Source organism: Sciurus carolinensis, chromosome 5 (genome assembly GCF_902686445.1).
Source record: "Sciurus carolinensis chromosome 5, mSciCar1.2, whole genome shotgun sequence".
NCBI lineage: Eukaryota > Metazoa > Chordata > Mammalia > Rodentia > Sciuridae > Sciurus > Sciurus carolinensis.
In genome coordinates, this window is record NC_062217.1 from 141204080 (window position 1) to 141348258 (window position 144179).

The following is a 144179-nucleotide window of genomic DNA, read 5'->3' on the forward strand; positions in this document are numbered from 1 at the left end:
ACAGGAAATGCTCCTTCCCAAGAACATTCCCTAATAAAAGTCCCAGATGAATGGATAAATGAACTGTGACACATCTAGATGGTGAATACTATTCAGTGCTAAAAATATGTGAGTGATGAAGTTGTGGAAAGACATGGAGGAGACTTAGATGCATATCAAATGAAAGAAGCCAATCTGAAAAGGTTGTATGATTCCAACTCTATGACCATCTAGAAAAGGCAAAATTATGGGGACAATACAAAGATCAGTGGTTGCCAGGGATGGAGGGAGGGAGGATGAATAAGCAGACCACAGAGGAATTTTTTAGGATAGTAAAACTACAGTATTTAGAATAATATCATAATGGTGGGTCAATGTCTATAAAAATTTGTCCAGATCAATAGAATGACAACATCAAGAGTGAACCCTAACATGTACTATGGACTTTGTATTATAGTGAAGTATCAATGTAGTTTCATTGATTATAACAAAGGGGCCACTCTGGTAGGGGGATGTTTAAGGGGCCTGTCTGGGGAGCAGGATGTATGTGGAAACTGTATTTCCGGCTCAATTGGCTGTGAACTGAAATCTGCTCTAAAAAATAAAAAATCGATTAAAAAAAAAAAAAGCTATGGAGAAAACAAAACCGGAATATCTACTTCATTAATTAGTAAGGTTTTTTTTTTTGTATTCATAAAGATTTCATTTCATTTGAAAAGAACTTAGATTTTCAAACTGTGAAAGAAGTTCTGAGTATACATAACTATCAAGAAATAACAGACCACCATAAGGAACTCATAATCCAAATTTTCAACAACGTAATTATTTCAAATCCTTTCAAACTTTTTACAGAAAAAATATTATTTTAAATGTGGCATAAGGTACACTTAAGTAGGTTTGATGAGATAGATCCAAAAGTAAGATCCTGTTAAATTGTTAAGTAAATCATGACAAGGATTCACTCCCCAATCCCTAGTATTTCCTGGAGTCTTCTGTTTGGCACTCATTTATACAGCCTGAATAAACAGAGGTGGGAGACAGATAAGACATAGCCTAAGGACCATGCTTCTTTTTAAAAAGCTCTACAATGGCTATGACATGGAAGAAACCATCATCTTCATCATCAGGAATAAATATATGAGGAGAAGTTTAGGATGTTTGGAGAGTAGTGACTTAAAGCCCAGGGGCAGAAAAGATGACAGTTGAGAAATAAGTCCTGGAGTCAGAGCTTCCGACCACAGGATGGGGAGAGCTCCGCAGGAATGTAATGAGGATTAAGGTACAAGACTCTAGCAGGAGTTCAGAGTTGTGTGTCATTGAGAAGAGGAAAGGGGAGGGGGAGTTGAAATCACACAAAAAGTAGGAGACAGTGTCATGAACTAGCATAGGTGGTGTTTAAGGGAAGAGCGAGGTGCTCAGAGGCAGCCAGAGTATTTCCTTTTGGAAAAAAATCATGGAAGTATACATTGACATAGAGTGAACACCTATCATTTATTCATCAATGATAGGTTCATTTGTTCAACAAATTCTTGAGATAGACCATGAGTTAGGAACTGGCAGATAAAGTTCTACCCTGATGGAGCTTCCCAGCTAGTGGAGACCACATGCGTTGCTTTCACAATGTTTTCAACAACTCCATGGGATAGGATCCCTGTGCTCTTCTTCACAGCTGAAGAAACTGAGGCTCAGAAGAATTAACATATATATATGATAATTTATTTATATATATGTTAATATATTTGTACTGGTGACTGAACCCAGGGTTGCTTAACCACTGAGTCACATCCCCAACCTTTTTGAATTTTTATTTTGAGACAGAATCTTGCTAAGTTGCTTACAGCCTTGCAAGTTGCTGAGGTTGGCCTTGAACTTGTGATCCTCCTGCCTCAGCCTCCCAAGTGGCTAGGATCACAATGCACCCAGCTTAAAATCTTGAGCCAGGATTCAAAAGCAGTATCTTCTAACTTCCTCCAATCTCAGTTGAGAGGAAGCTGAGATCTCATATTTCTTTTTCATTATTCCTCACTTTTCCATGAATTAAATAAACTGCACTAATCCTTTGTGAGAGGTCTTAGGCATGCCCTGGGGCACTGAGGCAAAAAGGCTAAAGAAAGAAAAATATGCAGAGAAAAATGCACACACACACAAATTTAGACACGAGGAGCAAAATAACAGGGGTAGCAAAGAGGATTTAGTGGAAAATCAATTTTATCCCAATTCCAGTTTTACAGAATTTTAGATATGCATTACCTAACAGCAATTTCCAAACTGGTACACATAGATGGTCCGCTGTTAAGATCTGATTGCTGAAATACTTATTCAATCATTATTTAAGTTGATAACTAAAATGCTTTATAGAACTAAATACTATTTTTAGTAGTTTAATTATAGGGTTGTGCACAGTGATAGACACTACTTTTAAGAATCTTCATTCAGTAGTCCCTTAGTATCCGAGGGGGATTGGTTCCAAAATCCACCTCAGATACCAAAATCCACAGCTGCTCAAGTCCCTTACATAAAATCGAGTACTATTTGGATATAACACTCGAACATCCTCCTATGAATCATCTCTAGATTACTTGTAATACCTAAAACAATGTAAATTCTATATAAATAGTTATTATACTACATTGTTTAGGAAATAATGATAAGGAAAAAGTCTGTACATGTTCTGTAGAGATGCATTTTTTCCTCAAATAGTTTTGATCTGCAGTTGGTTGAATCCGTGGATGTGGAAACTGTGACTGTATGTACCATATTTGAATGCCCTTCCTTTAAAAATGTGGTTGGCAGTGACTGAGAAGAGAGCCAAGCATGGGGAGGAGAAAAGTATTTTATGACAGTTGGCCTCATCACACTGTCATTCAAAGTTTCAAAGTACTTGGAGGAGCTAAATACAAGATAGGAATGAATGCTTCTCTAGAGAGTTACTAATGCATCTTCCCTTTTTTTCCTTCCTTCCTTCCTTCCTTCCTTCCTTCCTCCCTCCCTCCCTCCCTCCCTTCCTTCCTTCCTTCCTTCCTTCCTTTCTTTCTTTCTTTCTTTGTGGTATTGGGGATTGGACCCATGCCATGGGCTTTATCACTAAACTACACTTTCAACCCATGTGTTCTAAAATAAACCTAGAAAAAAAAATTGACCTGAATTAAGAAATTTTGTTGTGTGCATATAAGAGCTCTGCTATAGAAATGCAAACAGAAATCACATTTATCATTTTGAATGTTTTTGCAGTCACATTAAAAAAGTAAAACACAACAGGGGAGTACTGTGGTTTGGATATGAGGCGTCCCCCAAAAGCTCATATGTGAGATAATGCAGAAATGTTCAGAGTTGAAATTATCAGTTTATAAGAGCTGTAACCTAATCAGTGGATTAAATCATTTGATGGATTAATAATTTGAATGGGCTAACCGAGTGGTAACTGGAGATGTGGGGCATGGCTAGGGGTAGGAGGTCTCTAGTAGTATGCCCTTAGGGATTATTCTGCCTCATTTGAGCCTAGAGCATGATATTCTGCCTCATTTGAGCCTAGAGCAATAGAGTTGGCCAGCCATGGACTGAACCTCTAAAACTGTGAGCCAAAAGAACTTTTCCTCTTCTAAGTTATTGTTATCATGTATTTTGGTTTCAGCAATATATTTTATCTAATATATTCAGGATGTTATGATTTTAACATATAATAATATACACAAGTATTAATGCAATATTCTATATTCCTTTTTATACTAAGTCTATGAAATCTGCTCGATTTGGACACAAAAATTTCATTAGAAATATTTGATCTATATTTAGATTTTATAAAATTGAAAATTAAAAAATGTAGGTATCCAAGTTCTTAAACATACTTAAAAGTTTTCTAGCAACTAAATCAACTATCAGTTTTTAAAACAAAATTAAGTACATTTAAAACTCAGTCCTTTAATCAGAGCAGACACTTTTCAAGCACTCATTAGCTATATATGACTAGTGCTACCATATTGGATACAGCAGGAAGAAGCTCTCCATCATTGCAGAAAGTTTTGTCGGACATGCACGTCTGTCAGCTGATGAGGCCCTGTGCATTCATTAGCATCCCTTTGGAAAATGTAACCCTTCAAAGGTGACAGGCACTCTCAATCACAACAATCTCCCTATTTCCATTTAATAACTCTATACCCATGCAGCAGCCCTTTGATACTGTTTTGGTTTCTCAAGAACACTTTCCTGCTGGGAAAAAAATGAGCTCACCTGCTGAGATAAAGACCTAGTTTGCTTGACTGTTCCATTTCTCTCTTTACATGAATAAAGATGAGTTTGAATCCTTGTCCTAGAATATCCCTGAGTGAACTGTCAACATCAAAGTGCAATCACCTTGTAAGACCTCATGGAAACCTCCAACTTCAGACAAGTTCATGACTGGCAGTACCTTTCTGTAAAGAGCAAATACGGCCTAACTAGGGCAATTACAAAATTAAAAAAGTCTCCCAGGCCAACGAGCCTCCTGTTTGCGCCTCTTCCTCAGGGTTCCTACTCACAGAGAGAGCCAAAAAATGTTTCTGGAGAACAGTGTAGAATTGGAGTGTCTGGCACAGTGGACATGTCAGTCTGCTGGGTGCCACCCCTCTCCACACTCCCTTCCACAAACGCCTCCCCCTTGCTCCAATTCTCTGCTCCCCATTTAGATCTAAGGTGAGCAGGGTGATTCTTTCTCTGTCTTACTAAATTTCTTTGGAAACTAATTTTGCCATTCATCTCAACTCTGGGCAATGAATAATGTTCACACCTTGATTTAACTTTTTCAGATTTTCTCCCATCTCAATCCCATCTGATACCTAATGCAAACAGATAAACAGCAAATCAAGAGTGTTGTCTTTCCTACCAGATGAAAGTTCCTTGGAAGCAGGTACCAATATCTTGCATTTTTGTATCCTTTATAATTCACTACTTGGTTTTTCATTCATTCTATTCAGTAATAGAATGAATTCTATTCAGTTGCCTTTTGTATAATAATGGCTAACAGCAACTGAACATTTACTAAATGCTAAGCACTTTGCCTGGATTATCTCATTTAATTCATATAAACACTCTATGAGTGGTTATAATATCTACGAGATAGCATCATTTTACAGATTGGGAAGCGGAAGCTCTGAGAGGTTCAATAAAGTACCAAGTTCACATAACTAAGTAAGAATCAGTCAGAAACCAAACTCAGATAGTCCTAGAGTTTACCTTCCCAGAATGCTTTACTACTGTGTATTTACGTTTTAATTTTCTGGTGAATTTATGCTTGGTCTTAAGACGGGCCCTGCCACACAACACTTTCTGTGCCTCTTTTAGCAATAAAGTTCTCAAGGTGGCTAACCAAGATCCAGACTTGACCATTAGAAAGGCATCAGGAAGCAATCTGGAGCTAATGCTCTAGCGCTCCGGGGTTCAAAATCTAAGCGTTCAAGCTGGGCGTTACCCATCAGCTCTTTATTGTTACACTCGGGATTGCTCTTGTAGGATTTTTAGCAGAATAAGGGTTTAGTTCACGCGATACACAGGAAGGCTGTACTACCTTGTGCAATCCAGTTCTCCCAGGGCTGGTCCTGGGAGTGAATAATGCGTTACTAGATTTATTCCTTTAAGAATAGTAATGTCAAAAAAAAAAAAAAAAAAAAGAATAGTAATGTCTGAGTCCGCAGAGAACTGAAAGACAGAATTGATTGAGCGGCGCACCGGGGAGGAGTTTCCGTCTTCGGCCCCGCCCCCTTGCCGGGTCTCGGCTCCGGCCCTGCCTCTCGACCTCCGCCCGCCTCTGTCGGCCTCAGGTTTCAGGCCCCGCCCCTCGCCGGTCGGGGAGTCTCAGCCAATCCGGGAACGGCAACCTGCCGGCAGTGACGTGCCCCGCCCCGCAGCCGCGGGATTCAAACTCCCGGAAGCAGCGTTCGCGCCGCAGGGTGTGGCGGGGCAGACGCGAGCGCCGTACTTCACCTCAGGTGTTAGCTGACCCTGGGGCGGCGGCCGCGGAGGGTGGCTTGTGCGGCGGTGCCCGCGGCCCCCGGGCCGGGCTAGACTGTGCGGGAGGCGGAGTCGGTGGGCAGATCGCGGCCCCCGAACTCAATCTCTGCCAGCCCTAATCTATACTGCTTTTCTTGGCCCTGGCTTCGTGCCACGCACCTGAGTGGGCGCCTCTCGACCGTCGTATTATCGATTTCTCCTTTGGACTTTGCGGTGCGTATTATCACGTCCTTACAGAGAGGCCAAGTGACTTGGCCAAGGTCTTTCGTTAGTATACAGCTTTTACTGATCAGCTAGCGCTTTCCTGTCCCTTCCACAAACACCTTCATTTTAGAGATGAGAAAATTAGTGTCTTTGAAGTTTTTCTTTTCGTGTCTCTGCCCACGTGAGATCTTTTGTGAGAGGCTTTGTGAGATTTGCCTCTCCTGTGCAATACATGGTGTGTAATACATGCCTTGTGCAATTTACTGGATTGAAATTCTTTGGTCACCTCTCTGTCCAGCATGACATAGATCATTTCAGCCATTCAGCAAATCATTTCTGAGCACCTCCTGTCAGGCTGTATGGATAACCAAAATAATAATAATAATAATAATAATAATAATAAATTTTCTTTTTCAAAGTGCAGCTCCTGAAGTAATTGTGGGGGGAGGCTGGGAAAGAATACAACTGGGTGCCAGATTGCATTGTGGGGAGGCTGTATCACTTATTAGGGTTCACAGAGGGAGGGATTCCTGAAGAAGATGCCACTACCAGGTAAGGTCTGAACAGGGGACCCTGTTGAGTGTAGAAAATACGGTTAAAGGAGGTTGTGGGGGAGATGCTAGCAGGTTCTAGGCCAGAGGCTGGAAGCAATAGTCAGTCACTGCAGGTCGTGTTTAACGGTTAGGAAACAAATATCCCGTTACCCAGTTATTTCAAGTTCTGCTGATCTATATTTCCACCTTTTTTTCTGTCTTAATGACTTCTCCTATTAACCCAGTGTATCAGGTTCACAGGGTGATAGCAACAGAAGTGCATAAGAAGGAACTTACATACACCTTGCATTTGCCTCACCAGATTTACTAGCTATCTTAGTCTTAGACCTTATAATAGGCAAAAATCCATGACCATTATATACGTGGTTTGTTCATTTCAGTCCATGACACAGTTCTGATATTTTTAGACTTTTTGATTTCACCCAGAACAACTTTACAAGTCACTTCCCCACCATCCTATCTAACTAGATCCTCCCCCACCCCCGGCCTTGTTTTTAAAACTGGCATCATTTATCACTTTTACTGTGTTCATGTCCTGTGTAGTATTTATTACAATTTGAGAATCTAGCCAGGCATGGTGTAGCATGCTTATAATCCCACCAGCTCAGAAGGCTGAGGCAGGAGGATCACAAGTTCAAAGCCAGCCTCAGCACCTTGGTGAGGCCCTAAATAACTTAGCAAGACCCTATCTCAAAATAAAACATATAAAGGGCTGGGGATATGACTCAGAGGTTAGATGCCCCTTGGTTCAATCCCTAGTACCAAAAAAAAAAAAAAAAAAAAAAAAAATTGAGAATCTGTGATCTGTTTGTTTCCTGTTATGACTTGCTTCTTTTACTGCATCAAAAGCTCCATAACAACAGGAAACAAGTCTTCTTTTTCACTTATTATTTGTTCCTAGTATCATTAGACTACCCAATAAATAGTAAATTCTATAGTATTTTTTCTAAGGATTAAAAAATCTTATACTCTTCCAGATTCCATAGTCACATTACCATTTTATCTTGGGATACATGATGTTTTAAAATCTCCTTAATGAAGAATTACTTTTTATTTTTTGTAGTGATGGGGATCAAGCCCAGAGACTTGCATTTGCAAAGCAAACATTCTACTATTGAGCTACACCCCTAGGCCTAAAGTACTTTTATGTACTATTTATATGTATGGTATGTTGCACAATATATTTGCCTGCTTAGGTTGTATTATATATTTGCTTCTAAACTGTCATCTAGTAGGGTTATCAAACTTAATTTGACCCCTTGTTTTAATTCCCTTTGTTGCTGAAATCCCTGAATACTGTGCCTCTTTTCCTATGAATGTTTCCTCTTGGAGTCTCCTCAATTCTTCCCATTATGCTTTCTCAAGTGGCTGTTAAAATAGAACTGAACTAATCATATCTTCTCAATTAGAAAATATACCATTATGTTGAGTAAAGGTAATTTCAATGCCAATAAATTAAGAATTAGATAATTTATCACCATGTTTTTATACTTGGGTATGAAACATCCTTGATTGTGACCTACTTCTTTCAGGCTTCATTATAATGATTGTGACCCCTCCACTGTTTTTTAAACAAAAAATTTCTACCGAACTCTACCACATGTAAAGAATACTGCACAAAACAGAAGTGTGCAAATTGATATTTTTAGAAGGTTACTACTCTACATGTGTCTACTACTGAGATTTTTTTTTTCTAAAAAAACCTAACACTACAGATGTCTTCTTCAGTTTTTCCTCTCATACCCCTCTGGTTTGGATATTCTTTCAGTTTAGACCAGAATAGGTTATTCTACTTGTTTCAAACCTGCAATTTAAATGTTTAAACTCAGACTTATAAACACAATTGATTTTTATTTTTAATAGGCCATTTCAGAGATGTCTTCCAAAAGTCCCAAAGAGTTGATGAAAGGTAAATGGGGATCGAAACCTGGTAACTCCAAATCAGAAACTGCATTAGAGAAATTTAAGGGAGAAATTGCAGCTTTAAAAACATCAGTGGATGAAATCGCAAGTGGAAAAGGCAAAATGACTGATAAAGACAGACACAGACTTTTGGAGGTAAATGATCTTTTAGCCCTTTGTAGTAGGTTGTAGTAACCTTTCTTAGAAAATGATGCATTATGATTTCCTGATGCCACCTTTGTGATTTTGCCATTAACCTTGTCCCACCCAGTTCTTTAGCTTTGGAAAGTTGACCCTTAGATTTGGAGTCTTAAATTTGTAGTTCGACTTTGCCAATTTTTAGACATACTTTAGTTCTTACTAACTTCTCTTACATTTTAAATGTAATTGAGTATGTGTTTTGAGATTACCAGGTACTAAGTTTATTTCTGAATTAAGACATCTTAATTAATAGTTTTACGCCTTCAACATAATACTGTACTCTCTTTCAGTTACTTAAAACAAAATAATTACCTAATTCATAATTCCTTCTATAGCTCTTTGGTAAGTTAGCTTAATGACATGACTAGTCTTGATAGTTTTTGTTGTGCTTTGTCTTAGTCTGTTTTGGTGGTTGTTATTGTTGCTGATATAATGGAATGCCATAGAATGAGTAATTTAAAAAGAAAACAGATTTATTTGGTTTATCACCTGTTTACTTCTTATTGGGCTCTGCCTCCCAACATCGTTGCATTGAAGATTTTGGGAGAACACGTTCAAACTATATTATACTGTATTTAAGATTTAAAACATACTGGTTTTCATTCCCCAACACCCCCCACTCCCGCTTGAGGACCTTGAGCATGCGAGGCAAGTGTTCTACCACTGAGCTATATTTTCAGGCCCTGTTTTGTTTCCTTTTTAAATTTTTTTTTTAGTTGTAGATGGACATAGTACCTTGATTTTATTTACTTCTACATGGTACTGAGGATCGAACCCAGTGCCTTACACATGCTACAACCCCAACCCAATCCCCTGTTTTTTAATTGGCTCTGTAACTTATAAGTGTTGCATTTCTATGCTTTTTTGGAATACTGTATTTATTATTCTTTGATGTATACTTTAAGGATACTGTGCCATTCTTATATCTCTTTTTATTGTAGGAGAGGAGAAATTATTTACCCAATAAGCATACAATTTTTTTATATTATCTCACTAAATGTAAAATATCAAATCTATCCATTTAGGATATTCTAATCCTCTATTCATTTCAGAGTGTTAAATAGTATTCGAATTTATCTGTAAATGTTTAAAACCATTTTATCATACATATTGACTGCTTTTCAAGTAACATTTGCTTTGAGGCACTTTGAGGTAAAATTATTGCATGCTTTGGCATTTTGCATGCTGTTTAACTATATTTCAGATTCTCTAATTTTTAATTTGTTATGGCATAGGGAACTTACTAGAACTGGGAGGATTTAAAAATTTAATCATAAATCTGGTTTTAGTTTGTTTTACAAAAGTGCTTTTATTGTTCAAATTTAGAAAATAAATAATTAAAGAATATCATTTGATTCCTTTAAATTCCATTTATAGGCACATTATAAAACTGAATGATTATTGCCTTTTATTACAACATAAATTGAGATAATTACTTAAACATTGAGAAATGAACTCTCACCATTTCATGAACATAAAGGTTATTTTGCAGTCTGGTAAAGTAATCTTATAGCTTTCCTGAGAGATGTCTTTCTTGTTCATTTCTCTTTTGACAAGCACTGAACACTTTGCTCCTTTACAAGCAGTTGAAATTAAAGTCCTATCACTTCTACCCCTGTTGTAATTGTGCCCATTAGAACTAAATAGAACAAGTCTATCCCTTATTGAACACAACTTAATCAGACATTTGAGGAAATTGTGCTTCCTTTTGCTTTTCTGTTAGCCTCATATTTTTCAGATTCTGTAGATTATCCTCCTCAACACTTTGTGGTTTGTCTGTATCCCTCCTGAATTATGCACCCAAAATTGAGGGCAGTCCCCAAATGTTTTTGTCAAACATATTGAAATGGTACTATTATATCTACTTGCTGAATACTCCCCACCTTTGACAGAAATGGTTTCTCTTTTCTGTGTCTGTGCCCATTCATTGTATATGTATGTAACTAGAGCATATTTTGATGTATTGGCTTATGAGGGAGTTGAGTACAGAACTTGGCTTCATCTTCCTGTTTGATCCTGGTATCATAAAACCACTTGATATATAATAAACACTTCATAAATGCTTGTTGAAATATATCGTTTCACTGAATGTTTGACCTGGCTTTGTTCTAAGAGTCTTCTTAGTTTATATCTAGAAAATTCGAGTTCTTGAAGCTGAGAGGGAAAAGAATGCTCATCACCTCACAGAGAAGGACAAAGAAATACAGCGACTCAGAGACCAGCTAAAGGCCAGATATAGTACTACGGCATTGCTTGAACAGCTGGAAGAGAAAACAAAGGAAGGTGAAAGGAGGGAGCAGTTGTTGAAGTCCTTATCTGAAGAGACAGATGTATTGAAAAAACAATTGTCTGCCACGACAGCAAAACTTGCTGAACTCGAAAGCAAAGCCAGCACACTTCGTGTATCACAGGTGCTAATAGTTTCTTTAAACTTAAGGGTTTTTTTTAAATTTTAAGAATATAATTGATTCTTAGGAAAAGTTGAGTTTATTGAAGTATGATTGCTAGATGATGAGACAGTATAGTAAATGTATAGGGGTTCAGAACTTGTTTTTGCTACTTGCTAGTGGTGTGACTGAACAAATTCCTTAACTTCTACCTTAGAGACAATGCTAGGGTTCACCAGGCCTCTTTCTTAAGCCTCAGTTTCCATATCGGTAAAACCAGGTGAGAATACTGATTCAATGTGATGGTTTAAAGTGCCCAGCATAATATCTGGTAATACTGAGTGTTCTGTGAAGAATTACTTATTGATCAAATTTTTGATTCTTTTGAAAATTTGATCATTTGAATAATACTAACACAACTATTAATACCACCTGTAGAAGACAATCTGTAGCTTTCAAATATGTAATGTCTTGTTGCTATTAGAGGTCTGTTGTTGCACTTTATCTCCCTTTTGGAGTGGACATAGTAATCTGACCTATACATTTATGCATACTTTCATAGGCAATGGAGTGTTTCTCCATATGAGTGCAAAGAGATTTTTCTAGAGAAATCCACAGAGCTGAAACTCATGAAACATTATAGTCAGACCTCAAATAATTGACTAAAATCTTTCCTGGATGAATTAGTCCCCCACCCTCCCCCTTCCTGTTTTTATTTTTATTTTAATTTTTTGGTGGGGGTGAGGTATTGGGGATTAACTCCAGGAACCCTCTATAACTGAGCTGCATCCCCCCAGCCTCTTTTATTTTATTTTGAGACAGGATCTCACTAAGTTCCCAGGACTGGCCTCACACTTGTGATCTTCTTGCCTCAGCCTCCCAAGTAGTAGGATTACAGGTGTGTGCCACCACACCCAGCTAGTTTCTGTGTTTTTAACATGAGATGTGAATCTTAGTAGAACTTTTAACTTTTAAAGATGTATTCTTAAATAATTTTGTGGGTTATCTGGTGTTGATTTTTGCTCATCAGCATGTTCAGGTGCTGTGACAAATACCCTGCAAATATTAGTGTCTTTCATAGGAAAAGTTGATTTTTCCCTTCTGTCATCATCTAATGTAGTTGGAATGGAGGAGGCTTTGCTCCACAAAATCATTCAGTAATCCAGTGGCTTCTAGTGGCTTTATTATTCTTTGGGAGGGAGTCTTCCACTAAGTGCTCTGTGTGCAGCTGTGATATAGAGAGAACATGTGAATTGCCTGGGAGAGTTTGGGGCCAGGTTTGATACTGGCATATTTCACTTCTGCTCACCCTACATTAGATAGTTTAAAATCCCATGGTTCCACTAACCCCAGAGGTAACTGGGAAATCTAGTCTGTAGTTTGCTTAGGGAAAAAAAGAAAAGGATTTGGCGAAACCTCTCTGTCATAGTTCCTACCTAGAGGGCTAAATTGAGCAAGGAAGGGCTATATATTAAGGTGAGTGAATAGAATATCTTTGGAAAAAGAAATATTTTGGGCTTCCTTATCACATATTATTTCAGGTTGAACATCCTAATCCCAAAATCCAAAATCTGAAACTTTTTGAGCACCAGAATGCCACTATCAGAACACAGGCACACTCAATATTTTGTACAAAATTACCTTCAGACTATGTGTTTAAAGTGTGTGTGAAACATAAATGAATTTTGTGTTTAGAGTTGAGACCCATCCCTAAAATATCTCATAATGTATATATGCAGATATTCCAAATGCCGAAAAAGTACGAAACACAAAATACTTCTGGTCCTAGGATTTTTGGATATGAGTTACACAACCTGTAATAATACAAAATATTATTACTTATTATTATAATTAATAATATTGTTGTGAATATTTTCATTATTATTTTAGGTACTGGGAATTGAACCCAGTGGTGTTTTACAACACTGAGCTACATCCCCAGTCTTTTTTAGTTTTTGACACAGGGTTTCACTTAATTACTGAGGCTGACCTTAAACTTGTAATCCTGCTTCAGCTTCCCACATTGCTAGTATTGTATGCATGTACCACTGTGCCCAGCATACAAAATATAATTCTTGATAAAATATCCTTTTTATCTTTTGTTTGACAATTTGTATTTTTCCAGTTTCATTGAAATAGCCAAGTTGTTTTGTTATGACGGCTTTTGGTAAAAAACACTGGTTTATTCACACGCAGGAAAGGCTATTCTAATGATCCTGGGGTCCAGAACATATCAGAAGTCAAATGAGATCTGAAATCTCAGGGTTTACAGCTTGCTTAGGAAGCTTCCAAGAGATCTTAATAGTCCTCTGATAGTCCTCTGATAACTATCACTAGGTTTGATGGTCCACCATCATGTTCCAGATCTGAATTTTGGGATTCCCCAGAGAAGAATAGTATGTTTTTATGGAACTAAATATAATGAGGACACTTCTGTTGTTAAATGTGTACCTTTAACCAATATTGGGTTATTTACAGACTGTGGCTGCAAACTGCTTCAACTCATCAGTGAGTAATATTCATGAGATGGAAGTACAGCTAAAAGATGTAAGTTCATTTCTTTTTGTTAATTAATAGGTAAAGAGGACTTATTCATTTTTTCTTAAATTTCATAGAAATTGAAACATGAGCATTGTTACTTGAAAAAAAATCTAGTCGTAAAACAGGAGAACCGAGTGGTTTGTGATCATTGCCTAAGTCTCTTCCCAAGCATTCAAGAGAACCTTTCCTTTAAGTGCTCTCTTTAGTTTAGAAAGCCCTAGAAATTACCCACTGCTACCAAATATTTCAACAACATCCTTTCTCCACCTAAATTAATTTTTTCCAACTATTTTATTATAATGTAATTTAATTTATAGTTTCTTCGCTTTGTTTATCCATGCAAGGTGTACTCTTTAGTTTGAAATCTTTCTTTTGGAACTAGGATTTGCTTTGTATGGTTTGAAAAAGAAAAACATTTTTTGTACACTCAGTACTTCTTTCCTCTAGAATTTGATATAAGGTCATTTTAAGTATAAGATAAAGCTGCATTATTTCAAACTGATGTTTTAAATGGATAGGTAGATTTTCAGGGGAATTGTCTAAACTGAAGACACATAACTCCTTTCTGTGTTTTTTTCAAGTTTTAATATTAGATATATGAAGTACAAAGTTCTTGGTTTAATTATTAGATCAGTAGATAAGTATTTTGATTGCAGAAATGATACTGGCATGCCTACTCTGATAAGCATGCTCTTAAGATTCCTGTTTTATTTCATCTAACAAGTGTCCCTTGAAGTCTATTTGATCTTCAAAAGAAGAATTTAAATCTCCTGAGTATTTGTATATAGGGTGTTACTCTACCCTTATCAAAGTGATTTACCTAGAGGTAACTGAAATAAAGAAGCAACATAATTTTAAAAAAACTATCAAAATAGGCTTTTTTGTGTCATATATTACACTGAAGTTTATCACATTCTATGCATATTAGTCCTGTTAAATGTGCACATTTGTGGATAATTTACTTTATACACCTCTTGTTTCACCTTATTTCTATCATGCTGGCTTTTCGGCTACTCCTTGAAGGCATCACCTTTTTTCTTTCTGTTCCTTCTGCCAGGGATGATTTTTTCCCAGATATCTTTCCCCAGTTATCTATGTTTCCAGAATATCACTTTCTAGGAGGAGGCTGGAACAGGGTTTTTTTTTAGCCATCTTGTCTAAGATTATAGCTCCCTGATAGTTCCTATTGCCTTTTCCTGCCCCCAGCCCATCTTGTATTACTGAAGCTTGTAATCTGTTTTACTTATAAGCCTTAAAAATGGTAAATACCAGGCTGGGGTTGTGGCTCAGTGGAAGAGGACCCACTTAGCGTGTGTGAGGTACTAGGTTTGATCCTCAGCACCTCATATAAATAAAAAAAAGGTCCATTGACAACTAAAAAATATTTTTAAAAAAAGTTTAAAAAATGGAATATACCTTTCTTAAGGCCTACCTGTATCATTCCTCAGCTACCATTTAGATCTGGCTGACATTTTGAAAGAATAACCTGGAGTTAATGCTGTAAACTTGTCAGATGTCAGTGCTCTTGTATTTAAGAAATATGTTAGTACAAGCTGGATAAAACAAATGGCCAAAAGGAAGTTTTAATAGGTGTTTCTTGCTCTTAATTTTAAAAATCTGATTTTTAAACAGAATTTAGGGAAAATAAACAATAACTATTTTTTTGAATCTGGAAAAAATTCAACTGTACAAAAAAGTTCCAAGCATGAGATTGGTACATATAATGCCCATATCCTCTTTATCAAAATTTAAACATTACTAACATTTTGCCCCATTTTTATATGCTCTTTTTTTCTCTTTCATGTAGACACACAAAGTATTTTCTTTTAACTATTTGAGGATGGTTACACATATCCATCACCCTTTAAGCTGACATACTTCAGTGTATTTTCCTAAGAAGGAGGATACTCTCTTACATGATTGTAGCTCAGACTGCAACCTTGGTACATTTACCAAGTACATAGTGCTTCTATCTAATCTACCATCAGTTTTATCAATTGACCCACACTTGGTTTTATTCCTTCAATAGAGGCTAACATATTTAACCTACTTTGAAATTTTTGCCCACAGAATATTTAGTGGATGCCTGTCAAAAGAGGAGGGAGAGCATTAGCAGTATTCATAGGATTTCACTTTTGCCTATATTCTACATTTTTATTGATAACCTGGATGAACATGTTAAGTACATGTCTTACAGATGTGTAGATGACAGAAAATGGAAGGGATAATGCAATGTTGATTTTAGAGATTAAAAACTGATAACATCAGAGTTTACTGATATCCATTTATCGATACTATTAGAGGAAAGACAGATGCAGAGTGAGAAGAGGTGTGGAGTAAAGAAACATTGCTTTACTGAAGTAACATCGCCATCATGTGGCCTTTTGGGATATTGCCTCTTAGATCTCAAACCAGTGTGTATTTTTGTTTCCTATTTCAGTAAAGTATCCACTAATTCTTTTACAGGAAAAATATTTCATAATCATCCAATGTTGACTCAAATTATTTCCTTCTTAAAAGTGTAAAGATGGATTGGGGTTGTGGCTCAGTGGTAGGGGCTTGCCTAGCATATGTGAGGCACTAGGTTCAATTCTCAGCACCACATATAAATAAATGAATAAAGGTATATCAACATCTAAAAAAAAATTTTTTTAAAAAGTGTAAAGATGTAATAACATTTGATGTAAAATTAGGTTTCTTTAGTATTGAACATACTATAATTTACAGATATTTGGATATACACATGATCTTCGAATCATACAGTGCTACCTCTCTTAGGAACTAAATTTGAGCATGAACCCAAGGTCCTCATGAGTCTTTTCTTTGAAAGATGCATAGGATATAAACAAGAACTTCACTAAGAATGGCAGTGGATCTAAATAAGAAAGTGACTACCACAGCCTACTTTGAGATAAACCATGATTCTTAACCATCTTCTCAACTATACTAGGTTTACTGTGAAGTCCAGATGTTAGTATTGATATTTCTTTGAGGCTGATTATTTTCCTCCAGTATTTTATTATGAAAACTTACACATACAGGAAAGTTGAAAACAAAAGTACATTTGATAATTGTAGACCTATCACTAAGATTCAACAAAGAGATAGACTTTTTAAATCACTTTATTACAATGAAAACAGCCATCCACGGAACTTTACATCATTGAGGTTATAATAAAGAATGGGTATACAGTATCTCCATCTTGATAGTTAACTCTTAAGCCATACAAAAAGAACCATTGTTAAAGTTGCCTGATGGATACAGAGAGCAGAGTATCCCAGGCTGGTGACTGAAGGGCACTGGACTGTCTTTGATTCTAGAGATGGCTTCTGTCTGCTAAATCCTCTCCTAATTCTATAAAAAGCAAACGCTGAAAATCCTTTAAGTTCTATACCTGGAAACTTTGCTCATGAGTTCTAGATGCTTGTAGATGAAGCCTAGCAAAGCATGGAGGAACTCTCTAGACTTGTCAGTTTCTATGTATGCAGATCTTTGTGAATATGAAGCTCAACTGCATGTGTCTTTTTCCAGAAAGCAGAGTCCCTGATCTACAACTAAACCTTCACATTGCTTAGCACTCTTCATCCTGGAACTAGGGACCTGGAATGAGCAGCTACTGTCAAAGGAAACATGATTATTCTATTTTCAAATTGAGATTAAAATAGATGAATTTTGTCTGTGCTGATAGGTCATTTTAAGATTGAGAAGGCTATTGGTGTAGGTCTTTCAATAGTTAATCATCTGACATCATATTCAATAATGAGGTGTGTGGATTCTGTCACAGGTCTTCAAGGTATGAACTACTATGAGCCCTGGATTTATAGCCTGTCCCATGAGATATAAGTGAATGGGTTCCAATCCCTGCTATACAAAACCAGTGTTCTTTGGGGGAAAGAATGTTTATATGTGTACATGTTAAAGAATAATACTAACCACTAAAAATAACAATTTTTTTAAAAGATGAAAAATAATAATTAAAAAAAAAAGAATGGTATTAACCACTTGTTCCACCTTGCCCCTTCAGAGTGAGATGGCAGCTTGTGGGCTAGGGGAAGCTCCTCCTCCTTAGTATACCTACTGCAAATTCAGGGTGGTTCAAAAGGAATCAAACCCTTTTGAAGATGCGTTCCAGTGTGTATTTCACTTCACCGAAGTTACACTGTGCAACTCTCTGTCAAGAACCTTGTATTTGTATCATCTCTTTCTGGCAGCCCCGAAGCATATGAAGAGAGACATCCTGCTTGCCATGTCCACTGATAATGCAGCACAACAGATCTGAAACAAATTATGATGAAAGAAGTGCATATTAAGCACTTGTAAACCTATAGAAACAGTTATCTTAGTTTCATTACAAAGGGGTTTATTGCATTTTTGTACATTACTTAATGAGTGACTAATAGACTTCTGAAAGTGTTTGATTCTTTTTGAACTGCTCTAAATGTATTGTTCTAGTGTGTGCAAGGAACAGCTAGATTCTTAGCCTCTCATACCTCCTCTGAACACCCAAACGTCAGTTGGGGGATCAAGGGCATGCATTGTGCTTGCTGATCCTTGTAGCCATTGTGTACCAATTAATGTTACTGTCATTGTTCACAAGCATTTGTCATGTAGTCCCATGTCGTGGAAACAGTGAATGCTTGCATGGAAGTATAAAAAACAAAACAATAACAAAAACACCAAAACAAGCCTAGATCCCACTTTCCATGGGACTCATAATCAGGTTAAGATGAGATGTATTTATACAAATTTATAGTGTCTGTAAGGAACTGCTAGATTGTTTCATAGATTTTCCTGCCTCCTTTGATCGCTCTCCCAGTTGGGACTCGGTGCTTCATAAATCTACGTATCCATGACCATATATTCCACTCTGTTTCAGCCACTGAAGTTAATGTAGCTTCTTATGTATTTACCAATACCTTGTTGCAGATCAGGTAGATGATCTACAGAGTGTAGTTGTGATTTTATAAGTTTTGAATCTTAAGCTAGGTGGCCCACTAGGTTGTCAGAGCATCTCTGTTTCTGAGGGAAAGATATGATTGAAATGAAAAACTAACATTAGCACTAATAGTAAAGTGAATTGCCTCTCTCTTTCCCACTCACTTAAACAGTTCTGCTTGTTATGTTAGTATTTATTACTTTTGAGGATGTATTATACTTGAAGACTAAGAATCCTTTTAGAAAAGCATGATCTTATCTGTTTGAGAGAAACAACAGAGAAAAAGCTGAGGATGGTTGATAAAGTAAAAATCATTTTTAAAAGTAAGTAGACATTTACTAAAAACTGCATCAGGGATCTGGGGTTGTGGCTCAGTGGTAGAGCGCTTGCCTATCATGTGTGAGGCACTGGGTTCAATCCTCAGCACCACATGACAATAAATAAATAAAATAAAGGTACTGTGCCCATCTACAACTTAAAAAAAAAAAAAAAAAAAAAAAAAAAAAAACCTGCATCAGTAAGTACTGTTTTACTCTCCTAGGGCTGCCACAACAAATGACCACAACACTGGTGTCTTAAATAACAGGAATGTACTAGCTCACAAGCTGGAGGCCAGAAGTCTGAAATCAAGATGTCAGCAGGGCCACACTCACTCTGAAGGCTGTGGGAGAAACCCTTCCTTGCTTCTTGCAGCTTCTGGTGACTGGAGACACTCTTGGGCTTGTGGCAGCAGGCCAGCCTCTGCCTCTGTCTTCACATGGCCCTCTTCTCCCAGAGTACTGGACATCTGTCTGTCTTCTCTTTTGATGAGGACACTAGTCAGTGTGTTTAGGTTCACTCTTCTCCAGTATGGCCTCCAATTGTATCTTCAAAGACCCTGTTTCCAAATAAGGTCACATTCTGTGGTTTCAACTGGACATGAAGTTGGGGAGACACTATTCAGTCCACTGCAAGTATGAAGCCCCTATATGAACAGGCAAGCAATCCCAGTTTGGAGATTTTACTTGGGTTCTAACAGGTGGTTTATCGTGGGCCAACATCAATGACAGGAAAAGGAAGGGGACAGGAATACTATGGGGACCTTCCGAGCTGTTGAAAACCTGATAAGGTCTTTGTCAGCTCCATGGGGAGCTTCAGACCAGATATTACTCCTGATCAGCATCCCGTGTCAGGCAGAAGTCACCAGGCCCTTGATTTTATGTTGGGTAAGGCCACCTAACTCAGCCCCAAAGCACAGAGAGACTTGAAGGAGTTAATAGCAAGAGGCAGATGGCTAACCCCCTCTACCAGCAGCCAGGCAGAGCTTTTTTTTGAAGTGGGATATGAGCAGCTTTTCTTTGCCTACTGCAAAGGCATTGTAGTTTACAGAGCGTGAAGTGTCCGCAGACACAAAGCAAGCTGTGTGTAGAAAGTAGCAATCAATGGAACTTAATCCCACATAAACTGACTTTTCCATACTGTTGTGGATTCTAAAGGTGTGTGACATAATGGTTGACCATAATTATTCTGTGGGCCATACAAATTTTTTAAGTGTTAGAAAAGACTACATCAGGTGGACTCCTTTGTCCATTTGAAGATTTTTGGTTTTTATTATACCATTGATTTTCTTTTGTCTTCACTACAAGGCTCTGGAGAAAAATCAGCAGTGGCTTGTGTATGATCAGCAGCGAGAGGCCTATGTTAAAGGACTTTTAGCAAAGATCTTTGAGCTGGAAAACAAAACGGAAACAGCTGCTCCTTCACTCCCACAGCAGATAAAAAAGACTGAATCAGAAGGTACAAAAATGTTCTTTGGGGATAGGCCTGACATTTTCCAAAAGGAGTGAGTCATCAAATTTAGATTTTTATAGATAAGTGTTAGAAAGTAAAACAAGAGCTAGTCTTCTGAGTTTGAGGTAAGAAATCCCATTCTGTAGGTCTGTTCCATTTCCTTGTGTTTTCAGACAAAGGGCACAAGACGGGACAGGGTTGGAAGGTCATGACTGGCAGCTCTGAAGTCATGTCTCCTCGGCCTGTGCATGCCTGGTCCTCCTTCACAGTCCTTCTCCAGCTTGCGTTCCCTCAGAGCTGACCACGTCACCAGTTGTCTGTTTACTTTGCTTCCCTTCAGCACTAATTCATATCAGTCCCAGCAGAAAGAATAAGTTTTGTAGATGATTTTCCAGTTTGAACCTCCCCACAGACTTGAGATGAAGTTTCTTACTCATGGTGCTGTCTTTTTGCCAAGTGCTTTGCAGTTCACCTGACACTGATCCCAGTTGAAGGTGACAACAGCTCTAAGAGGTGGGGCTGGAAGGGTCATTAGTTTCATTTTACAGATGAAGAAATGGGTTCAGCAGTTCTAGCTGACCGGCTAGGAAAAAGAGAAGCCCATGCAAAGCACTGCTTAAAAGCCCCACAGCCCTGAGGGGAAAGCATCCTTGAATTATGTAAAGAGATGCTCAAAGCAAAGGGAGTCAGAGCCTCATCTTGAAGCCTCACACCTGAATATTTAAAAAGAAGCTAATGCTAAAAGGAAAATATAAAGGGAGCATCTCTAGAGGTAATTCAAGGCGTTGAGCCCTAATAGGACAAGGTTACTACTATAGCATCTTTATATACGCATATGGAAGTAGAATTTTAGTTAATGGTCCAAGTCTAATTTTTTTCTTTGGTAATAGAGTGTGTGTTCTCTCTCTCCCCCTCTTTCTTTGTCTTCCTGCCCTGAGTTTTTTTAAAGTAATATAAGCATTTATTAAAATAATCTAGTAACAGTACAGAAGTATCCTACCCAGCCTTTCCCATCCCATCTTCATGCTTCTGTCTTTGATTTTGGTAATGAATTCCATATCCTAAATTATGCACTTTTGTCCCTATTTGTTGACTTATCTTTAGACATCAAGGACTTCTTCTCCCTACAGAATAGTTATATAACTGTTTCTAGTGCTTCTGTTTGTTTTGTGACTTCAAATAATGTACCCGAACTTCTGTTTCTTAATCCATCAAATATCAACCATAGCCCCCTCTCCTGACTCTTCATTTTGTAAGCTGAAGAAATGATATGATCTCATTTATAGAAACATGTTTGAAGTTTAACTTCTCAGGAATTTTATGGATTTTTTGAAATGAGTTTGTGCCGTGATGTTGTTCATCGTAGGTTATCTTCAAGAAGAGAAGCAAAAATATTACAACCACCTCTTGGCAAATGCCAAAAAAGATCTTGAGGTTGAACGACAAACCATAACTCAGTTGAGTTTTGAACTTAGTGAATTTCGAAGAAAATATGAAGAAACTCAAAAAGAAGTTCAAGATTTAAATCAGCTGTTGTGTTCACAAAGAAAGGCAGATCTGGAAGATGATAGGCATAAAACAGAGAAAATACAAAGACTCAAGGAAGAGAATGATATTGCCAGGGAAAAGCTTGAAGAAGAGAGGAAGAGATCTGAAGAGCTCTTATCTCAGGTAAGCTTGACCAGAAAGTTTCTTCATTACACATAATTCAAAGTTTTCATTGAGTACTTACCAAGTGTCAGGGGCTATTTTAACCACTAGCCAATTAGCAAGGACCAATATAAGACCCTACCCCCTCATGGGAGTTTACATTCTAGCATGGAAACAGACCATAAAGAAGGACTCAATTAAGTGAGTAAAGTAAATAAACTAGGTGACATGGAAGAGAAATTGGGGCCAGTGAGGCCTATCAGAGGAGATGGTATTTGGAAAAAGACCCGATGATAAGAAAAATCCAGCAAGGTGACTTTGTGGGAATTCCCTTTGAGTGAGAAGGAAGTAGGTATGTGTGAGAAGCCGAAAGCAGATGTAAAGTAGGAAGAGGAAGAGGGCTGACCCTGGGCTGTCTTCTTGAGAGATTGTGCTCAAGTAAATCCACATAGCACCTGCCACAGTCTCACACAGCGTTGAGCCAGGATGTCTTAGTGATGTTGCAGTTACTAAGTTAGGATTATTAAAATTGAATACTACTTTGACAGAAAGTCATTAATTTAAATTTTGCTTGGCAGCATAGAGTAATGGAAAGAACATCATTTGGAGTCCACATCTGGTCTCTAGTTTAGGACATATGGCCTTAGGCAGATCACCTACCATCTCTCACTCTGGCTCACAGTTCAAATGAATAATAACCTCTACTTGCTTCATGGGGCTTTGTGAGGAGGTAATTGAGGGAATGTAAAAGTGCTCTGTAAAGTAAATGAAAGTCAATGTTATTACTACTATTATAATAACTAAATACAAAAACTCCTCCAGAAGTTGAGACGGGGGAGAGAGAATTAATAGCCTAACATTTTCCACCTTTACGGCTCTCACTTCTGTCTATAGGGGTGAGTTGCAAGTGACATTTGGGAAAGATTACTCAGATAGGATTAAATTTGGCTCCAGCTCTGCAGCCACAGAGGCCAGGCTCTGCCTGCCCTGTTTTCCTGCTTAAAATGATGGCAGATGTCAGAACCTCCAGGAAAGGGGGTGTGGCCACTGCAGAGTTGGGTATTGTTTGTCAGTGGTCAGTCTGTTGACTCAGGGAACTCTAGGAGCCAAGGAGGTACTTGCGTAGAGAGCCATCTAACCACCAGCTGGACTGAGTCACTCGCCTAGCAGGTGTCCTGGTTAGAGATGTGACTTGTGATGTGAGCCTCTCATTCATCCCTGGTCAAGTGATGAAAGGTCAGATGAGACAACATTGGTTCTCTTTGTGTCCAACAGGTCCAGTTTCTTTACACATCTCTGTTAAAGCAGCAAGAGGAACAAACCAGGGTAGCTCTGTTGGAACAACAGGTACTCACTGGGGTTGCGTCTAAATTCAGTTCAATCATTAGAAAATGGAATTTCCCTTCATGTTCCACCGTTTTATGGAGAATTGTTTGAAAATTGTGAGAAGTGTTTTAAAATGACATTAACTATTCTACCCATGTGTTCCTATGGGTAGTCCTTAAGCTAAACCAGAATCTTTGAGGTGAGTTAGTAATTTTCTTTAACAAGTAGATGCTGGCCTTGGTAAATTTTACTCTTTCCCAGTGACCTTAGTTCCCACTGTAGACCAACAGTCTCTTAATGGGCCACTTTATGCCAGGAACAGTGGTGCATGCCTATAACCCCAACTACTCATGGGACTGAGGCAAGGTAATTGCATGTCTAAGGCCAACCTCAGCAACTTAGTGAGATTGTATCTCAAAATAAAAAATAAAAAGGTCTGGGGATATAAGGTACAGTTCAGTGGTAGAATGCCCCTGAGTTCACAGTATCATACACACAAAAAAAGAAAACAAATGAAAGAAAAAAGGGCCATCTTGCAACTTCAAGAAGAATTCAGAAATATACTATTTGTTCTCAGAATGTAGAGCAGAGATTCTTAGTATATTCAAAAACAGGGAACAGTCATTTCTTTCCGTTCACATGCTCTTTCCCCCCCAAAAGAGGAATGGGATGGGATAATTTCAACCAGCAATTTCCAAAACTGCTATTTATTACCTGTACCTCAAGTCTTTGCATTGTTTTTTGGGTAAACCAAGTCCTCAGCCACAGACTTCTTCATTTATTAACATCTCACTGTGCTCAGATGAGTTCTTGTTATGATGGTACAACAAATATTTCCTTCTGGTACTAATAAAAAATGTGAGCATCTAAGACTGGGGATGTAGCTCAATGGTAAGGCATTTGCCTAACATACACATGGTCCTGGGTTTGATCTTCAGTACCACAGAACAAAACAAAAAGTGCAAACATCCAGTCAAGAGAACTAGACAGTGTCTTTAAGTTGTAATTGTCTTTCCTGGACATTTTCCAGATGCAGGCCTGTACTTTAGACTTTGAAAATGAAAAACTTGACCGTCAAAATATGCAGCATCAATTGCATATAATTCTTAAGGAACTCCGAAAAGCAAGAAATCAAATAACACAGTTGGAATCCTTGGTGAGTTTAGAATGGCTAACCCAAAATTTCTGTCTTTCTCTTCTGCTGTCTTCCCATTTGTACGTCAAATCACTTCCCAATCCAGAAGGATACAGCTTAAGGAACAGCTAGCTTTATCTCAAATCAATAGGTAAGCTCCTCCCTTGTTTGAAGCAACTACCCCTAGAACCTCAGTTCAGAGTTCAGAAAGAGAGACATTTTGTAACTCTTGGTAATGATTATGTTACAGGCCCATTGTGGTGGTGCACACTATAAATCCAGCTACTGTGGAAGCTGAGGCAGGAAGATTGACACTTGAGGCCAACCTCAGCAATATAGCTAGACCCTCATTTACTTAGTGAGACCCTGTCTCAAAATAAAAGGCTGGGGATGTAGTTCAGTGGTACAGTGTACTGTATTCAATACACAGAACCACAAAATAATAATTACATTACTGCTGTCTGGGATCATTTCCTCGCCCACCCCAGGTACTATGATTCTAGAGGTACTAAACAGCACACGATTTAGGGGAAAGAGTGGAAGGTAGGGCTGCAGTAGAATCCTGAACCGAAATTATGTTTTAAGAGAGAGATTCTGTTTAGGGATAATGGATTGTTATTGTTAATATGCTTTTTTAGGTATATTATAGGTTAAGCATGTTTTGGGGGTTACCCTAGAAACGTAATCTTTTAAAACATAAACCTTTTAAAAAATATTGTTAATATGAGGAAATAGTTTTTCACTTATTTTCATATTACTAATAAACTTTCAGATCAAACCTTGTAGGGAAGTGTGTCTGCATGCCTGTGTGTGTATGTCCTTTAATATGTGTCAGATTTTTCTAATACTGCAGAATAGTTGGAGATGGTGAAATGTTACAAATATAACTCCTCCATTTTCAAAAGAGAAAAACAATAAATTTTGAAAAGCAAGTAATTTGTAGTTTCTATGTGAATAAAAGGAAGAAAATGTATATATGGCTCTATTTTTTAGTATGTCATTGATTTCAGGCACTTATATAATATTTAAAAGTAAAGATTAGAATCATTTCTGTTAATGCCTATTTTTAAAGTATAGGAAGCCAGAAGATATGTGAGTTATGTGAGCTTGTAGTTTTCCTGTACTTTTCTTCATGTTCCTACTGTCCAGTGTCTTCATAGTGTGCTATAAAATACTCACTCTTAAACTTTAACTGTTCTAAGTTCTTCAGAAAAAAATTGGAAAAAGGAAAATCTCAAAGGTATTATATAATATTTTAGTAATTTCTGTCTATAGCTTGTTTGAGCTGCTAAAATGCTTTGCTGCTCTTAATTCCACGCAGCTCTTTATCGCTGACACTTCCCATTCTACCAAACTAGTAAAATGTAATCAGCCTCACACACAGGCCTCCCTGTCTGTATTAACCCCCAACTCCAGTACTCTCCTGGGCAATTTAAGGAATTAACAGTCATTATCCTAGTCATTTATTACCACCTTATATATTACCACCAAAATATTGATGAACAGAGATTCAGAAGAAAGTCTGTCTACAGGGCCGAGGCAGCTAGACAATTTATGAAACAGTTTAAATTGCTGAACAATGTGCCTTATATACAGATGGTGTTCATTTAAAATTTATTTTTCAGAAACATCTTCATGAGTTTGCCCTCACAGAGCCATTAGTCGCTTTCCAAGGAGAGACTGAAAACAGAGTAAAGGTTGCCTCACCAAAAAGTCCCTCTGCTGCACTCAACGAAAGCCTGGTGGAATGTCCCAAGTGCAATGTACAGTATCCAGCAACTGAGCATCGAGATCTTCTCGTCCATGTTGAGTACTGTTCAAAGTAGCAAACTATTGTTTGTTTTTGTGCCAAAAGATTCAATACTGTATCTTATGTTGGCTTGTGGACATTTTGAATTATATATTCCAACTCTTGCTTGCATATAAAAAACTGCCTCTCTACCCTTGGCACTCTGGTATGCGAGCACATCATTGTATTTTTTTGGCGACTGTATATCTTTCTTGGCAGTGACACCTCCTTGGAAGATTCATCATTCGGTTGCAATGACTGAATGTGGTGAGCAGTGTGTACTGAGACTACTAACATTTTGCACTGTTAAAGTACTTGATAAAGAAAAGATAGTTCAGGTTATTGCTTGTGGGTTAAACCTGTTATACCAGCAAGCAAATATTTTATATTTTGTGATTTTTAAAAAATCAAAGGTAATTATCCAGGGATCTGACTACGTTGACATTTTTATTTTAAATCTAAGCACCTAGTATAATAGCAATTCCAATATCTATGTCCATTGTTAAAAGATGGTAAGACTATTTTCAATTTTTCCTTGCTGTTACAGAACGGTTATTAGAAAAGTTGAGAATTTTCACAATCTGTTGCTGCTTTCTGTTGAAATGGTAAACCCAGCTATATTCTAAGCACAAAGCAAATTCTCTGAATATTTTTAAGTAGCCACACACAATGTCTTCTCTCATATTGTCTGGCTATAACTTTGACTTGAATTTCATTAGCACAGGTTGGTTAGTTAAAATTGTTCAAATGAATTTTAACAAAACCATCTAGCCTTCTCATTTAACTTGTAGATATTTTATTTTGATTCTTATTTTTGGCACTCTTAAAACTGGGCAATGTAGTTATCAGCTGTTTGTTTCTCTGAATAGATTTTTATACATGCTTTGTGCAAACTCCAAATTTTTTTATTTTGTCAGATTTTCAATATGCTTAACACTGGGCTATTGTTAGCAATATAAAGGACAAAAGAATAAAATTATTTAATAAGTTTTGCTATGTCTAGTGAATATGTACATATATTGATATTCTAAGATTTCTACCCCAGAAGGAGTGTTGGGAATTCCAAATTAACAAATGCTGTACAATGATAAGAGAGTTAGAAAACTCCAGAACCAGCAACTCCGTGAAGAGGTGCTCTGTGAGTAGGTGCTTTCAGTCATGTTTGCTGAACAGGTAACAACTCTTGCTCAATAAATTTGATTTTATTTGTTCCAAAGGCAGAACAATAAGCACACTAACTTATTTAGTTGGGGAAAGATCACAGACGTTGTATAGTTTTGTTTATGGAAATAAAATTTTGCCTTTATTTTAGTAATCCCGGGTTCACAATATTTCCAACCATGGTTGAACAAAAGATAGAAATACTCTTCAGCCAGAGAGTTCTTGTTCGGACCTATAGTGTTGCAGCAAAGACCTTAGTATTTAATTATAAATATAGGCTGTAAGGAACTGCTTACTTTAGAACCTTTAAGCAAGCCATGTCTTACGTCTAGCTCGTAGATATGAGAAATGCCTTTTCTTTTTTAATTAATTAATTAATTAATTATTTTTTGATTCATTGTACACAAATGGGGGTACAACTTTCATTTCTCTGGTTGTACACAAAGTAGAGTCACACTGTTCATGTAATCATTCATGTACATAGGGTAATGACATTTGCCTCATTCTATTATCTTTCCTTCCCTCTGCCCCCTCCCCACCCCTCATTTTCCTCTACACAATCCATCCTTCCTCATTCTTGCCTTACTCTGCCCCCTGTTATGTATCATCACTCACTTATCAGAGAAATCATTCAGCCTTTGGTTTTTTGGGGATTGGCTTATTTCACTTAGCATGATGTTCTCCAATTCCATCCATTTACCTGCAAATGCCATAATTTTATCCTTCTTTATGACTGAATAGTATTCCATTGTGTGTATATGCCACTGTTTCTTTATCCATTTATCTGTTGAAGGGCATCAAGGTTGGTTCCACAATCTAGCTATTGTGAATTGAGCTGCTATAAACATTGATGTGGCTGCGTCACTGTAGTATGCCGATTTTAAGTCCTTGGGGTATAAACTGAGGAGTGGGATAACTGGGTCAAATGGTGGTTCCATTGTAAGTTTTCTAAGGAATCACCATACTGCTTTCCAGAGTGGCCGCACTAATTTGCAACCCCACCAGCAATGTATGAGTGTACCTTTTCCCCCACATCCTCGCCAACATCTATTGTTGCTTGTATTTTTGATAATAGCCATTTTAATTGGAGTGAGATGAAATCTTAGGGTAGTTTTGATTTGCATTTCTCTTATTACTAGAGATGTTGAACATTTTTTCATATATCTGTTGATTGCTTGTTGATCTTCTTCAGTGAAGTGTCTGCTCATTTCCTTAGCCCATTTATTGATTGGGTTATTTGTATTCTTGATGTAAAGTTTTTTGAGTTCTTTATAAATTCTGGAGATTAGTACTTTATCTGAAGTATGAGTGGCAAAGATTTTCTCCCACTCTGTAGGCTCTGTCTTCACATTGTTGATTGTTTCCTTTGGTGAGAAAAAGCTTTTTAGTTTGAATTAATCTCATTTATTGATTCTTACTTTTATTTCTTATGCTTTGGGGGTCATGTTAAGGAAGTCAGGTCCTAAGCCAACATGATGAAGATTTGGACCTACTTTTTCTTCTATTAGGTGCAGGGTCTCTGGTCTAATTCCTAGGTCCTTGATTGTCTTGTCTTTCAGTGGGGGTGGGGGGGGAATAGAGTCAGCAGGGCCCAGGTCTGTGATCACGCCTGTAGGGATCAAGGGATGTGTCTCTTGGGCACCTGGCCAGGACTTAAATATAATGGAAGCTGTAGCCTGACGACCCTGAGTCTGACTCCTAGAGATACAAGGTGATCTTCTGGAGTTTGTTTTCAGTATGCTCACTCTGCGATTTACCAGAGGACTTCGCCCTGCCCACTTTAACCACCACCATCTGGGCACCAATATAAATATAAATATAAAGTACTTTGGAAAAAAACTCAAGAAAATAGAATATTTCTCCTTTGAAGCACTCCTAGTATACAGGTTTTTATACATTTTTGATTAGTAGACAATTTAGAGTAGGACCATTATTTCTGTCTTGGATCATGTTATTGAAGTAAGGATCAATAAAGGGTATTTCTGAAACCTGAAAGTCCTCGAGGTCCTTCCTCCACTGCCCATCTTTTCTCATGGCAGATAACCACCTACCATTAGGCCTTGTTTGGAACTGGAGGACTATAAACTGTGTGCCAGAAACTGCTTGATGCTTAATTTACCTATACCTAGCTCTTTGTTAAACTCTGAAGTAAGTACTGGTAGCAGCTCACTTTTTCATATGAGAAAACTAAGTCATACAGAGATTAAACAGTTTGTCACCATCATCATAATGAATGATAAAGAAGGGACAGAATGTCAGCTCAGTGCATCCCCACTGAGGAGAGTCCACCCTCTCATTGTTACACTGCTCTCCACCCCCACACTCCCATACTGGGGCTGCTATACCAGGATTACTTCTCTCCTCTGCTGGTTTTTTGTTTGTTTGTTTTTTGGTGAGGGATACCAGGGATTGAACTCAGGGACACTCAACCACTGAGCCACATCCCCAGCCCTATTTTGTATTTTATTTAGAAACAGGGTCTCACTGAGTTGCTTAGACCTCACTAAGTTGCTGAGGCTAGTTTTGAACTGGCAATCCTTCCACCTCAGCCTCCCAAACCACTGGGATTATAGGCATGCACCACCGTGCCCAGCTGCTGTTTTGTTTTTAAAGAATATTCTGTACTTAGCAAAATGTACAAATCAGTGAGTTTTAGCAAATACAGAAATCTTTGTAAGCATCAACTAATTAAGTTATATACTATTTCTATCACTATCCCTCAAAGTTTCTTTAATCTTTTTTCTGGTTCAGCATCTCCTCCCAGAGGCAGTCTGATTTCTATTATCACAGATTCATTTTGCATGTTCTTGAAATTCCTATAAATGGGATTATATAATTGGTGTTTGACTTCTTTGACACATCAGTGCTTTGAGACTCTTCCATGCTGCATGTATTCATTCTTTTTTAATTCATTCTTTTTAAATAGCTAAAGGATAGTTGTTCCACTGTATGAATACAACATAATTTGGTTTCCTATTCTTTTGAAGGGGATTTGTATTGTTTCTTGCACAAGGTTTTTGTTGTTGTTTGCAATGTGGAGGGTAGAACCCAGGACCTTGCTCATACTAGACACACACAGTCTGCCATGAGCAACATCCCCAGCCCCTTAATCAAGTATTTTTGTGGGCTGATGTTTTCATATTTATTAGGGAAGTACTTAAAAGTGGAATGCTGGGTCACAAGGTAGGTAATACTTATCTTGTTGAATACTATCAGACTACACTTTCCAGAGACTAAAACTCATCTCTTCAAGTGCCTCCACAGGGAGGAAACCACGTCATGGTCCCTAACCTCAACTTTGTCATAAACACAGCACTGAGTTCCACACTGTTGATTTCTTAATATCTTTCCACTTATGTGAAAAACCTCCGGACTGGAGGTTACTCCCTAGCCCTCAGGGGCAGGTCATGCCCAGTTCTCTGCTGTTCTTGGCTTATCCCAGAGTAAATTCTAGAGTTGGGGGGCGGACACCTCAAAAGCCCTCTCTGATGGGGGCCTGGCAGGTAATCAGGCTGGTGCTGACTGTGGAGGCTGGAAAGGCCAGTGTTGATCAGCATCTGGATTTTTAAATGTGAAATCTCCAATTTTTTAATGTCAGAAACTAATAAAATTTTAGCAGTGTGGGCTATAGCATTTCCAGTTTGTGGCCTTTGTTTGGAGCATCAGAATGGAACTAAAGAAAGTGTGACTCACTCAGCCTAAGATGGGGAGGAAACCTAGGAAGGGGCCTCAGTCCCTTCCTTCATGAGGTTTCCCCACATCCAGTTCAGTTGAACAGGTGTTGTCTGGGTGACACAGTGAATTTGACCCTCCCTGACCTTTCCCTTCCACCTGCCATCTGGCCGCTTTAATGGCTATGCTTCTCAGTCTGAGAGCTAGCTACCTGCTCACATTTCCTGGTTGTCTTCTCCAGGCCAATAACACAGGGAGTGTCAGGGATAGGAGGCAACTAACTGCAAGACATTCTGTTCCATGTTTTTGGTCCAGGAAATCCTCTCACCTCGGAACTTATTAGAAATGTGGATTGCTTGGCCTCCTCCACATCTCCTACATCAGAGTATGTGGGAGGGTATGTATTTTTAACAAGCTCTCTAGGGCATTCTGGTGCATTACTGAAGCTTGAGAAGCTCTGATGTAATCCAACCCTGACTTACTGATACAAAGGGCTCCCAGAGAGGGAAAGGACTCCCCCCTCCACCCCATTACATAATGGGTTTGCAGGAGAGAGAGAGAGAGGCCCAAGCTCTCCAAGACTGGTTGTTAGAGCCCCTTCCATCCTGGCTTCTGTGCCATTATTCCAGCAAAATCTTTTTCCAAGATCCCCAGTGCTTTCTTTTCCTAAAGCAAATCTAGTGGTTTATGGCCTGGTTCTTTTTCTTCTTCTTTATCTGCTATCCTGTGCTCTCTCCTTTTGAGTCTAATAATATTTTGAATTTGAATGGTTGCATAGGAAACGTTAGGTTGGCATCCAGGGGGTCTACTATCTGCCAGTCTAGTGGTAACACTCAAATAAGATGAGACATCAGAACCAAGCAAAGCTTTGCATAGAGTGCAGAGAGGATTAAACCCTGGGGAGTTTTCCATGGCTGGAAGTAGGTAGGAGCTCTCAGAAAGAGTCAAATGCATTAGTGTCACCCACACCAAGCAACCAGAGAAGGAATAGCATGGGCAAAAAGAATGAGTCAGTATCTGGTAATGGTCTGCTAGGCTCACTATCTTGCTTTTACCCCAAGATCAGCACAGCTCCCACTAAAATGTTTTAACAGGTGTTACAGGTAAATTCCCTGCTACAATTTGGATCTGGAACACCCCTAATGACCTGTGTGTTAAGAGCTTGTTTCCCAAAGTGGCACTATTTAGAGGTGTGGTACTTTTCAAAGGTAGAGCCTAGTGGGAGGTCTTTGGGTCACTGAAGGCATGCCCTTGAAGGGTATTGCAGGACCCTGGTGTGTGTGTGTGTGTGTGTGTGTGTCTCACTCTCTCTCTCTCCCTCTCTCCCTCTCTCTTTTCCTTTTTTCACTTCTCAACCTCAAGGTGAATGGCTTTGTTCCACCACACACTCCCCACTATGAGACCCAAAGCAGGGACCCATGGATTCATGAGCTGAAACCTCTGAAACTGAGCCAAAATAAACCTCTTTAAGTTGATTATCTTAGGTGTTTGTTCTAGTGACTGAAATTGACTAACACATTTCCTGAAGAAATCTCGCCCATTTCAGAGAATATACCACACACTGATCTCATCACTCAATTCAGCAAATATTTAACCCATCCACAGCAGGCAAGGTGCCGTGTAGGCTCTGGTGACAAAGAGTAGAGCAGAGCCTGTCTTCAGCAGAGGCAAGTCCAGGTCAGTGACAGCACAGGGAGGTAAGGGCTCCATCAGAAGTCACCCCAAGGCTGAGACAGGACAGATGTTGCAATCAAGATAATGCAAATATAAATCATGTTTGTTCCTGATTATGCTACAAGTGAATAATTAAGTGAAGTTTTTTAATAGAAAAGTTTTCTTTATCTTCTATCCTGTGTTATACAGGTCACTTTCTGATGACAAAGTCTGAGGTCGTAAGGGAAGGGAAATAGCACCAGTCCACATTCTGATCTGGTGAAAGACATTCTCCCATATCCTGGTAACTTGATCTTGAGAGCCAGTTATCCTCAAAGATGCAAAAAGCAAACTTTTGAATGCTAAACTATCAGAGGAAATAATAAATAAAGGTTTTCATGAGGAAGAAAAAGCAGGAAAAAAAACCACATGCTGTCTGAATCCCAAATTATGCAGAACACAACATGTCACCTTGCATGGGTGATAACAGTATGCACTTGATATCTATAAAGTGGAGGTCTTTAGGGGAAGTGAATAATGGAGGATTAAGAAAAAACCTTGCAGAGTATATTATTATCAGTACAAATTTAGTTAAATAGAATTTAGGTCTGTTAAATCAATTTAAACGTGTGTGGGATACATACTACAGTAATAATTTCTTCCCTTAAAAGAGCAAACATCATGATAATGATTCTACATATTGCAGATCAAAAGGGAAGCACTTAATTTTTAAATGCTCTTTTGTTTTACAACTTTGGCAACATTAGGGATCCCCATTCTGTGGAGAGAACTTGTACATGAGAACCACCTACCTGAGTGACTTTGAACACATCACTTAACCCTCTTAACTTCAGTTTCCTGAACCTCCAAATTGGAATAATAGTGCCTATCCCAGCTGTCATCCTAGGATGTTTTGTAAAGCCAATGCAGTTTTATTTCAGGGGTATTGTTTTTAGCATATTGTTTTTAGAGTCCAAAATGCTATGTTAAACACTTCATATGGTTCGTGCCATTTTATTCTCCTGGTATGCTATATTGGAGTTTCTATAATTGTTCTATTATGCAGATGAGAAAGCTGTGTTTGGAGAACTTAAGTCACTTGCTCAAAGTACCATAAGCAAAAATAGTGGCAGAGTCAGTATGTGAACCTGGGTGTATCTGCATCTAGGGACTGAGCTATTACCCTGCAGTATATGACCATTCTTCCATCAATGTAAAGCCAGAAAACATGGGAGAGTACAATGCAGATGGGAAATATTGTCCAGGATTATTTTTATTTTTCAACAATGACTGTCGTGTGGATGAAGGTGGAGAAAATGTGAGAGAAGAGAGTGAGATTATCTGCCCCCAGGAACCTCCATTCATTTTATTGGCCCATTCTTTTCTTTTTTTCTTGAAACCACATACTTTATCCTCATTAACAACTAGTATCAGTGCAGATGTATTCAAATGCAAATAACAGAAAAGATTCATACCATCAGAACATTTTTTAAAGAAATAGAGGATCAGACAATCCTAGTTTAGATCAGCAGTTTCACAGCATTAGGGCTCTGGGCGCTCATCTCTTAATTCTGTTGGTCCTTTCCTCTTGCTTACTTCAGGGCTGCTACAGTTCCAAACATCACAATCTAATAAGATTTGTCTTCAGAACCCAGAAGAAGGCAGCTAACCAGGGTAATGAATGAGTACTGTTAAGACTTCTACCTTTCTAATAGAAAGTCCATTTACTAGAAATGGGAATATCTATATAGAAACTCCACAGTACATGTCCCTTGTATCTCATTGACTAGAACTACATAGGTGAATATTAGAATGAGCCAGACTTAACACAATATAGGTTTATTTCTTGCTTGCCTCACAGTCTTGTGGGCTGGTGGCTCTCTGTCAACTTGTAGTTAGGCCATCTGAACATGTGACCCCCTAGGGGAAGAGAGATGAAAGTGGTGCATTCCGGACCAGAAGTGACACATCTCTGTTCATGTTCCTATTGGTCAGAACTCAGTTCCATGACCCCACCTACTGCAAAGGTGGCTGGGAAGAGTAAGCTGCCCAGGAAAGGAAACAGCCTGGTGAGCACCTTATACCATGTGCCACACAGGGCCACCTTTAGAGATCATGAAAGAAGGTGCTTGGGAATGGCTACTGGATGGGAATCCCCACCACCACGTCCAATCTCATTTCCAGCTGCTCCTCCATCAGACTAGGAAGCCTGGTTAGAGACGTAGCAGGGAAGGAGAAAGGGCTCCTCGGGTTTCGTGGCCTCATGCCTTCCGTTGCCCTTTTCTCATGGAATTCTAATCGTCTTTCACTTGCCTGTCACTCTCTCCCCTCTCCCCAGTCTGTGAGTTTCTTACAGAGAAGGTAGGTTCCCTTCTCTCATCCATGGACTTCCTTTGGAACATGGTAGGTCATCAACAGATAATTTTAGAGCAAATAAGTGAGGGTCTCTAAGAAAATAATTTGACCATTTGTGTCTTAAGAAATGCCTGGCTTCTTAAAATTTCCAGTAGAATCATTGAGGAACAAGAAGTATGATTCAACCTTTAAACAAACATGGGTGCAGACAAGACTGTAAAGCAGACCTCAGGAATGTGGTCATAAATAAGGTAAATATTTGACCAGTGACATCAACCTAGACAAAACATTTCTTTAAGGACATTGACTTTTGGAAGTCCACTTAAAATACCTTAAACTGCCTAGCTTCAAGACTTTAAAAGTGTTGAGACTCCCTTATGTGTCCAGAGAAGGCACCACTGTAATGGTGGCTGATATGGGTTAAAAAAAATGTACAGTAGTTGGATATATACTCTTAAAGAAGTGTAATTAAGGAAGACAGGTAAGTGAGGTGCATGCAAGTAGCCCTTGTTGGATTGTCACTGCCATTATGGTTGAAATGTGTGCTCTGTGCCAATAGGGAAAGATTCCAACGTCTAATAAGAGGAGTTTTGTTAAACAATGGGAGACTGTTCTGCCATTGAATTGATGTTACAGAAAAATATTTGGTGCCACATAAAATGTTGCATTATAAGTAGTGTTGCATTACTTGTAGAGAAAAAGCATGTTTTAAGAGTATTATATTACTGTTTTTATTAAAAACATACACACAACCACCATTACCAAAGGAGAGGAAAAAAAAATCACAGTTCTGAAATTCTGATATTTATCTCAGAATGGTGGAATATGAGTGATTTTTCTTTTATTTGATTTTTTTCTTTATATTTTTTAAGTTGCTTATGGTATATATTGCTTATAATTAGTTTTGAAAAGGAAAACGTGAAAGAGAATTGGGGAAAATGTAGAAAATTTTAAGCTGATTTCAAAAAGCAAAATGGAAAGTATGCAGAGAAATAATATAAAACCTTATATTTGAATCTTCAAAGTGCTTTTTAATTCAAGGTCTAATTTGATTTCTACAACAACTCAGTGAACGAGATTGGACAGGTATTATTTCTATTTTCAAATGAGAAAAAAGTGAGGGTCTGAGTGGTTAAGGCTGTAAGGTCAGCGCAGCTTCTTAGGGCAAGAGCCAGATCTCCTGGGTCATTCATGGACCTCAGATGGAGTTCCAGCAGACCCTGAAGTGACACCTGACTTCAGGTTTGGAAAGCTCACTCCCTGGGCTACTTCATCTCTTGGTGTGGCCCCTTGTTGCTTTAGCCCACCCTGAATCCCTTGCCCTGTCTTTTGGTCTCAGCACTCAGACTTTTCTCTGTGGAACCTCCCTCAGTCCCATTCCAGATTCCAGACAACTGTTTGACTTCAGCCCTGTCATCAAGGCCATTCTTGGGAATTTTGCCAAGAGTGTAGCAAAGAGTTTGCTGAGTTGGCAGGAAGTAGGCAAGAGTCACTATGGCCTCTTCACTTCCACTAGGGGAAGGGTGGGCTGCCTGACACAAAACCAGAGAAAAGGGTCAGAAGATGAAGACAGTTGTCCAGCCAAGTTCTTTGGATACTTGGGCCCAGGTGCCTAAAGTAGGACTGCCTTCTGGACTTGTTACTTACTGAGCCAGTACATCTTTTTTCCCTTTCTTTTCCTCTCCTTTTCCCTTCTGCCCCTTTTTCTTTTTCATTTTATTTGAGTCAGATTCCTGTTAGTTGTAAGCAAGACTCTTGACAATGGTGCTTTCCAACCTCAGTTTTCTCACCTGTAAACTGAGGGCAATAATGAGGATGCTCGCCTCCTACACAGGATTGTGGTGGGACTCACATGGGTTAGTCTGAGCGCTTGTCACATAGCAAGTGGTCAATAAATGCTACCTATTCTAAAATAATTTCATCTTCCCCCAAAGAAAGAAAATGAAAAAGATCTCCTTGTTTAAAAATATAGAAAATAGGCAAATAGGTTCCTACAACACAAGCTATGAGGAAAGAGAAGGCACTGTTAGTGAGTTTATCCAGGAATCAAGATTCCAGAATTTATGACAGAGGAGTCACCAACCCCATGCCTTTCTCCCTTCCTCTCTGTCATGCATGCATGCCTGGGTATAGACACACACACACACACACACACACACACACACACACACACTAAATGGCAGGTGATGCTGGTGACACTTGACCCAAGGGAAAACAGGACTGCTTTGTTAGCAATCATTAGGAACATCATAAATTGAGAGAAAAGGAGAAGGGGAGATAAAGTGGTTGGCAGGACAGAAATGACAGATTTTGCAATGCAGTTTGAGAGAGGGAAAGTAAACTAGGAGGAAGTTAGCCAGAGCTCAGAGCCTGGCTGCTGCATGGGCTGCTGCATGGGCTGCTGCATATGCACTCAGGACACATTCAGTCAAGGCTGTTGCTGGGCCAGGAAGTCAGGAGTCTGATAAAGTCATTGGAGGGTCCTGAGGCTGAGCAAGACATTAGAACTCTCACACACACACACACGCCCTGGATTAAACAGAAAAGGGCATTATGTAATTCACCTGCTGTCCAATGGAGGCCCCAAGGATTGGTCTCAGAGATGTCCCAGCCTGGAACAGTGTCCACACGCTAGGGAGGCTCCAGTGTACACCCACTCTTGTGTCCCCACAGACACCATGCACAGCTGCACCATTGGTACTGGGCCTGGGTGCCAGAAGCTCCATGGTTGTGCCTTAAACCCCTGCCTAAAATTGGATTCTGTACACCCTCTATCTTCCTCATATCCTCTCCTGTGAAGCCAAGTCTGTTCCAGTGTGTCTAATTGCTAAGTTCAGGGCACAAGCCTTGCTGCAAGGGGGCTGGGGAAGCTAGTGTCACCTTTGCACCTTGGGAAGGCAGGACCCAGGCTGCAGTTCAAAAGGACAGTCATCAAGTATCATAGACACCCACAACCACACTTCTACGTTATTGTGTGTGTATGTGTGCGCGCGTGTGCATGTAAGACCACAGACCCGTGTCTCACCATCCCCTTTCCAGGATGCTTTCATCCTTAAATATTCAAAGAACCATCATTCAGGCTGTCACCAACAGCAGGAAGCCCGGTCCCCTCATTTGGGTGTCACTTGTCCTGAGTCCAGATCACTGCTCCAAGCATCATCTGGCCCCTCTTCCCGTGACTCTGCTCATTCAGGTGGGCATCATGCCCCAGACATGGACGGGGTCCCTTTCTCCATCTGTGGAAGGAAGAGCTGACACACACTTCAGAGATGTAGCAGGCTCATGGAGAAGACAGGGCCCCTGTTGGGACACAGCAGTTTGGCTCTGATTTGTCACCTCCTCTCCCTTTTGGATTCAACCTTCTGTTTCCCCTGAGACCTTTTTAAAGGTCTGTGGAATCCCTAGTTTTTGAGGACCCATCGAAGTGCCTCTATGAATTCAAGGACTGGGGATATAGTTCAGCAGTAGAGTGCTTGTCTAGCATGTGTGAGGCTTTAGGATTGATCCCCAGCACCACAAAAATAATAATCAGGTATCCCAGAAAAATCACAGGGACAAGGAATTTTTTTAAGGCATTTATTTTTGATGGGCCTGGTGGTACATGCCTGTAATCTCAGTAACTTGGGAGATTAAGACAGGAGGATTAGAAGTTCAAGGACAGTCTAGGCAACGTAGCAAGACTCAAAATTTAAAAAGAATAAATATGGCTGGGGAACTGTAAGTTCAGTCGTAGAGTTCTCCTGGGTGCCATCACCAGTAACACAAGGGAGAGGAAAAAGCATTGCATTTTGGTCTTGCCCCAGATGAAATCCCACTTGGGATGGGAGTTGAGAAACTTCTCCCAACAGGCTCCTACCTCAGAAAAATTCAGGGAGCAGAATAAGGGCAAAGCACCAGAGTAGCCCTGTTTCACAGTCCTAGGTGCCCATGCCTGTCAGTAGCCCCACAGACCTGGAAAAGAAGAGGCAAACTGGATTGGGTGCGTGATTCTCTTCCTCAGCTTGCCTGGGCCTACGCTGCCCTTCTAGCAATTTTCATGGCTGGTATTTGTACCCACCCCCACCTTTGGAGGCTGACATTTCCCAATTCATTTCTTCTTGTTACGCAGTTGTCTGTTGAATGACCAGGTCCTCTGCATCCTGCTCTGAATTCCCCAGGAGTAAGGTATGATCTCTTCTTACCTGCCAGGACATTTCATCCAAAACCACTTTGGAATATTAGCTTTGTAGTCTTATATTTATCTATATTGTAAGTGTACCTTAAGGACAGACAATATTCTATTTGCCATGGTATCCTCAACAACTAGCAGAGTACCTCGCAGTGTTTTTGAGTGAAAAGAAGGAAGGGTGTATGGTTGTGTGGATGGATGGGTGAAAGAACACCTGAATTTTGAGAAACAATGGTCACTGTAGTCAAATGCCACCAGGGGGCAGCATAGAGAAGCTTTTTGAAGGCCTCCCTACACTTCACCAGACTGGCTGACTGGGCTTTTAGATCTCATTTTATTTGAAATTTTCATTTGTGAGAAAAATGGATTCTGTATACCCCCAGCTTCCTCATATCTCTTCCAGTGGCGCACAGCTCCTGAGCTGACCCTTGATGCTCCATTAGTTACCCCACCTCCCTGGGGTCTGATGGTCCCAATGCAGCCAAGCCTCTGGCAGCTTTCTGTACCTGCCCCCATCCCTTCCTAGGAGGCTGCCCATTGGCCACTGGCTGGTGCACTCATACAGCGTAGAAGAAAGGGACCTCTGAGTGCACACTTCTGGGCAGAAGCAAGGCCTGATCACTGGATGTCTTCCCAGCCTCTCACAGGGTCCCAGCTTTAGTGGTTAGGACCCTCATTGAACTCTCCCTTTCCCTGACATTCTTCTCTCTTTTGGGGACCTATATCATTTGAGCTCAAACTTCTTAGGAAAGATTTGAAACATGTCCCACCACAAGTTATCCCTCTCTGCAAAATTTACATCTCTTGTGTACTACTGTTCATCTGGCCCTACTTTTTAATTTCCACTGTCTTTGGTGGGGGAGTGCTGGTATGGTGGTGGCTCTCCCCCTCCTCCTTTTCCCTGACCATTTTGTAGCAGCACCTGAGGGCCATGCGGTTCATGACAGACATCTGGTGGGTACATAAAACCGCAAATTTTCCTTTTTGTTCATTCATCAACTTAATTTTCTTCAGATATTAAAAATATTTTGAAGCACCTGCTATGTGTCAGATGGTAAAAATTTAACACAATCTTATATTTATGAAGCTCTTCCTACACTAAAAACCTGATATTTGTTGTATCTTTCTGCAGGCTTGTGATATAGGTACACTTATTCCCATTATGTGGATAAAGAAACAGAGAACTAGAGATATGGAACAGCAGCACTAATAAGACAGAGCTAGGAATCCCACCAAGGAGCTGCCACTCATGTGATCAGGCCCTTCCAGCAAATGTCTTTTATTAGGCTTGTGGCTCAGAACTCTTCCCCTTCACCGGCACCTTCATAGGTAACAACAGAGTGATAAAGCACATAACCCCAAGGGCCAAGGGACAAGCAGGAAGACAGAGATACCACCCACTCCCAGGCCTGGATTGCTAGCCCCTTAAATGCATCATAGCTGTGACTCCTGGAGTGGAATTCCAGAATGTTCCATCGGGCTCAATTCTGCAGCTCTCTATATATATACACCCAGCATCACCATAAAGTTGCAGCTCAGGGATGGGCCCCTCGAAGTTCACTGAGAGGCAGGAATCTGAGTCTGCTTGCTTGGGGCCCAGTAAGCCATGTGAGCTGGACCATCTACCCCAGCCACACTCAACTCTAATGCTGCTTCACCCTATAAAATGGGAGACTATCCTACCTGCCCTGGAGAGCTGAATGCAAGAGGAGGTAAGAGCATGAATGTGAAAGGGTTTTAAAGTTCTGAGGTTTTTTTGTACAGATATATGTGTCCTTAGCACCATGTGCCAGGCTGTTGTGCCTTGACTGAGTTTTCTTGGAGGCTTTAAGCCATTGTCTGTTGTCTTCAGGACTACACAGATTAGAATCAGTTTTTCTGTTATAAATCTCAATGACTGTCATGGTTGTCCACAAACCAACCTCCCTCCCTCCTCCTCCTTTCCTTCTTCCTTCCATCTCTCTCCCTTTCTTTTTTTCCTTCCTTCCTTTCTCTCCTTCCTTCTTTCCTTCTTTCTTTTTTTCTTAAGGATTGCCATGAATGCTTGTCCCAAAAGTGAAAGTTTAACAAAAAGTCAGGAAATAATCTTGCAATTAAAAGTGGATGTGAGATGGGTGATCAGCTGCACCAAGATGAAGCTGAATATCTAGGCTGCCAGAAACTCTGGAAGTGAGCAATGAATGCAACCTCATACTTTTTATGAGAAACTTATAGCCACAGAAGTTGCTGCTGAGGCTCTGGGTGAAGAATGGAAGGATTATGTTATCTGAAACCTGTGGGAACAACAAACAAGGTTTCCTATGAACAAGGGTGTCTTGACCCATGGCCATGTTCGCCTGCTACCAAGGGGCATGCCTGTTATAGACCAAGGCAAACTGGAGAGAAAAGGGGTAAATCTGTTTGAGGTTGCGTTGTAGATGCCAATGTGAGTGTTCTCAACTGGTTATTGTTTTGTTAACACCAATTTTAAAATTTGTTCTAATTGGTTATACATGACAGAATGCATTTTGACATATTGTACACAAATGGAGCACAACTTCTCATTCCTCTGGCTGTACATGGTGCTGAGTCACTATGGTAATCATACATGTATATAGGGTAATAATATCTGTCTCATTCTACCATCCTTCCCATCCCCACAGCCCCACCCTTCCCCTCACTCCCCTCTGCACATCAACTTGGTTATTGTAAAAAAAAGAAGAGAGATATTCCTGGACTTAAGGATGCTACGTGCCTTGTCGACAGACCCAAAAGAGCTCATAAAATCTGCAAACTTTTCAATCTCTCTAAGGAAGATGATGTCCACCAATAGGTTTTCAGAAAACCCTCAAACAAGGAAGGTAAGAAACACAGAACCGAAGCACAGAAGATTCAGCATCTCATTAACTCCATGTATCCTGCAACACAAGCACAGGCATATTGCTCTGAAGAATCAGTGTACTGAGATGAAAAAGGAAGAGGCTATAAAATATGCCAAACTTTTGACCAAGAGAATGAGAGAAGCCAAAGAAAGATGCCATGAGCAAATGGCCGAGAGACACAAGCTGTCCTCTCTGAGACCTTCTACTTCTGAGTTCAGTCGAAAATAAAAGTTTTTAAGAGTAACAAATAAGATCGGAACTTTAAAAAAAAAAAAAAGTGGATATTGTTAGTCTTGGGAAAAACTACATGGTTTGTACCTTTCTTATTTCAATTTTTTAGACCAGAAAAAAGTGAAGCAAGCCTGGGCTGTCCTCTGGGAGCCACTGCTGGAGGGTTTGTGTGGTTTGTAGCTGTTTCCTCCCACTTGGCTGTCAAGCCCTGGGCAGTAAGAGATAGCCTCAGTATGTCATGGGACAGTTATGTGCATCTAGGAAACTGAAGGATAACAGAAAAATAATGTGTTGGGGAAATTTTTCTTTAATTTTTTTTGTTATAGATGGACACAATACCTTTGTTTTATTTATTTGTTTGTATGTGGTGCTGAGGATTGAACCCAGTGCCTCACATGTGCAAGGCAATTTTTTTTAAATGCTTATGTCTTAAGTCCATTTTCTTTTGCTATAACAAAATACTTGAGATCAGGTAATTTAAAAGAATAGAGGTTAATTTAGCCCACAGTTCTGGGCACTAGCATCATTTAAGCGCCTTTTTTTTTAACATCATAACATGGTGGAAGGTATCACATGGTGAGATAAAACAAGTGTCTTCTGTGGGTCTCCCTCTTTTTATAAATTCACAACAGCCATAGTGAAAGCTCACCTTTAGGACACCATTTAATCCTAATTACCTCACCAAAGGCCCTATCTCCTATACCATCAACATATAAATTTGGGGAAATGAACCAACAGTTCATAAACTTGCAAAGGTCACACTCAAACCATCACAGAATATTACAAAATAATGTGTGCACCATGACCCCCATTTTGTAAAAGGCCCATATGTTTGCAGACAGCCCCAGATGCACAGAAAAAAACACTGGAAGCTTAATACAACACAATCCCACAAGGTTATTTCTACATGGAAGAATAATGGGCAAATTTATTTTGATCTGAGTTACTTCTTACATTTTGTAATCAGAAACAGAATGAATAAAGAAGCCAAGGGGGAAAAAGTAACCCAAGAAATCGCGTAACACTGTGCAAGACCTTGGCCAATGGTCTCCTTGGGACTTGCAGAATTTCGGTGAAGCCACATCTTGGACTGCAGAAGGCATTGCTGGGCTGGTGCTAGCGTCACCTGCTGTCTTCACATCGCTAGGGCTGGGCCTGGTGCCTGGTGGCATGCAGTACATGCTCAGGCAGCGTGTGTTGGTGTGATCCACTTTCCTGACTAGGCCAGCCAGTGTGGCTCCTGGCCAAGAGGAAGCTACAGAGAAGCACTGCCACTTCAGTGGAGACCATGCTGAAACCACTTTCCTTTCTGAGTTAAAAAATGTGTTTGGGGCTTTGATGGCATCTTTCTTGAAAGAATGGCACTAGGTGACCTCCAGGATAACAGAAAAAGAGCTCCGGTGTTGAGGCAAGTTCCTTAAATTAGACTGTCCTGAAAATGGGAGGGGGGGGTGCATCGCTGCTTCTATTGATTAGGCTTCTTGCTCACAAGCATAGAAGTCAATCAATTCTGGCCGATTCAAGCAGGAAAGAAATGCACTGAAAAAGTTTCCAGTACTTCCCAATTTGAACAAAAAGACTGTAGAGACCAGGTGGTAAAACAGGCAGGACCTGAGAGCAGTCGAGCTACAGGACCCATCACTCTGGTCCCTGAGCCCTGAGTCTTGACAGGTTCGCTGTGGTGATTAAAACCATGATGTTGGAGCCAGACTACCTGGTTTCAAGTCACACTTCCCAGGACCTTTGGCAAATTCCATGCTCCTTAGCTCCTCTGCTCCTCAGTTTCCACATCTGTGAAATGAGGCTAATAAAGGTACCAATTTGCATTAGTTACCTGTTGCTGTAAAACAAATTACCCCCAAATTTAGTGACTAAACCAACAATAAACATACATAATCTCAGTTTCTGTGAGTCAGGTGTTTGAGAGTGACTTAGTTGGACAATGAGTTTTTCCTCATGAGGCTCTGCCAGATGTTGGTCAGGGTTGCAAGTCATCTGAAGGATCAACTGAGGCTGCAAGCCTGTGTTTCCAAAAGGCTTACTCATGTCGATGGCAAGTTGCTGCTGCCTGTCAGAGGCTCAGCTTCTCTCCAAGTGCTCCAGAATCCTCACAACATGGTAGTTTCCTCTCTGCCAAGCAAGTAATAACAAAGAAAGAGTCAGACAGAAGCTGCATCCTTTTTATGACCTAGCCTTTGAAGTCACATGACATCACTTCTGTTCATAACATTCTGTTCACTAGCAGAACCCCAGTAAGTCCATTCACAGGCAAGGAGAGGAGAATTTAGACTCTATATTCCCCACTCCAAAGGACAGAATTTTTTATTTCATGTAGTTCATTTAAAAATCAATTGTGTTAATTTATGTGATAATCAAGAATAAAGTATGTTTGTGTGTATATGTACATGCATATACATATTCCATGAAATGCATAGTTGCAAGTTTTAGCAATTTACCTTCTCAAATTAGGCTTATATGTTGAAGGGGGAAGTATCAAAAAAATTTTGCAACCATATTTTATAACCACCACACTACCTTTTGGGATTTTAGTAAACATTGAATGAGTTAATATGAGTGAGTACTTAAAATAGTGTCTGGAATATACATTAGTACCTTAGTACCTTAATGTTACTACTGTCACTGATTTTATTCTCCCTACCCACCCTGACAGGTCATCTGCTCCTCACTGTTCCTTCTGTCCTAGAGTCATTTCAGAAGTGGGGACTAATCCCTCCTTGATCAATTGACTCTGAAGACCTCCTCAGGGCAGCAGGAGCCTCTTTAGGAATGGCTTCCCTCCTTTGTTCTGCCTGGATGAAACAGTCACCCTAGGACTCCATCCACAGTGGCCAGGTCTGGCTGTTTGGTGTGAGGAAATATTGGTCCACACAGTTGCTAAAGGACTGGCCCTTGCTCTCCTTTCTTCATTTCTTCAGGCAATAGACTCGCAACAATGAGCTTGAGAAAATTCCCAGGCCTTGAGGTTGCCTCAGTGGGAGATGCACAGGGAGGGACCTTGCCCAGGCAGTGCCAAACCCAGAGCCTCAGCTGCATCAACCCCAAGGAAGGAGTGCCTCCTCCTAACTGGTCTGCTCAGCGTGGGCACTTTTTAAAAACATTTACATATAGTGTTTCATGTACTAGCTATGACCCAGCTTCCAGATCTTGTTAAAGGCAGACACTGCATGATCCGTGCTAGATGTAAATAAATCACAAACAGGCAGTTGATCATTTGTCCTGTGTGGCTTTAGCCTTTCTGTGTTCTTGCTTCTATCTGGACTACTTTTCTTTGGCTGATAGGTATGATGTGGACAGAAGAGAAGTCACAAGCTCAAGGCACACAGAGCATGTGCCCTTTCCCAGGTGCGGGATGCTTGCCCAAGCCCACCCACCTTGTGAGGCACATGCTATTTCCTTGGTCTGGGACTCAGAACCTTGTCTTCCAGGGACCTCTTGGGCTCCTTGAGGAAGGGGCACAAGGACCCTTTCCCAGCCTGCAAGAAGGTCCCTAACTTCATGCCACTCTGGCCTGACTGAAGAGGCTACTCATCTGTGAACACTCAGGGCAATGGGGTTGGGGAGTCTGGAGGAGATGGGGGAGCAGAGGCAGGAGGGAGACTTAACATCGTTACAGAGAGATGAGTCCCCTTGGCATTCTGCTCTGTAATAGATCCTGTTTGGTTTGAAATATGAAGAGGAACCAAAACGCCAGACTTCCCTTTAGCTCAGAAACCAGACTGCCCATACTTACACTTGGTGTGTCCTTGTCTCTGTTTCTGTGGTTTCATCTGAGAGTGGAAGAGGCAAAGGAGCATGATCATAGTAATTAATGACCACAGTGATAAGTACGACTTTCACAATGAAGGCTCAGCCCACAGTTTCCCGCTGTCTAGTTTCAGAGGAACATGTGAGGTGAGTCTACCCTCGTGACGGTACTTCGCTCTGGGGATGAAAAGGGATCACAGCTGTGAAACCTGGCACAAAGCTGAGCCCAACCTGGCAGGTTAAGGGTTTTACAGAGGTGGTGTGGAAACCTCTGTGAAAGAAATGGTGACAAATCTGGCTTTTGCTACTAATGTGACACCACAACATGGTGAGCACTAAGAGGTAGTCTTGTCTCTAGAGTATAGCCTTTCTCAACATTGTGGATGAGACAGTTTTGTTTTGTTTTGTTTTGTTTTTTGTTTTTTGTTTTTTTTTTTGAGACAGGTTCTCACTATGTTGCCCTGGGTGGCTTTGAATTCATGATTTTCTGGCCTCCGTCTCCCAAGCATCACCACATCCAGCTCTGGACAAGTCTTTGTCTGGGGATGCTGTCCTGTGCATTGCAGGGTGTTCAGCAGCATCCACTGGATGCCAGTAACAACTCCCCAGAGTGAAAAACCAAAAAGGACTCAGGACAAAATATAGCATCTAGTGCTATGGTTTGGATGTGACTTGGATGTCCTCAAAGGTTCATGTGTTGGAAACTTGGTCCCTAGTATGGCAGTGTCAAGGTGGTGGACCTTATAGTTGAAAAGGTGAATGTTTAACCTTTCAAGTGGTGAACCTGTACCTACCTAGTGGGAGGTAACCAGGTAATTGGGGGTGCTACCCTGGGAAGGGACCCTGGATAGTACCTGTGAGAGTGAGTTGTAAAAAGAGCAAGCCTGGCCCTGAATGCCTCTGGCCTCCCATCTCACTACATGATCTCTTCCACATACTGTCCCACCATTTTGATGCCACCTGCCATGAGGGTCTCACCAGAGGTTTAGCAGATGGGATCACCTAATCTTGAACTTTCAATCTCTAAAACTGAGCTTAAAAACTCTTTTCTTTACAAAGTATGCAGCCTCAGGTATTTTGTTAGAGCAACAGAAAACAGGCATATACACCCAGTCAAGCAGCATTGCTCTAGTGATTAAGAGCATGGTCTAGCGTCAGACTGCTTTGATTTAAAGCTCACTGTTTACAACTTGTATGAGAACCAAGTGAGTTAATAAACATAAAGTCACTGTTATGTTCAGTAACTCCAAACCAGTTTCAAAAAGTTGTGTAGAGCTCAACAGATGCACCCATCTCATCAGCAAGTTCTTGTAGTTTTTAAAAAAATCAAACAATTTTCCCCAATTTGTATTATTTTCTAAGAAGATTATTAAGCTGTTAGAACATACAGTTTTATTAACTCGCTGGGCTCCAGCTACTTAGTAAAGGGAAAGGTCAGGTCGTTCTTTTGGCCTGGGGGGTACCCTGAAGGTAAAGAGAATGGAGAAAGTTTAAGAGTCTCTGCACTCATTATTTTGCCATTGGTGAAACCTTGGAATGTAATGATAGAGAAAGCCTTCTATCAGACACCTCACCCTGGCTATCTGTTCTAGGGAAACTTCTTTCTGTTTCTATGTCAATCAACCTATGATAATAGAATCAATCAATATCTATCTATTGCTCTCAATCTCTATCTCTCTCCCTACCCAGCTCATCTTTGCCTCACACAAAAACTAGTATCCCTTGGCCTCAATCAGACAGTTGCCAAAGCCCTATCTGAGTTTCCTTTATTTCAATCTGCTTTTCAACTTGGACACAGTCAAGGTTCAAGCTGAGCACATCCCACTGACATACAATCTGCTCCTAAGGTTAGAAGTCACACTGTCAACTCAGACCTACATGACAGTGATAAGTAGACACACAAATACAACCCTTCTCCAAACAGCACCTCACACTAACACACCCAGCCCCACAATAAGACAACTGCACACAATGGGCAACAGGGAGAGAGACCCGGGAATATGGCAAAGGGAAGGGGGGGTGAGGTCATGGGTGCTGAGAGGTTCTAGGAGGGGAAGAGTTCACTGGGTCTTGGGCCACAAGTACACTTTTCATTCTCTAACCAGCTCTGTCTACTAGAACAGAAAACTAGACAGCAGTAGTATTGGGGTGGCGGGCAGGAGCAGGTGTCCTGGTTTTTATTACTAATCAGGGGCCATCTTAGACAAGTCACTCTTGCTAGGCCTCAGTTCCTTCATCAATAACAGAACTGGACTGCTCACTACTCCACTTACTGGGTATCTGAAGCACATTCACAGCTTGCTTGTGCACCTGACAGCCTTGGAATATATCTTCGATGTCAAATTTATTCAAAATTTTGAAGGGCCACCCTTTCAACAAGAAAATGTTTTACATCATTGTTCAGAATGCAAATTTTACATGTATTTTAATTTTAGTAGCTAATACTGATACCATTTAATCAGTGATTACTGTGTATGCGTTTTGTGCAAAACTCTTCATGACAGACCTTCAATAACATGGGAGTACAGAAACATTAATCCATCTGAAGTCACACGTTATTAAGTAATGATAAAACAACCCCCCTCCAAATAAATTTGGGTCCATTATAAGTAGTTTTGGGATACCTCCAATGGTGAAGCTTCTTCAGCGAAATCTGAAAGACACAGGCCAAAACAATATCAAAAGTTCAGCTCTGACCCGCTTAAATCAATTTTAGCCAAATGGGAGGATGGATGACTTCACACTCGGTCTCACTGTGGGATGAAGAAGGCTGCGGTTGCTCCGCAGGGGCTGGGGGAGTCTCTAGGTGAGCTTTTCCGGCCTCTTTGGAGCTTCCAAACAGCCTCAGAGCTGGAGGCCTCCGCCTCCGCAGCCGCCTCCCTGCCCAGCCAGTGTTGCCCGGCACTTCCTCGTTCCCGCGCATCCGGGACGCAGCTCCCTACGTCCAACTCCCGCGCTCCTCTGGAGGGAGGGGTCCAGAGGGGCGATGTCGCAACCACCTCCCTCCCTCTTTCCCCGCCTTGGCACTCAGTCACCTCCCAGATGAGCGCGCTCGCAGACCGCGGCCGGCGGTCGGGTGCCCGGCATGTCCCCTGAGTGCGCACCGACGACAGTCACTGGTCCTCTACGCAGCCTGGAGCAAGCCAACCGTACCCGCTTCCCTTTCTTTTCTGATGTCAAGGGAGAGCACCGGCTGGTGCTGAGCATCGTGGAGACGATCGTGCTGGCGCTCATCTTTGCCGTGTCTCTGCTAGGTAACGTGTGCGCTCTGGCGCTGGTGGCGCGCCGACGGCGCCGCGGGGCGACGGCCAGCCTGGTTCTGAACCTCTTCTGCGCGGACCTGCTCTTCACCAGCTCCATCCCTCTAGTGCTAGTCGTGCGCTGGACAGAGGCTTGGGCGCTGGGCCCGGTCGCTTGCCATCTGCTGTTCTACATGATGAGCCTGAGCGGCAGCGTCACCATTCTCACGCTGGCCGCGGTCAGCCTGGAGCGCATGGTGTGTATCGTGCGCCTGCAGCGCGGAGAGCGCGGCCCGGGGCGGCGGGCGCAGGCTGCGATGCTGGCGTTCATCTGGGGCTACTCCGCGCTTGCAGCGCTGCCGCTCTTCATCTTCTTCAGCGTGGTTCCGCAGCGGCTGCCCGGTGCCGACCAGGTGAGCGTCGGTGCGCTCATTTAGATCCGTGCGTTGGCGGGCTGGGGGAGGGGCGGGCATCCGACCCGAGGGGTGAATGAGGGTGGTGGTGTTTAACAACCCGGCTTTTGTGGCACTGTTGCCGTACCCTGTCCCCAGCTCTGTGCAGTTTCATTTCTTAAATCTCACTACAACCCTGCGACGTATGTACGAAAAGCGCTCCCAAACTGTAAGTGGGGGTACCCCAAAATCTTGCAAAATGCGAGTATTGCGCGGATAATTAAATAACGGGGAGTTAAAGAGCCCGTTAGAACTTCATGCGTGCGCGATGGCTAATCGCGTAGTATTGAATTTTGCTTTCTGGCCGGGTGTTACCCTACATTTATCACTCTCCCTTTACAGATGAGGAAGCTGATAAACAGAGGAGTAATAACTTTTTCAGAGTATCTCGTCCTTAGTTGGAAAAGGAGAAGTTTCTGTGCGAGTAAGGGTTAGGATCCTGTGTTGAAAACCTGCAGGCAGATGGTGCAGATGGCTGGGGAGAAAGGGCATTGGAAACCCGGGGCGTTTGACCCAATGCTTCCCCTAAGGACTTCTGGCTTCCTCTCCGGAATTCTGTTTTTCCAGCAGCAAGACGGAAGGATTACAGACCGTGGAATCTTACCCTGGGAACCTTGGACTGTAGCTTCAGGGTATTCTGGGCACCCGAACTGTTGCGCAGATTTCAGAGACTGGGCGGAAGAGCTTTGTTCTGGACAACGGGCCCATAGTTGTCATTTGGGTCGTGGAGAGGTTCATGATCTAAAAATGCTTCTCTGACAGTGAAAAACTTGTTTCGATGACTGAGTCCCATTTTCTGGAATTCTGGGCACAAGTCTGTTCTCATTGCCGCTCTGCCTTAGGGTTCCGGCCATGGGCCCCAGGTCACAGTGGGAGACAGTGGCCACAGGACTGGATGTATTCCCGGTGTTTCATTCTCCTCGCGCCTCGAGGAGGCAGACGAGGATCTGTCTGGCTTAGATCTGTGAGTAATACCACGAAGCGTGAGTTGTTGCTGTGTCTCAGCCTACAGGAGGATCTGACCCAGGTTGAGTTCTTGACCCTGTCCCTTTCCCTACCCAGGCCATTGGTTTTCTGACCCCAGGGAACAAACTTCACCCTAGACCCTAGGAAGAAGAGGGGGGCACCTTGAGCAGTCCAGGCACAAACAGACTGCAGTCCTGAAGAGAGAGGAGAGGAGGGAGGGAGGTGTCACCTGGGGTACAGTCTCAGACTCTGGAGATGAGATGAACACCCGTCCACTAGGGACGTTCTTAGTGTGTGGCCTTGTGTGGCCCCTCACAGCCTGGACACAGAGGTGGGCTTCTCTGAGGATTTCCCATACCAATCACATAGGCCTTTTTTGGGGGGTGGGGATAGAGGCTGCATCCTGGGCAAGCAGGTGTGTGTGTGTGTCCTAAAAAATCTATTCCTAGTAGTTTATTTTTATGTGTGTGGAATACATTTTGGGGTGTTTAGTTATGGTTTTGAATGACTCACAAGCAGGAAGGAATCAGGCCTATGGCACTTGATCAATGAGCATGTTAGCCTGTGGCCATGTCCCCTCAGGTGCCCCAGGAGCCAGGATTAGCTAAACTAGTGGGTGCTACTGGCTCTAGGAGACCAAGTGCTCTAGCTCAGCAGTAGGCTTGTCCTTCGCTCAGATACACCCGAATGTCAAGATACACCATGCAGGTGCTTCTGAGTAAGTGGAAACCAGGCCCTAACTCCACACTAGTGGGATCAGCTAGGGGCTGGGTTCTGCCATCAGTTTGTATGTGTGTGGGGTGGGGGGTGTTTTTTTCTTCCACTGAGTTATGGTATTGCTGTGTTTTTCATAGAACTTGAGAATTTCTCCCCAGTGTTTTCTTAACGGGGGTAAGGGGAATGAGGAATGAGGTTCAAGGAATTAAAACATATTTTAAGAGTATCTTAAATTTCCAGTTGTGTATTTTGTACCTTACCTTTGACAGTTGTTTCAGGTCTAGTCCTGCTTTACTGGCAAATAGCACTGTGAAAAGAGGCTCTTGTCCCCTCCCAGCCAAAACCCCAGGCTAAAACTCTGTGCTAATATGGACTGAGCAAGGTCCTTGCATGGATGGGGTCCCCTTCCTGTGTCTGGGTCACCCTGTCTTCTACCCCTGGTAGGGCATGAGTATGCACGAGCCCTCCACAGCATTTCTAGAAGGTCCAACCTCTTATCTCAGGTGCTTCTGTAGAGATCTGTGCTCCCTAGGTGGGACCCTTCTCTTGTTTTAATGAAGAAACCCCTTTTTGGCTTTAAGGGCCTTTGGACAGGGATTTGGGCAAAGCCACTGGGAGAGAATGAGCTAAAATTATGCTTTAAAGGGGTGAGTTACTTACATGCCAGATCTCTATTTAAATTAGTAGAGGTGCCATGGAAAGCTTGTAATGAAAAAAAATAGGACAGTTCTTTCTGGCTTTCCATTTTCCTTGTCTTCTCCCCTATCTGTCTGTTACCCTACCCCCTCCCACCCCGCCCCCCAATCTCATTGAGTTTTATCTCTCTGAATTACACTATTCTGCAGTCTCCTCTTATCCAAGATTCCACAGTTTTAGTTACCTGTGGTTTCAGTAACCTGTGGACAACCGAGGTCCACAAACATCAAATGTGAAAGTCCAGAAATTTAAAAACAAAAATTCTAAGTTTTAATTATCTTTTATTAGGTTATATTGTCATAATTGATATATTTTGGTTTTGGTTTGTGGTTAATGTCTTAATGTGCCCAATTAATAAATTAAACCTTATCATAGGGACTTATGTATGGAAAAAAACATACCAGATAGAGGGTTTAGTACTATCTGTAACTTCGAGCATCTCTCTGGGGTCTTGGAATGTACCCCAAGAGTAAGGAGGAGCTACTGCTTCTGTATTTTCTGTATTCTTGTCAAGGAAGCAAACAGATAAACTCCCCAGTTCCTTGAGGGTTGTTGCATGAGTATGTAGGAAACACCCCACTTTATAGGCTGAGCAATTGAAAGAAAAAGTTGAAAAGAATGAGAGATAGGAAAAAAAAGGAGTGTGGTCACTTAAAAAAAATCCGGGGGACAGAGATGTATCTGGTCTAGACTGAGCCAAATCTTCCATTAAAAATTAGCAAAAGCCTCGTTTCTCAGTTCTCATATTAACAGGTCCTGCCTGTCCTTTCCCAGTAGGACACTACATGGAGATTACAAGGGGGCGGGTATTTTTCCTCCTCAAATCATGTGCTGAGAGACTCAAGTAACCCCAAGCACATCCCGGCTTCTTCCTCTCAAGGAGTGTCTGGAAACAGTGCCCCTTAGAGCTTTCTGTTCACGTAAGACCCCCTAAAACAGGAACATGATGACCTTTGTGCCTTTGGGTTGTGGGTGTCCAGCAGTCCAGAGTGACCAGACTCTAAAACTCCATTGAAGTTTGAATCCCCTCTCTGGACCCCTTAGGAGTAGTGTGACAGAAGGGGAGCTGTCACATCTCTCTGGGTCTCACTTTCCTTGTTTTAAATAGACGTGAGGACACTATCGACCCCATTGGATTGCCATGGGGACTTACGTTCAATTTAATGGGCCAACACCTGGCACACGTACAGCTAAGTGCTCAAGAACTGCTAGCTATTATAAGTTTCCTTATCTTCAGGTATAATCATTTTAAACATTCTTCAAACAGTGTAATTCTTCTGATTGCTGTAAAATAATAAGCAGCCATTTTAAGAGGGTGGACACATCTTAGCAACATTAACATCTTGGCCAGGCCAGCTCAGCCTGTTCCAATGGGATGCCTGCGAGTGTGTGCCGTGGCCCTGGCTGGGCAGTGACCCCCGCTGGCGGGTGGAGAAGATATCCACTTTGGCCAGAATGTGCTGTCCATTCATCTCACAAACATTTACTGAGCACCCTCTCCTTTTACCCCCTCCACTAATGACATAAATGCCCCTCATTTATTCAGCATTTATTGAGCACTCGGATGGTCTCAGACCCTAACTTGATTCTTTAGCCCATGGTAACCCCACAGATGGTGTGCTTATGTTTATGTTTATTTTCTGAAAGAGGAAATTCACAAAGTCACAGCAGGCAAAGAATGGTTCCAGAATGTAGTCCCTCTCCGTCTAGTTCCTCTGGGTGTCTTCTCCCACGAGTTGACACTTACTTAGGGCACTTGGTGCTTCTGCTGCCCGCTTCTCTGACTTAATACCAGGCCAGTGTTGTTGTGGGTCTCTATGGAGTGTGGGTTCCCTGAAGAGACAAGTACAGTGTGCTTGCCTTTGTTACTAAATGCTAGAGAATATTTTTAAAATAGAAAGAAACTCAGTCCAGTTCTCACCTTAGCGTTTTCTTTCTGTTGGGAAGTTGCTCCAAGAGCAGATATCTAATGAGGATTCCTTATTCCTTAAAATGACCTTGAAATCTTCCGTTGTATTGGAAGAGGGAGGTGAATGGCCACGGGGTTCCCTGGTTCTGCAGGAAGAATCAGGAGAAAAGCTTCGTGGAAAACAGCTGGAATTGGGTGCCATTTTCACATAAGTCACCAGTGTTAGGAGGGGTCAGCACTTGCGCAGTGCCTGTAGGCAGATGTCCCCATCCTCAGGGAAGGCTAAGAAAATCCCTTCATCAGTTAACTTTGTTTTCTAGGTGCTGGGATGTTGCCTTGAATAAGACAACTGGGTCCCTGTCCTCGGTAGCACATTCCAGTGGGGATTTTGAGATCAAGCACTGGAGAGACCCTTTGGGGCACCAGGAATCTGTGAAGGCTCCTGGAAGACAGTGTGTCTCCATCAGGTGTGGAGATGAGAGGAAGTAAGCAAGACAAGGACCTGGGGGACAGGAAGGACATTACAGGCAGAGGAAATGGCCCCGAGGAGACAAGAGGGCACCAAGAGGGCAGGGGTGGCAAGAACTGGTGCCAGAAGGTTGGCAAAGCTAATGAAGAGCCAGGGACACCCCTAAGGGAGTTTGGGCTTGCTTGGTGAAAGATGGCTGGTCCGTGAGGATAGGCCAGTGAGAAGGAGGTAGTGGGTCAGGAGAGCTCTCAAGGTGGACCTCGGAGGTTCCTTTCAGTGGGGAGGGACCAGGCCAGTCCTCAGGTTTCTGGTAGCCTGGAGAATGGCTGCTGTGTGCCCTGATTTGAAAAGTGCAGGAGGTGGAACCATTTTGGGGATGTGATAGTCAAAGTTTAACAAGCCTGGGAAGCCTCCTGCAGAGATGTCCTCAAGGTAGCATTGAGTTTAGAGTTGGGGACAGCAATTTTTAGAGCCTAGAATTGGGGACAGAAAGGAGCTGACTGGAACATCTTCTGTAAAAAGAAGCTGTGGAAATGGATGAGCCGGCCAGGAAGAGGTGGAGACTGGGATGGGGCAGAACATAGAGGGAGACGCGACCCTTCTAGTCCCAGCTCCCCAGCAAAGCCACACTGCCCTCAGGTTAGCTGAAACAGCCCTGATGGACACGGCTCTCCTGGGCAGCCTGCCCGGGTCTCCGAGGTGCTCTGGGCGCTGTGGCTCCCTGTGCTGTGGTGGAGTTTCTCGGTGCAGCCCTCCTCCCTGACTGCGTCTGTGGCTTCCTGGAGTGCAGGGCCAGGGCCTCGCTCAGCCTCGCTGTGGCCTCTCAGTGGCTTAGGCACGGTGCCTGCAGTCAATAAGTGGTGGAGCAAATCAATTAACCTGTTGTTGATGCCGCCAGTTCCGCTTCCGTATCTCAGAAACCAGGCTGGCCTAGCACTTTTGTTTTTCACATTTCCTTCTTAAAATCAGGCTACATTTCAAATGTGCAGAAGAGAAAAGAAAGAAAAGAAAAACAACAACAGAGATATGGTAACACATGTCCCTGCCTTCCAGATGTGACCTGCTGCCCAACTCCTCTACCAATCCCACCCTGCAGGAGAAAACCATTTGTCAGCTGGATTTTCCCACGGAAGTAAAGTCATTCAGTGCAGCCCTCTGAGTGTGGGCGTGGTGCCTTGTTTATTTGTTTTCTAATGAGCATAGCCACTGCATTAATCAACCATGCCATAGGATGCCTCCCAAAGAGCACACAAATCCATCCCCGAGGCCACCCAGCGGGTCCCACTGCCTCTTAGCTCATGATGGGGGTGAGGGGGTGCTGTACAGAGTTCTTATCTTACTTCCTTATCTCACTTCCTGCCTGGAGTGAGAACCACAAATCAAACAGGTGAAAGGGCATCTTCATTATTGGAATTTGGGAAGCTTTCTGGGATGGGCACATTGTCTCTGTTGAAAAGCAGCTGGTTAGGTCTGCTCGGTCCTCACGATGACATGGGTTTCATGTTCTGTCATCATTTTTCCTGAAAGCAAACTTTCATTCCTTTCTTTCTCTCTTATAAAAGACACATTGTGGGAAATTTCAGAAGATTTAGATAACGCAGAAGAATAAAAATAACTTAGAGTCCCACCAAGAAGCAAACGCTGTTAGCTTTCTGGCATGGACCCTCCCAGTCTTTTCTCTCTGCCTGTGTGTGTGCGTGAGCAGAGTCTATGTATTTATTCACATGTACACATCAATGCTGGGACCCCGCAGGTGTGACCTAAATAACAACTGGAGAGAGGTTCTCCAAAGATGGTGACTTAGGGACTGGAAATTGCAATGTGAATAGGAGGACTTCGGAAAACTAAATGCATGCTCAGTGAGGTTGAAGCCAGGGGGAGTTTTTAAAGGTAAAATGAGGTGGATTACCTAGTTATTTTGAAACAGTGATCCTTAGCTACAATGATCCATAAAGGGATAGTGTTGGACACACAGTTGCTGAACCAGTGTCCTCCAAAGGATTTTTGTGTAAGGTTATGGTTTTGGTAGAATCTTTGTGATAGTTTTTGTTATCAGGCATGCATGTACGAGATACCCTTCTTCATCATTTTCCAGTTTAATTAATTCATTCATTAATTTTTGTTAGGTTTGGCTCAAGCAACTCCACTTTGATTATGACAACTTTCACACAGGCACGTGAATTAGGGACCAGCTTTTCTGCCCCCAATGTAAAGAGTTTAAAGGGTTTGTCCAAAGAGCAGTGGCAACCTCACTACCAGTATTCAGCAGATCCTTGAGACACACAAGTTTCTTTCTGATCACCAAAACACAGAAAGATTTAGTAAACTGTCTTCGATCAGGTGTGGATGGTGAGGGTAGAGAAGCACATTTTTAGAATGCCTAGTCCATTTGCAAGCCATTTAACAAAGCAGGAAAAGGAAGCAACACTCTTACCTCCCTTCTCAAGATACGACAAATGTGGTTAAAACATTCCTCCCTGTTTGTCCTGCTTTAGAACAAGTTTTCTTGTAATTACATAGCTTTTGGGGTGAAATATTGTGATTAAAAACAACCCCACCTTTAGTGTTTCAGACTGTTGTTTTGGGAGGATGTTTCTAAACCTTAGTTTAAGGTTGTTGTAAGCATCAGATGAGATAATGTATGTAAAGTGATTCCCAGTGCACAGGGCATGTTCAATGAGTATTAGATGTTGCTATTTTCTGTTAATTCTGAAAAGGAAAATGAGTTGACTCTATTTTGAGATTGACAGCTGAGTTACAATACATGTTGGCAAATGTTAAACATTCTTTGCTTTTGCCTGGTATATATAGCATTTGATAAATATTGGTCTAATGAATAGTTGAATAAATGGTGCTTTGGTGATTATATTACTCCTGGACATTGGTTCAGATGCTTTGTCCACCAAAACTAATATGTGGTCTTTTTACATAGCACATACTCTTAAAAATCTGGTCTATATGTCTAGAAGGGTTTAGGGCAACTTGCATTCCAAATAGTTTAGTTCCTACAGTGTAGTGGACCCGGGAAGTGTGTGCGTGGAAGAGTACGTGCACAAATACATTGGTCTCTTTTCACTGACATATTTCTTCGTGGGAGGAAACTGTTGTAGCAGCTCTTGATGACTGTTGAGTGAGGTTCCCACCTGTTGCAGTTTTGTAGCTAGTGTTGAACATTTGAATTCAACACATCACAGTGATAGAAGCAAAGTCACAAACGGTCACACTCCAGTGGCTTTCCCTCTGAAACTGAGAACTGTGGCTGATCATGGCTTTGAGGCTGTAGTGTATTCCTCTGCCAAGGTGGCACACCAGTTTAGAGGCCATGAGTCTGGGCTCAAGTCATCTTGGAGTAAGGGATGGCCAGCCCTCCCCTCCCCCTGACTCCTTTTTCCTTTGTGATACTGGGTTTCACTTGCTAGGCAAGTGCTGTACCACGGAGCTACATCCCAGTACTTTCTATTTTTTATTTGGAGGCAGGGTCTCACTAAGTTGCCCAGTTTGACCTTGAACTTGAGATCCTCTTGCCTCAGCCTCCTGGGTCTCTGGAATTACAGGCCTGTGCCACCATCCTCAGCAGCCAGGTTCTTTGATGCAGCTTGACACACTGTTTTATTTTTGTGTTTGTGTGTGTTTCTTTTTTGAGATGGGGGTCTCACTAAGTTGTCCAGGTTAACCCCAAATTCTTGGGCTCAAGCTATCCTCCTGATTCCAACTTCCAAACAGCTTGGACTTGCAGACATGCGCCACCACGCCGGCTTCGACATACTCAAGATGCTCCAGAGGACGACTTGGGTGCCTTAGCGTAGACCCTGTTGCCTTTGGCTTACAAAGTGCAACTGCACTGAAACCTCATCCTATTTCCATGTGTTTGTGTGGAGCACATCCTTTCCTGTCCACCGAACCTGTCAGGGGGCAATTTTCTCTTTTTAAAATGGTAGGCTTGGAAGAGAAGGCCTGAGAGCCCTTTGCCTCTCAGCCATGGTGGGAGGAAAGGGAACTGCCTCTAGTTCTTACCAGCCTGGAACCTGAGGCTCAGCTGCCTCTGCTGGGGAACGGGAGTAATCATTACCGCCACCCGAGGGTCGGAGGCGAGTGCTGTGTGTGTGTGTGTGTGTGTGTGTGTGTGTGTGTGTGTGTGTGTTGGGGGTTGTGGTGGGCAGGGGAGGAATTCTGAGATATAAGGTCCTACCATGGTGTGGTGACAAGTAACCCCCAACTGGGACTGAGCTAAAGGCCAAAGAAGAAGCCAGCATTGCAGTGATCTGTGTGCTTTTCCCTTTTGTAACTAGGAAATTCTGATCTGCACGCTGTTTTGGCCCAACCTGGCTGGAGAGATCTCCTGGGATGTGTGTTTTGTTACTTTGAACTTCCTGGTTCCCGGACTGGTCATTGTGATCAGTTACTCCAAAATCTTACAGGTATGTTTGTTTTAGGTGCTGCCACGGAACTTCACTCAGGCTGTGGCATTTCTGGTAGATTCTCAGAATCTAGATTTTCAGAACAGAAGATACTGTAGAGATGAAAGCCATCCAGTCCTGAGTCCTGTTTCACTAACCAGATCTGCTGCCTCAGCAATGTGAGGAATGAGTCTCTCATTTGTTTTTTGTTTTTTTTTGCTCATCACTAAAGTAATTCAAGTTCATCATAAAAAATCAAATTGAAATCGAAAACAGGCACAGAAGTATTCAACACAGACACTGAAAATCCATCCCACTGCCATTCTTAATGACCCAAGTGTGTTATTGGAGGTTAGTTTTTCTTATAAATTTGCACATCATCGGAGACACTGTGTGTGTTTGATGAACCATATGAAATTGCTAGTTAAAATACCCAGTAGATAGCTGGTGCTCTTTTCAGATATGAGGTCACGCCGTCTGCTCCGTAACTTCCTTTTTCCACTTCACACCCCATCACACCACCTTTCCATATCAGTTCCTGTATCTTATCTCATTTATTCCTGGGCTGCATGGCCACCCAGCATGTCGATGTGTATTTTATGGACTTTTGGGCTGTGTCCATTGTTTTCCCACCACAAACACAGCAGTGATAGAGAATGTACACTTTTCAAGACATTTTATTGAAGCATAATATGCCAACAGAAAAGCACACCCAGCTTACGTGTTCCCCTTACAAACTGAATACACTCATAAAAGCAGCTTCCGGATCCCGAAAGAGAATATTGCCAGCAGCCCCTCCTCTTACTTCCGGTTACCAGCCCCCCGGGAATGTCCAGCTCAAATGGTGTCTACCCCTGTCTATGGGCAGGGGTGTAAAAGAGATGGACCACCTCAGCCCCCGCCTCTCGCCGCAGCCCTCTGCACGGCAGGTGCTGCCCCAGCCGACATGATCACATATTTGCGCTCCAGAGCCTTCCAGTCCTCTCCAGCGCGCAGCTGTGAATCCTAGTTTTATAGCATATTACGTAGGAGTCATCTGTTAAATAAACATATTCAAGTGGAAAGACCACTTCTTGTCTGGCCACTTTTATAGCCTTTCTTTGTGGCTAAGGATCCCTAACCTTCTTATATGCCCAGAACCCAAAGCCAGGCCAACCTCCATCCAGGTCTGCTAGTCCCTGGTCCACTGGGAGTTGACTCCCAAGTTACTTCCTAGAATCTTCTCCACCATATGAACACATCTGGGGCTTGTTCAAGTGCATGGTAGATTCAGGCTTTCAAAGGGGACCTAGCATAGTTTTAATGTTACAAAATTGTTAGCTATGATCATTAAATGGAAAGAAGTGAGGGAAGAGTGAAGTTTTAAAAATTTACTTGACAAATAGTTATGTAAGGTTTATCATGTTATCAAGAAATACCTCATTTAATCCTAATAAGCATTACAGATGAGAAAACCCAGGCACAGAGAGGTTATCTAATTCTCCCAAGATCACACCGCTCATAAGTGGGAATCTCAGGATTTAAACCCAAGTTCCCTGACCCTAGATTCCCAACAGTTTTAATTCCCTCAGACATTTGTTAAGAGTCCACTCAGTGCAGTGCTGGTGGGGAGCAGAGGTAGGCCAAGAGTGTACAAGTTACAGTCTCTACAAGGAACTTTGAAACAAAAGGGGAAGAGGAGAGACAGGCACAGATGCTGGTATTTGAAGGAAGAAACCTTGGAGCACAAGAAAACTGTTGAATGCAGCCCCAACGTAAAGGACGAATGAGGGGTATTAAAGAGGAGAGCAAAGAGCCATGAAGGCCGCCTCAGAGACTCAAAGGGATATTTTGATAATCTGACTTTGAGTCTTGAATCTGCCGCTTACTTGCTGTGTGGCCTTAGGCAAGTTACTTATACTCTCTGAGCCCCAATCCCTCATCAGCAAAATGGCAACTGTAGTCCAACAGTGAGGGGTTGTTGAGATACCATGGGTAGAACATCTAGTGTCTGCCTGCCGCAGCAGGTGACAAATGAATTGTGCCTATTGTCATTGTTAGGCGAGGCTGTTCTTCCAGCCTTTGTCTGGAGTGTGCTGTGAAGTGGTATCACTGAGACTTAGCAGAGCTGATTGGGAGGGAGTGACTGCCTCCGGCTCTTCTCCGGGGTCCACTCACAAGCCCTCAGAGTTTGGGAGGGCCCTGGCGAGCTCACACTTCCGAGCATCCTGCCGAGCGCGGAGTGACCTCCCCCCATTTTATTCTCAAGACCAGAGCCCACTGGAACAACTGGAGGGGACCTGGTGAATTGGGCGAGGTCTCCTCCTCTCCACCTGCCTCCAAGCAACAGTTCGACACCCTCCAAGTACTTTGCATCCAGAGCCCCGTCAGCTCTCTGTTGTCACAGACCCTAGGATGGGATCTTCGTGACTCGCAATGGTGCAGTGGTGCCCTGAATAATGGGTCAAAGATAATTGAGACCCTGTCACACATGCAGCAAAATCCAAAGCCCTCGCCTAAAAGCCCTGTGTGATCTGGCCCCTGTCGGTCCCCCTGAGCTCATCTTCTCCCCTCTGTCACGTCCAGGCTGGCCTGAGGATGGTCCCTCACACAGGCCAACACACTCACGTCTGGGGGCCTTTGCACCTGCCATCTCCTCTGCTGGGTCCCTCTTCCCTCCATTGCTGATGCCCCACTTCCCACTTCATATAGGTCCTTGCCCAAAAGGATCTTTTTCAGAAACACTCCCTCTCAGTCTCTGATCCATTACCCCGACGTACCCCTTTTCAGAACACTTACAACCCCTGTCACACTCTGGTTGTGTGAATTCATTTGTGCATCATCTGCCTTGCCCACTGGAGGACCGAGACATTCTGTGCACGGCTGTGTCCCTGTGCCTGGAGCAGAGCCTGGCTTGTCCATGGCAGGTGCCCAGTGAACACTCATTGAGTGAGTGAGGCTCAGGCCTGGGTCACACTGCAAGGCCTCCAGGGCCTGCTCTTTGGGGGCAGTAGGAAAACCACAAGGAATCATCGTACTGGGGTTCTACACCAAACTCGATTACTCTGTGCCCATGGGCAATTCACTTAATTAACTCAGGACTCAGTTTCCACTGAAGCCAAATATGTCTCAGTGGATTGGTTAGCACAATAAAATAGAATAGCAGATGAGATGTTTTCAAAATACCAGTGTTAGCCAGGCGTGGTGGCACATGCCTGTAATCCCAGTGGCTCAGGAGGCTGAGGCAGGAGGGTGGCGAGTTCAAAGCCAGCCTCAGTAACTCAGTGAGGTCCTAAGCAACTCAGTAAGAGCCTGTCTCTAAATAAAATACAAAAAGGACTGGGGATGTGGCTCACTAGTTAAGTGACCCTGGCTTCAATCCCCAGTACAAATAAATAAATCAATAAGTGTTAATGTAAATGTAAGACTACTGAAAAATTACTTTCTACCTCACTAGCAAAACTGCCCATTGCCTGTTTCCCAGAGGACTGTGACATCTGTCCTCACCTGGTGCCTCTTGAGTTTGCTGGGCTGGTAACTTGGAAACAGGTAAGCTGCCACCAGGTAGATGGCATGTCTGGGCAGGGCTTCAGAGTTTGCCTGAAGTGCAAACTTCACAATGCAATACACGATATCCAGCAGAGATGCTGGATCTGCTTTTCTGCCCAAGTTTTTTTTGCCAAAAGCATCTGTAAAATTCATCTGAACGTCAGTGTCAGCCATATTCACAGGACACAGAGCTACAACTCCTCTAGACCTGCACCCGTCTGCCTTCCTCTAACCCAGGTCCCATCTCTGGGCTTAGGAGTGCCCCTCCCAAGCCACCCTGATCTCTGGCTGTCCTAAAGCAGAGCCTCTCATTGTGCTCCCTGGAGCCCCATGGCATGGAAGATTTTAGAAAGAGTCAAAGTCAATGAGTGTGGGAAACACTAGGATAATCAAAGTTCTGCAGGATTCTTTGCTGCAAGACTTCAGGCCCTTTGTTATGCTCATGTATTTTGGGGCTCTTCGACACAGGAATAGACCAGGCAGTCTTGCTAAATCTGACCACGGAACCCCTTTACCCCACAGACCTTCTCTTTGGATTAGTGCTCCCTGGAACCGTCTTTGGGAAACCCTGCTATAAACTTTCATTGCTGGTTCTGACCTGGGCAAGGATTCAGGCGGGGTTCTCCTTGGCTCTTCCCCGTCAATCATCCTTGGAGAGCTGCTTCGTGTAGTGGGGCAGTGGCCATATTTGCTGCCAGCCTTCCCTGCTTCCTCTTTCTTTGTGACTCAAACATGCCATACATTTTTAGTGGCTTTTTCCAATTGACAGTTTTCCCGAGGGAACAGCCTCCCAGCAACTCCTAAGTGCCTTCCATCCGGCTGTCAACACCAGCTGTCTGGGGCTTGGTTTACATCATCACCCAGCAACCATTGCCATGCTACCCTTTGGAACTGTGTTTCTTTATTGTCCCCCCAACCCCACCTCCACAGCCACACAGTAGGGGCTCAGTAAACAGTTGTTGAAAGAGCCACTGACTCTTTGGCTTGCAGTTGGAAAACCCTCAGCCTATCTCAGAGTTCCCCTGAGAAACAATGCGTTTCAGGTGAACATGAAGGTTTCGGGCAGTGAACACGGAGCCCTGTCTCCACACCTGGCCCTCGTTCCCCAGCTTTGGGGGCTGTGTGCTGCCTATGGAAAGGGGAGGTGGACTACTGGAAAGATGAAGTCTCTCCTCTGAGGATTCTGCTGATGGACCAAGCAGCCTCTAAAGGAGAGTTAATTCTCAGGAGTTAATTGAGCACTTAGTTTAACGTAGAAGCACATCAAGCGTTCTACCCAATGCCAGAGACATTTGAAATGCTAGGTAAATGTTGACTTAGCCTAGACACCTAGTGTGGGAAGAATAGCGGGGAAGAAGCCACATTTGACCAAGAAGCCCCTTCTCCTCACTCTGCAAGTGGCAGGGACTGTGAAGGAACAGCATCCGTCAGTGCTAAGAAAAGACCCAAACTAATGCACTTGGCCAGGAGTTAGCCTCACAGTCACTGTTAGGCACCTGCCAGAGGCCTCGGCCCGGTTCAAGGCCCCAGACCCCTGGGAGCCCACAGTCTGGGCTAGGAAAGATGCTCATGGGTCTAGCACAGGGTTCCCATGGCAGGTGCTGGGAATACCAAAATACGCTGCAGGGTGCCAAGCCAGAGGGGAGCCAGCAGGGTTCCCAGGAGTTTCCGGCATTAGAGCTTGAAATTAAAGTCTAGATAGGAGTTCCATGGATGGAGAGAGGAGACAGTGGGAAGAAACTAGTTTAAGATCCAGATCTCAGGCTGAAGTCATTCAACCAGGTTTGAAGCCCAGTTTTGTGACTTCTTAACTGGGGGTTCACCAACCTCTTTGAGCTTCAGCTTCCTTGTCTGCAAAATGGAGATCGCCAGGTACCCATGTCAGAGAATGCTGGGAGAGATTAGAGAGGTAAACCAAGTGATAGGTAAGGACCTGGCACATAGTATGTGCTCAGTAAAAGTGAGCTCCCACCAACCTGTTGATTAAAAAAATAGGTAAGAGACACTATATCAGCAACTCTGGATACATGCTATTCTTAGGATAAGGTGGGCAGCAGGAGAGATAAAGGTGCTGTTGGAATCAACCCTTGTGCACTCACCAGGGACACCCCTACTTGGAGGCTATGTGTTTCCCCTGCAGCCTGCCCATCTGCCACCCTACCCAGCTATCCCACTTCCAGATCACCCATCTTTCACCTGAACACAAGTTCTAACTTTGATTCGACACAGCAGTTTCCAGACTTGGATGTGCCAATAAGACCCACAGCCCTGGAGTGAGTCAGTGGGTTACCTCTGCTGAGTGACCCCACCTGTAGAGCAGAGGCGTGGAGGGGAGGGCTGGGTATACAACCCCTCCTGAGCCCTTTATGATGTAGCTAATCGTTAACTCCACTGAGCTGGATTTTCACAGATGGGAGCTGTCACCGTTTATTATCTGTGGAGTGACCTTCAACAAGTAACTTAAATTTCCTGAGACTGAATTTGCTCATTTGTGAAGCAGGACTAACAAAGGCATAAATGCACAGAGAGCTGTGAAGATTAGAAGTGACAGTGAGTGGAACATGGGGGGAGCCCTCGGGAAAGCTGGTTCCTGTTATTCCAGTTGTTGGAAGCTTCTGAAGGGAAGAAGTCTGTTCACCTGGTACCTGCTGCTCTTGTCTCCCATCACCAACAGGCGACCCGAACTGCCACACAGGGCGAGCAAGCAACCACCCATGTAGAATCATGAAACAATTAAACAGCTATCCTTTAATTAGAGAATTAGGAGTACTCTAAGGAGAACAGTTGAAGCCATGCTGATGGTGAAATTAAACTTACCCTGATTGAGACTGCCGCTAATTACCTTCTAAATGCTGCCTCTCTTGAGATTCAGGAATTGTAGGGAAATGGGCCCAGGGGTCTAGCACAGAGCTCATAGTGTGACCAAGTTTCCAGATGATGTAAGCATCACTGTGTGGCCAGAAGCCTCTTCCTGTAGGAAAAGCAGGGCAAAGCCCAGCCCAAGCAAGTGGAAGTTGGCAAGGACCACTGTCATGGTCAGGACGCTCCTCATTGGTTCTCTTCTGTGGGGCAGAGGTCACAGGCTGGCATGTCAGGCTCAAAAAATCAGCATGTCACAGCCCTACCATCACCAGCCCTACCCTATTCTATCTTTTGGCATCACCCAACCTGAGTAGGTGACGGGGCACAGCCAGACCTTCTCCCCTCTGGCTGTGTCCAGAGGATGCTTGGAATTATACACAAGGGCAGGACACTGTATCTCCCCTGAGCATCCAGAGCCTGAATACTGGACACTTTCCAGTCACTCCAGTGGTCACTCACCCAGCCACCCACCATCCTGTGCCAGGGAGCGGGGCTTAAATGGCAGCCCCTGTTCTCTCACAGGCTGAACCTTTTGATCTCTGAAGTGAGCACTTCCAAGACTCCTGTTTGAAAGCAGCTTGGTTAAACCATCTCTGAGGAGGCTGTTTCCTAACCTGTATGTTGAAGAGGTGAGACCCTGGCTACTCAAAGCAGGGTCTTTGGATCAGAAGCATTGGTGGCTGCTGTGCAAGAGCTTGTAGGAGATGCAGAATCTCAGCCAGACCCAGACCTGCTTAAAAAGAATCTACATTAAAATAAATGAGGCAGTACTGAGTGCCGGCTCCAGCAACACGGTTCCAAGATGCTGCAAAGCTGTGGTGTGGTTCAGATACAGTGCTTTGATGTGGGGTGAGGGTGCAGCAGGGCTTTAATCTGTTCAGTCTATATCAGTAGATGGACCATTCTTGGATCCGGGGATCCTGTCGGGGTCTTAAGCACCCTTGCTCTTCTCAACCAGCGACAAGGGAAGGGGACACTCCCCAACAAGGTCAGACTGTGGGATAGGGAGGGCCGACTGACCGCCTGCTCCCAGCCCTCCAGGTGGAGGACAATCAGACGTGTCAGGGAGACCAGTCACAGCAGGAACTCGTTTATTGAGGAAATCGCACAGCTTTTATGTAGGGTGGGGGCTAGGCGGGAACCAATCAGCTTAAAGGTCAGCAAGGCAGGGGGGTTCACGCAGGCGAGAATCCCATTGGACTATATGGCAAGCACGAGCTGATCACGTTCTCGGAACTGTTACTGACCAATCCCTGACGGTGGTCCGGTTTATCGTCATGAACCTTTGAAACCGCCTTTTTTAGCCTTGATTTTGCTCACTTGCCAGGGAGTAAGGAGTCAGCCTGAGTTAGTTAACGTGTCATTAGTCCCAACAGGATCCCACTGCCAAATCTCTGATGCTGAAGGAAGATCCTCTAGCTGAACGGAGTGGACAGGAGAGCCAGGACTCAAATGCCTGCAGGAACCCATGCAACCAGGGTTAACTGCATCACCCATGGTCCCTATGCTATCATGCTGGCCTTTCTCATTAGTGTAAAATGTTAGAGACCCCAGGAATCTGATTGGGAGGAGTTTATTCCATGGATACGCTCATACAGATGTGCCTGAGGAGGTTTATTCTCTGGACCCCCACCTCTCCAGTGGGGCATACATTATCAAATTGTTGTGATTTTTCAACAAATGTGACCAGCAGTACTCTGGCAGGCTTCTCTTTCTTGCTGAGGACAGATACCTTTAATGACACATCTGATTCCAGAACTTTCTAATCACTTTTTGACTATGCCTATTTATTTTATTTATTTTTTTTAAATTAAAATCTTTCTATTTGTTCTTTTTGTTATACATGACAGTAGAATGTATTTTGGTGTATCATACATCCATGGAGTATGGCTTATTCTAATTAGGATCCCATGCTTGTGGTGGTACATGCTGTGGAGTTTCACTGGTGGTGTATTCATGTATGAACATAGGAAAGCTATGTCTGATTCATTCCACTATCTTTTCCATTCCCATCTCCGTGCCTGCTTATTTTAAAACATCAATCTCACAGTCATTCCAAAGCTCTGGTGCCTGCCGAGCAGGACGGGTTTGTGCTAGGGCTGGGAGTGGAATGGAGAAGACAGGCTGTCCGTCAGTACCCCCGACTGCCCTCAAAGTCAAGGAACTCACAGGATAGCCCATGTGAGAAGTTTGTCCCCTTCTGTTGGTCATTGACTCTGGTTTTCATGTGACTGTGGGGGTACCTACAGGTCCTGCTGATGAAGGGCTCATTCCCAAGCAGTATCCACCCCAGAGGTGTTGATGGCTCTTCCCAGACTTGGTTTCATTTTGGAGCTAACCCTGGCAGCAGCTGCCCTAACAAATGAACGTCCTCCAGTCTCACGTACCTTCCAAAGCCCCCAACTCAGGCCTGTAGGCAAGACCAGGATCCACCTTTCTATTTTGAGACAGTGTCTCACTTAGTTGCTTTAGGGTCTTGTTAATTTGCTGAAGCTAGCTTTGAACTTGCAATCCTCTTGCCTCAGCCTCCTGAGCTGCTGGGATTACAGGCATGTGCCACCACACCCAGCCCAAACCAGAATCCACTCTCTCCTCCCCTGCAGAAGGAAAGGAACCTCATGTGGGGGTCTGACACTCCCTTCTGCCCGACTGACCACACCATTATGTCATCTCCTGTGGCTTTTGTCCAATCACCAACCTGCAGTGGGTGCTACCATTTCAACCATCAACTCCCCAAACAAACAAATAAACAAGGCTAAATAAATTTTTAAAAATCCATCAGTCAGAGCCTGGATAAATTGTAGCACAGCCCCACTGAGGGGTACACACAACCATTAATAGGATAACGAGAATGAGGTGTCTTCTTTCTGTGTGACAGGGAATGAGCAATAGGGTGTCATGCTGACTGAAAAAGAAGCTAGGTTCAGAGTGGGTGGGTCGTCCTATCTGGGTCCCACACACAAGTGCGGACCCACATATTCCGTCGCTGGGAAGGCATGTAGGGCTGGTGCCCTTCCAGAAGGTCACTCAGGAGACCACTCCTCTAGTTAGCCCTCCCAAAAGATATGGAGGCTACAAAAGGCTAGAGAAGAGACTTGATATTTTTTTATTTGCTCCCCTTTAGTGTTTGTGGTTTGAGTTGTGCCTTGAACACGTATTGCTTGTGCACAATTATTTGCCTTTTAAAAAACCACAGTCACGGGGAAGATGTGCTTCTGAGCATGTTGCTCCTCTAGCCCACCAGAGTCAGGCTTTTCACTTCCCCTCATCCACTCTTTTTACTACGTGGGTGATTACCCACCTTATTCCTTGGGCAGTGAGCCAGGTGGCATTTCTCCAGGGTGTCCTCAGTGTGGGCAGCAGGCCAGCAGTAGAGGAGACAGCTCCTTCCACACAGAAGTCCAAAGACAGACACCCCCAGTGCAGCAGGACGGCAGATTCCAGCTGCTGGGCTCCTAACTCAAACATCTCTGACTCCTGTCGTAACCGTGGCTCTGATTCTGTTTGGGTTTCCTGCAGATCACAAAGGCGTCGAGGAAGAGGCTCACCATGAGCCTGGCATACTCGGAGAGCCACCAGATCCGCGTGTCGCAGCAGGACTTCCGGCTCTTCCGCACCCTCTTCCTGCTCATGGTGTCCTTCTTCATCATGTGGAGCCCCATCATCATCACCATCCTCCTCATCTTGATCCAGAACTTCAAGCAAGACCTGGTCATTTGGCCGTCCCTCTTCTTCTGGGTGGTGGCCTTCACATTTGCCAATTCGGCCCTCAACCCCATTCTCTACAACATGTCACTCTTTAGGAACGAATGGAGGAAATTTTTTTGCTGCTTCTCCCTCCCAGAAAAGGGAGCCATTTTCACAGACACATCTGTCAGAAGAAATGATTTGTCTGTTATTTCCAGCTAATTAGTTTTTCTCTAAAGATGAAGTCTCTCACTGTGGTGAGCCACCATGTGCTTTGAAAATGAACTCATTTCTAGGATCATCTACCAGTGCACCCCGCTTTAAGAAAACAATCCATGCAAACGTACATCTGCAGCACCGGCAAATTAAGGGATGATCATTTGGTATAAAAACACTTTTCTTTTATAAGAGGACTTATGATGGGTTCCTTTTAAATATGAACTTTTTCAGTGTGTTTGTAATATGATTGAAGTTAATAAATTTTTATTTATAACTGTTCAGCAATGACATCTCCTGCATGTAAAGTCACAACTCATGGTTTCTGAAGTGAGTCTTGGAACTGATTTAGGACTCAGATTCTCCTTTAACGGGTCAGGGCCACTCTGGGTGCCCACCTTGGGCTCCTAGGGCCTCGGGGTCTTTCATTAAAATCAACACTGAATTTGATATTTGGTGTTTAATATTGAGGACTTTCCAAGGAATAATTAAAGGCGATTATTACTTTTTATTAATTAAAAATGCTACGGAACCCTGTAGGAGAGGCAGTGTCATGGAATCAGAGAGAAGGAGGGATGGCTCCAGAAGGAGACCAAGATCAGGATGGATCCCCTCATTGATCCATCCATCAGCGCCTCTTAAGCACTGTTATGGCTGACAGTGTTCTTGTGCTGGGAATACAGTGGTGACCCAGAAGGCCCTGGTCTCTGCTCTTAGGAAGCTTGGCTTCTCACAGGGAGCAGAAATGCTACATGGAAGTGAATAAATATCTTACCCTAGTGTGAACAGCACCTGGGGAAGACAGGACAGGGTGCTGTGGGAGTGAAGGCCACCTAGATGTGGTGGGAGGGGTGTAGGTGAGTGACATTTGAGTTGAAAGGTGAATGGCAAGAAAGAGTCAGCCATGAGGCTCCAGGGGAAGGGGCTCTTTAGGTAGAAGAGACAGGTGCTGGCACAAAGAGTCTGACCTGTGGGACAGGAAGAAGAGAGGAGTGAGTCAAGCAAAGCAAACTGTTGACTGGGCCTCCTTTGTAGCAGACAGAGTCCCTGATGTTGGAATAGAGAGATGTCCTACTGGAGCTCATCAGTGGAGGCCAGAGGGTTCAGGTCTAGGTCAGGGAGGGTCTGAGAGGCCACCTTACAGGGTTAAGCCAGTGTTCAGTAGGCACCACTGGAGTTTGCAAATGGAGACTGATAGGACCTGATGATGAGTTTAAACATTGTTCTGTCTGCTGTGCAAGAGACAGACTTTGAAGAGCAATGAAAATGCAGAGCACTTAGGCAGCTGCTGGGGATCTGGAGGTGGGTGTCATTCATGATGGATTATGAGAACTGATCTTGGATATACTTAGGGTGGCACAAAGACAGTTCCACACTTTAATGGAAAGCATGTAGAATGTGAAAGAAAGAGAGGACTCTGGGGTGACTCCTAGGTTTTTAGCCTGGACTGGTTAGATGGTGGAGCAGGCAACAAAAATGGAGAAGACTGGGAGAAAAATGGGGTGAGAGAGCAAAGTTTCATTTGTAGCATATAAGTTTGAAATCCCTGGGGGACATCCAAACACAGCAGGCAGTTGTATATGGAGATGTGGACAGCTTGGGCCTGGATGTGCAATTGTGTTGGGAGATACGGATGATGTTCAGAGACCTATGACTTTATGAAACACCCTGGGAGAAAATGGAGAAAGGGCAGAAACCAGAGTCAAAGCCAGTCCAGTGACAAGTCAGCAGTTGGGGGCAGGGCCAATGACTGGGTGGACACGGTAACCAGAGAGTAGGTACTCGGTGAATCTTTGTTGCCAAGTCAATCAGACCCAGAGTTGTCGCCACCGCTCCTGGAGTTTCAGGAGTAGCTTGCTTCCAAAGTTAAGATTTATGGCAACCATGAGTTCACGGACAAAAGAACAAGGAATCTTTGTTCATCTTTTATTAGTAGACTTGGTGATTTCAAGCTCTTTTTGGAAGGAATACATGAAGATCTTATAGATTTCTGGGGCTGCCAAACTGAAACTGAGGAACCAACCTGTGAGAGCCCGCTGTCCCACGAGAATGAAAAGCAGAACTTTCCAGTGGCCCAGGGTCTCCTGTCTGTCGTGGAGAATGAGGCACATGGAGGTGGGGGACCCAAAGTCTCCCTGACCCCTGGACAATGCCAGCACTCCCACCTCCCAATGCACTTCATAGATGCAGCCTGGCATGGCTAGGGTTTGCGTAGACCCTCAGTGTCCTGACAGACATCGCCTCATTCAATCTTCACTGCGTCCCATCAGGCAGAGCCTGTTTCCCTATATTTTAAGATAAAAATATGGGCTTAGAGAAGCCAGGTAACCAGCCCCAAAACACACAGCTACAAATCTGAGTTGGAGTTTGTCTTAAAACCAAGATTATCTCGTACAAAAGACTCGCTGGATTTTTTTTTTTTTTTTTTTTTTAAGTACAGGGTGTTGAACTCAGGGGCACTCGAACACTGAGCCACATCCCCAGGCCTATTTTGTATCTTATTTAGAGACAGGGTCTCACTGAGTTGCTTAGTGTCTTGCTTTTGCTGAGGCTGGCTTTGAACTCCTGAGCTGCTGGGATTACAGGTATGTGCCTCTGTAACCGGCTGACTTGCTGGTTTTTGAAGATGAGAAACTGTCACTCCTGGGAACCCTTGGGAAACTGAGGCAAGGGGCTTTGTATGCAAACTCCCAAGTGCTGCTAATGGTGTAGGTCCCCAGTGTTCTTTCCCAGTCCTGCCTGCTTCTGCCCCCACCTAGCTCTCCATGCACACTCCAGGTGGGGTACACTGTGAGCTTACCTACTGACCTGGTTTCCAGAGCACATCTGCCACATCCATCCCTCCTCCCTGCTCCCTGGAAACCCTGAGGCTGCCTCCTTCAATGTGCTGACCACACCTGGAATAAGTGAATCATGTGCTAGAGGCAAGGAAGAATAGGGCTGTTTCCTAGAACTCTCCCAATCATGCATCTAGGCCTCTCAAACCCAGCTGATTTGCCAATCACATAGGCCCAGCACTGCCTAAGATAGGTGACCTGGTGTAGCCACACTTATTTCCTCTTTGGGTCTCTGTGCCTTGGCCAGGATGGTAATTAAGGCCTTCCTGGGTTAATGAGGAAACCCCTTTTTCTGGAAATGGGAGAAACTGCAGTCTTAATAATAGAGGTTAGACACTAGAATGAGTCAAAGTTCCTGCAGAGAGTGCAAGGGGAGAATACCCTATTGGCATATACAAATAAAACTTCAAATTACAGGAAGTTGATGACTATATTTTAATAAATCAAAGTTTGGAATTCCAAGCCTCAAATGGTCCCTCAGGAAACTTCTGTAAGATCCACAGTGACGCAAACAGATCCACTCATTCCCATGCGGATTTTGATGTGTACTGAGGTTTTATATTCACCAAGGGAAGGGAAGGAGGGGGGACAAACTAAACTCCTAAGATAAATAAAGATGCAGATTGAGAGTTAATCAGAAATTTTCAAATGAAACTTTATGTCCTTGATGTTGCTACAAAAGGTTTTCTCCTCCTTTGCCTTGACAGTAACCTGAAATGCAGAAAACAAAGCCACTAATTAATAACAGAAAGACGGACCAGTTGTTTCTGTAAATAATGAACACGGAGGTAGCCTTGGAGCCGGGATCCATTCATGTGATTTTTCATTTGAATACATCACAGCAGATGGAAACCCTCAGAGTCAGATGTACTGCAATTCATAAACGCTCTCCAGGCTGTTTCTGAACCCTGTGGAATTCTCCGGGGCGATGGGGCGGAGGGCACAGGACCTACTGCATGAAACAGTGCTTCCTCTTATTTCTGCCATATGTGCCTCAGTGCACATCAGAGTGGTGGAGGCTCCTATTTCAGGACACAAGGGCCAAGTCAACCTGATCTCATCCTTACTGCCGGAAGTTCCAAAGAGTGTCCACCATGTCCCACATCATGTGTCACAAGTGATGCCAACAAGGGACATCAGAGTCATAAACATCTGGGTTTGCATTCAACTCGGCTACCTACTGGAGATCATGGGCAATGTTCATAATCTTTCTTAGCCTCCATTTTCTCATCTGCAGAATGTGGATAATGAGTGTGTACTTGAAGGCGTCTCTGAGGATTAACCGAGGTGACGGCAGGTGAAGGGCTTTGGGCTGTGCCTGTCAGGAATGGAATGCTTTACCAGCCCTGCGTGTGGTTGCCCTGCAGGGTGAGGCGTGCTCGCCTATTTATGTGTTTGCTCTCTTTTGTCTTTTTGGAGTAGTGGGTCAGTTAGTTGCCCACCAGAAATGTTCAGTTTCATCCCCCATTTTTCTCTACACTTTAGGGGGGACCTATCTGGATTCTTAAAGGAGTGAGTGTCAATCCAAAATAGCACATTTTTCTGCACTTTGTTCCTCATTTTTAAGTCCAGATCAGACAAGGGTAATATCTATTAAAATATCCTGTGGTTGTCCTAGGGGCTCCCCCAAAAAACTGAAGTGAGGAAACCCAGCTAATCAACATAATGATTATTTGGTTTCATCGAGAATAAAGAACATCTGTTGACATCGCTCTTGTCTGCACTTGCTATGCTGATGTCTCTGTTTACATTTTTACATTGATGGCCATGTTCACTGTCCAGTTCTCTACCAGGGACACTTAATCCCCCCAAATATTCATTCAGTTGGAATGGTTTTTCTGGGCCGTGGAGCCAGGAGTGAAATGGTTTGAGGTAGCAGAATAAAAGGAAAGTGTTTTACTTAATTAAAAGTTCCAGGGTTTTGAAAAAAGGCCTCTGGTCCCCCTTCCCACATAGGACCAAGGATAAGGCCAAGGAAAGATCTGGTGCAGCAGGACCAAGACTGGGGCCCAGAGGGGCTCCTCAGACTTCCGCTTTCTCTTGAGTGCAGATGCAAGTCATTCCCTGGCCTGGATGCGGCTCCCTGGGCCCCGGGGAAGAGTCACTCACCGTTGTGCTCAATCCACCGGTACTGCCGGTCCAGGCACAGCTCCTCCTGCCGCTGCCTCACCAGCTTCCGTGTCTCGGGGCTCAGGCCATTGGGGTCACGTGCAAACACAAAGGAGTAGCTGTCCGCACAGGTGCCATCGAGGTTGAGGAGGCGGCAGGAGTACTGCAGGGCGAACGTGTCGTAGTCCGTGTCGATGATCCAGTGGTCATCATCTGCAAGCCAGACAGCCAGGGTCAACTGACACCTTGCCTTCGGTGGGCACAGAGGTCCTGACAGTTCACTACCAGGGACTTCCTGGACTCGGCTGCATTTTCTTAGGAAGCAGGAGACTACGGAGATTTCTGACAACTTTTGCAAAACCAGGCGATTGAGAAAGAATCTTGCTTTTCTTTATAGACAAGAGTTCTGGCACAGGGGAAACCACATTCATGTTCACGATTCGCTCGCTCCCTGATGCTAAATGATACAGTGTCTTTCCAAGGGACAGTTGAGAATGCGAGCCCATTAAAATCAAAGAACAAACCCATCTTCGCCATCTACCCTCTGGTAGTATCTATGTCTTTGTCTAATGGCCATGAACTTATGTTAGCCTCAAGAACCAGGACTGTCTTTTTGGTGCAGGTGCTAGCTCCTACTCATCTCACTGACCTACTGCCCTCTCGCCTCACTCCACTGGAGGACGCCTCTTTGATGATCCTGGCTTAGCTGGCTCCACCCTCTTTTCTGCTTAGGAACCCAATCCTTTGTGCTGGCAAGAGAGTAGTTTTTGCCTCCGGGGACACAAGAAGCCTACTGTCCAGCATCAGCAACTTCTTCTAAGAGTGTATACTCTTCAGGACTCCCAGCAGAGGCAGATCCAAGCCCTTGAAGAATTTAGAACATATTTATTCTTAAAATGTGAGATGTAAGCACCAAAGATTAAGTGTAAATGAAGGCGGTACAAATATCAACAAAGGCAGAATAGGAAATAAGAAGAACGTATGTGAGTGATTTGCCACAAAGATGGAACAGTGTTCAGATAACTCTCTGGATTGAATTATCGAGACCAGTGGTTCTCAGTAGAGATGCCACATCTCTGCCTAATTTAACCTTCTCATTGACATGGATCTGTGGCTGGTACCTCCTAAGCACTAAATTAGGTGCCAGTCACTGTATGGACACTTTCCATGTGTTTTCTCAGTTGTTTCTCACGTTGAACCTAAAGTGCATACTATCAATTCCTATTTTACAGATGAGGAAACTGAGACAGAGAATAATTGAATAATTCACCTAGGATCACAAAAAGCAGGGCAGAACTGGAATTCTAACCCAGGAATGGGACTCCAGAATCCACATACTTAACCCCTACACCAGAGTCTCCAGATACTACGTACATTGAGACCAGAGGGCACAAGAAACCAAAGGCCTTTGTATCTTGCACCCAAGAAATGATCTGCCCATGTGGTGCTCCACATTGCAGGAAGGCAGAGAGACTGGATACTCCTGTACTAGAAGGTGTGGGGCCATCTCTGGAGCTCACCCTAAGTCTCCCCTGGGGTGCCTCTCTCAGGATCTCTGGAGTGCCAACCTAAATGGGGTTCAGTACAAACCCAGGCCCAAGAGGAAAGTTATGATAGAACAGGGTATGGGTCACTTCTTCAATTCATCTCCAACCTGTCAGGAGGAAGAAGTCACCCCTGCATCTCCCAGGCTGTCCCAGGGTAAGTGTCAGAGGCCAGTTTTGGGGGATGACCCAAATGGAAGACTACTCAGCAGTGACCACAAAGTTATTCAGCGGTGGGTCCAGGAATAGAAGGCATGGGGCTGCTGCTAGGCCTCACCCTAACCGCGAGCTCCCTCCCAGGCTCCTGAGATCTGGGCAGACTTTTCATTCCTGGATGAGGTCATCTCTTCCCTGGTTATGGGATCACTGTGTCATCATGGGTGCCCCAGAAGTCTGACCCTCAGACACAAAAGCACCAACCTTTGAAGCATTACCTCCACTCCTGGACCAGGCAGCTTAGCTTGGCAAAACTGCAGCTTTAAAAAAAAACTGTTTTTCCAATATTGTTGCCAGAGTATGAATTCCTACATAGAAACTAAGTAACTTTCAATGCATGACTTTAGTAAAGTCATTACTGTTCTTACTTTAAAAGAAGGCCTAAGTTGGTTTGGTTTCTCTCCAGGTTCTTTTTGGCAGAATAAAGAGTTTAAATCCTAACAACCTTGACCAGACTCTCCTTTCTAAGGGTATTTGCAAGAGAGGATCTGCATGAGCAGAAACAATGAGCTTGCTTCTCCAGCCTCCTCACTTCCAGCAGCTAGGCAGGGTCCTCCAGAGAACCAGACAACCCTGACTGTTTCCAGACAGTATCTAATAATTGCAAGCAGAGAACTAGGCAGGCAGAGTGCTGGAAGCAGCAACTATGTGGTCACTACCCCTGATTCCCCTCCACTACCCCAGGAAGTGGGGCTGCATTTCAGCTGTGTCTACAACTGTACTCATTGTGTACACTGGTTTAGAGGTTTGGATTGCCAGTCCCCAATCAAAGAAAATAGCTGGTAGCAGAAATTGTCTTGGTGACCTGGTTCTGCTGAAAACCTGTCACTCAATGCTATGGTTCTGGAACAATTTCCCTTCAGCTCCTAAAACCGCACCTGCCAATCATCCAAAGTGCCAGGATCAAGGTGAATGCTTCCTGTGGTTCTTAGGCCTCACAGTATCTGAGTCAGCTAGGTGACAGATTTTATGTAGTTCTTCACTAATCATCAGAATAATCCAATGGGCCCCAATAAGGTCAGTGGAGTCTGAGGCCTTGATACCTGAGTGGCCAAGATAACTTTCTGGATTGAATTATCTAGACCAGTGGTTCTCGAACTTCTATTTGTAGAAGGAACATACCCAAAGAGCATACTCTCAGGGCCATCCCAAGAGCTTCTCATTCAATAAATCTGAATTTAGGCCCAAAAATCTGCATTTAACAAGCACCACAGCTGATTTAGATATAGATGATCCAGGGACCTGACTTTGAGAAACAGCAATGTAAACATTCAAGTTGGCATTGTTATTCAGCCTGACAAGGGTCCCTTTTACTGGCAGTGTGACAGATTTTTTTCCTGGGACAAGGACAAAAGGAAAGTCTTTATCCAAGTCTTTCTGGGAGGGCCCAAAACAATGATAATCATAGCTAATATTTATTGAGCACTTACTATGTATCATGCTAAGCATTTTCATGAATTGCCTTAATTAGCTCTTCCAACGGTCTCACAAAATAGGAATTACTCTATCCCCATTTCATGGCTAAGGTAATTGGATTTCAAAGTATCTTGTTCATGGCGAAGCCTGTATTCAACCAAGATAGGAAACATCCTTAGCTCCTGAGATATCCTGCTCAGTTGGCAGAGTTAGGAGAAAAGAAGGTCAGAGCAAGCTGTAGGCTGAGGCAGCAAGCCACAGCCAATCTGTGAACACTGAAATTTAATATTTCAGAATATGTTTATTATATTTAACCATTAAGTAATTTGACAACAAATTTAATGAGCATTTGCCCTTGAGTTACCGTCTCCTCATCTGAGTGCAAATATATCCATTCAGTGAGTTGCAGAATGTGGAGAAGGGGCAAGACTGGGAATGTAGGCCTCTCTCTCTGAGACCTCCAAATCTTCCTGGACCAAGGTCCAGCAAGAAAGAAATTAGCATGAGGAATGAAAGCAGTTTTTAAAGAGGACTCCAAGAGAAGCACAAAAAGCAGAAGGCAGACCATCGAATGGTAGTTCGTGAAATACTCAGAAAACAGGGATAGCTGGTGCCATTTTACATCTTTTGAGCTAAGAGGTGTCACCATCTAGCTACGTCCCCTGGGCCAGTGACTCAGTTTCTTCACTTGTAAAACAAGAGACTTGCACCCAATGGTGTCTGCGAGTTCTCCCACTCTAGTCTCAGAATGTAAAGTCATGATTTCCTCTCTGGAAAGGTAACAAGAAGCAACAATATCAACACTTACAGAGAATTTGTGTCACTGGCACTGGTCAAGTGCTTTCTGCATGTCAACTCATTGCATCCTCATAATACAACTCCATAAGGTAGGTTCTATGGCCACCTTCACTTTGCAGAGGAGGAAACTGAGTCATAGGAAAGGCTAAGAAAAAAATCCATGGTCCCACAGGTGGTGGCTGAATTGGGATTTGAACTCAGGTAGCCTAACTTTAATAGGGCCTGCCTAACCACTGCAGGGCAGTTTCTCTTCTGAAAGGCAACCTAAGGAGGAATCCATCCTTACGCCTTCTACATTACACTTATCTCACTCAGTATCTGTAGCAATCACTTTTGAGATCTCAATACTTTTTTTGCCCCTCCAAATGAAATCTTAGATAGAATCCCAATACATAAGAGTTAAAAGTGGAGCTAATATAGTTTGGTAGGGATAGGAGACAAGAGACAAAGCCCTATCTCCTCATTAGGTCCTTCCTCACCCTATCCCTAAATGCATTGTCAACAAAATTCTGTTCCTTTAAGGAGCACACCTCAAAGTGCTGAGGAGGATTATGTGTTTATTCTTTCTAAAAATTAGGAATCTTGTACCACCTAGTATTGGCTTTTATAATCCGTTACCAGAAAAACATATTTTTTACTCTAATGAATCACTTGAGGAATTTTGCTTCACTATCAGAAATAATTTTTATTATTTCTAAGGTTAAAAGCTTTCTCCACTTGTAGTATAACAACTCCTATACAGTGTAAATCAACACTAAAAATGTAATTTGATAAAAGTGCAATTTCATTAACATGACTTTAGAGGAAGTCAAAGATAGAATGTTGCACGTACAGCAATGAATTACCTAAAGGGCACTTCTGCCCTGACCACCAATGGAAGAGCATCCCCTTCAACAGCCCCTGGGTTCAATTTCAAAGGAAAGCACAAATGGTCCATCTGTATTAGGAGACTCTGCAGTTCAGGGTCACCCAATCTGGGCCTGCAAATGGGAATGCCCGGTTTCTGGAATTGGCTCCCTCAAACTTGTTGTATGATCTTGGGCAAAGCACTTCCTTCTCTGGGCCTCAGTCTGTTCATCTGTATGTTGAACCCCTTCCCTAGGGTTTATTCTCCCTGAGATTCCATGATACATTTCCTGGCCTGAGACTTCTACCAAGTAGACTCCAGATTTGAAACTTAGGAAACATGGGGGCGGGGGGCAGTAAAAAGAGCAAACAATGTGTTCTCATGAGTAGGCCAAGTTTTAAGATGACCTGCCTAGAGTTCCCAACCACCCTCCACATCTGAGTTCTAGTGCTGGGAGAGAGAGAAGAGGCCACTGCCATCCAGAACACCCTGCCTGGCTCAGAACCCCGGCATCAGCAGGCAGGACATCCGGGAGTGAGCTCACCCCATGCACAATGCTCCCTCCAAACTTGGATGGGGATCTCAGCCTCTGTTGGGGCTTCCAGTCAAGTTGTCTCAAGAATTCAGCCCAAAGGGTTGGAGAAAATGAAAAGTCAGGTGAAGTGGTGATGTGGGGAGGAGGAGAAAGTGTGGGACAGGTTACGCACCCTGGCACAATAGATAACTGGAAATTGGCCCCTGGCAAGCTCAAAGATCCTTTCAGTTGGGTCAGGTTTTCTCTCCTCCCAATCCCAACTCCCTAACTTCAGGTGGGCTGAGGGTTCCTGCACCCTGCATCTTCCCCGGGGGCCATTCTTCCTAAGGGTGAACTAGAGCTGAAACCCAGCAATTTGGCAGGTGTGCCTCCTATCCCCAAAATGGTCCCACTGAGCTGCCTACTCACTTCCTCTCTGGAGAAAGGAGGCTACGCCCCAGTACTTCATCTTGAACTTGGCAGGGTCTTCCGTGTCGGTGAAGGTGCCCACCATGTCTGCGCACACTTCCCAGTTACTGCAAAAGCCAAGGGGATCCTCAGCCAAACCCAGCAAAGAGCTTCCTCCCTCCAACCCACCCTGGTGCTCCCTTCCCTCCCCAGAAAGTGTTTGGCGCTCAGGCAAGCAAGGGCCTGAGGGACCGCGCAACACTACGCACACAGTCACCCAGAGGCCACTGACCTCAAAAGACGAACTCGTCCCTTGGCGGTGGCACTCATATGGCCGTACTCGTCCACGGAGAATTCGGCGACGATGTTGTCTTGCAGAAAGAGACCTTCGGGGTCCTTCTTGGCTATGGCGTACCAGGTTCCGGAAAACTGCGAAAGGGAGAGCCGGGGTTTGGTGTCTTCGGGTCCACGACCCGCCACTGGAAAGTAGGGGAAGGTGGGACTGGACCACCTGGGCCTCCGGGGCCTCCCGGGCTGATACCTACTCGAGCCTTGTCGAAGTTCTCCTTGACTCGGAAGCTGCTCACCCTGCAGTCGCGCTCCGCGCGGCCGCTGCCCAGCGCCGCCAGCAGCACGAGCGCCCACACCCACTCCATCTTGCCCAGGAGTCAGCCCTGCGGGAATCGCATCGCGGTGAGCGCCGGGCCCCCGGGGCCCCCCGGCCCGCAGCTGCCAGCCCTGCCCGCCCTGCCGCGGCCGCAGCCCCCGCCGCCCCCGCCGCCCCCGCCGCCGACCCCAGAGAACAGCCCGGCCGCCGCTCACCAATCGGAGACGCGCGCAAGCCTAGCCACCGCGTCCGGGCGCGCGTGGAGAAAAAGAGGCGAGGCCCGCCCGGCAGCCCCGCGGCTTTATGGCCCCGGGGGGAGGGGGTCGCGCTTTCGTAACCGTGCGGGGTGAAGGACCTAGGGGAGGCGCCGGGGGCTGGCCGGGCCAGCACTTGCATAACGCGCCCTGACTCACCGCCACCCGGGGCGCAGGGAGGGTCCCGTTGGGCCAGCCTCACCTCCAGTGCCGCCGGGCTTGGTGGAGCTGCCGCGCAGGGTGGCCTCGCTGGGCCAAACTCTCCAGCGGCGACAAGCCACGGGGCCAAGTCCTGGCCCAGTTACTCAGCCCTTGTGCCAGCGCCAGCTGCGGTCTGGGGTGGCCTCCAAGCCCAGTAGCGCTGGCTGGAGGCTCAAGTCGGCTTGGAGGGAAACTTTGGCCTCACAGAGAGAGAAGAGACCTACGATGATGCCTTGTGTCTTGGTGCCCAGGCCCTGGCTGTGCCAAAGTGGCTCCTGTGCCTTCTAAGGACCAGTTGTGCAGGGGTTTGGGGATATTTTGGCCAAGTGCTTTTTCCTTTTATAAAGGATGTATTTTACTCTTTGAGGAGAGTGTGGTGCCCTCTGCGTCAATATTTGTTCTTTAGTTTCAACATCGTTAGAAGCATTAAAATGCTCCCTGTTAAATATTCTCTAGAAACGCTACTCCGGTCAGGATGGGAAATATTTTAGTAACTGTGGTGTTTGAGCGGTTAGTTGCTTACTTACATTGCTGCACTCCCTGAAACCACTTGGAATGCCACACCAATTGTTTATGATGCATTTGCATTTAAAACTCATATTGGAATCTTGTTTTATTTTCAAAGCAGTGGAGTTGGCTGAGTGGTGGACCAAACAGGAGAGTAAACAAAATACTACAACGTCAATGGTCAATTAAATCAAAGGGCTGCTGACTAGGTGAGGTATGTTGTGTACGTCACCTCTTGATGTACTCATCGTATTTTTTTCTCTTTCCATTTCATTAATCTCCCTAAAAGCAATCAAGATTTTGACTAAATGAGAAGTGGTGATATGGCAAAGAAATTTCTTAAGATTCCTTTCATACAATATCAGCTATGTCTTCATGGCCCAAATTGGAAGGAACCTAAATGAACTATTTGCTGCAGTTGGATCTGAAGAAAGAGAAGATGGAGGAGAAAATGGATGCCAAACTGAGAATCATGGAGTTGAGTGGTTCTCAGACCTGCCCTTTAGTTGTTTTTTTTTTTTTTTTTTTTTTTTTTAAACAACCTTGAAAAGATACTGTGGGTTCCCTCAACTGACTATAAACTTTTGGACACTACCTGCCTGGTCTGCCCACCTTCCTCTCTACTCATGCGCCCCTTTGAGTTACAGCTATCTTTGGAGTATCAACCAAACTCCTTACCATCCTAAAAGTTGCAAAATTCTGTTTTTGGCCAATAACTAGGATTTCAGGTTGGGCTAGTTTTACCAAAAAATATATATAGTCGTTCCTCAGTATCCTTAGGGTATTGATTCTAGACCCCTGCCAATATCAAAATCCAGGGAAGTTCAAGTCCCTTATGTAAAATGGTATAGTGATTGCATATAGTCCATCCTCTGTAAACTTTGACTCATCTCTGACTGATTTATAATACCTAATACAATGTAAATGCTGTGTAATAGTTGTTCAACTATTGTTTTGGGAATGATGACCAAAAACAGAAGGAAAAAGAAAAGAAAGAAAAGTCTGTGCATGTTCAATACAGAACTGATCATGGTGTATTGCTATGTAAATAGTTGCTAACTGTATTGTTTGAGGAGTAATGACAAGAAAAATTACTCAGTAGAGATGGAACTGTTGCAGACTACTTACATAGCACATAAACAAGGCTCAGGCTGAACAAGGCTCAAATAGCCAGTGCTGGAAGGAGCCCGAGGATCGGTGGGGGCAGGCCCAGCAGCGTGTGCCTAAACATCATTTCATTCACATGGATTCAGCAGAGGCTTAGTGTGCAGCAAATGCAAGTTTTGCTTCTGGATCTTTCTAGAATTCTTTTTCTTCGAATATTTTCTGTCCAACATTGGTTGAATCTGTGGATGCAGAACCCATGGATTAGGAAAGCTGCCTGAAATCCCAAACAACTCAAATTGCCCAATTACCTTTGAAGAGTTGATCACTGCCAGAAATTTCTCCCCCACCCTGCCCCTTTCAGCCACTTCTCTAGTACACACTCTGGTGGTCCTTGGGTACACTGCTTGTGGAATAAATGCAGGGGATTTCCATGTATTTTTGTGGTGATTTTTTTTTTTTTCAGCAACATGCATTGGTTTATTTCTTAGGTGGTTAAAAGTCGTTGTAACCACTTCCCTTCCCTTCCCTTCTAATGAAAGATCATGAACCTTGATGTTTTAGATACCAGCAAAGAAAAACAGTTTATTTTGGCATTCTCTCTTAGATTTCTTCATGATTACAAATACGTGAATTTAGGTCAACTGATGTTTTAACTTCAGAGCTTTGAAATTCATCCTCATAAAATAACTTTTCAAATATGAATATATATGTAATATCACAAAGAAAAGCGTTCACAGTGGTTCCTCGGTGTGATAGGACTAGAGACATTTGGTTTTCCTTGTGCCTTTTTGTATTTTTCAAATATTTCTTCAGAAAATAAAAACAAATATTTTCTTTGCAAACATTTTCTTTTTTTTAATAAGTAAAATTATGCTTTCAGTTATACCTTATGGATCATGTGTAATACACACAAACTTATTCCCTTACCATGCTTCATGGAGAGAAAGATCATCTTATTATCTGTCCCTTCCCTCCACTTTTCCATGAGATGCATGAAGAGACTTGCACATAGTAGGTGCTCAATCCACAGATTTTTATTTAATTTATTTTACTGAAATTAATCACTTTGTAAAAACTTCAAAAAGCGTTTGTTTAAGAAGACCTGGTTAAAAATACCTTTCTTTTTTTTTCTAATACATAAAGATGTATTATCTTTATTCTTTTTTTCCTACCCATATTTTGTTTCAAAGTAATACTTAGATTGGTTCTAGAATGTTTAACAAATAAAGAGAAAAGAAAATTAGAAAAAATCTACAATGGATGTAGAATTCTCATTTGTATTATTGTCAAAGACTACAGTTTTGGAAATACACCCTTTCTAATATATGTTCTTAGGATTTACACTTTGTAGCAGAGTTGGCTGCTTGTTCTTTTACCAGAAAATTTGTACTGGGGAGTGGTGTAAAGTTGGGGACTACATCTGCTAGCCCTTGCCTCCCCTGTATCCCTTTCCCAAAGCTCTGTAAAATTACAATCCTAAATTCTGGCCATTGGAATGTACTGTGTGTCACTCCTAGACAAGCCAATTTAGCTCTGGCTCATCATCCTCTTCTCTCTTTTCTTCTTTTATTTGTTACTGGTGGAACCTACGACAGCCCAGGCCCCTTTGTCAATTGAATGCCTGTGAACTAGAAATAAACTTCCATTGGATTAAGCTACTGAGATTAACAGAAGTTAATGTTATCACTAACAACAGTAAAAATAGTCATTAACTCCTAGAAAATATTGAAAAATGTTTGACCATAAAAATTGAAGGAAGAGGAGCTAATGCAAGATATTTATGTTCTTCCCTCAAATTGAGCATTTTGCATAAAGTGACTTTTACTTCCACGTCCCAATTAATAAACCAAGAAAGATAAAAACTAAAAAAAAAAATCAGGTAGTGTTTATCTTCTGACTGCATTTCAAAGATACCCAAATCATTGAAAAATGAAAAGGTTAGTTAGTCAGTGTTTTCAGGTATAAAGTGTCAAATAATTTTTCCAACAAGATTTTTTTTTTTTTTAGTGGTTGCAAAGTCACTGAACTCTCAATGATCTCAGTCAATCTCATCAATTTAGGTGAAAATAATTTGGGTCCCCCCTGCTGAATCGTCTCCAAGAATATCTGGTCATTCCTATTAATTAGATGTAGGCAGAGAGCTCTCCTCAGAGCAAGGTGAAGTTGGCTGCCAGACTGTCTGAAGTCCCTACCTTGATGAACAATGGCAGGACACAGCATCTAGCTACGCAGGGGCTGAAGAATGGGTTCGATGTAATGATCTGAAATGCACTTGGTAAGCCCTGGATATTATTGTTGCTTTACATGTTGGTACTTCGATCTTATGTGCTTAGCTTTTGTCTATTATATAAGCCTAATTTTCTGTAGAAATAGTTAACTGCAATAGAAAATTTTAGCAATGATAGAATTAGTATCACAGGTGCTCATTTATATAGAATACTTCTGACAAGTGTCAAGTGTTAGAAAAGTTTAAGGAAGTTAGTCCATTTTTGTTATGTCTGTAAGTTTTTAAAAGGACTGCCTGATAATTTTATTTAACATTTATATTAATATGCAACATTTAATATTTGTCTAGATTTAAACTTTTAAATACACAAAGAAAGGATCTTCGTATATTCCCACATGGTAGCTAGTATGAAGTATATCAAAGAGGTATACTTTTAAATTTAGTCATATTTAAGCTCCTGGTTTTAGGGTAAGTTACTATTACTAGCTCTGCGACCTTGGAAAATTTTCTGAATTTCTCAGTGCTTCAACTTCTCATCGGTAAAATACAGCTAATAATAGTACTTACTTCATATGATTATGTAAGAATTAAGTGAGATAATATGGGTAAGGTCCTTAGGAAAGTAACTCGCACAAGGTATGTATTATTTATGTCAACTATTCTTATTATCACTTTTTTATTATCATTACCAAGTAGCATATATTTCTGGATGAATTCTATGGAAATGGAATGGAGTTTCCACATTGACTTAGTTATCATTTCAGAGATGTTTAAACTAAATAAATGGATTGCCATGGTCTGTAGCATCTAAGATCTTGCCTCCCCTACCCCATTCTTCTCATCAGTTAATACAGCATTAAAAAAAAAACAAAAAACAAAAAAAAAACTCTATCCTTTAAAACAAGTTAAAGTGCTCACATAGAAAACAGTGAAGTTTAACAAAGTCAACAACTATTTTGTCATATTAAAAATCCATTCTAAGCAGTCCATTTGATCATTTTTATTTTTAAAATATGACATTGTCTTAAATTGATTTTGCTTTTGAGTGTGTAAGCATGAATAGCCAATAAGAGACACAAAGATCTTGCCAGCAGGAGCCAGAGGCTCTGCGGAAGACTCCCCTGAGGAGGAAGGGCTGTGGAAACTGGGACTCCATCAGGGCAGGCAAGAAAGGAAAGGATGTTCTGTGTGTGTGTGTGTGTGTGTGTGTGTGTGTGTGCGCGCACGCGCACGCGCCAGAGGCGGGCTTCCAACTTGCCCTGTTTGAAATTATTTGCTTGATAAAATGTCATTTATCTTAGGTCAGGCAGATTTAACCAACTAGCATCGACTGGGTGGCTTATTAACAACAGAACTTTATTCCTCCAGTCCTGGAGGGGGGACATCTGACTTCAGGGTGCCAGCAGGGTTGGGTTCAGGGAGGGTTCTCTTCTTCTGGATCCAGATTACCACTTCTCCCCATATCCTCAAATGATGAAAAGAGGGCTGGGAAGCTCTCCAGAGTCCTTGTTGGAAGAGTACCAGTCCTGCTCCTGAGGGCTCCACCCTCATGACAACTATAACAAATAACAAAAGAGAACAATTAAATAATAATACACTGTGTTAAAAGTTATTTAAAACTTGCAAATTATTTATTTCTGGAACTTTCCATGTAATCTTTTTGGGCCCTGTTGAGGGCCAACGAACCCTCTGAAAGTCGAACTGTGCGTAAGGGGTGAACTACAGTATTATGTCTCAATTTGTACCTTGATGTTCAGTGTTTCTTTTCTCCAATCTCTCTTGTTCAGCACTACCAGATTAAATTTGTTAATTTTACCTCCCAGATCAAAAGACTTCCGGTGTTCCAGATCCTCGGTCTAACCTCTGAGGCCCTTATAATCTGGGCCCAATCTACCTTTCCAGAATCATCTCTTGCTAGGATCTCCCGAGGAGGCTGCGTTCCATGCCATTGCTCTGCCGATACCACCCAGAATGTGCTTGACCTCCACCCTACCTCCACCCACTCTCTGCGATCTCAGAGCCACGTGTATACATGTCACTTCTGGCATTTATCATATTCTGTTCTATGGCTCATGGCTTGTATGTGCCAACCTCTTCTCCCTTACTATGCCACAAGTGCTTATAAGGCTGGGACCAAGCCTTCTTCATTCCCCACACCTCCTTCAGTAGAAGTGTACCCATCAGAATTCACTCAGCTATGATGCAGTAACAAAAAGTCCTCTTATCTCAGAGGCTGCAAACAAGACACTCATCTGACATGCCCATCTTAGGTCAGCAGGGACCTCTGTTCCCTGACATACTCACTCTGGGATTCAGGAATGAATCCATTGAAACTAACATGACAGCGCGGGGAACAGAACAGGAGGGTCTCTCCTTGGCGATTAATTCTTTTCTATATGAAAGTGACATTTCAACCTCTGGTCCATTGGCCAAAATTAGTCCTATGGCTCCACTAGAGAGGGAAGAGCAACGAAGAGTAATCACCCGTGTTACTGGGAAAAGAGAAGAATCTTACAAAGGGAACATGAAGTCTCTACTACAGTAGCTATTATGTGCTCTGCTTATAACGGGCCATCGATAGACATAAGTTAAAACAGTGAATCAATAAATGAATCTGCAAGGATTTATAAAAATAAAATAATGCTGCCTATAATAGAATGTTTAATTTTCAAGTGATTTTTACTTTTAGAAATAGGAGAATATCAACACATGTGTATTTTGGTTTTCCTATTAAGTATAAATTTGTGTCTGGAGGAGTGGGAGTGTAGCTCAGTGGTAGAGAGCTAGTAATGACAAACAAAAAGATGAATATGTTATGGAATACAGATACATGTTATTCTCTATTGAAAGAGGAAGGATGGAACCAGGGAATTATGAGAATACTGCATACTTTAGGAAGAAGTAGGAACTGCACCATAGTCACAGAAAATAACCAGGTAGATGAGTATCCAAAACTGCATTAGAAAATGATGATAGTCTGATAGGAGGGATGACGTGGTTGACTTGACTCTTTCTCCTCGTAAATGCACCTCTGCATGTTCCTAATTATTAAGAGATACCGAGAGGATGTTGTTGTAAAGTAGTCTTCTGTGGAGTACCCCATCCCCCTCCCAGACTTGATTTGGGCATGATATAGGTAGGGACAAGAAAATGTGTGCACTTGACAAGACACTTTGAGATAGCAGCCAAGTCTCAATCGCAAGAAGTGGAATAACCCAACTCCGCAAATCTGAATTCCATGTTCCAACTAAGAGTCGTGACCTAGAACCTGTGACCTCAACCTCTCTCTCTTTTTTTTTTTATTGCAACTAATAAGATTATCATTACCTTAGCAAGGTAAAGCTTTAAGTTTAGAGAATTAAATGAAACCCAATCACTCTTTTTGAAGCAAACGTAAATTTTTAGAGTCACTACAATATGTTGTATATTTTTCATTTAAGAGAATGTGTCATATTAGGTTGGAGCTTTACTGAAATGCTTTAAAAGACTGTCACTAAGTTTGAAATCAGTATTTAAATATTTGAGACAATTGGTTCGTGAAATGCGTTGTTTGATTTATTAGTTGCATAATAGTGTTTAAATATTTGGGAAATGTGCTTAATCATTATAAAAGCTTAATAAACTGAACATTAAACAAAACTAAGTAGTGGTAAGTGTTCTTACCATGTCAGTAGACCCTGAGATGTTAAGGAGCCTAGCAACTGACAAGATAGCTATTGTCCAATAGATTTATTATTCTGTACCTTGAAGCAAAACTGCATGATGTCTGGCTACTCCTATTGAAAAAACAAAATTTACACTGATTTTTGGATCACTTTTTGCAATCATCTGTCTTAACGAGTTATTGTTCAATTTGTGGCTTGATTAAGCTTGGGGGTTCGTAGGAAAATATTTTCCTTTTTAGTAATGAGCCCAAGGTTTGTTCCTTTTAAACACTTCCTAGGTCAAACTTTCTAAAGAGGGTGGTTGAGAGATGAGGATTTGGGAGCAAGAATAGTCCAAACAACCTGAGTGACCATGGACTTCTAAGAAAGGGGAAATTAGAAATCACTTTTATGTTGCACTGATGATGGGCGCTGCAACTTCCTCTCCCCCAGTGTTCATTAACGATGCTATGTAAACAAACAGGCAAAAACCCAAGCCTTTTCTATGACTGTCATGCAAGAACAATTCAAAATGCCAGTTGATGCTCATGTAATATAATTATGGACTACGTTAGTAACTCTTCCTTGCTCTGGATTGCAACAGTTCAGTTATTTTTTTCTGGAATAGATACTTCAACTTGACACTTGCCTGGCTGATCTAGGATGCTCTGAGTGTTCTTTGAGGACTTAGGGGCTAATAATGCTCAGGGATTTACTGTCCTGAAGAACTCTTTAATCCTCTGCTTCCTGAAGCCCATCATAAGCCAGGGCCTTCTGTCACATCCCAGGAATTACAGGCAGTTTGAAGGCTCCGCTGAGTAACCTTTCAGCTCCATCTTCGGGGTCTTAGGAGTACCACCTAGGATTCCTTCAGTCATTTTGACCAGTATGTACTTCCTCCTTGTCACTCTGCCTCAGGTAGCACTCTAGAGGGTCTTCCTTTCTGAACAACAGCAGCGAAGCAAGTCACACCATGGGTGAGATCAACCAAAATGCTGTGGAAAAATACCTCGAGGAGAACCCTGGGTTTGCCAAGGAATACTTCGACAAAAAGCTGCGGGTGGAGGTACTGGGAGAAATCTTCAAGAACAGCCAGGTGCCGGTCCAGGCCAGCATGTCGCTCCCTGAGCTGACACAGGTGGAGGAGTCCGCTATGTGCCTGGAGCTGCTGTTGTCTGTGCAGGAGGAGTCGAGCAGTGCTGAGCTGACGGCACACAGGGTCCTGCAGAGGCTGGCCCAGCTGCTGCAGGCCGACCGCTGCAGCATGTTCATTTGCCGCGCCCGCAATGGCACGCCAGAGGTAGCCTCGAAGCTGCTGGACGTCACCCCAACCTCCAAGTTCGAGGACAACTTCGTGGTCCCTGACAAAGAAGTGGTGTTTCCTCTGGACATCGGGATTGTAGGTTGGGTTGCGCACACGAAGAAACCCCTTAACGTCCCGGATGTGAAAAAGGTAGGTGACCTTCTGATAGTAGGGCAGAGGTCTTGGCAAGGTCAGAAGGAACCAATGGGAAAGAGATGGCAGCACTCTGGGGCCACTGGTGTGGCTAAAACCTGGAAGAGTGGGCAGTGGGGAAGGGGAGCACCCAGGCCCAGCCGTGCCAGATTTAGCAAATAAAAATGTAAGTTAATCAGTTAAGCTTAAATTTCAGATGGTCAATGAATAATGTTTCCCAGTACGCCCGTGTGGTGGACACATTATCAGACGCTCCTGCCTGGGCCTGTGTGGTCCCCACCAGTTCCCCTACCTCCTCATGGCTTTGGGAATTCTCTTCTGAACAACCCAGGCAAGGAGGGCACCCCACTGGGGGATCAGCCAACATGCCCAATGCCGTGCCTCTGATTCACAACCATCAGAGGACAAGCAATTCTTGGGACAGACTAGTTCATAAATCCACTATTTCGTCTATAGATCAAATGTGCAAAAAAAAAAAAAAAAAAAAAAAATTACACCCTTTGAAAGTTCAGATCTTTGACTTGACTCCTTACAAATGTGGATTTAAGTGATAGTGAAGTACAGTTGATGCCCCTCCTCCAGTAACTCAGCTCTCACAAGAATGAAGGTCCATCATGTAAATGGGACCCTGGGACCTTCCTGAAGACCAAATGCACATAGTGCCAATACAAGGCATGTTATGCCCCTTATGAAAACAGAAAAATTAACTCTTCTTACCACTGCAATACATATTCATTTTAGAAAAATGATAAAATATTAAATACTTGGCAACAGGAAGCTTCCAGCATGGAGCTTCTCCTGGCAGCCCTTACTCCCCACCTGAGTCCCCCCGTTATGATTTCCTATTAACAAAAGGGGAGAAACGGATTACGATGGAGCAGAGCTACCTGGTCAGGAGCAGCCCCTGAAATGCTTTCTGTGCAGGAGTGGGTTGCCAGCAGATGACCAGGGCAGCTGGAGAGCCAGGAGCATAATCCCCTCGATGCCTCCTGAAGCTGATTACTGGAGGAGGTTGGCACAGGCCCGGGAGAAGCATTTTGTCAAACAGGAGCAAACAATTGCCCATCAGTCCTCAGGTGCAGGGGCTGCATCAGGCACTTAGCATCTCCTGTTTCTTACAACCCTTCCTTCACAGAGTTGAAGCTGCTTGAAGTTTTCTTTTCAGGCTACTGCAGCTGTTTTCAGTGACTAAACAGATACATGCCCTTAAGAGAGGCTTCTCTTGACCCCCAACTCAAAGGCTGTGTCCCCACACCCTGAGATTTTCTCGTGGGAATATGCTTCTTCACAGTTTCCAACTGAGCCCACCTTCGAAAATGTACACATCAAATTTGAGAAGTTGACATTCAAGAATTTTTTGCTGACTTTTTTTTTTTTTTTCAGTACTAGGGATTAAACTCAGGTACCCTTTATCGTTGAGCTACCTCCCAGCCCTGTTTTCATTTTTATTTTGAGACAGTGTCTTGCTAAGTTGCCTAGACTGTCTTTGAACTTGCAATCCTCCTGCCTTCACCCTAGAAGTAACTGGGGTCACAGATGTGCACCATTGTACCTGACTTTTCTGATTTTTTTTAAAAGAGAGATGGGTAAAATGATTTCTACTGTAATACTTAATGAGCTCAGTGCTCCGTGTTGAGAGGAAAATAACAGAATAGAACCACTTAAAAGTTGACCTGTTTAAAAAAAAAAAAAAAAAGTTGACCTGTTGGGGCTGGGTTGTGGCTCAGTGGTGGAGCGCTCGCCTAGCATGCCTGGGGCCCTGGGTTCGATCCTCAGCACCACATAAAAATGGAATAAAGGTATTATCTCCACCTATAACTAAAAAAAAAAAAAAAAAAACAAAAAAAAAAACCAAGAATATTTTTTAAAAAAGCCGACCTATCACTGTCCATGGTGGGCATTTCCGCAGGGGAGAGGGTTGAGGAACAGGTGTCTTCCTGATGACTCCTGCTGTTCTGGATAGGCCAGGGAAGTGTGTGCTGAAGATAGATACCCCCCTGAACTCAGGAGAGGAAAAGATCCCATTTGCTTTCTATTTCTACTGTTTTCTCCTCCAGCCTGGTGCTTTTCAACTCTCTCTGTACTTCCAAGCAAACAGGTAGCTTTACAGAATTACTGATGCCTGAGACTCTCAGGTGATTACACAGGACTCTCAGGCTGGGACACAGGCATTGCTATTTTTTTTAAAAGCTCCCCAACTAATTCTACTATGCAGTCAATGTCGAAAACCACAGGTCCATTGGGAGAGCAGACCCAGAAGGAGGAGATGAATGTCAAATCAGTTGTGGAATATGAGCTGAAAAGGGTTTGGCAATCTTTAGTCCAACTCTGTCTGTCCTGTGGCAAATGGATAGCTTAAGTCACCAAGTTGTATCTCCCCCAGAGTCCATGGTACCTGTCAATGAATGAGAAAGGCCAGAACAGAATGAAGCCTCCCGAGTCTGGAGCTAGCCCTCTCCTCTCTTACCCTGCATTTTAGCATATGGTAAAATCTGCAACAGGAAACAAGTGGAAACCAATGTTTTAAGTGAAGTTTCTGATTCATTCTTCACTTTTCCATTGCAACTTGGCAATTTATAAGGCATTTTCACATTCTTATTCTTATTTGGTTCTGACAAAGACCCTGTGCAGGAGGCAGGGACCATTCATTGTATTTCCATCTGTGTGGTAAGAATTGGCTCACGGTCAGGTAGGCAGGCTGTGTCAGGTTCAGAGGAATAGCCAGGGTCTTCAAGGCCTTCCTCTTTCTACCACACGGTTGACCACACATGATTTTTCTTCTGGTTAGCAGTGTGGGCATAGGTGAGGGAAAGATTTCTGACACCTATACAAAGACCCAGAACTGGATACTCTCCATGTTGGAATTGTGAAGATGGTAACAGGGTAGCTTTACGGTGTAGGGCAAATGCTTTGGCACCAGACAAACCTGGGTGCAAACCCAAGTCTGAAGATTGGTAACTGTGCTGTGGATTGAATTTCCACCAGTGAGAAATGAAGACAATCAAATGTACAGATTGACTGTATATGAGGTGCCTGACTCATAGATGCTCAATAAATGCTCGCGATGTTATGATTATCCTTATGCCTGTAGGACTGTGGGGCCTGGGTATTCAGTGTCAGTGATTACTGCCTTTCTGAAAACAGGTTAAAGGCAGGAAAACTCTTAAGAACAGGAAAGAGAAATATCCTCTTAGAGCTAATTGTTTCTTTTTCTATTGGGAAAGCTGTTCATTAACAGTATGGGTGACCCTGAATCCGGCTCTGGTTTAAAAGATAGCCACAAGAGAAGGTTGAAGTTTTCAATAATTAACTGGATGCCCAGAGATCCCTTTCCTTCCTCTTCTTTCTTCCTCTTCACCTCCTTTTCTGCCTCCCGATTCCAAGGGTTAATGGTGTTTAATCAGGATTTAGCCACACCGAGATCAGGAGGGATCAGGCACCCTGCTGCTCCAAACAAGGCTCCGGGGTTGCCTTCAGGAGCTTCCTGGGGGGGAAAAAAAATCAAGAGAATTTGGGAGTGCTGGAAACACAGGCTTTCCTCAAAGAACTTCACTAAGCACTGTTTGAGTTAGTGAAAATTAAAAAAAAAAAAAAAAAAAAAACAAAACTAGAAAGCCACACCTCCTCTGCCCTGTAATTTGATGAATGGTTTCTCCTGGACTTTCAGATGTGAGAATGAGTAAGCATTCAGTTTTGAAAGGTAGAAGCCATTTTCTCAAAACAGTCAATGGAACTTTCGAACACACCTTTGTGCTTAGAATCTAGGATGAAATGGCGTGGAGGTTTGGGGTGCTGAGATAAATGTGTTTGGAGAGAAATGCTGCCTGACTCCCTGCAGTGGTGCCTGCCTCTGGGTTTTATTTATTCTTTCAGTGCCCAGGACTGCTGTGTAAATGAAGGTGATCACAATCTGTAATGGATCATAGAGTAGGAGGAAAACAGGATGAGAGCTGGCCTAGGCAAGCAGTGGATTAAGAGAAAGAATCTAGGAGTCTGGAGGTATCCTGACCTGAGGGTGAAGATGCTACAAGAAGCAGAGAGAAGTAACAGGTAAAGTGGCCAGGAAAGAAATGTGACTCTTAATGGCTTGGGGGCAGAGTGCTGGCTCTTAGAGGAAGGTGCTCCTAAGCTCAGGAGACTTGTATCCAACTAAGGGCATCTAAATTCTTCAGTGACTAGAATTTGTTAGAAAAACTAGGACTAGAAGAAAAAGGATAATTGTAAAAGAGAACTACTTTTCATTTAGGATGTTCCCCCCAAAATACAAGGCTTCCCCGCCCCCAGCATTTATTGAGCATCTACTATGTATCAGACACTTTCTGAGTGCCCAACCATACTCAATTGTTCTATCTTCACTTCATGGACTCTAAGTAGTAGATAATATTATTCTTCCCTCTTTTCGTTTAGGAAACAAGGACACGAAGGGTAAGTAACATGCCCAGGATCACACAGCTAGTAAACTGGGGTCTGGTTTCATTCAAGGATATCTGACTCAAGAATCTTCTTCTCCATTATGCAAGGCTGGTTCCCAAAAAAATAGTTGGTTTAGGTGTTTCCGCTTTGGGAAGGGAATAGAAGTATCAGGGGTGAAGAGCTTCATTGGATTTCCCCAGCATCACCCATTTGCTTTGTGAATGGTCCCATTGCTAGGGATCCTCCACAAGAGTGATTCACCCACTGGGTTGAACATTAAAATTACATGGAGCACTGAAAGTACAAGTTCTTGGGGAAGAGAAATTCCACTTTGGGAGATTAAGACTGGTTGGGTCTGCTGGGGATTCTGAAGCACAGCTCAGGTCTGCTGCTCCGAGTGAGTTGAGCTCTGAGTTCTATTGGCCACGTGGTCCTTGTTGCTGGGGAAATTCTGGCCTGCAAATCACATATCAGTGAACTCTCCTGGTTTTACTTCAGGAAACTGAACAGGATACAGCCTTCATGGTTGATGCTGCTTTTAGAAGCACCAGCAACACAAGGAAATGAAAAGAATTCAACTTATATATACATATAATAGAACAGGACATTGATTTTTGCCAGTGAATCTCAGTATTAGGCAAGAAATTCACTGCTAATTGAAAAAGACCCAAGTTCAAAGGGAAGAATGTCAGAACTTATGGAAGGCTGGGTCTCCATCCATCTAGAATGGACATTCCCTGAAATTGCAAATAATACAGCAACCACCTTCCTTAACCTTCTTCTCAAACCCTTCCCTTTGTTCACTCCTCTAAGCTTGTCACCCAGTCCTTGCCCTGGCCAGCATATTAGAATCATCTCTTGCATACTGATACAGAAGGTTCATATCCATGAAGATCCACTTGCCTCTCTCTCAAAGAAAGAAAAAAATATGAATAAAAGACATTAGCTTGGTAGAATATTGAAAAGCTGATTCGTACCTGATGCTGGCAAAAGGGTGGTCTTCTCACACAGTGAAAGTATAAATTTCAAGCTTTCATGAAAGTTATCTGTGTAAATTAAAGTTGCTTATAACCTGTTGATCCGACAGACGGGATTTCCACTTTGGAAATCCACTGTGTAAAAGCAAAAGCAAGGATGATTAGTGTGATATTGTTTGCTGGGGGGAGGAGGACAATAAACACACCAAATCAGTAGAAGATAGCAGAATGAATCTCAGGGCATCCATAGTGTGGGGTGCTGAGCAGGAATCTAAGAGGTGAGTTCAGATCCATATGCATTTGTCTGGGGGGATGTCCACAAGACATTGTAAGTCATGAAAGTATCATATAAAATTTGAAAAGGAGAAAAAAAAAAAAAAAGAAAGATCTTTGTCCATGTACAGAGAAAGACATAGAAGGAAACACTGATTTCCTTGAGTAGATGAGATTAGAAGGAATTGGAGGATTATCATTATTTTCTTTTATGTTGAAATGTAGGGGTTGACCTGTTTCAAGAGCTGTTTTACTTTTGTAACTAGAGAATGATGTCTGTGTTCCCAGCTTACCATCCCTCCCTGCACAGGCTCCCTGTCTGTCGCCCCCCTTTCTTCCTTCTAGAACATCACTTTCCACTCAGCTGTAACACACTTCTTTCCTCCTGGCCCAATCTCAACCTAAATTAGATGAGCCACAGCTCAGGTAAGACACGCTGGTCTGACATGGGAAATTTCATCCTGCACAGTCACAGAATGATGGGTGATGGGTGGGGGCACCAGTCATTGTTGGTACGATTTGGATTAGAGAAAATGTCATAGCTCTACCACTCTGGGATCCTGTGCCGTTTTGACAGCATGTGAACATGTTTTTCAGAACAACCATTTTTCTGACTTCATGGACAAACAAACCGGGTATGTCACTAAGAGCCTGCTGGCAGCCCCAATCGTCATGGGCAAGGAGGTTCTTGCTGTGCTTATGGCGGTGAACAAAGTAAACGCATCTGAGTTTTCCAAACAGGATGAAGAGGTAACGCTAACCTCGGGCAGCCGGTCAGAGGCGCAGGAAATAGATTTGTTGTATAATCAGAGGGAAAGTGTCAGACCCATGATTTGTTCTTTTCTGCCATCTGTAGGTCTTTACCAAATACCTCAACTTTGTTTCTGTCATCCTAAAACTTCATCATACCAGCTACTTATACAGTGTCGAATCCCGAAGAAGCCAGGTAAAGGAAGGTGACATCAGTCACACCATGCTGACCTGCCTTGACAAAGGGCCCCAGGTCCTTCCTATTCCTCATGGAGATTTAAGCCACATGGAGCAGATCCCTAGTGCTCAGTCCTGGGTATCCTCTCATGTCTCCCCACCCCTCCGACTCAAACCTCCATCTATATATACAACTGGGCTCAGTTTTTTTTTCTTTCAGTCAAAATTCAGCATGGCCTTGGTTTCTTCATCTCTGAGATGATGATAATAATTACAGTTCTTAATCATATGGTTAGTGTGACTAATTGTCATTAGAAAAAAAATGTCATTAGATCTCACCATAAAGCTTTTATCAATTCTCTTAATTTGAAGAGAAAATCACTCTTTAAAGTTGATTGTTTCCATGAGGCAGAAGGATAAGAACAGTATTTCCTGAGTCTAGAACCTCAGTTTCCTCATCTGGAAAATGCAGGGATATTGTTGGGATGGAGGACTTCTAAGGTCCCTCCCCATGCTAACTCTCCAGGTCAGGTTACCTCTGGCTAGTTATGAATGCATGAAGGAGTCCACATGGGTTTCTCCCTACATGGCCAGCAGACACCAGTGGACCCTCTGCCCAGGGACTTTCTTTACATCCAACTTAAGAGCACTTGCCCTTTGGAGCCAAAACATTTGGACATGGGGTCTCACCATGGCTTCTCTGCCTTCATAAACCCATGGCCTTGCAATGGGAAGGGACATTAGAAACCCTCCATCCAATGTTCCTGCGTCATATGAATGAGGAAACTGAGGTTCCAGACTCCCGTACCCTGACTGCAAATATTGTTCTTTATCCTTCATTACCCCATTTAGATGATCTGAATAGTTTGTTGGGTGCATACATGCTCAAACATAGAATGTCATTGTCAAACACAGAATCGCATTATCTAGTGACATGTATTCAGCTTATTTGATGCACCTCCTGTTTTCTCTGGGTGAATGCTCTGTCTCACCACAGTGTATTTTGTTCTAACTGGATTTTTTTTTTAATATCTATTTTCAGATCCTTATGTGGTCAGCTAATAAAGTATTTGAAGAGCTCACAGATGTTGAGCGACAGTTTCACAAAGCGCTGTATACAATCAGAACATACCTAAACTGTGAGCGATACTCCATTGGACTGCTGGACATGACCAAAGAGAAGGTCCTCATTGTTCCACACCTCAGAGCACCTATAAATACACACCTCATGAAACGTGATCCATTGAAAAATGGATACACTGTGTAAATAATCAGTCATGATAGATCACTAGAGCCAATGCCAAGCAGGCATGGTACTGAGGTAAAAGTGTGCCTTTTGGAGCAAAAATGATCCAGGCTTGAATTTGGGCTTTTTCACTCTAAGCCATATAGATCTTCACTAAATCTTTTTCTTTTTAAAATTAACTAATAGCCCTTCATTTTTAGATCAGTTTTAGGTGCAGGAAAAATTGAGCAGAAAGCACAGAGTTCCCAGAAACATCCTTATCTCTCCCACCCCTCCCCCAGCATCCTCTATTGTTAACATCTTACATTAGTGTGGTACATTTTTTTTTGCAGCTGAGGAAATGATATTGATATGTTATTAGTAAATAATGTTCATCATGTACATTAGGAAATACTCTTTGTGCTGTGCAGTTTCATGGGTTTTGACAATTCATAATGTTATATATCTGCTATTACAATATCATACAAAATAGCTTTGGTGTCCTGTAACTCCTGATCTCACCTACCCAACACCCTCCCGCACCCCACTCCCCTCCAAATCCCAGGCATTTTTTTTTTTTTTTACTGCCTCTATGTTTTTGCCTTTTCCAGAATACCAGTAGTTGGAATCATATAGGATGTAGCTTTTAAGACTAGTTCCTTTAGTTTAGCAAGATGTACTTAAGTTTCCTCCATGTCTTTTCATAGCTTGATAACTCATTTAAAAAAATTAATTTCTTAAATTTTTCCAATTTTTATCAGACAGTAATTGTATGTATTTATGGGTACAGTGTGAAATTTTGCTATATGTAAACATTGTAGGGGGATTATATCAAGGTAATGAACATATTTATCACCTTACATACTGATTTTTGTGTAGTAAAAGTATTTAAAACCTATTCTTTCAATGATTTTGAAAATATAATGTATTATTATTAATTCTGATCACTGTATTTTTAAAATAAATCTTAAAAACTTATAGCTCCTAAGTGGAACTTTGTAGCATTTGGACAAACTCTCCCTAGGCCCCCTGCCCCTCACTCCCAGCCTGTGGGAACCACCATTCTGCTCTCTACTTCTGTAAGTTTGACTCTTTTAGATTCCACATGTAGGTAAAATCATGTTATATTTGTCTTTCTGTGCCTGGTCTATTTCAATTAGCATAATGTTCTCCAGGTTTGTTGGTGTTATCACAAATGGCAGGATTTGCTTTATTTTGAAAGCTTACTAGTTTTCTTTACCCACTCAACCATTAATGATTATGATGATTCCACATCTTGGCTAAGCTCATTTTTTTTGTGACTGAATAATATTGCACTGCATGGCAATTTGTTTCTCACTGCATCTATTGAAGGACATCTTGATTGCTTCTAATTTGGGGCAATTATGAATAAAGCTGCCATAAACGTTATGTGTACGTTTTTGTACATATGTATGTGAGTTTTCAACTCACTTCGGTAAATACCAAAGAGGACAACTGCTGGGTTATATAGTTTGTTCATCCACGTAAAACATTGCCAGACTGTCTTCCCAAGGGACTGTATCATTTTACATATTCACATCCTCACCAGCAGTTGCTGATGTCATTATTTTTAGAGTTTTAGCCATTCCAATAGATATAGTGATATACATGGTTGTCTTAATTTGCAATTTCCTGATGACATATGATGTTGATCACCTTTTCACATGCTTCCTTGCCATTGGTACATCTTCTTTGGTAAAATGTCTGTTCAGATCTTTTGCTCATTTTTTAATGGGGTTGTGTGTTTTCTTATGGTTCAGTTTTAAGGGTTCTTTGCAGTCAGGCTTAGTGGTGCCCATCTGTAATCCCAGCTCTCCAAAGGCTGAGGTGGGAGGATCACTTGAACTCAGGAGCTTCAGACTATCCTAGAAAACATAGCAAGACACCATTTAGAAAACAAGAAAAAAAGAGTTCTTTACATATTTTGGATCCAAGTCCTTTAGTGAACACATGTTTTACAGATATTTTTCTCCCAGTCTGTGGCTTATCTTTTCATTCTCCTACCAGCAACTTTTGCTAAGCAGAAGTTTTCAATTTTAATAACATCCATCTTTTCATGTTTTCCTTTCACAAGTTGTGCTTTTGGTGTTGTATCTAAAAAGTCTTCACTCATTCAGGTTCACCTAGATTTTCTATATCATGCTCTAGAATTTTTATAGTTTCATGTTTTACATTTAGGCCTATGGTTCATTTTGAATTATTTTTAATGGAAGGTATAAAGTATGTAGACTCTTTTTGCCTGTGGATGCCCAATTGTTCCAACACAATTTGTTAAAAAGACCAGCCTTTCTCTGTGGTCTTTGCTCCTTTGCCAAAAAGCAGTTGATCATGTTTGCGTAGGTCTTTTTCTGAGTTCTCAAATTTCTTCCACTGATCTGTTTGACCATTCTTTTGCCAATACCACACCATCTTGATTCCTATACTTTATATTAAGTCTCAAAGTCAGGTCTCAAAGTCACTGGCTTGTTTCTTCTTTTCAGCAAATTTTTTCACCTGCCTGAGTCTTGGTTTTTCTCTTCTCAAAAATGAGGACATCTCTTTATTAGTTGTGAAGGTGTGATATAATATGCATAAAATATATAGTAGACAATAGGGGCATAATAAATTACCATTTTGAGATTTTGCATTTTAAAAAAATTTTAAATTCTTTTGAAGTAAAAATAATGAAATATTTGGTATTCATATTATAATGTTTGTTCCTCATCTTGCTTATTTTATTGGAGGTTTGGTAGTTCAATACAGTTTATACTCTTCCTGTGATTGATAGCTATTTTTTTTTTCAGAGTAATTGTTCTAAATGGACAAACATAGGTCCAGACATCAGAAAAGATGGGTTCTGATTTTGTCTCTGGCACTTTCTAGCTGAATATATTGGTTAGAATGCTTTGGGCTGCAAGGAACATGAGACCCAGTCAAAAGCATCTTTAACAAAATGATGTTAAAAGTCCCAAGGTAGGACAGTTCTAGCACTGGCTAACGCAGAGTTCAGTAGAGTCATTGAAGTCTCAGGTGTTTTCCTGTCCGTTCCCCTCCCCGCCCCCCGCAAGTACTTTGCTACCTGCAACACGTTGTGAGATCTCTCTTCTTATGGAGGCAAGAAGGTCATTGCAGCTCAAAGCATAATACATAGACATGACAAAATTGAAAGGTTTTTCCTCCAAATGTCACTTTCATCTAAGAGACACCTTTCTCTAATAGCCCCTAAGCAGTCTTCTCTCCTTCAGTGACCAGAACTGGGTCACTAATCCAGGCACCTGATACAGAACCAGGTACAGGCTGGCCAGGGCCCTTCTTCCCTGGACAAATTATCACCAGATAGCCAAATAAAACCCGATTCTGCTAGCAAGAAGAGGGAGAGTGGATGAACAACAAGGCGACTGACATTGTTGACTGCTCTGAGTGACCTTAGCCAAGCCTCTTAACCGATCTGGATTTAGTTTAGTTGTCTACTAAAGAGCTGCTCTATGCTGAGTACTTTGAACTCTGTGCCAGTTGATATGTACTATTCATTTAATCCTCAAAACAATGCTCTAGTATAAATTCTACTATTATCCCCATTTACAAATGAAAAAGAGTTAAGTTACTTGTTTGTAGTCATGAGTGTGTAAGCAGTATTGCTGAGAATTCCAGGTTTTTTCAGGTCTAACATTCTAGAACTATATAGATTAACAAATTATACAGATGCATATAGTTCAGATAAGATATGGTAGGTCATGGGACAGTTTGTTTAATAATGTTTAAATGTAATTGCCTCCAGGAATTCTACGATGAATGGCCAATCAAACTTGGAGAAGTCGAGCCTTATAAAGGTCCAAAGACACCAGATGGCAGGGTAAATGCAAATATCATTTCTGGTACTGTCTATGTATGGTGTCAGGTCCCAAACTAAGAGGCTGCGGAAGGAGCACTGGCCTGGGAAGGTCTGGGTTTTTCTCCTGTCACTTTCTCTTGGGACTCCAAAGTAGCAAAGAGAGCTCTGCACAAAATGTTTGAGGATCAGGTCCCAGCTCTGCTCCAGTCAGCTGGTTGGTCCTTGTCTTAACTCTCCATTTCCTTTTCCATAAAGCCAGGGCCTAGTAGAAAATGCACTTTAACAGTGCTTTTTTGTTTTTAAAGTGGTGCTGGGGATTGAACTCAGGGCCTTGTGTGTACAAGGCTAGAGCTCTACCACAAAGTTACACCCGAATCCTTCTCCACAAGTTTTAAGAAGTGTTGGGCCCTTCTTCAGTTATATGGGTTTGGGATCCCCAGGGAAGGCTTGGGTTCACTTTCCTTTCACCCTTGGCTGCAGGCTTTATGAGGGCAGGCACTGTGTGTATTCATCTACTTCCATGTTCCTGGCACACAGGAAAGAGAAGTTGTGTAGGACACATTGCAACCCATGGTTCCTCATCTGCCCCATGAAGTAGAGAGACTAGTACTCAAGTCACTTTCAGCTTTGACAAAGGATCCATGAGCCCTGTTTCTGAGGCCCATGTCCAGATACGCCAGTGCCGGAGGGGGCTGCGTCCCCACTGTGCCCAATGTACAGTTGACTGCAGTTGAGGAATTACATGATTGGTTCTAGTGAAGTCATTCATGTCAAGTATTTCTGGACAACAAAAGGGGACCTGTTAAAAGTAGAAGCAGACTAGCTGGTTTTTTTGGTAGTCAGAGTCTCCCTAAAGGTGGGTGAATTTCTTAAAAATGAAAGTTTGGCCTTGATGAATATTGAGAGTCAATATTTCTGACTTTATTACAAGTTTGTAATTAGTATGAATAGTTTAGTAATTTATGTTCTGCAGAAAAATGTGACTAAGAAACTAGGTACTATTTATAAGAGTTTAAGAAGTACAAGTTCTTAAATGAGGTATTTTCTTTGGGAAATAATTTCCTGCTCTTTATCTCCTTCTCTTTTAGGAAGTCATCTTTTATAAAGTAATCGATTACATTTTACATGGAAAAGAAGAAATCAAAGTGATTCCGTGAGTACTGTCATGAAGAAGTCATGAGAGTTGGCATTTTATTTTTGTGCATGGTGCAGTTCTCTCTATAGCAATGGTTTTCTTTCTTCTAATCTCCCCGCAGGACGCCTCCTGCAGACCACTGGACATTCGTTAGCGGGTTGCCAACTTATGTTGCTGAAAATGGATTTGTAAGTTATCGGACAAATTCATATTCTAAATAATACCCTATGAAACTCTTACTAGTTAAGATATAGATACAATTGTCACAGTAAGAATGCACAAGGTAAGGGTTATGACAACTTCCTTTACACAAGACAGAAGAGTCTTGACAGTCGAATATAGGGTAACTGGGGGCTTCAAAATTCTACATGAAAATATTTATTCAGAGTGAGAAAGATTCACCCATCTCTCAACTTCTTACTCAGCAGTCATGTGAATTTCAGACGCCCTTTCAAAGTCAATAATTATGATTTGTGGAAGGTTTAATTCTATCTCAAATACAATTGGTCAATTTTTTGATGCAAGAGAGACATGTGGGGCACAGACAGGTCAGGGGTGGGATTTCTCTGACATCTTGATCCAACTGTAAATGTTCTCTTCAAGCCTTCAAGTATGGACTGCAACACGTACCACTGATGGAAAGGCCAGAAAAGAGGAATAAGCTGCTTTTTGCCTCTTTAAACCATGCTTGAATGATGCTCGCCCATTAAATTATGTAATCATTCAAGATGAATTTTGAAATTAATGGATAACACAAAAGATTCCTTAAACTCTAGACTATAAATGCTCATAAAAACTACACAAGATTTTCACATTTTCTTTGTAGAAGTAATATAAAAGCAGTCCCTGTGGTCCAAAGACTCTTAAAAAGCACTTGCCTTGGGGTCACAGGGCTGCCAGCATTTGGTGGGCAAGGAGCGCCCCCCAGGCCTTTTGTGATGAGTTGTTAAACTGCTGTCAACTTGAAGCCCCCACAGTGGGAGAATTTATACCAGGCAAATGGGCAACAGATACAAACCAGGGGTCCCTGCAGGCCTTGCCACGAGAGTCCATTCCACCAGCACCTCTCTGGAGATGATGGTTCTGCTTTTATCCCATGTCTTAGAACAAATCACTTAACATTTTTGGATTTCTTGTTTTCTCATCTTTAAAAGGAGAAGCTTAAACTTAATGGTTAACATTTCTTCCAATCTTAAAATGCTGTGATTTTAAGTATCTAATGTAACTTTGATGGGAAGAAAGATATAGTTTTTTATTAAGAGATATTCTTGCTGGAATGGGTGGTGCACATCTATAATCTCAGAAATGCAGGAGGCTGAGACAGGAGAATCACGAGTTCAAGGCTAGCCTCAGCATGTTAACAAGATCCTGTATAAAAAAAGAGGGGGTAGGGAGCAGGGTTGGGGGGGTTAACTCAGTGGTAAAGCTCCTTGGTTCAATCCCCAGTACAAAAAATGAAGAAAAAGACCCATTTGTGGGAATGACCCAGTGGAGTGATTTCTTGTCCATATGGGTAGGAGAAATAGTCTCTGAATTCCAGTAGTTAAAATGATATTTCCACAGTGAATCTTTACTTTAGTGCAAATAAAAGGCTGTTCCTTTGTCCCTTCCTGTCCCTTTGCCACCTCTTTTTACCTGGATTCCACTTCAGTGGGGGGTGATGGGGGGAAGCAATCCCTGCATCCATGCCTAGGCATTTTTCTGTTTAGCTTTCTCCTTTCCTTGGCCTGAACAGCTAGTTGCTTTGGATTTGAAGGAGGTTCCTCAGAGGCTGGGAAAGTGGGAAGGAGCCGAGATGGGGTGAAATGTCACCCAGTGACTTCATGATAGCAGGTATGGGTGAGCTGAGGTCCAGCGTGAATCATTTGCCTCTCAGCAGACAAGAGCTGTGGATAAAACCTCGCTCCTGGTGCATTCTTTCTGAGTCTCCTTTGTGGGTGTCTATGGTTCCACCACACCGTGTTTCAGGAGTCTGGTCTCCTCTTGCTTTGCAGATATGCAACATGCTGAACGCCCCTGCGGACGAGTACTTCACATTTCAGGTAACTGAGTCCTCAACAAGGCCCGATACTTACTGGCCTGGCCTTTCTCCTTCCCTGACATGCTGAGACCAACTTCCTAGAGAACCTGACTCTGCTCACCACACATGTACCCCTGCACCAGCCCCTGAACTTACCGGCCTGGTGACCCACTCCTGTCCACCCTCACAGCTCTTGTGGTTTGTGTCCCTCCCAAGCTCATGTGTTAAAAACTTAATCCCCAAGTTCATATGTCAGTGGTGTTGTTGGAGGGGCCTGTGGGAGGCAATTAGGGTTAGATAGGATGTGAGGTGGAGCTGTGGGATGGCATTTGTGGCTTTGTGAGAAGAGGAAGAGAGGCCTGAGCTGGCACCCCCTTGCCACATCACCATGAATGCTCTTTGCCCTGTTGTGAGGCAGCAAGAAGGTCTTCCCTAGGTGACGATGTCATGCTCTTGGACCCTCCCACCTCCAGATCTGTGAGATATGTGAATTTCTTTTCTTTATAAATTACCCAGCCTGTGGCATTTCTATTACAGCAACAGAAAATGGACTAAGACAATGACTTTCTGCTTGGACTTGGTTGTGGGACTTGGGGACTCATTCTTCCCCTTCCTGACTTCATTGAGTTCACAGAAGGGCCAGTTTATCATATCTGCCTTCCTCTACCCCTGATGCCCTCCCTCCCCGCCTGTCATACCTCCCTATTATCTCTGTCCCTGCACTCCCCTGACCATGGAAAATAAGCTGGCATTTGGCTCTATAACCTCTTCTTCCTGCCTGCTGGTGCTTATTGGTCTGCGTTCTGCATTTAACATGCATCTGGTTAGAGCCCTAATCCCAGACAGGAGTCTGGATTTCCTCCCTGGTGGACACTGCTGTTGTCTGTCCTTCTGTTTCTCTTTCACACACACACACACACACACACACACACACACACACACAGACACACAACCCTATTTTGCCTGGGTGGAAAAATCAATCTCCTTGAGGTCTGAGTGGTGCATCCCCAGGAGCAAACTGAACCAGGCCTTGGGGAAACCTGGGCCCACTTCCCTGGTTACGTGTAACATTCCCCTCAGATCCACCTGCTGCTCCCTGTGCTTACTGACGTGGAAACACACAAACACCATGTAGCTGTTCTCGGTCTCACTTTTCCTCCCTTCCAACTGAAGCCTCCTTGTGACCATGCTGTGTCCAGTCCTGGCCTCTAATTTATGCTGAGTGGGTGCCATGTTAGGACACACAGGAAAAGGGGGCGGGCGGTGATTCTCTAAAGGGTATGAACCTTGGGCAGTCTGTCTAAGCAGGGAGTGGGCAGGTGCCAGCCTGAGAGCCAGGCTGCCTGCAGAGGTTCAAGGGGCTGGGCTTTGTCTCGCCAACACACTGGCAGCCTCTCTGATCACCCTGAGAGGAGGCTTAGGACTTCCCTGGGACCTCAGGAGTTCTCATGGTGCAATAAAACTCTGGTCCACAGGGATTTTCCAGTCCTTCAGGGAACAGTGTTGGTACCCTTGGAAATGTGCTTTTCTGAAGTCCAACCACCCAATGGCTTCTGTCCAATGACGGCTGTGCTCTGCAATCCACCCTCACTTTTGCGCTGTGGCCCTGCTTGCCATAGGTTGCTCCCAGCCAGTGACTAAGTGTGACAGGCCAATCCTGGAGACAACCAGACTCCTCTGAGGGGCAGCACTGGCCTCAGGAAGCTCCCACAGCCCCAGGCTGTCTAGAACTGCACTGTGGCCTGAGGTGCTCCACACACCCTTGCATCCTTCCCTTTTTCCTGGACCCAGGTAGGGATGGTCTCCCTCAGACCCCTCAGCTCCCTCCCTCTTCTCCTTATGGGCTCCATTACCCAAAGCCAACCCAGCCTGCAGTGCACCCTCCCCAAGCTACCACCCACCTTCCCTTTCTCTCTCGACCTACTCATGCCCTACCCTGATTACCACTATTCCGTTTTGTATACGTGAGGTTGGATGGCAAAGCCAGTGGTTTAGAATGACTGTTATCAGAGCAAACCTGCAAAGGCAGTGGTCCCCAGACAGTCCTTGGAGGCACAATGTGCTCATTTCCTATTGCCGCAATAATGAATAACCACTTAATGGCTTGGAACAACAAAAATAAGTCTCAGTATACTGTTCTGGACATCAGAATTCCAAAATGGATCACTGGGCTAAAATCAAGGTGTTGGTCACTATACCCCTTTTCAGAGGCTCTAGAAGACAGCCTGTCCCCTTGCTGTCTCCAGCTCTGGGAGGAGGTGGGATTCCTTGGCACCTGGCCCTTTCTGTCTTCAGAGTCAGCAATTGCCCACTCTGATCTTACTCTGTCATCCTATTTCCTTCTCTGATTTTGACTCCACCCTTTTTACTACTTCTAAGTATCCTTATGATTATATCACATCCACCAGAAAATCCAGGATCATTTTCCTGTTTTAAGATAAGCTTATTAGCAATCTTAGTTCCATCTGCTATCTTAATTTCCTCTTTTGATGTAAGATTCATATTCACAGGTTCCAGGGATTAGGATGTAGACATCTTTGGGGGTCCATTTTTCCTTGAAGTGAACTATGTGGTACATCCTTTAACATTAACTAAAATGACCCCAATTTTCAGGAAAAAAAAAAGTACGAAGAATTTTCTCAGCCTTAACTTTTTATTATTTTTTTTCTTAAACTGAGAGTCCTTTTATCACCTTACTGTCAAAGGCTCTCAAATCACACAAACATGAACAAGCAGCAAATAAATATTTGCTGAAATATTGAAAAATAGCTACTAAAACTTACTTGGGAAACTTCAACAAATGTCCTTGAGAACTTATGGTTGTGAAGTTATTTTGCACTCATACATAATGTATTTCCTGTTAAGGATTCTGTCCCTAGTTCATATGATAGTAGAAGCATATAAATATTTCTCAGTGTTTTCCAAGAATGAAGGCTTGAGAACATTGTGTACTGTCTTTTCTCTAAAGCTCTGACCATTAGGAGCCATAAACTGAGGTTTAGTTTGACTGTTTTTCAATCCAAGAATAAATACTAATGATAAGTAATAAACAAGTTATTCACATTACTTATCTACATAACAGTCATTTATATGCTTGATTATATTTTATGTGAAAATTTAGTAGTTTATGCAATAGTCCTTACCCTTTGATAAGTTTAGAAGATAGACTCAGAGACCAAAATCAACAAGTCTGAAGCATTTAGAAAATATCTGGATGCCGAATGGTGTGATCTAGACAATAAGTGCTATTGGAATGCTGAAAAAGACAAGTTCCAATTGAGTCAGAAAAGTTAGAGAAGGTTTTGTGGGGAAGACAGGATTTAACAGAGCCTCAAAGGATGACTGAATGAGCCAGGGGAGCCTCAAGGAACCAGCAATGTGAGGCAGGGGTGTGAGACTAACTTTGCCTCAGCCACATGCTGTGCAGATGCTCCGTCATGGTTCTCACACTTGAGAGGACACAAGAATTATCAGGGGATCTTATTTAAGACGCACACCCAGAGACTATGAAGCAAGCTAAAAACAATCTGTTGCACGTGGTCCTTGGGTCACACTTTGAGAAATACTGAACCGTCTTCCCTGCATTTTCCCATCAGCCTGGAAGGATCCTGAGCCTTGATTTATTTGCTTTGTAACATCAACAACTGTCCTAGTTCTTAGCACATCATAGGGGCTTGACAGATGTTTGTTAAACTCAAACATGTACCGTACCGTGAGATGAAAGACTACCTCGATGTATCAGTCAGTAAAATAAAAAGCACACAAGGTATTTCAACAGAGAGAATTTAATGTGAGCTATTAGCTGAAGAAGGACTAGGCATGTACTTCAGTGGTAGAGTGCTTGCTTAGCCTGTGTGAGGTTATAGGTTCCATTCACAATACTACAAAAAAAAAAAAGAAAGAAAGAAAGAAAGAAAGAAAAAAAAAAAAAGAAATGGACGGAAGGAAGAAAGAAAGACAAAGAAAAAGAAAAAATATCATAGGAAAGAAAAAGTAGAAAAGAAGAGTGAGTAACTCTGGGTAAGAAGCTTTTCCCATTCCTAGGGCTAGAGAGCAAAGGGGAAAGAAGGTTAAGGCACTTGGTTCTGGTTGTGGTACACCTGACTGGATGTACTTCAGTACAGTCCCCACTGTGCTCTGACACAAGGTTGGAATTGCACATATGACACCCCAAAATGTACTTGAATTAAAAATAAACTGGGGGCGGGTGGTGGGGTGGTAATACAAGGGAGCCTTGTGGTGATAGAATAATTCTGTACCTGGATTCTAAGGCTGATTGAAAATCTACATATAGGATAGATTTGTGTAGAACCATAAATACACACATACATGCAGAAACAAGTACAGACACATACAGTGAGATCCAAATAAACTTGGTGGATTGTACAGTTTCCTGGCTTTGATACTGTAGTGTAGTTACACAAGAGTTTCCATTGGTGAAACTGGGTGAAGGATACATGGGACCTCTCCTTGCATTTCTTTTGCAACATCCTGTGAATTTCTATTTCAAATTAAAAAGTGAGAAGGAAAAAAAAAAAAAGGAAGGAAAGAACCAAACTTTTCTTATTACTTATAGAAAGGACCGGTAGATGAAACTGGTTGGGTCATTAAAAATGTCTTGTCCCTGCCTATTGTCAACAAAAAAGAAGACATCGTGGGAGTAGCTACGTTTTACAACAGGAAGGATGGAAAACCTTTTGATGAACATGATGAACACATTACTGAGGTAAGCGCAATAATCAACTAATGGAGGTAAGTGAAATTCACAAAATAATGGAAGATGCATAATTATTTGTTATTCTGGGATGATATTTTGAAGGGCAATTAAGACATGAGTCACACATGATTATAACCAAAATGTTGTTATTGTGTCATTTCTGTTTCCTGACTTCTATAAATTGCAACATTTCCTACTGAAGTGCAAAGTTTTGGCTTAACCAAAATTCTTTTAATTCTAGAAAAACAGGAAAGAATATTTCTATTTTCTTCCTCCCTCTCATTCTTTTTCTCACCCCTAACCTTCAGTCCAGATTTAGGTTCTGCTTTATTTATTCTACTGTTATTTATAATTCTTTTCCTGCAATAGAGTATTTATGGTGCGTAGCTCTTTGAAAAGTGAGGGATTAATCAATTTTATTGTGTGGCTTTGATTATTCATATGTTATTTCCTTATATTAAAATAAGGAACTGGGTTTCTGATGGTGAAAGGAAACTGATTGATTAGAAAGCACACAGATTGCTGCCCCCAAGTCAATTTTCCTCTAAATTTAGATAATCTGAATCACTTTCTATACATTTCAGACTCTCACACAATTCCTTGGATGGTCTCTTTTAAATACTGACACCTATGAGAAAATGAATAAGCTAGAAAACAGAAAGGACATTGCTCAGGAAATGCTCATGAACCATACCAAAGCCACTCCTGATGAAATTAAGTCTATTTTGGTAAGTGAGGAATTCAGTCCTGTAAACACTAGGTGGTATTTGACCTCAGCTTCTGGAAATCACCTAAATATCCAGGAGTCTGGCAAAGGAGAATAGGTTTAGTTCTGGGCTAAGGAGGGGTTGGAGGAGAACTTTGGTGGACCAGTGTACATAGATCCAGGATATTACTTGGTTGGAATGTTCTTTGTTAATAATAGGCCCTGGGTTTATAGGAACTCAAGTAGTGACATCTAGGTTCAAGTGTGCTATCAAGGAAAAATATTTCCAGGAAGAACAATGTATTAGTCAGTTATTATCATATATTGCTGCATAACAACCACCACAACATGTCAGTATATAGTAAGAGCATCTCTCTCTCACTCATGCATTTGGGGGTTGACCAGGTGCTCTTTGGCTCTGATTGAGGGTGATTGAGGGTTCCAAGGTGTGAGTTTGGTTTGCTCTACATGTCCTTCATCTTTCATGGGCCAGCAGCTAGCTGACAATGTTCTTCTCAGTGATGACTGAAGAGCAAAAGAGCAAGCCCAAGTGTGCAAGTACACAAGTCTTTGGTCTCATCACAGTGACCAAAGAAAGTCATTGACCAAAGAAAGCCACATGACCAAGACCAGTATCATGGATGACGGGGAGCCAGTGGATTTTTCTAACAGTGTTCTAACCATCACAAAATGAAAGAAAAACATCACATACCGTCTATCTCTATTCCTTGCATTTTGCTTTCTTTAAGAGTCTGTGCATAGGTGTAGTTTAGGTTTTGTTTGTTTGGTTTGGGTTTTAATGAGGGAGTTTGAGAGTTAAAAAATACTTGATTGGAATGTTTGACATGTTAAAGAAGAGAAGGTCTGGGGAAACTCTTGGGTAAGTGTTAATTGGAAAACAGATGCAAGCTACTCATTTTTCTCTTTCTTTTTTTTACCTACATACCCACAAATCACCCCCTCTTTTTTAAAAAAACAGCTACTGTTACATTTTGAAGGACTAGAGACATTAGTTATGTTCAATTTCTACTTAGGTACAGCTCTTCATAATCAAGAGCTATAAGGCTTAGTATCCAGAATCTTTGTCATGGAACTTGCCATATTTTAAATGTATCTTAACCTATTTTAATAGTAGGGAAATCAATAGAATTCTCCTTCACAGGAATTTCACACCTCTGTTGCTTTTACATTTTAGAAATTTAAAGAGAAGTTAAATGTAGATACGATTGAAGACTGTGAAGAAAGACAGCTTGTCAACATCTTGGTAAGTGTTTTCCTTCTGCCCCTGATGTCCTTTTAATAAAATATATTAGAACCCATTTTCTTGTTTTTAGAGTAAATGTTGAGGTTTATCTTCCCTGACACTTTTGAAGGCCAAAAAGAAAGGCGATTTCTTCCAAAGCCTGATGTTTTGGTTTCCTGTTGCTCTTTATATTTGTCCTCTCCAGTTCAACCCTCAAAGATAATGTAGAATCACAGTTAGACTCCTGCATGAAGGACGTCAGGCACAGAATCTGGGGATATCCTGTTAGTTTATTTTAGTAGCTTTGGATTGTACCCTGGTCACCCGAGAGGACATGCCAGAGTTACACTCAACCATAGACCCTCGTAGACTCAGTGGTCATCTGCCCTCTCTGACTTCTCTTCTGGAGGAATTCAGTGCCTTCCTGTTGTCACTAGATCATCCCTATCATTTCTGATTGAAATCAGTTCCTTTTCCAGCTCACTAGTCCCTTCTTTTGTTGTGTTCCAGGTATTGTTAAACCCACTCAATAAGTTCTTCATTTTAGAGATTGTCTTTTTCAGTTCTAGAATGCACCTATAATTCTCTTTTTAATTTTCAATTGTGTTGAAACTTTTCATCATTTTTCTATTTCAACTACTTTTAAATCATAATTATTTTAAAATATTAAAAAAAAAACAAAATAAAATAAAATATTCAACATCCAAATCACCTCTAGGTCTGGTTCTACTGTTATTTTTTACATTAGTTTCAATCAGTTGATCCTGTTTTACAGCATGCTTCATGATTTTTTAAATTAAAAATTAGATATGTGAATAAAAATGTAGGAGATCTGAATAATATTATGGTTCTAGAAAGAGGGTAAGACTTCTTTCCAGAGGATGCAGAGTATTGCTTTTAGATATTTTGTTTTTTAGGGATGCTCTTCAGTTTTGCCCTTACTTGAGTCCCCATTGTTCAGGTGTGGTTTTTCTGCAATTCCATGAGATCCTGGTATATTTATAAAGATTTCTGAGACTTGAATCCTGGAACAATATCACATTGAATTCCCTCTGTCCCTACTTACCCTGTTTCCCTCTGCCCTCTCCCATCTGTAAGGTAAATATTGTTTCTAAATGAAGATGTATTGTTTCACCTGTACCCATTCCATTTTCATAGACTGTGACCTCCCGTCCTGGCCCTTTGCTCCGCTGCCATAGACCACTGGCCTTTCCACCTTGTTGAGGGCTCATTTCCTGCCCTCTGTGCTTTTTGTGTCCCTGGGGTTCCCCAACCTTCTCCCACTTACTGGGCTCCACCCTTGAGTATCCACCATCTTCTCACACCTGACCCAGCAACAATATGCACCTCTGTGTGTGTGTGTGTGTGTGTGTGTGTGTGTGTGTACAGGGGCGGGGCCTCACTATGTTACCCGGGTGGGGAATCCTGCTTGCCTCAGCCTCCCTACTTGCTGGTATTCCATATGTGTGCCACCACACCAGGCTTGGTATGCATCTTCTTGTCAAACAAAACTTTAATCAACATGCACGGCCCTAGAAAGAATCTTGTTCCTACGTAGAGGAGGAAGGACCTTGTGTTGTAAGGTGCAATAGACTTACAAATAGTAACTTATTTTAATGTAAAATCCATTCTGGGTTAATCCCGAATCACCACTGCATAAAACTTAGGAAGTAAAACTAACAAATGTACCAGAGGGACTCTCGAATATTATCCTGGAGTCACTCACTTCTCACCCCAATTCTTTATCCAGGAGTGCACCTCAATTTTGGGTTCAGGGGAGGCATAGCCTCTTCTCGAGGGGTGACAGTGATTCTAGGTCTCTGTGTGAAAGGAGCAGGGAAGCAGTCCTCCGAGGCAGGCACAGGATGTGGTGAATGCCCTCCTCTGACTTTCTCCTGCTCTGTGGGCCATTTTGGGCCTTCATGGAGGACCTGCTGCTAATGGTGACCAGACCACAGGAGAGTTGCAGAGGGTTTCCCAGAGACGTGCCTCATTCACTTATCTTTTACTCAATTTTTTTTTTCCATTCAGTAATTATTGAGACACACCATACAAGGCACAGTGTTAGGTGTTGAGGGCAAAAAATACAAGCTAGCTCTTATCTGGTCCAAAAAGCCCCCTGTGTATTAGGGAGGCATAAAAATACAAGCAACACCACTGCCAGCATGGATGCGTTCTTGAAGCATGAGTCCCAGCGCCCTGGGAAGGCCGAGGCCTCTTGCCAGGCTCAGAAGATGGTGGAGTCACAGGGAGACCATGGTGCCGAGGCCTGAAGGGAAAGGCCAAGACGGATGATGGGGCTTGCTGATGGCTGGAGGTGGGAGTGGGACTCAAGGACAGTGCAGACGGGTGGAGACACAGGCAGCTTGTTGGTCCAGGTATACCAAAGTGGCTGGGTGTGGCTGGAGCACCAGTTAGCAGCAGAGAAAAACTGATAGCTGTGGAACAAGGCTGTGACCGGCCTGCATGCTGGGTCCCAGAAAGTCACCTGATTGTAGCTCACGGGGAGGCAGGAGGCCTGGAGTGGGGTTACTTCATACCTAGTAGGCTGCCAGCAATCTCCTCCTCTGCTCTCAGCCCTCAGCTGTGTGAATTCTGCAAAGAAAATCAGCTCTGTGGAGCCAGAGTACTGCTTATCAGACCAACAAGAAGCCTTTGCTTTTATTCATCTCTCCGTATTGCAGACTTAAAAACTGTGTGATTTCTGTATTCGAGTCCTATTTTATTGGCTTTCCTGTGACTGCGGATGGGGCCCGGGAGTCATGATTCTGAGAACTTCTTACTTTTGTTTCCTACTGAAATACACGTTTACACTTGAGTGTGATGATCCTGTGATGTGTTCAACAACATTTCTAACTTTATCTCTGAGGACTATCTCTGAGACAGCCTCCCAGAGGGGACATGTCCTGGGGGGCCCACCCACAACTCTCTCAGCCTCTTAGGCTGATTTTTACAAGACACACTAATCGCCACCACCCGGGAGTGCATAGTTCAGGGACAGTGGCTATGCTGGCTTCTCGCATTGCCTAGGACACATACAGGTCTGATAATATTCCCAAATGAATAAATAACAATCAAATGATTAAAATGGAGGACTGAGCCCAGTAAGGGGTCTGGAGAGGTTTAAGAAAGAAAGAGCCTGAAGGCAAGGGACAGCAGAGGGCCGAGGAGGGGCCTGTGAGAAATGGAGGAGGAAGAGGAAGGGGCTGCGAACGGAATCCCAAGTTCTTTGACAGTTGAAAATGAAACTGGGATAAATTTATGACCAAACAACAAAGACAAAAAAGTCATTATTACTTCCCCATTCACAGACGAGAAAATAGAGGCCTTCCCAGCTGTGGTGATGTACCTATTTAGAACCTAGGACAGAATGCTGGTCTCCTGGCTTCAAACCATTACTTTTCAGGAAAAAAAAAAAAAAGAAAGAAAGAAAGAAAGAAGAAAGAAAGAAAGAAAAATCTCTGCTTGAAGTCACCAGAGTGGTCAGTGGTGAGGCAGGCATAGGAGGACCCTGGGTAGCCTGGTGAGGGAGGGTCAGGAGCCCGAGGGGCCAGCCTAGGCACAGGGTCCAGGGAAACAGAAGCCATAGTTTTGCTTGGAGCAGGAATGTACCATGTGGAGTTCTCTAGGAAAGCTTGAACTTACTGGGGCAAGTGACCTGCCTTTTCTGACTTTTGTGACCCCCTCGGCACAGTATTGGGACAGGCTGTGCAATCAGTAAATAGTCACTGAACTGAGCTGCTCCAGCAGGTGCATCTGATGGACCCACATGGCTGTTGCTAAATTGTCTCTTGGCACTTTCTCTCCCTCCCATGGAATCCTCTCCTTTCTTCTCTCCCTTTATGGGATCCCCTCCCTCCCTCCCTCCCTTCTTTCCTTCCTTCCTTCCTTCTATCAGTGTGTGCCCCTCCAGAGTCCCTTATTTAATTAATGGGACTCACCTGTCCCCAGGCACTTGGTTTCTCCCACAGCACCAAGCCCTGGCGGCCAAGTTCTCCAATGAGTCTAAGCTCTCGCACCTCACTGGCCTGTATTTCATACCCATTTCAATAAATTAAGCTCCTTTAAGGCAAGATCCATATTTTTATTTCACAAGTCACGTCAATGCTCATGTGCGTAGTTCATTGTTTTTCACGTACCCCTAAGTCTTAACGAGATCTGGGTTAAAAGAAATGCCAGCAAGTTCGTGTACACACCCTCATTCATTCATTCAAACATTTGTCAACAAACATTTACTGAGCACCTTCGTGGGATAGGCACCGTGGGTCCAGGGGGGAGTCATCACTGAGTGAATAAAAAAGAAAATACAAGTGGGTTGAATTAAGCAAACACCTGCTGTTCACTGACTGTTTCTTGACTGGGACAAAAGAGAAACTGAGTAATGAAAGCTGGTAAGACTAAATATTTTATTTCGCATCACAGAAAAAAGATAGTCACTGGAATTGGGTTTGGAATTGAATCCCATCACTTAGAAAGTTTTAAAATAAGGCTGAATCTGTTTCACCATCTGTAAAATGGGCTTAATTGTGTAGGTGTGTGAAGATCATCTATGCAAACTTTACAACCCAGTGTCTGACACATAGTGGCTCAGTGAAGGACTCCTGTTATCCATTTATTATAATTTGGTTTTCCATTCAATGTTGGGTATATGAGCTTAAAGGGGAAAAGATTAATGCAATCTGAAACAATCTGTCTTTTCAACAGAAAGAGGACTTGCCGGACCCAAAGGCAGTAGACCTGTATGAATTCCGCTTCAGCGACTTCCCTATTACCGAGCACGAATTGATTAAATGTGGACTCCGAATGTTTTTTGAAATAAACGTGGTGGAGAAATTCAAAGTACCTGTAGAGGTCAGATGGTATTTCACTTAAAACACTGTGTGATTCTGTTGCTGTCCTGCACTAATGTTTTCTGTGGTTCAAAAGATTAACTCAGTTTGGATTTTAAATTATCATTAACTTTGTAAATACATCGGCTTTAACTCTGTCAACAAGACCAACACATCTTTTCAGATAAGATTGTCACAGGTCGTCTAACCTTTAGAATTCTATTCCAAAGTCTGAATGGTGTTGTCGTCTTTGGGTAACAGGTTCTTACCAGATGGATGTACACGGTGAGGAAAGGGTACCGCGCTGTCACTTACCACAACTGGCGGCACGGGTTCAACGTGGGACAGACCATGTTTACTTTGCTGATGGTAGGTAACGAAGTCCTGGAAATCTCTGGAAACCATTGTAAAACTGCCAGTTCCCTCTTGATCATGTGAAAGATGGGTAGGTCCATTACTTCAACTCTTCATTTTGAACTTCATGGGCAAAATCCAACCCCAATCTTCCTGAAGATGATCCCAGGAACGTGGGGATCTCTGGGCACCTGATTGGATTAGCGCTCCTACATGCACATGCTCATTTCTGAAAGGAAAATCCAGTCACCTGCTAGGTTTGGGAATTTCCCAGAAGCTATGAGACTCACAAGAAATAAGCCAACTTCCTGCAAAGACATGGTGGGTTCCCTTCTCCGTTGCAGGCAGGGCTTGCTGGGAAGATGTATTAATTTACATCAGTATGTGTCTTTGTATATTTTTAGACAGGAAGACTAAAAAAATACTACACAGACCTTGAAGCTTTTGCCATGCTTGCTGCTGCTTTCTGCCATGACATTGATCACAGAGGCACCAATAATTTGTACCAGATGAAGTAAGTAAACACGTATGCAGTATTGACATGTCCTTGTGGGTGTTTGAAGGTGCCTCGGGGGAGAAGAAAACTTTCCCTGTCCCTTAGCCCAGTGAATTCCTCTTTGCTATGTTTGGGAACAGCAGGGCCTTGTTCTGTTCCCTCCCAAGATTCAGCCCTTGCAATGTCTGCTCTTTCTCTCCGGGTTACATCCCTCTTTCCTTTCTGTTCCATTTCCAAATGTATCTCTGCCATATTTTTATATGCCTTCATTTTTTTTTCTTTGTTTAATCAGAGTATTGACTTCAAATGCTGGGCATGGTGGTGCATACCATAGTCCCAGCTATTCAGGAGTCTGAGGCAGGAGGATTGGAAGTTTGAGGCCAACCTCAGCAACTTAGCAAGGCCCTGTCTCAAAATAAAAAATGTAAAAAAGGACTGATGCAGCTCAGTGGTAGAGCGCCCCTGGATTCAATTCACCATACTGAGGAAAAAAAAAAAAAAAGTAGATTAATCTTAGGCTTAAATTTGTGTACATGTAGGGAATGCTCCCCAGCTCCAGCTGGAGAACACTTCTTCCTGGGCTCACTACCCTTCACTTCTTAGTTCTTTTGCCTTCTAAGTCAACCCTCCTTTAGCTGATCTTCTATCCTAACATCAGTGCCATCTTCCTCTCTTGCCCCAAGAAAAAAAAAGTGCATTAATAAGAGGGCAGGCTCAGGGTCAGACAGATTTGGTTTCATTGGGTTCATAAGTTAGTTAAACTTTTAAGCCTCAGTTTCCTCATCTGGAAAATAGGAATTATAATAATGGTATCTAATAGGTAAGGTCATTGTAAAGATTAAGTGATATCATACATACAAAGCCCTCAGCTGAAGGTAGATTCTTAGCCCTTATGAATATTAAATATTTTCATTTCTCTTCTTAGTCATTGGTATTCTTCAAAATTCATCAGCAGTGGTCATGCCAGGCAAGCTCCTCAAAACTGTTTTTTTTTTTTTTTAAGGATAAAGAAACTTTATTATGATGATTTTCATCCTATACAGACACAGCAGTAAGTCCAACTTGTTCATAAGACTAATGTTTCTCCCAGGTCCTCTGAGTCCAGAACCACCCAAGCTTCCTTGTTCTGGTGATCACCTGATAGTGGATTTAAATAAGCCCTATCTGCCTGAGCCATACTTCACCCCCATTTCTGATACATAAGCCACCCCTCTCCAGAGATAGGGAGGTGTTTCAAAAAGGTCAGACTTTGGGGTATTGGTTTGTGGGGTCCAACGCCTGTCTGGTTGAGGGATCTTTGGCAAGGTACTTAAAGTATTTAAGATTCAGTTTCTTAGCTATGAGATGGATATAATAGTAGCCTCTCAAAGATTGTGATGAGACTCCAATGACATTATATATGCACACCCTACATAGTTGGTGCTCAAGAAAAATGTATTGAGCAAATGAAAAGCACCTTGTAAATAGCAAGGCCTCACCGTCAGCAATGGCAGCAGTCGGGCAGCAGTCGGGCTGAAAGGAGGATCTGCTGAGGCTGGGGGCAAGAACCCCTTCCCCTCGAGGGGGCCCAGTCCTTGCTGGCCATTCTGTCCCACGTGCAGATCTCCTGACAGTCATTGGAGTTCTCTGACTCCTTCACTTTTGGCAGCATATTAACAAATTTGGTTCCAAAGGAACTGACATTTATTGAGTACCTCTTGTGTGCTGGACGCAGCTGAGCACTCGACATACAGTGTCTTATTTTATCTTCACAGCACCTCCACGTGGGAGGCACTGATATCCCCCTCTTTCACGGATGAGAAAACCAGTTCAAAAAAAGTCACACTTACCTTAGGTTCCAGGACGCGGCAGGATTGGGTGTGGTGTCTCACCTCCCAGTTAGGAGGAAGGATGCACATCCCTCAGCCCAGACCTCTCTGCCTTGGCCAGCCATGGTGGGGTCTCTTAGTGTCTTTAAGCCATTTCTCTTTGGAAAACTGGACACCAGGAATATGTAAAGATTAAATGAAGTCATGCTACATAATGTATAACCAGAAGAATGAGAAATTATACTCCATCATATATGATGTATCAAAGTGCATTCTACTGTCATGTATAACTAATTAAAACAAATTAAAAAAAATTAAATGAGGTGATGTGTAGAAGTGGGGATGGAAGGTTTCCTGACTGCGAAGCAGGGCAGGCCTGTCTTCCCTCAGTCTTGGGTGGAACTACAGCTTTCTGGGAGCTCCACTAAGCTCTTAGGGTTTGATGCAGTCTTTTTTTTTTTTTTCTCCCCACACAGTACTTCAATAGCAATTCTTTTTTAAAAAATATTTTGTTTTAGTTGTAGGTGGACACAATACCTTTATTTTATTTTTGTGTGGTACTGATGATCAAACCCAGGGCCTCATGCGTGCGAGGCAGGCTCTCTACCACTGAGCCACAACCCCAGTCCCAACAGCAATTCTTGATGAGCCTCTTTATGTACCTCTACTTTGTTGGAAAACTGGCTCGGGAGTCCACAAAGATGTTGAGACACTGCTTCTTACTAAGTAGTTAATAAGAAGGTTGAATAAGACTCAATTATTCTTCTCACACTGATGGTACCAATGAGGCCACCTATGGAGTTCCCTGAAGCTGTTGAGACACAGATGGCTCTGCTTCCTGGCTTGACCTTGTGCCCTTCATCTGATTACTTGTCTCCAATATGTCTGATCTCCTTCGTTTCCTTTCCACCCTTATCTCCCAACCTTAGACTATGCCCTCTGACAATGCCCCAAAACCTTGCCCTTTTCAAAGTTTTATTATTCCCTCAAGTTTTTGTGTTCTCTTTGTTTACTTCACTCTTCTAATCAGTTTTTTCTCTGTTTCTTGCTTTCATGTTGATAGATTTCTTTGTCCCTTTCGTCCCCTTTTCTCTGTTTAGTTTTTTAGTTCACCAATCTTCTGGTCTCCTTCGTCTGATTACTGGAGAAATGCAGATATCAGAAAAAATATTAGGAATTTTAGAATTCCCTCATCCTTCCATCCAGTGTAGACCTCTCTTCTCCTGCACAACTTCCTCTTTCCTCTGGTCTACATTTGATTATTTTCCATAATGGAGAACCCACTTGCTTACAACATTGCAGAGCATTGTATTTGGGTGTGACTCTAATGGTTGAATGTTCTTTATGATATTGAACTGAAATTGATCTCTCCACAATTCTGTTTCTCTACTTCAGGTCTCTGGATTTGCTAGAATATGTCTAATTTATCATCCACAGGCTATTTCTTCATCTTCAAAAGAATATTATCATATCCCTCTTCCCAAAGTATACTCTTTCCCAAGTTGTACACACCACATTCTTTAAATTTATTTTTTCATAATGGTTTCCATCATGTAATTTTACTTATCATTCTTCTCTGAACCCATTCCAGTGTTTTTACATCATTTCTAAAATGTGGGTCCTGGAGTTTAATAGAATAATCCACACATGGTTCAAAGTACTACACTGAATCCTAATTAAACTCATCTAATTTGATTCTTTATTCCACTGTTCATTGATATCTCCATTTTAGTCATACTCTGTAAACCAACAAATTAGGTTTCTGGTGTTTTTTGTGTTTGTTTTTTGTTGTTGCTGTTTGTTTTTCAGTTTTTTATCATCTGTAAGTTGGATACTCATGGCTTCTGTCCATGTTTATTCAAGTCATTGTTGAAATTATGCATCAGGACAAAATAAGGGCAGAGCCTTGGGCAGGGGTGGAAACCTACCTCGAGGCAATTGATGAGACAGCCAGCAAGGCAGCACTCTGGGCTCTGCTTTCCAGCTGTTTTGAGTATTGCATGAAGACACCCAATATTCCAGCTTGCACAGGTCTCGAGAGGTGTCTTCCTTGTTGCCTCACTGAGATCCTGACCCGGGCTGTCCCTGGCCTTCCGCTCCACCGTCACAGAAGGGCACTTAACACTGACGCTGTTGCTGCGTCTTTCCTGCATTCCTATTGCTTATTCTGTACGTGGTCAGAAGTCACCTGTTTCAAGTTTCAGAGATGTGTCAACCTCCCTGTTCTCTCAGCCACAAACACCCTTCTACTTCTTAAGTTTTAAAATGAATTTTACTTGTATCTAGTCTTCAATTATCTAAACCAACACCTCAAAATTTCCTAGAGAACACCAACTATGACCTCCTTCTACAACACACACTCAAATCCCAGCAGGCAGTTGGGAATGATACTCACCTGTGTTAAAAGACCGTTCTGTGATGTATGTGTATAATGAACCACCATGAGATACCACCAAGCAACATGTCCCTGCCTTGTTTGACCATGGCATTTATTATTCCAGAACAGTGTTCTGTAGCTCCCAACTCTGGAAAGCAATACTGTGTGTACTCTGTACTTAAATGCATCAGAGTACCTTATACATTATGGTCGTGAAGAAGTCCCTTGGAGAAAAATAATTCATTCAGTTTCCCCGAATGAATGTAGAAAGACATTGAACTCTTGGGCTTATGTTAAAATTACTATATTCTTTGTTTTAAAATTGTTGTTCAGTTGTTGTTAATTACACAGTTTGATTCAGATGCAAGTTCTTGCTGTAAATATAAACAAACTTGAACTCTAAAATAAAATGAAATAAAACTCAAAAAGACCCTTCTGTGCCCTCCTACTGTCACCACTCCTGCTGGGGGTTTCAAAAATTATTCTTGGAAGGATAAGGAAACCTGGTAGGCTAAATAATCAAATCACACATGCCGTCTCTGTTCCTTCAAGCTCTCTCCTCTGGTTATTTTCTCCCTGAATGAGTAGAGTTATTTTCAGTACTTCAAGCTTACTATTGCCAGATCCCCTAATGTAGAAAATTATTAATGAATGTTGTGGTTTTTTTTTTTTTTTTTCTTTCCTTTCCTTGTCCTTCCCTCAATGTCCCATTGAACTCTTTCATCTTCTCTGCAAATTACTTTTTTTTTTTTGGTACCGGAGTTGAACCCAGGGGTGCTTTACTACTAAGTCACATCTCCAGCCTTTTTTATATTTATGTCTTGAGACAGGGTCTCCCTAAGTTGCTTAGAGCCTTGTTAAGTTGCTGAGGTTGGCTTTTAACTCTTAACCTCCCAAGCTGCTAGGATTACAGGCATATGCACCACTGCGACTGGCTTGCAAATTACTTTTACTAAGAAAACATTTTGCCAAATTAGTTTTCTCACTTCCCAAATATGTGTGTGTGTGTGTGTGTGTGTGTACATACATTAATTCTTTCTTTATGAAATCATTTATGAGTTGGTTGCAGACATCATGACATTTCATTCCTAAATATTTCAGCATATATTTCCAAAGAATAAGGGGGACAATACAGCTTCATAAACTCAATATAATGCTCACTCTCAGGAAATTTCCTTTTGATAACAATACTCTTATCTAACACAGAATGTTTTCTCAGATTTTTTTCAATAACCCCAATAATATTCTTTATAGCTATTTTCCCTCTGATTCCCTCTGATTCAAGGATCATATGTAATTAACTGCCATGTAGCTTTAATTTCCTTTAATCTGGAGTAGTTATTCAGTCTTTTTGTGTCTTTCAGGTTGTTGATTTTTTTTGAAGAGTTATTTTGCAGAAAAGCCCTCAATTTGGATTCATTCCCTTGCTTCCTGATTAAATCCAGGGTTGACATTTTTGGCGAGGATTCTTTATAGATGATCCTGTGCCTTCTTAGTACATTGCATCAGGGAGTCCACGATATCAATTTGTCTCATCAGCTAAGAGGTTAAGTTAGACTATTGATGAAGATGTCCAGCAGATCTCTTTATCTAGAGGAACATTTTCTCCTTGGTAAAGAATAAGTAATAGATGAAGTGCTATTTTGAGACTGGGAGAATATCTAGTTTCCCAACAATATGTTTGATTGATGTTTTTAAACCTAAAGGAGTTAACCACTTCACTCCCTTCTAAGTGGAATTGAACTTGATTTGTTTAAAGAAAATCTCCAGTGCTGACACAGAGTAGGTATTCAAATAGTTATTAAAATTATGATCATTTATAACACTGCTCAGGCATAGTTTATTTGTCCCCCAACCTGAGTATTTTGACAATGACTTCTCACCCCATAAAGTTCTGTTTTCTATGAAATAAAGTGAAACTTCTCTAAGTCTGTCATCCATATTTCTGATATCTTCCTTTATTAAATTATTTTTTCCATATTTCTATGACAAATTCCTATAATTTGTAGACCTTAGGTTCAGCCTCTTTCTACCTCTTATTCCTTTTATCTTTTTATTTTCAATACAACTTCCTCTTCCTGGGTTGGGAGGTGCTGGAGAAAAATAGTACCAAAGACTGAGGTTCTCATTTATATGACCCTTAATAAATGGGAACTTTATGTATAAATTTATTTCACTGTCTTGGGGAGAAGGAGAAGAAGTGTTACTTTCTAGTGATTTTCATCTTGATTCTGGGAAATTCTTACTGAGCACATTCTATGCAGATAATTTAAGGACTTCCACAGGTTTGTTACATGTTTATAAGTCATGGTTCACCGGCACAGACTCGAGGGAACTTAAACATTTTAGGTACAAGCTAGGTGCATGCCTATAGTCCCAGGAACTCAGGAGGCTAAGGCTGGAGGATTGCAAGTTCATAGCCAACCTCAGCTACTTAGTAAAAGCCTGTCTCAAAATGAAAAATAAAAAGGGCTGAGGATGGAGTTCAGTGGAAGAGCACCCTGAGTTAAATCCCTGAAGAAAGAAAGAGAAGGAAAGAATGAATGAATCAAGACTTTTAGATACAGGAGATGAACCAAACTCTAGTGTAAACAATCCAAACATTGTTTTTTTCCAAATTATTTTTTCTGAAATAGCATATTCTCATCTGTTAACCTAAAAAATCTTTCAATGCTATTTTTGACTATTTCGCAGACATTTAATGGGAGAAAGAGGAGAGATATGAAAAAAGAACTCTGAGACAGTAAAGATTCTGTATTATATGAACTTCTGTGTGATCCTTAAACAGCTAAAGTTGTGGTTTTCCTCCTAGATCCACATCTCCACTGGCAAGGCTTCATGGGTCTTCTATTTTGGAGAGGCACCATTTGGAGTACAGTAAGACCCTCTTGAAGGATGAGGTATGTGAGCCTTTCTCTAGGGCAGCTTACTGATTCTGGATCACAGAAAATGCTGGAAAGAGGGTGGCCCTGAGTTATGGTATTGACAAACTTATCAAGCTGATTGCTATACTGCAGTTGTTTTTGAACCACTAAGTTGGAGTAGCTCAGACAAAGGAGAACATAGCCATGGAAAGTCAACAGAATCTCTGTGGGTCCCTGGGTAAGAAGTAAAAACATGGTAGATGTGAAAGGGCTCTCTACACCCTGAGCATATGTAAGTTAACGTAAAGGGGGAAAGAGGCTACACAGGCACCTGGTTTTCTTATACTTTGTGGTTTTCTTATACTGTGGAGCCTGGTATGTGCCTTGGAGAGACCTGGACTTGAGTAGTAGAGGTAGGCATGGATCTCAGACAGAAACAGATCAGAGGGGCACTGAGTCATGATCTGGAGTTCCAAAGGAAGGGACCACATTCATGGGAGAGGGGGAAGGGGTCAGGGATGCCTTTAGGTGGGAAGTGGCTTTAAATCTTTTGAATTCATGATGAGGGGCACACATCATGTTCTGTTGATCTCCCTTCCATAGGGGTGCTTATTCTTCTTCCCTTTCTCAATTTTATTTAAGGGGTATATAGATACGTGGGAAAGTTGTGAATGTAATCCAGTTACAATTTCTTAAGAAAGTTCCAAACCAAACCCAACTCAAATGAGTTATTATTCAATAGGGGGGACACTAATTTTCACAGGCAACAAACTTACTTGGAATTGTATGCTCACTAGGATAAATACACCCTCTGGAGAGGGGCTTTTCTCAGCTCCAGTAATAATCTTTTATTATAGGCTCAGGGAGGCAATACACAGGATTACATCAGATCTAGAGAGAACACTCAATTCTTCTAGGTGATCAAAAGCCAAGATGGTCCATAGGAGCCAAGTGGGAACATCTTCTAAGGTAGAGAGACTGGGCAGAGAAGTGGAAAAAAGGAGAAAATTATCTGAGTGGTTTTAATAATGTGTGATTGATAAGCACCCAAAACTGAGTTCATTCCAACCTTGCTGTAGCTTTTCTCAATTTGCAGTGTTCTTGGTGAAGCACTACCTTGTGCCTTAGTCTACTTTTTTGTTGTTGCTATAACAAAAGAGCTGAGACTGGATAATTTTAGAGTAGAAGTTTATTTTGGTTCACGTTTCTGGAGACTGGGAATTCCAAGATCAGGTGGCCCCATCTGCTGAGTCTCAGAGTGGAAGAGCAGGTAGGCATGAAGAAGAGACAAAACATAAGCATCTCTCTTGCTTTATAACAACTTTCCTGAGAACAAACCCACTCCCAGAAAGGCATTAATCCCTCTCAATGATTCCATCACTTCTCATAAGGCCCCACTTCATCCTAACGGCCTTACTTTGGGGATCAAATTTCAACATGAGTTTCAGCGGGGACAAACCATGTTTGATCCACGGCACCTTGGGTGATTCCAGATGGTTCTCAGACATGGCTCTTTCAGAACTAGCTCTTCAGAACTGCCAATTCATTAGTGCGTGTGCATGTGTGTGCGTGTGTGTGTGTGTGTGTGCAGGTTCTTGAAAGCACAGATCTAGGGACCCTTTTCCCAATTACTAACCAGGATTTTTGGAGCCAGGGCCTACGATTTTGCATTTGAACCAAGCCTCTTTAATTCTGAGGGGCAGATAAAATCTCTCCCTACAGGGAAAATCCTAGCATAGATAATATCTGTTCTATGACAATTAAAAGAAGAGTAGAACTGAAAGGAATTCAGAAAAAGAAAACTGTCATCACCTAATTGGTTCTGAGTCTTTGTTTTGCTTGTGCAACAATCTTTGGTTTCTGAGTAAGAAATTTCTGTACCTCCACTGTTTCTATGATACTAACATGAGGCAGCATCAAATATCATCTATCACTTAATTATACATTTACTTACTAAAGCAAAATACATTTTAAAAACTACAGCCAAATATCTCAATGCTTGACAATGAAAGGTTACCAGTATCTTACATGTTTTTCCTTCTGAGCTGTGACAGTTTATAACAGTTATGGTTTCTCATCTTAATTTTTATGTTATTTACTTTGCAGTCTAAATTGGCTTTGATGGCTATATAAATACTTGTTACTCTTTCTAAAAAGGAATACTGCATCTCAGTAATCCATGCTATCTTTTCAAGGACCTGTCTATAATACTATTCAACCTGCTAATTGCAGATGCTTAAAACCTTGTCAATAGAGTCGCTAGGTGATGCAGTCACATAGATTATTTATGAGCAAATCGAACACTAAAAAAAAATGACACTTTTAGATGTCAGATATGCTTTTCCTGTTTTGGGAAGAAAATGTAGTTTTTTTTTTTATTCTATAAAGAAAATATGCATACTAAAGTTTAAAAAAATTTAAATAAAGAAAATCCTTGGGATTTATCCAGCAAACTTGGCACGCGTGGGCACAATTCAAACATTTTGTTTCATACTACAAGGTTTTAACTGAAATGTCCTTTTATCCCTGTAGCATTGGATTCACTCTTTTGAAGAATAAAATTGCCTATATTCTAAACCAAATAGAAATCAACCCTTTACCTGAATGAATGGGTGGAAATCTTAGCCAAATTGGCAGAGGTATAAAAAAAAAAGTCTTTTTCTCAGTGCTGGTGCTGGAAGCCCAGGCTTTGCCCATGCTAGGCAGGTGCTCTTCCACTGAGCACCAGTATAAATTTAATACTAAAATTTGCTGTAGAAATGGCAAAATAAATTGCTCAGTTTAAATCACAGAACCCTGTAATTATTCAGAACATCTCTTTTTGTTCTGTTTTATACAACGAAGTAGCAAAGAAGGAATTAAAGGCTCTGTATCCTGTCACCAGTGAGGCCCGAACACGTTGGCAATATTCTTTTGTGGGTGTTACAGGCACCACGATGACGGTTAGAACTGCCTGTACTTTCTCTGGTTTCAACTCACCTGAGAGCACCAATCAGAGTCAATTAAAACCATTTCTATCTGTTTTGCTGTGCAACATGGAATTCATATTTTTATTGCCATTTTTATAGTTAGGGAAGAACAAAAATAGATTCTTTTTGTGAACTGTAAAGCCAGCTGAGAAAGTAGGGTCGGGCCCGAGGGGCCTGGACCGAGGAACAGGCCTCCTGTCTTGATTTGGGGCACTTGTCTTTATATAACGTTTCAGCACAATGCCCAGTGTGGCTGTGGGGTGGGGGGATGGACTACCACATCTTATATATATTTTAAATTAATGATTCCAGAGTTATTGTACAAATTATATATGCCCACTATAAAGATTAAAGCAATAGGGAAAATTTCAAAGACAAATAGAGAAAGAAAAAAAGAACAACACTTCAAATCCTACCAGCCAGAAATAGATATTTCATTTACATTTAATGAACTTGATTGCAATTCCCCATGACTAAATACAGGCAGTGTGGAGAGAAACAAGTTTTGAAAAATAAAATCACACAACAAGCTATTTTTTAAAGACAGTTATTTTTTAAATCAATTTTATTGAAGAAACACAATAGTTTCCCTTTAAATTGTACAGTTCTGAGTTTTTACCATTTTATATACCTGGGAAACCACTACCACAATCAAGATACAGAACATTTTTGTCACCCCAGATGATTGCTCATGCCCCCTGAAGTTCATCTCTCTCTCCTTTCCTAGCTCCAGGTGACCACTGAAGTGTTTTCAGTCCCTATAGATTAGTTTGTATGTTCTGGATTTAAACAAGTGCAATCATACTACAAGCTCTCTTGCTGGCTTCTTTCATGCAGAATATAATTTTGAAATTCGTTCGTGCTCTCATTAGTGATGCTTTCCTGTTCGTTGCTCAGTAGAATTCCATTTATCTCAAATAAGCATTGGACTGGGGCTGTAGCTCAGTGGTAGAGGACTTGGCTAGCATGTGTGAAGGCCTGGGTTCAATCCCCAGCACCACAAAAATTTAAACAATAAGAAATAAAAGGCACTCAATGATTTATTTGAATTTAACAGAAACATTTCAGAAATGGAAGGAATTACAGAATTTCCCACGATGTGTCATTATCACAAGAGATGTTAGTTCTTAATGACCCCTCTGAAGTGAACAACAAATGTCAATGTAAAGTTATGGAAGATACATCTGAGCATAGAAGTGTTTACTTTTAAACGATATGAGTTAAGTTTATAGTATCTCTTAACTCCCCTGCTATAAACTTTGAAGCAGTTAGGATACTTAAAACTTCACCCACATCTCCACTTCTGTTTTACAAGGTATTTATTATTAGTAGTATTTTTTTACCATCATCAATAGCTGTAAAATTTGTATTTTGCTCTATAATTTCCACTATCATTTATTATTTTTTTGCTAATTAGTTATACATGACAGCAGAATGCATTTTGACACATCACACATAAATGGAGTATAATATCTCATTCTTCTGGTCGTACATGATGTAGGATCACAGGGGTCATGTAGTCATATATGCACATAGGGTCAGTTATTCTTAATTCAACTTTATGGGTTCAGTACCCACTGCCCCTTTGCATTTCCATGTGAATTTTAGAATTCATTTGTCAATTTACAAACACGAACACAACTCATTGGTAGTTTGGTTGGAATTGCATGGAGTCCATAGATTAGTTCACATCTGTGTGGTCTTTATGCAGAGATTTTATGCTTGTTCCCTTTTGAAAACTACTCATCCTTAAACGGAGCCTGGTCTGCTAAAGAATGCTGTGGAGCAGCTGGGGGAAATCCTCAGCTTCCAGTTTATTGTCTCAAACACTCTCGCCAATACAGTCTTTTTATTATTATTATTGGTTCTTTTTAGTTATACATGACAGTAGAATCCATTTTTATGTAATGATACAAGCATGGAATATGGGATCTTAGGACCCCATTCTTGTGGATGTGCCTGATGGTGAGATTCACTGTGGTGTAGTCATATATGTACCTAGGAGAGTTATGGTGGACTCATTCCATTCTTTCTTTTTCCTATCCCCTCTCCTTCCCTTTATTCCCATTTGTCTAATCCACTGAACTTCTATATCCCCTCCCCGCTTATTGTGGGTTAGCATCCACATATTTGCCTTTAGTTTTTCGGGACCAATACATCCTTGATTTCAGTTTTCTAGAAGTCGTAAGGTTCATACTGAGCAAAGCCATGATGCAGTGGTCTCTCTGCACTGGGACCTGGCTATTGCTGTCTGCTCCTTCCTTTGCTCCTTGTCCAGGGCATTCCCTTCGACATGGGGTACAGTAGAGTCAGAGCAGGGTGTGTCCACAGAGCTCTCCATCCTCTGCTGCTGCTCTGAGCCATGCACATCCTTAATTAAAGGACCACTGCATCTGTTTTTCTTACAAGCAATCCCAAAAGCTCCAATTTTACGTGTATGTTTCCTCCAGAAAGGATTTGAGTTTTTAAAAATACACATAACATTAAATAAAAAGCAAATGAAGGCTAATGAAAGAATAAGAAAAATGAGATGAAGCATGGTAAAGACCATTCAAACCCAAACTGCATATGATGAGATACATTTATTAAACATCAGCCACAATTTGGCCAAGAGCATTCTAGCAACTAATTCGAGAACAAAAATAGGATCTTTTACATGACTCTATATCCATGACTTAAAAGAAACAGCAATTAGAAGCGTTTCTTTTAAGAACCTCAGGTTCAAGGAAGAAAGAAAATATAGAAGAATGTAGAATTAGGAAAAGGTTAATTTTCTTAATTATAAATACATGTTTTTAGATGAAATTGAAAATGAGTGAGATGAAAAAAGAAGTGAAATTTAGGTATGCTATGTTCTAGACACAGGAAGCAGCACTGAAGAGTTAGATATAAACCTTTTCTTCTTAATTATACCAAAATGTTAAAATCCAGCATTGATTTATTTTGGAAAGCAAAAGAATGTTCACTAATCTGTCAACTTTAATACTACTGTCTTATTATTTTGGATTGGGAAAAGGTATGGCTTAAATGCAGCATGACAGCATTAGTCCTATTTATTTCTATCCCTCAAAATATGGCTTTTTCTTTCACACACATTTGTTCTTGTCAAATAGGTGTTCAGGTTCACAAATATAAACAATATGCACTAAAATAATTATTGCACAATAAATATTGATCAATCTGTTCAATGGTGGTATGTTGTGGACTCCGTATAACCTGACACTTGGTAGAAATAAGGAAGTTTCTGTCCTAGGGATTATTCATTTGAATTCAGCCGTCTGTTTTGACTTTGAAAAATGATTTCATGTACTGCATATATTAATTTGTCTAAGAATGTAAGCCATTTTCATTCTTTCTCTGACATTCTCTTTTTTCTTTTGGCTAGTACAGCAATGAAGGTTGACTTTAAGTGTTTTGAGTCTGCAGCGTGTGTGTCTGAATCACGAGACACACTACTTTTGGAACATAGTAATGTATCTCAGTGAACGAATACAGGCAGTGACCTGTCAATGCAAATGTGCTACTGGATCACCACCAGTCCAAAGGGGAGGCCACCATCCTATGAGAATCAGGGGCAGATTAAGTGGGATTAAGTGACAAATGCCTACTTCCTTTCCCTGTCCCTGACCAGCACAGAATAGATTGAAAATAATTTAATTCACCAAATTTGGCTCAGAGATTCTGGACTGATAGACTCAATGGGGCTGCTGTGAACTGTTCCAAGTAAGAAATTGATTATAATCCAGACAATTTTTATTTTTGTTTATTGTAATTTGGAGTGGTTGATAGCCATTGATTTACCCTCAATATAGAAGACTAAAGTTGCTGTGGTGAACTCATTGTTTTAAAAACAAAAAATCAGTTTCCTGTTACTTACACATGCTTTGACAAATACCTCTGGTTGTAGATGTTATAAAAAGATGACTTTAGTGCAGATTTATATATCGAATTGTATAGTGTCTAAAACTTGAATTCTTGTGCAATTATTGCTTTCTATGATTTCAATCTCCTGGAATAAATGAGAGGCACATTTGGTCTTGGGTTTGCAGTTCTATTTTAATCTAGAGTTTAGCTCAAAACATTATGTAACAATAATAAAGATACAAAAATTATTCAGTTTTACAGTCATTTCCATTTTGAAAATGCATTCCCAGTTTTCGTTTCATTTGAGTCAGCGTTCCACAGATCTTTATTGAGCATAGACCAAGTGCTGGGCAGCGAGGTAGGGCTGCTGTATCAACCCCATTTGAAGAAACAAATTCTCAACAGTTGTTAATGGCAATGTCCAGGATTATACAACTTGCAAGCGGTGAAACCAGGAACTGATCCTGCACTCCTCGTTGAGAGGTGACATAGGGTAGAGACTGAAAGCATAAACTCTGCAGGCATGTTGCATCGGGCTAGAGACCAGGCCTGACCTATTCCAGCTGTTTCACCATAAGCAAGTTACTTAACCTCTCTGTGCTATGATTTGCTGTGAGGAGATGAAAAGTATTCAAAAAGCATTTAGAACTTGGTAGGTGGTAAGAACTGTTTGCTATTATTATGTGGTGTGTAGTCCAGCTTTCTTTTCAACATTATGCTACCTCTCTCTCTTCATAACTGAGCAGTTTACCTCTTCGTTTCTTCCAGTGGAATTTTTCTGGATTTTGTCAGTCTCAATTTCATTCGCTAAGCCCCCATATACCTGTCGTTCAACCTGACTAAAACAGGTTCATTTGGAATATCAGGGCTTTTAATAACCACTCCAAGTTTTATACTCAGGTTTTCTTGAACACTAAGAAATGAAGCTGAGGCTCACATGTGAAGAGAGTATCAATGAAAAACTCTTTGAAGAAAGGCCTAGTTAAGTCTTTGTAAATTATCATTGCAAGAAAACATTTTAAGAATAAATGGGTGGTGGCAAAATAGCCCATCCCCTAGAGAGGCTGCCTCCCATGCTGGAGACCATGGTTCGAGACTCCAGCACGGTTAGATTATGGAATTTACGAACGAACAAACCAGCCAGAAGAAGAGCCTCCCAACCCTCCATCCTCTCACCCCTTACTTTGGGCTGGGGAGATAGCTCAGTCGGTAGAGTGCTTGCCTTGTAAGCACAAAGCCCTGGATTCGATCCTCAGCACCAAAAAAAAAAAAAAAAAAAAAAAAAAAAAAAAAAAAAAAAAAAAAGAATAAATGGGAGCATTTCACTATTTTTTCCTATATACATGTAACTATTAGTGGAATTTGTAGTTTCTGAAAGACCAGTGCTTCCTATGATCACTCTAAGATTACCTGGTAGATAATGCAACATGTCTTACCATTGAACATCTCCCAGGAATTCTTTATTTAAATGCCTCAATTAATACATGCCAATCCTAAATCTATCGATATTTTTTAAAATAGCCCTCAAAGAAGACACTTTTTTTTAATGCTGAAAACTTATACATTGATTACCTGAATACTTGCTAACAATATATGCTGTTATAGTTTAAATTCCCTTAAAGTTCAGTAGAGGGGTTTACTTAATCCATGAGATAAAAACTGGAATCAAAACTGAGACTTGCTTCTCATTAAGCATATTTTGATTTGTTGAACCAAAGGCAAATTAATGATTGCACTTTATTGTGAATTTATTTTCCTCTTACAGAGTTTAAACATCTTCCAGAACCTAAACAAGCGTCAGTTTGAAACAGTTATTCATTTGTTTGAGGTTGCAATAATAGCAACTGACCTGGCTTTATATTTCAAGTAAGTACACACCTGATCCCCAGGTTACTCTTACATGCTGTGTGGTTCTGCTCTCCAGAACTACCCGCTGCACTGAAGTTAAGATGCATTTGTTCACATGCATGCATACAAATTTGTCTGTTTTTCTTTTGGAACATCAATTAGACTATCCTCAAGACAGATGCGTGATAGTGAATTTACTAGAAGTCTGGAAATATATTTTAAAAACTTAAACCCCCCATGTTAAGCTTGTTACCTGAAGAAGTCTGAACTGAAGAATATGCCATGAAGCTTGTCCATTGCCTGCACAGGGATGTCAACCTTACAATGATTTTGTCTTGGTGAATTCATCATGGTCCAGAATCTGGTATTCGGTGTTTCAAGTTCAGAAATTTGATCCTGTCAGTGTGTAGGAGCTGAACAATCTTGGTGATTGTGGCACACATGAACCAACCTCACAAAACTGAGTTATAGGGAGCAGAGGGCCAGCCTGTGTGTAACAATGACATTACCAAGGAGACCAGATACTTCAAGTATCCACATAGTTTCTCACAAATGAAATATGAAGTTCTTGAACACTGATTAGAACAGTGAGTGAATTATAAGCTCCACAAATTCAATGACTTGGGCATTGTCAAATTTTGCCTTTCTGATCCTTCTTCATTAAAAATTTAACTATTAAAATAGTTGAGACTTGAGAACAAATTTTTAGACTCATATAAGTGTTCATAACCCAAATTTAACCACCTTTCTTTTTGCCACATTTGCCTCTATTTTCATTTTTTAAAGAGAAAACAATATTAGGGAGATTGTTTCCCATTTTTCATCATTGCTTCAATGTTATGCTGTATATCTTGTGTGGATATGAGAGTTTCTCTGCAGTCCATGCCTAGAGATGGGAATGCTGAGATTTGCCTGCGTTCAATGTTGTGCCACTCTGCAAAACTCTACTCCTGAGTAGTCGTGCTGACTGAAGTTCCCAGCAACAGCGTACAAGAGTCCCTGTGATCCATATCCAGAACACTCTGGATCTGTGCACTCTTAAGTTTTGTTGATCTATGGAGTGTGAGATGGTATTTTATTTTTCAATTTTGTATTTCTTTGATACCAATGAGTCCTAGCATCTATATGCTTGGGGTTCTTACTTTCTGGTGGCTCTGTCTTGTGATACCTTATCACAGTCTGTGCCTTCTCTGTTAATGTTATGGTCTCTTTTCCCATTTGTAACTTTGTTTTAAAGTATTCAGACTTATCTGTTTTTTTCCCCTTTTATGGTTTGTGCTTTTTCTCTTCAGCCCTTTCTGTGACAAAATTAGACAGTTATTGCCTGTTCCCTTAGCCCTTGGCTTCTGCTATGTGGACATCTCAATGCAAAGTGGGAACATGAAATACAAAAAGCACACATTTGAGACACCTTTTCCTTTTGGTAAAATTTATATGGTAAAATTGTTTTCTAGGAAGAGAACCATGTTTCAAAAGATTGTGGATGCCTGTGAGCAAATGCAGACTGAGGAGGAGGCCATCAAGTACGTAACTGTGGACCCAACCAAGAAAGAGATCATCATGTGAGTAGTTGGAATGGTATTGCCCTTTGGGCAAAGAAAAGCAGTCTGCATCTCTATTTTAACAATTTTTCTTTTCTTCCTAAGGGCGATGATGATGACTGCATGTGACCTGTCGGCCATCACCAAGCCCTGGGAGGTGCAAAGCCAGGCAAGTCCAGTAGCACTGTGGCTTTTGTTGCTCTCATGGTTTTCTGTGCCCACTCTCAGGTGCGGTCTAGATCCCATGTAAACATCCACATAAAGATCTCTGGCAACCCCAGAATTCTATTCTGACAAATTAAACATCAGCAAGACAACAGGTCCCTTGATCAGGCCCCAGGGGAAGGCAAATAAAGGAAACTTTGGAAAGAAGCCGCTTCTTTAATAATTCCTTAATAATCACTGAACAGGCTGTAAATAATTTATGTAAAATTTCAGAGAAGGTCTGAGTTTTTAGTCGAGATGAGTGAGAACAAGACCAGGGTGACTCATCTGTGCTCTCCTCTGCTCAGGATGGTTCTGCTCCTACAACCTCCTCTTCAGTGTGCTGTCAGTTACAGGAAGGACACTGGCACTGGCTGACATGCTGGTTTAAGGTTGTTCTTCCCCAACGTGCAGAGTGAGAGGCGTGGAGGCAACAGCTGACTACCTACTTTCTTACTAATTGAAGAAATTTCTTTTCCTTCAGTAACATCTAGGGAAAACCTCAAGAAGAGAGGCCAGAAAGACCTGGTTCAACTATAGATGTGGATTCCACCTGTAGAGTAACTGTAACCCATGGGAGGAAAGAAAAATCTTTTCCTTACCCATCCTAAGTTCACAGCGGAGGAGGCCCCCATAGCAAAAGACGGATTAACAAAAAAATGCATACAGATTTATTTAAGTGTGATCCAAGAGCCTTTATTGTAAGGAAATAAAGGGTCTGGTGTATAGCTCAGTGGGAGAGGGCTTGCTTCTCCTGGGTGAGGACCTGGCTTCATTGCCAGCACCACAGGGGTGGAGAAGGAAGAAAATAAAGATCCCAAGAAACAGTTGTATTTGTGTATTTTTATTAGGCTTGGTGAAGCAGCAGTCACAAAGAGGATCTAATGATAAAAAACTTTGGAAACAGCAAAGTCATTTTGTTTCGATTCCTCCTGGCATTTCCACTTCTTTGGGTTCTCTCCTCCAGGGATAGGGGTCACCTCTTGAATAAGGGTCTTACAATTGGCTTCAGGAGAAGGCAAACAATCCTTTCTAGGTTTTGACTGGCTTCAGGGGAGAAAGGCTCCAAAGGCGAGACTCCTGCTCCTGTGATTTTCTTAAATTCCTTCAGCTTAACATATTTTGGAGGTGGTGTGTCCTAAATTCCATCAAGTCCTAAGCTAAGTGTTTACTCACCCTGACGAGCCTGTTCTTCCTCCCATACCCTATCTGCAATGACCCAGCTGGAAATCTTGGGCTTCACTTGAGTTTATCTCCTTCACTTGGAGATCATTTGTCTGTCCCACTTGCTCTGGCCTGGGTGCAGACTTTTATCCCAGCTTTGATCAGAATTTTGGTGGCAGCCTCCCAACTGTCCTTTCTGAGTAACTTCCTAGCCCATTCCCCATTGTCAGAGGTTTCCAGCCTCTTTTTTTTTTTAAGTTCACTTCTCCCCACAAAACTTATACAAGTTCATAAAAGAGCTACTTTAGCTTTCACCTCTCTTGGCTGCACCCTCTTGGGCACCTAGTGCACTTCAGAGGAACCCCGGAGCTCCAGGAATAAAAGCCACTAGCCACCAAGTTCAAGCTTCCCAGTCAAGTGCACTGGGCTCGTTGCCACCTGTCTGTAACTCACACTCCCAGGGGTATTTCTATCACTCTCCCATACCATCGCCTCACACGCCAAGCTCCTACTCACATAAGCTGGGGACATTCCATTTACCTTTGCATATAATCTTACCTTCTTTACCAGGCAAACTATTATTCCTACCATAAATGCAACTCCTCCATGAAACTTCTTTCCTTGATCCATAGCACTTCCTACACAGATCACATGACTATTTTCACTAGACTGCCCACATTAGAAAGAAAAAAGTTCAGTTATCCTTGTCTGCAAACCTGGCTTATGCCAGTGTAACACAATAAACAAATGTTCATTCAACAGTAATATTTTTAATGATATAAATTAGCCCTTGAATGTCCTCACACTATCTGTGCATGTGTCCACGTACACAGAGATGTGTTAGATGCTTATATATAATCAAAACAAAGGAGGACTTGGGAAATGTTGCACTTGTAGCATGTTTTATGGAACTAACCCTCCCATGCCTATCCTTTATTACTGAGAAGTGGTGGCAATACAAATAGGAGACAGACACTCCCAGAATTAATCTGGAACATTCAAGTAAAAACTTCTCCTTTCCTGTGTACCTTTTTAAAACTTAAGAGCATATGGTTTGACAACATCTCAAGCAATGACTGTAGATATCACCCTTTCATGTCACTCATGCTAATAAAATGCAAATTCCCTCTTCATAAATGGATATAGTGAACCAAGTCCTTCTCCTTTGCAGGTAGCACTTCTGGTTGCAAGTGAATTCTGGGAACAAGGAGATCTGGAGAGAACAGTGCTGCAGCAACAGCCTATTGTAAAGACCTTGGAATAAAATGCATTACTTAGTAAAAATTAGTATGAATCAGTCTATTTTGGTCATTAAATGTAGGAAATTATCTTAAAAAGATTTGTTTCTTTTTCTAGCCTATGATGGACAGAAACAAAAAAGATGAACTACCTAAACTTCAAGTTGGATTTATTGATTTTGTTTGTACTTTTGTATATAAGGTAAGTAAACCAATTATTTGAATGAGCTCTATATAGTCTCTTAGATGAGAATTTTTCTTTCCAATTATAACCACAGTAAAAGTTCCCTGGAGAGGAAAGTCATTAGTCACTGTTCTCCATAGTAGTTTTGAGAGTTGGCCCTAATGTCATTTGGGATGGAATAAAAGTGTGAGGACTCAGATGTGAGCTGCCACTTGAACAGACCTACTGAGCAGGCAGGAAAGACTCACGTGCTTCAAGCCTGAGGCACTTAAAGGTTCATCCCAGCAGCTCTGAGCACTGCGCCATGCCTCGCAGCTCCTCTGCATGTGAACGATACCAAAACTCAATTGTATAACCTGTTTCCAACCTAAAATTTCCTGTAGGAGTTCTCACGGTTTCACAAAGAAATCACACCTATGCTGAATGGCCTTCAGAACAACAGAGTGGAATGGAAATCCCTCGCAGATGAGTACGATGCAAAGATGAAGGTAATTGAAGAAGAGATGAAAAAACAGGAAGAAGGAAACGCGGTTGCAAAAGGTGAGATGGATTCTGCTTTTGCTCCTTACAAAAAAGCCAGAAGTCAGGCTGAGCTGAATGACATGACAAAAACATAAACGGTAAATACTAACACGAGCCCTGCTTTCCTGATGCAGACTGGTAATTGGTGATTTTCAGGGTCCCCCACCATCCCTCAAAGAGATCTTATGTGTAATTCCTATACAGAATTGACAGTAATAAACTGAGGTAGAGGATGAAGCGAGGTGTCTTTGTCCCTCTAGAAGGTGGCTCCTGAGACACCTCTGCAAGACTGGAGTTTGTAAGAATAGTATAAAAACCAGAGTCTGTGAGATCAGGGATAGGTGAGAATACAGCTTTAGACTGGTGTTCTCCATTTGCTGTGGAGACTCTGGACAACTTGCTTAACCTCTCTCCATAAGATGGTTTAGCAGATCCCCAAATAAAGGAAGTCCTACATGTACAGTTGGCCAAAGCAGGTGACTTGAGGGATACTCCCTCATACTTTTGTTTCCCGAGTATACCCACATGGTGCTGTTCTACCTGGCCTGAAATTCTACTCCTACAGTCATTCATCAGGTTTAACATTCGGAAAGCCTGTTATAGTGCTTAGGTGCAACTATTAGTTCATCAAAAGACTGAAATGTCATCTTGGAAGTGGAATGCTGATTTTTGTCTTCCAAGTTTAGCATTCCAAAGGTTTTGTAAGGAATACTGATTGACAAATAATACATGTGGAACCAAAACACCTTGAAAGATACACTTCCTTAGATGATTGTGTTTGATGCCATTTTAATTTATAGAGGGTGAGAATATTTTCCTTAACAAAGTTGGGGGGCATCCTTCAACAGAATAAAGTTTCTGACTTTCCACATGCTTTCACTGATGTAAACACTGGGTGGCTGTTCCATACAGGGCCCATACTGGGCAAACCAGGAGGAAAAATTGGGGTCCTTATTTCCCAAGAGATAAGGGGCAGCTAGACATTAAACAATCAATGCATACTTGATGTGCTGATTACAAGCCTCAGAGAGAGCATGGGTGTGTATGTGGATGCCTATGCCAAGATCTCAGAACAGTAAACCTGGCTCACACAAAGAGAAGCAGAAAAGAAATGAAAAAACTGAACATGAGAAAAAGATGTTGAAGTGTGAGTATGCCCAATGTAATTGAAGAACTTAAAAACTGGTATAGCTGCAGTCTAGAGATGAAGCTAGGCGTGTGGGGCTGCCAGAAAGCACACTGCCTGGGGCCTGGCTGAGGACTGTTGTCAACAGGGGCTCTGACAGGAAAGTAGGAAAAATCTGACTTGTACTTCAAAAAGTACATTGGAAGTGAGTGTATTTCTTAGTACTATTAAATTTTACCTTTATGTTATGATGAAGGACGATCAGGTCCTTTAAGTGGCTCCTGACATTTTATTATTCAGTATACTAGATACAGATATTTTTATTTGCATAAAAAAATTTGCATAAAAATTGATTGAATTTTTTTCGAGTACACACTGAATTCTCTGTGGACAAAGAACATTACTTTGTATTTCTAGGTATCAACATTTTTGCATCAAGCTCATTCCCACATTGCATAACCTCAATGAGAAACTGATACGTTAACTAGCTAACCACTTGTCAGATTATATTTTTTAAATGAACCAACTGTGAATTAAAATGTTTCTAAGTGGTGAAACCTTTAATACTTGCTATAGGGTAATATTATTAATTGGGCTATAAAGTTGATAAGAGACAGTTATCATGAGAATTAGAATAAAAACACTGGATTTACATTGATTCCTAATAATATTGCTTTTCTTGTTTCTTACTAGTTGCTGAGGATTCAGGAGGCGGTGTTGACGACAAAAAGTCCAAAACATGCTTAATGCTGTAATATAATCCAAATGGCCGAAATTTCAAATATCATCTTAGTTTTGAAGAAAAACAGAAAACATTAAAAAAACAAAAAACAAAAAAAACACTTCAGCAAATTTCACTCTGCAAATCATTGAGTAACAGTTAAGAGGATCTCCAGAAAAACTATCCTGTGACTATCAAGAGAATATATTATTTCTGGCCTGAAAACCCTAAGGATAAAATAAAGTTCAACAAAAGTGCAAAATAAGACAAAAACAGGTGCATTTTTGGTGCCGACTTACTTTAAAAAAATATGTGGTCCTGAAACTAGTCACAGTTTTAAAAATGTTATTAGCTATATTTATTTGCTAAGACTGCTGTAATAGAGTACCACAGACTGGGTGGCTTAAATGACAGAAATTTATTTTCTCACAATTCTAAAGGCCAGAACCCAGAAGTGCAAGATCAAGGTTGGTTTTTCATGAGGCCTCTCAACGTGGTCGGTAGATGGCCACATTTCCCCTATGTCTTCATAGTCATCCCTCCGTGTTTGTGTGTCCTAGTTTTCTCTTCTTGTAAGAAAACCAGCCGTAGCACAAGGTGCACTCAGTAAATATGAATGCATGATTTTTTGAATGAATGATATAACACATATAAATGAGGAATAATAAGTCATCACCTTGGGTAAGTACTGCATGTACTCCCTTATTTCCATTACTTAGAATAATTTTGAGACTCCACTTCGAGAATCCACTATTATTTTAAAAAATCACATAAGAAACTATTCTGTTAGCTTTTTTTTTTAAAGTTTTTAACCTCTAGATACCAAGTCAGTTCAACTTCCCTTCTCAGTCACCAGAAACTGAGATGAGGGTAGCAATGTGCCAAATATATGAACTCTGCTTTAGACCAAGTGTGAGGAAGCATAATCTCCAACCTTGCAGACCAAGGGTTCACTGACCACTGCTGACTGCACTGAGGCAAAGTGTGAAATTGGTATGTAGGAGAATTCGTGTTTAAACTCATTCTGAAGCGCTTTTCAAGCACTCCTTAAAGTAGGACTTTCATCATCTGCCATTATGTCGAATGGACTAAGTGTTTAATTTTATATAACAATCTAAATTTATCATTGAACTTGATGCATAAACTCATACTTGCACTACCAAATATATGGATCTATTTTAAAGGGTATTTAGATATTCTTCCAATTAACATTAAATTCTGGAGGAATTTTATTTTCTGATGACCACTAAAATATGACTATATTTTTATCATAAGAATGTTTAATTACATGTATTTTACTTCTAATAATTTTGCTATTGGACATTTCAAATATTTTTCCTAGAAATCAAGATTCCTTTTTATTTCACTATAAAGTAGTGAGATGAAAAACATAATACCTTCAAGAAATGAAGGGACTTTCACATGTTTAACACTAATAAACCTAACACCAATTTACTATTTACTAACAAGTTCAGAAATGACTGCATAATTATTTCTTAGACAATGCCTAGTACAGTGCCTTACATGTAATAGAAGCCTGATAAATATGTGTGGAATTAATGAATAACAACCGTTTAATAAAAGGAAAATTTCTGATACTAACCTTTTTAAAGTAAGACACTAAATTACTTAGTTTTCAGTTTAATGCCAATCATTCCATATCTGAATGTATATCAAGGAACTATGGATAAAAGAGGTTTACAGATGAGTAACTGAAATAGGACAGGGAAGTGTGTCTACTAATAAACTTTGGAAGCATCAGACATCCTGAGAGTGGCTGGATTTTTATTTCCAAATATCAACCACTCAAACTGCAACTTGTAGATAAAAATTTATGAAGTTTTGAAGTATACTTTCACATTAAGGAATGCAGGCTTTCTCTCTCCCATCTCACAGAAACAAATCCTGAAAATACTCATCAAATTCTTCTTCCCTATTTAAAAGAAAAAGTATAAATATTGATTAAAACCAATAGAGTAAAAAATTATCAGGAGACACATTATATGAGATTAAGAGTAATTTTTAAGTTTCTAAAATAACTGACACTATACTCAGATTTATTAAAATTAAATAATTTACAAGTTAGTACCTCTCCCAAAATGTATTACCAAAGATTCTGCTTTAAAGTACTCTGTGAAATATCATTGCTTCTCTTTACTTTTTGATTTACTTTATACCTTTTCAATTCAAACTATAGTCTGCTGAAGAAATGAATAAAAAAGAAATTTTTAAGGAAAAAAAGTCTTACAAAAACAGGGAAATTTTGCTTAGGTTGCAGTATTTTATTATATTGACAAGAGTAATTATATTATGTATTAATATCAATGACTTTTGTTTTGTTTTGTTTTGTTATCAGTACTGGGAATTGAACTTGGGGATGCTCTACCACTGAAATACAGATACATCCCCAACCCTTTTTATGCTTTATGTTGGGACAAGGTCTTGCTAAGGTGCTGAGGTTGGCCTTAAACTTGTAATCTCCTGCCTCAGCCTTCAGGGTCATTGGGATTACAGGTGTGCACCCAGCCTGAACCAATAATATTACATCTAAAACAAAGAACAGACTCTGGAAGGAGATATTAAATTAGATTACAAGGTGAGGGATGTAGCTCAGTAGTAGGGTGCATGCCTAGTATGCATGAGGCCCTGTATTCAATCTCAAGTAGTCCCCCAAACAAGAGTTCCCCTTGGATTTTAATATATAAAAATACTACTAAAAGTGTAAAGTACTAAATAAATATGAGTGCAAAGAGCCAGTGTGAGACAGTGGAAATAGCAGACTTTTAAATTACACGATGTGGAGTCCTAGCTCTGTCATTCATTAGCTATGTGAACAAATTAACTTCTTTACACTGAGTTTCATCATCTGTAAAATAAAGATAATTTATATTCCATCTTAGAGTTATTGTGAGGAGTAAATGAACACACAGGTGTTTTTCTTCTTCTGGGAAGAGGGAATAAAATGGATAATAAAAAATGAGCCTACCAATCTTTTTAGGTCAGATATATCCAATAGGACCCCATTATTTAGTTTTAAATAATTTAGGATGCATAAAGTCATCAAAAATATGTCCAAATTTAAAGGAAAAATTACAAAATCAAATACAAATGATTAAGGAATCATCTGCAATTTTGTATTATCCATATGCTACTTTTTCACTAGCAATGACAGCACTTACTACAGTTAGAAAACTACAGAACTTACATATATGAAATTGGTGAAACCTCTATGTGGAGGTTATGTTAGATGCTCAAACTTGACCAATATCAAAAGAGTTGAATATGTAAAAGTTTTATATTATGAAAGCCTTCTTTCATGGAATTTACTCATGTCTTTATTGCCCCAAAAGGTAAGCTAAGACAAAGCCCTCTTCTGCCATTCTCTGCTATAAAGAGAGGTGCCTCAAAAAATGCTTAGGGGTTTATTGAGTAATTTAAGTTGGACACCAGTATTGTATTTACAGCAAAACTTTTAAAATAACCTCATCTATAATAATCATACTTTTGGGAATTCTTTGAGGAAAAAAAGGTTGCCACAGAAAAACAGAAAAAGTAATTTTGCTTACAAACCTCTAACACATCTAAATTCTATCACACTAAGAACATACCATATAATCAGCAAAATATTTATAAGCAGTTTAAATTAATGAAGTATAATTGATTCAACAGATCTCTTATGAACCCATATGGCTAGGGACTGAAAAAAGGAAACTAAAATTTATTGAGCATGTACCAGGTGTGTTATCTTCTTAATTCTATTTAATCTTCACATTAAACTCTACATGGTATTTTATTTCCTTTTAACAGATAAAATTCAAGTGGTAAAAATCCCAATATATGATAAAGCTGACAATATTTCAACCCATATTTCGACAGTGTCTCCTCTTCCACCTATAGCAGAGAATGAGTGCACTGAGTTACCTATCTTTGGGGAGCTAAGGTGGGTGTTGGCAAGTCTATGTCTTCACCTGTATAAATCTTAAAGGCGTTCTTCAGTAGGGATTTATGACAATCACAGTATCATGGAACAGAGTGCCCTGGAAGCTGAACAGAGCTCTCTAAAGAAATCTAAGCAAAGACCAGACCATCTATTAAGATGAGATGATGAAAGGTTTATTCACCAGGAGGAATATGGAGACAGACATTGGCTGTATAAGGTCATAAACAATGGATGGGGAAAAAAAAACCCTTCTTACCAGGCTAGGTAGTCATTGGCATTAAATGGACATTTGTGATCTTAAACTTTTTCACTGTTATCAAGAGTGGCTGTGGTCATAGCTACCTAAACTGATTAAGTGGGTCTGTATCATCTCTAAGTATCAGCACTTACTGTGATTTTTCATCTGTCTCTGGTAGTGGACCCTTCCAGAGCTCAGATTCAGAAACGATTTCTTCCTCATCAGAGTTTCCTGTTCATTTAAAAAACATTTTTTGAAAACATATTATATTTAGAACACATTTTGAACTATTCACCAATGCAAGTAAATTAACTTTGAATTTAACTGCAATTCAGATTCAACTTTTATCTGATTCTCTGGAAATTTAATTCA

At 41.8% G+C, this 144179-nt stretch overlaps 5 protein-coding genes across 7 annotated transcripts in view; 3 read left to right on the forward strand and 2 right to left on the reverse strand.

Annotated features, from left to right (window-relative positions):
• The first annotated feature begins 5934 nt into the window (after positions 1 to 5934).
• Cep55 (centrosomal protein 55) lies at positions 5935 to 27335 on the forward strand. The gene is made up of 9 exons (XM_047553360.1): positions 5935 to 6174; positions 8583 to 8777; positions 10958 to 11233; positions 13688 to 13756; positions 20312 to 20462; positions 21823 to 22127; positions 23382 to 23453; positions 24463 to 24588; positions 26193 to 27335. The coding sequence occupies exons 2-9, from the start codon at positions 8595 to 8597 to the stop codon at positions 26391 to 26393; spliced, it is 1383 nt and encodes a 460-aa protein (XP_047409316.1). The 5' UTR covers positions 5935 to 6174; positions 8583 to 8594; the 3' UTR covers positions 26394 to 27335.
• Positions 27336 to 49277: 21942 nt separating this feature from the next.
• On the forward strand, positions 49278 to 69812 carry Ffar4 (free fatty acid receptor 4). Its single transcript, XM_047554111.1, has 3 exons — positions 49278 to 49874; positions 58960 to 59088; positions 68977 to 69812. The coding sequence occupies exons 1-3, from the start codon at positions 49308 to 49310 to the stop codon at positions 69364 to 69366; spliced, it is 1086 nt and encodes a 361-aa protein (XP_047410067.1). The 5' UTR covers positions 49278 to 49307; the 3' UTR covers positions 69367 to 69812.
• A 2801-nt stretch (positions 69813 to 72613) lies between these two features.
• Positions 72614 to 81361, reverse strand: Rbp4 (retinol binding protein 4). Of its 3 annotated transcripts, none has more exons than XM_047554225.1 (6): positions 81113 to 81361; positions 80595 to 80723; positions 80342 to 80478; positions 80071 to 80177; positions 74307 to 74519; positions 72614 to 72908 (listed from the first exon to the last, which is right to left on the reverse strand). In XM_047554225.1, the coding sequence occupies exons 2-6, from the start codon at positions 80703 to 80705 to the stop codon at positions 72871 to 72873; spliced, it is 606 nt and encodes a 201-aa protein (XP_047410181.1). In that variant the 5' UTR covers positions 80706 to 80723; positions 81113 to 81361; the 3' UTR covers positions 72614 to 72870. The 3 variants fall into 3 exon arrangements, with proteins under 3 accessions (XP_047410181.1, XP_047410180.1, XP_047410179.1); XM_047554224.1 differs by lacking the exon at positions 81113 to 81361 and adding an exon at positions 81070 to 81088; XM_047554223.1 differs by lacking the exon at positions 81113 to 81361 and adding an exon at positions 80872 to 81026.
• Positions 81362 to 89569: 8208 nt separating this feature from the next.
• On the forward strand, positions 89570 to 139809 carry Pde6c (phosphodiesterase 6C). The gene is made up of 22 exons (XM_047552708.1): positions 89570 to 90049; positions 96313 to 96465; positions 96572 to 96661; positions 97685 to 97825; positions 101646 to 101720; positions 102788 to 102852; positions 102956 to 103022; positions 104829 to 104876; positions 109431 to 109580; positions 110156 to 110299; positions 111473 to 111541; positions 116225 to 116371; positions 116611 to 116718; positions 117108 to 117217; positions 124197 to 124284; positions 132847 to 132947; positions 134384 to 134491; positions 134576 to 134639; positions 137010 to 137084; positions 137195 to 137278; positions 137644 to 137800; positions 139602 to 139809. The coding sequence occupies exons 1-22, from the start codon at positions 89570 to 89572 to the stop codon at positions 139661 to 139663; spliced, it is 2586 nt and encodes an 861-aa protein (XP_047408664.1). The 3' UTR covers positions 139664 to 139809.
• LOC124984732 (protein FRA10AC1) overlaps positions 139279 to 144179 on the reverse strand; it is a 31069-nt gene continuing 26168 nt past the window's right edge. Inside the window, 2 exon segments of the mRNA XM_047552709.1 lie at positions 139279 to 141562; positions 143960 to 144038. Of these exon segments, the coding sequence (XP_047408665.1) occupies positions 141520 to 141562; positions 143960 to 144038 (122 nt within the window). The 3' untranslated portion in view covers positions 139279 to 141519.

Coding starts and splice junctions, on each gene's coding strand:
- Cep55 (XM_047553360.1), top strand. CDS start 8,595: ATGTCTTCCAAAAGTCCCAAAGAGTTGATGAAAGGTAAATGGGGATCG. Junction 8,778..10,957: donor ACAGACACAGACTTTTGGAG/GTAAATGATCTT, acceptor GTTTATATCTAG/AAAATTCGAGTTCTTGAAGC. Junction 13,757..20,311: donor TGGAAGTACAGCTAAAAGAT/GTAAGTTCATTT, acceptor CTTCACTACAAG/GCTCTGGAGAAAAATCAGCA.
- Rbp4 (XM_047554225.1), bottom strand. CDS start 80,705: ATGGAGTGGGTGTGGGCGCTCGTGCTGCTGGCGGCGCTGGGCAGCGGC. Junction 80,479..80,594: donor AGAACTTCGACAAGGCTCGA/GTAGGTATCAGC, acceptor TCCCTTTCGCAG/TTTTCCGGAACCTGGTACGC. Junction 72,909..74,306: donor CCGGTGGATTGAGCACAACG/GTGAGTGACTCT, acceptor TCTGCATTTCAG/GTTACTGTCAAGGCAAAGGA.
- Ffar4 (XM_047554111.1), top strand. CDS start 49,308: ATGTCCCCTGAGTGCGCACCGACGACAGTCACTGGTCCTCTACGCAGC. Junction 49,875..58,959: donor GGCTGCCCGGTGCCGACCAG/GTGAGCGTCGGT, acceptor TTTTGTAACTAG/GAAATTCTGATCTGCACGCT. Junction 59,089..68,976: donor GTTACTCCAAAATCTTACAG/GTATGTTTGTTT, acceptor GGTTTCCTGCAG/ATCACAAAGGCGTCGAGGAA.
- Pde6c (XM_047552708.1), top strand. CDS start 89,570: ATGGGTGAGATCAACCAAAATGCTGTGGAAAAATACCTCGAGGAGAAC. Junction 116,719..117,107: donor CCATGTTTACTTTGCTGATG/GTAGGTAACGAA, acceptor GTATATTTTTAG/ACAGGAAGACTAAAAAAATA. Junction 137,085..137,194: donor TGCTGCAGCAACAGCCTATT/GTAAAGACCTTG, acceptor TTCTTTTTCTAG/CCTATGATGGACAGAAACAA.